This window comes from Spinacia oleracea, chromosome 3 (assembly GCF_020520425.1).
Source record: "Spinacia oleracea cultivar Varoflay chromosome 3, BTI_SOV_V1, whole genome shotgun sequence".
NCBI lineage: Eukaryota > Viridiplantae > Streptophyta > Magnoliopsida > Caryophyllales > Amaranthaceae > Spinacia > Spinacia oleracea.
In genome coordinates, this window is record NC_079489.1 from 84,213,413 (window position 1) to 84,357,591 (window position 144,179).

Sequence of the window (144,179 nt, forward strand, 5' to 3'; positions counted from 1 at the left end):
TCCAAATTAATTGCCACATAATTAATTAGCATAATTTAGGTGACGTACAATGTGATGCGTGTCTTCCCTAGTTGCTCCCGAACCGAACAAGAACAAGTCTTTAGAGCCCCAAACGTTGCCCCTCCTTATAAAGTGCACAGCACGTTCAGATCCAACTTAGGTTCAACCAACTAGGATTTTACTTAAGGTTTTATGTATTCGGGTTAGGCTATATTATGTTCTCCCTTGAACACAATGTAGGTAAAGAATAAGATTTTCTATGTTGTGATGTATATAATTATGAGGGCCTAGCCTCATATTTATAGGGTAGGAAATAAGGATTTTGAGTCTTACTAGGAAAAAAATTACCAACCCTACTAGGATTGAAATTCTTATCCAATTAGAATTGTAACATTAATTAAACTCTTAATTAAACCAATTCTAGTAAGACTAGGAAAACTAATACTTAATCCCAAAGTTACTTGGAAACTAAGTAATCGGACTTTTCGTGGAGCCCAAGACGAAGTAACCAACGCAGCCACGATGGGCCACGCTGAAGGAAATAATGCCCTTGGTCCAAGTATGCATTCTATGTTAAGTCTAATAAATGCGGTTCAGTATTAATTAACAAGTTAATAATTCAGTGAGATCAAGTGAGTTGAATGCCTAGCTAGAGGCCGCTTCAGTTCAAGTGGAATTAATGATATTAATCCACAGCTTACTCTTGACTGAACCCGTAGGGTCACACAAATAGTACGTAAACGGATCAAGTATTTAATGGCATTAAATACTCTATCTATGGATATTCGGAATCAACGGATCTTGGTTTCAGTGGGAGCTGAGATCGTCACAAGCAAGAAATGAATACTCCGGAAACGATGATATTGCCGAAAACGGAAATATGGATCGTATCGGAAATATAAATATTATCCAAGTCGTAGATGTTGCCGGAAACGGAAACATGGTACGTATCGGAAAATATTATCGGAAATGGAAATATTGTCGGAATCGGAAATATTGCCAGAAACGGAAATATTGTCAGAATTGGAAATATTATCGGAATCGGAAAATAAATCCGGAAACGGAAATATTAAATATTTGTTCGAAACGGAAATTGATTCCGGAATCGGAAATATTAAATATTGTTCGTATCGGAAATGAATTCCGGAACCGGGAATTTAATCGGAAGCGTATCGTAGAAATAAGCATCGGACGAGGCCTGCCGGACGAGGGCCCAGCACGAAGCCAGGCCATCGCCCAGCAAGCCAAGCGCGCCACACGAACAGCCAAGGCCAGGCCCAGCAGGCCATGGCAGCGCGCGCAGCGATGGGCTGCGAGTTGTGCTGCTGCTCGCGTGGGCTTGCGGCTCGCGTGGGCCGAGCGGCCGTGTGGGCTGTGCGCGGGCATGGCCTGCACGCTTGCGGGTCATGCTCGTGTAGAGTTTGTGTTCACATATGAAACCTAAAGAGTATAGGTTTTGTTTAATGATTAAAATTCCTAATCCTAAAAGATAAATTAATTAAATAAGAATTCTACTAGGATTCTAATTTAATTACTTCGTATCCTAGTAGGATTCGATTACTTATTCCATGGTCTATAAATATGAGTTAAGGGCTCATAATTTACATAGAGTATTCAAGTATTCAAAGCGATTTTTGAGAGCAAAAATTCAGTCATATAATTGCCTACAATAGCCGAAAATTCTAAGTACCTTAAGGGCGATCCTAGTTGGTCAAGCTTAAGGCGGATCCGGACGTGCTGTGGACTATCTACGGAGGGACGACACTTGGAGTCCTAAAGACTAGTTCTTATTCAGTTCGGGCGCAACTAGGGAGGGCACGCAACAAAGTGTATGCATCTAAACTATGCTAAATGATTATGTGTAAATAATATGCTTTCCTGGCTTTATGGTTTTTCCGCATTATTTATGTTTTGTCATATGAATCATAACCTAACAGTGGTATCACAAGCCTCTTATTATTTTCATAATCTAAATTGCATGAACATGGTTAAATATTACAAATTTGCAAGAATTAAAAGGGGTGATTAATTTTCGTAATTGTTAATTAATTGCAAATTGCGTTTATTTAATTATACGTACGCAGTTTTTCGGCAGTTTCTTCGTTACTCATCCAAATCGAGTGATTTTTGTGTCAATTCCGCATGTAAAAGGCATTCTAAAATTTTGACAAAATTAGTATTTTTCTGCCGAACCCAGAATTCTCAAATTCGAAGCCTAACTATGACTTTTCGAAGGTTTTAGTTTTTCGAATGCAAAATTTCGTAAATTTAAGATGTTAAATTAAATATTTTCGATTCTTGTTGATAAATCATGAATTTTTTTATTGACCTACTGTATATGTTTAACAAGTTTGAATGCCTAGCCTTGTTAATTATGCAATCTAATTTGTAATTATGATTAATTTGTTGAAAATTGGAATAATTTAGAATTAATTTGATTTTCATAATTAGTTATAATTTAATTAGATACCTATGATTAAAAACCACCATAAAAATTGTAAATTTATGTTAAATTTTAATTTTTATGACCTAGACTTGAATCCATGTTAATCGGAAATCAATTAAATAATAAATTTTTGATTTTTCGCCCTAAAATTATGAAATTAATATTATTTATTAATTTGTCATTAATTTTGAATATAAATTTTTAATTTTTATGCGACTCGCTCATATAACTTGCACGCACAAAGCAATGGACGCTACGTGTAACCCTTAAGGGGTGTTGTATAGTGCGGGCATGCGACGACGAGCAAGGGAGCTCGTCGCCCATGCGGTACGAATGCAGCGAGCAAGGGCATGGTGCACGAGCACAAGGCAGTAGCCCTGCCTTGTGTCGTGGGCTGTGAGCAATGGGCGTGTGGGCAGGGGCGAGAGCAAGGCACGAGCAGTCGCGTGTGGGTAGCAAGCGTGCTGCGCCACAGCGCGCACTGCCTCGCGCAAGCATGCGGAGCCTCGCGCGCAGCGAGCGCAAGCTCGCGTGCCACGAGCGCTACGCACAGCGAGCGATGGCTCGCATGGATCGAGCGCTGGCAAGCGAGCGCAGCGAGCGATGGCTCGCATGAATCGAGCGCTGGGGCGCGCAGCGAGCGATGGCTCGCGTGCATCGAGCGCTGGCGTGCGCAGCGAGCACTGGCTCGCGTGTTCGATTGATGCCTTGCGATGGGGAGCAGCAGCGATGCGACGCAGCGCATGGGCTGCGCGCACATGGCCAGCGATGGCTGTGTGCGTGTGGCCCATGGGCGTGCATTGCGTGGGGTTGTTGCGTTGCGATTAGATCGTTTTGAAATTTTAATTTGAAATTTTCAGTTTAATAATTTAAATTATTTTCTTGGATTTTAATTTTGAATATTGTAATTATAATAAATTTTATTTATTCTAATTATTTTACTAAAATTAAAATCATGAATTAATTTAAATACGACTGAAATTAAATTAAATTTTGGATTCAATTATAAATTTATATGAGCTTTAAATTTTAATTAAATTTGTATGTTTCCGGTTAGACTAGAAATACATTTTTATGTTTAAAATTAGTAAAGCATATGAATTTATTGGTTTAAGTGGGAGCTCTTTTTAGTCATAAACTCTTGATTAGGTCTACAAATCCTTAAGGTTAAAACAACTTGATTAGAATTAATAAAGACTGAATAATTTGTAGATTATTGGTGCCCTTGATTAATTGCTGCAAATGTTTATGTGATGCATAATGTGTTTTACTAACCAGCTATGTGGGCCATTCATGTTAATGAATGGGTGAATGGTATATATTGTATATGTACTGTTTTGCAGGTTATGAAGTGACTAGTATGGCCCAAATAGGATAGAAAATATGGTATGCGTACCATTAATTTGAATGTAATTGGTCTAAAGTACCAAAGTTGTTTTTCAATTCAAATATGGTCTGTGTACCATCAAATAGTTGTAATTAGTTTTAATTATAGCTTATCCTATTTGAAGAAAATGGTGCCTCCCACGGAGATTTTCAAGACGGACTTTGAAGTTAAAACTTCAAGATGAAGTCGGGCCATACTAGATCACATTTATCTTATGCATGCTTTAAATTATTTATTGCTTTAAATATGTCTTAAATATGCATGAGATCAAAGCTTGATTATGTTGCATGATTAAGGATTTTAGTTCACTTAAAATCTAACCAACATAGTAAGAGCCTTAAGTTCCAAACTTAAAAATTGAGTTAAAAGGTGCCATGCCAAAATATACACTTGCTTGGATATCCTTTACATCAATCTAGTAATAGTTTTCGCTCAGCGAGGTGTTACTTATTGGTCCTAAAGGGGCAAGGTACACAAATAATTGTGAGTACATGTTAGTTTTGGTGAAACTCAACGATATAAGTAAGGAGTCCTTTTATGTCGTGGCAAAATCGATAGGTTTACCTAATAAGTTCTTAGACGTACCTATCAACCAAAAATAGTTTCTAGACTATTAGCAAAAGGCTTTTGCTTACCTAAAATGTTTTAGAATTGAGTCGACAAACTGTGCTTAATTCTTCAATGGTTTTAGGGTCTTGGAATCCTTTTATTCACACCTGCCGGAACACATAATTCGAATAAAATGCTAATGACTTGTTTAAATTGCATGATTGCTTTCATTTTCAAGTTATTATTCATGATAAATGTTTAGACTTTGCATGCTTCAATGTATGTTTTAATTATTGTTTATAATTAAAAATCTTGCACTGCAATAAATCCTTTTAGAAAGGTAACAGTAAATTTCCTCGATTGGTAGTGAATCCAAGAACGATTCACGGAAATGAGAGAAAATGAGCAATTTAAAATGTACGTTTCTTTTAGCGACTTTTATGGTTGTTTTCGAATATCAAAATCGAATGGCAAACCAATTGGTGCTTGTGAATTCAAAATACAATGTAGTTTTGAGATCATAAAGCATTGAGTTTAAACGCTCAGCTTTACCAATGGTTAACAACCTAAAATATTTTTTCCATTTAATTCTCGAATGAGTCTAGTCCCTAGACATTCGAGTAGATCGATGCTTAGAGAACTTTAGAAGCTTCTAGTAAGATCATCTAGTTGAAACAGAATATTCAACATAAATGGTAAGAACTTTGATAAAATGACATTGGACATGTCTAACAAAGTATAAAAGTCAACACTAGAGAATTCAATTCTTAAGACTATAAGAAAGGGTACAAGAAATAGGAAAACAAAGGAACAAATGAAAGGAATTTACGATTCCGGTTCTACCTATAAGTTTATGTTTAAAGAGAAGTGACCTAGCAATCAAACTTCCTTGGTATCATATACCGCTTGAGGTTCTTACTTCGGTAATAACTCAAATTATGGAAGCTAGGCTACACTAATGGCCTACAAGTGAAAAATGAAGCATGGCAATGCTACATTAGTTGTAGGGTCATCTAGTTTGTTTTAAGTCCTTCAAGGCTGGAACTTAATGGCTATTTTGTTCCATAATCAGCATACCTAAATTTCTGTTTCAAACACAGAAAGACTCACATTCAAGAAAACAAAAACAATGTTTGTTTGTTTATTTGAATGAAATGGTCAATTACGGGTTGAGTCAATATGCTTGATTAAAACAAACAACTCTTTAACAATAAAAACTTTACTAGGTTCAAATCAAACCCTTGATTTGAGTTCCACTAATCTTTGGCATTGTTGCTTAGACCATGTCAACAAGTTAACATTCACAAGCTCTATTTTAATGGACTTTTGAAAGTTGGTTGATTTCTAGATCAACTTAAGACAAGCTAGTCTTACTTGTTGAAAGTAACAAAGAATATGAACTATTGTTAGAACGCCTAGACGATAGAGTTCAAAGCTAAAGAAAGGTTTTATGACTTTATTATTTCACATGGATTTGAGTGAATATAGGTTTATTTACTCAAATGTGATTTAAGTTGAATCTGTTTGGCTAGTTCAAAGATTCATAAGTATAAAATCCACTTGGCAAGAAATCATAAAGATCTAGGTTAGATCATGTTGATGATTACTTGAGACCAAATATGATCATCAATGATTGTGTGTTGTAATTTCACAATCTAGGTCCATAAGATATGGCATATCTTAGTTAAAATAATCGAAGTCAAATAGTACTTGATTCGATCAATGATGGATCATAAAGACTTTTCTTATAATTTCTAAAACAAAATGCTCAACTACCACCAAACTAAACCAAATTCGTCAAAGCTATTGAAAAGTAATTTCAAAATATCTTTTCATAATATATCTAAAGAGTTCCTAAACTCAGTGGGAGCTTAGTGTTTGTTATTCAACAAACTAAGGCCCCAAGTATAGATATATGTTTCATTGTGATTTATTCAAATGAGACACAAGGGTATTGTTTCTACCACGAATTTTTGAGAACATAATGTTTGTTTGCTCGAAATGATGTCCTTTTGGAGATTCGTTTCCAAAATGACAAGTGGGAGAAAATAGACCTCGAAAGTCTTCGAGGCGAACAACAAACATAGACGGACATTCCGGAGGATTTTCGAAGTTCTTTAGAAAATCCGAACACGTATTCTTTAAGGACTTTAGAAGTGGCTTTAAAGAATAGACATCTCTTAGAAGACTTTACAAGTGCTTCAAGGAGAACAGAATATTCAAAGGACTCTCAAAGTGCCTGTTGATATTCTATTGTTTGATACCCAAGTAGGCATAGAGTTCAGGTCAATGAAACTATGAGATTCTTCTATTAATAGTGAAGAAACCTACAACTTGCAGTCAAACTATTAATGAGTTTGTGACCTGTAAGAAAGTTATGACGAAACCCAGATTCCCTAAAATGGTTAGAGGCCATATATAGACTCAAATGTTTTAGATGGTTAAAGGCCATAAAACATAACCAATGTTTTGATGACAAAATTGAAATTTTGTTGATTTGCAAGAATAGTTTCACACCTATTGGTTGCAAGTTTGTTTTAAGGATAAAAACCATCAAACATGGAATTGTGTTCACACACAAAGCTAGATTAGTTGCTAAAGGTTACAAGCAAATTCATGGCATGGATTGTGTTGAAACCTCATGCATAATCGTAATGCTCAAGTCTATAACTCAAGCAATTATTGCATATTGGTACATATGACAATTGGATGACAAAACGTATTCCTCAATCAAATGTGGGAAGAAAACTATGTACATGGCATGTCATAGGATTTGTGGATCCAAATAAATGCTTGAAAAGGAATGCTAACTTATGAAATCTAAGTACAGATTTAAGCAAGCAATTGGGAATTGGAATTATATTTTAATGAAGCTAATAAGTATTTTAGTTTCATAAAATATACATGATTCTTATAGATATATAAGAAGTTTAGTGGGAGTACATAAAAACTTAATTGGTCCTATGTGTATCACAGACATATCTCTCTATTGTAAAATAACATTCAAATGCTAATGACTTAGATTTGAGATTATTCATCAATGATGGACCATGGCGAAACTTAGTACATACTGGGTATTAAGATCTATTTACAAAGATCTTATGATATTGTTTTGGATTAAGTAATGGCATTTACTAAATCAAACACGAAAGTCTCCATTGGAGATATTCGACCCATGTGAATAAATCTAAGTAAAGGATGTTTGAACTATGTATAAGCATTTACTAAGTTAAACATCAAAGAGTCTAAATGAGATTCTTAACCTATATTATATGTCAAAGAATTTAGCTGAATTTAGTATCTACTGAAACTAGATAAGCTAAAGTTACATGAATAGAATTCAATTAGGAATTATTCTGCAAAAGAATTTATCATGTATGATATAATATGAGGATCGCCAAAAACGTATCGTATGACTTTAGGCATGACGAACATATACCAATCTCTATTGATCTAAGTGAAGATCAACTAGATTGAGATCAAGAATACTTATGGTACTTGAAAAGGTACATAGGAATAGTTCTTGATTCAAGGAAATAAAGATATGCTAAATATTGATGCTACACGCATAAACACTGGCAAAGGATCAAGCAAGACCCTTTGGAGTTAACCATTGATAAGGACGAGCTATAGAGCATCGTGTTTTGAAATGGCAACATGGATCGGAGACCATGAGTTGTTGCGTGGGAAATTAAATATGTTCTAAGATACAGTTGGAAAGTCTTCCACATATCTGTGAACTGCTTGGATAAGTAAATCCAAACAAAGCATCACTAGCAACCTAAATAGTTGAAGTAAAAGTAATTATTGCCTAAGAAGCAATGAAACAGGGTTGTTTAAGTTAAAGAGTTCTTCACTGAACTTGGGTGGATCACATGTCTGCTAACTTGATGGTTCTTCATTGCATAATGCATAGAACCACTATCGAAGTAAGAAAGACTAGATCACATAATAAACAAACTCAAAAAATCTTATCATCATATCTCGAATATTATTCGATGAAAAGGATATTAAGATTGGCAAAGCATGATAACTAAACCTATGCAACAAGTGAGAAGCAACACTCACATTGTAGCACTGGAAATCAAGCATAGCTTTGAATTCCATGAACTGTTTTAAAGATGGGTTTTGAGGCCCATGGTTCTTAAACAATGGGGCTGAACATTTATCATATATGAAATATATTTTCATATTCCATTTAATCTTGGTTTAGTATTAAATGATGAGTCCCTTCAATTTGACAATATATTCAAGATAGACTGTCAGGACCAGTCCTGTGACTAAGAAATGTCTATCAAGTGAACTTGAATGTCAAAAGTTGAAAATGGTCCCTAGTCGGAGTTTTCTATAAAATTGGACGCATAGAAAACGTTAGACGATTAGAATGCAAGATGACTAGTAGTTCTGTTTCTTAAACTATGTGGACATGGCAATGTCATAATCATTTGCATAGATACTTACTTTGGGAAGACTAGTATCGGACAAGACCTATGAAACTTTACTGTAAGAGATGAAAATCTGTCATAAGTAAATTTCATTAAAATTATTAGACACTAAATCCTCAATACCTGAGTGATTTGAGATTACTTGTTTGAGAACTGGTTGCTTTGACGTTGACCAACCGTCGCACCATAAAAGGAGGCTATAAAGGCAACGCTCAGGTAATCACCTATCAAACGAAGTCTAATCTCAAGATCACAAGATTGGGATTGTCCTCCCATAAATCGGGATGAGATGCTTAAAAGTTGTACAAGGCCACTCGGAGAGCTAGAAACTGTGAAATGCATGGCCGTGCTCGGATGAATCATAGGCTATGATTATCTGTTTATTTGATCAGTTGAACTCTGAAACCGAGAAACACCTCTGGACATAATAAGGATGACAACTCTTACCTTATGTTCAAGAGCAAGCATCGAGCGACAAAGGAATTAGGAAATGCACACTTGTCCCTAAGGACAAGTGGGAGACTGAAGGAAATAATGCCCTTGGTCCAAGTATGCATTCTATGTTAAGTCTAATAAATGCGGTTCAGTATTAATTAACACGTTAATAATTCAGTGAGATCAAGTGAGTTGAATGCCTAGCTAGAGGCCGCTTCAGTTCAAGTGGAATTAATTATATTAATCCACAGCTTACTCTTGACTGAACCCGTAGGGTCACACAAATAGTACGTAAACGGATCAAGTATTTAATGGCATTAAATACTCTATCTATGGATATTCGGAATCGACGGATCTTGGTTTCAGTGGGAGCTGAGATCGTCACAAGCAAGAAATGAATACTCCGGAAACGATGATATTGCCGGAAACGGAAATATGGATCGTATCGGAAATATAAATATTATCCAAGTCGTAGATGTTGCCGGAAACGGTAACATGGTACGTATCGGAAAATATTATCGGAAATGGAAATATTGCCGGAATCGGAAATATTGCCGGAAACGGAAATATTGTCAGAATCGGAAATATTATCGGAATCAGAAAATAAATCCGGAAACGGAAATATTAAATATTTGTTCGAAACGGAAATTGATTCCGGAATCGGAAATATTAAATATTGTTCGTATCGGAAATGAATTCCGGAATCGGGAATTTAATCGGAAGCGTATCGTACGAATAATCATCGGACGAGGCCTGCCGGACGAGGGCCCAGCACGAAGCCAGGCCATCGCCCAGCAAGCCAAGCGCGCCACACGAACAGCCAAGGCCACGCCAGGCCCAGCGCAAGGCCAGGCCCAGCAGGCCATGGCAGCGCGCGCAGCGTGCGCAGCGATGGGCTGCGAGCTGTGATGCTGCTCGCGTGGGCTTGCGGCTCGCGTGGGCCGAGCGGCCGTGTGGGATGTGCGCGGGCATGGCCTGCACGCTTGCGGGTCATGCTCGTGTAGAGTTTGTGTTCACATACGAAACCTAAAGAGTATAGGTTTTGTTTAATGATTAAAATTCCTAATCCTAAAAGATAAATTAATTAAATAAGAATTCTACTAGGATTCTAATTTAATTAATTCGTATCCTAGTAGGATTCGATTACTTATTCCATGGTCTATAAATATGAGTTAAGGGCTCATAATTTACATAGAGTATTCAAGTATTCAAAGCGATTTTTGAGAGCAAAAATTCAGTCATATAATTGCCTACAATAGCCGAAAATTCTAAGTACCTTAAGGGCGATCCTAGTTGGTCAAGCTTAAGGCGGATCCGGACGTGCTGTGGACTATCTACGGAGGGACGACACTTGGAGTCCTAAAGACTTGTTCTTGTTCAGTTCGGGCGCAGCTAGGGAGGGCACGCAACAAAGTGTATGCATCTAAACTATGCTAAATGATTATGTGTAAATAATATGCTTTCCTGGCTTTATGGTTTTTCCGCATGATTTATGTTTTGTCATATGAATTATAACCTAACACACGCTGGTGCGCGTGCCTGCCTAGGCCCAGCCGCAGCCGCAGCTGGCCAAAGGCCCAGCTTGTTGCAGCCATGCCTTGGCGGGTTGTTGCTTTCTTGGCGGGCTGCTTCGCTGTTGCTGCCTTGCTTGCTACTCGCGGCCCACTGCGCTTCCAGGCCCTTCGGTTGGGCACTGGCGTTGGGCTTCGTGCTTAGCGCTATGCGCTCGGGCTTTTGCTTGTCGAGCGATGGGTCGGCTCGCTTGACGGCTTGTCGCTCGTCGAAGCTTACGATTCCGGAATCCATTTCCGTTTCGAACAAATATTTACATTTCCGTTAATATTTCCGATTCCGGAAATAATTTCCTTTTCCGACAATATTTCTGATTCTGGTAATATTTCCGTTTCCGGCAATATTTCCGATTCTGGCAATATTTCTATTTCCGATAATATTTTCCGATACGAACCATCTTTCCGTTTCCGGCAACATCTACGACTTCGATGGTATTTATATTTCCGTTTTGGCAATATCTTCATTTCCGGAGTATTTCTTTACTTTGCCTTTTGACGATTTCAGCTCCCACTGGAACCGATATCCGTCATTTCCGAATGACCATAAATGGAGTACTTAATGAATAATATATTCACTTAAATACTTGATCTGTTCACGTACTATTTGTGTGACCCTACGGGTTCAGTCAAGACTAAGTTGTGGATTAATATTATTAATTCCACTTGAACTGAAGCGGCCTCTAGCTAGGCATTCAGTTCACTTGATCTCACTGAATTATTAACTTGTTAATTAATACTTAACCGCATTTATTAGACTTAGCATTAAATGTATACTTGGACCAAGGGCATTATTTCCTTCAGTCTCCCACTTGTCCTTAGTGACAAGTGCGCATTTCCTAATTCCTTTGTCGCTTGATGCCTGCTCATGAACATAAGGTAAGAGTTGTCATCCATATTATGTCCAGAGGTATTTCTCGGTTTCAGAGTTCAACTGATCAAATAAACAAATAATCATAGCCTATGATTCATCTGAGCACGGCCATGCATTTTTCAGTTTCTAGCTCTCTGAGTGGCCTTGTACAACTTTCGGCGTCTCATCCCGATTTATGGGAGGACAATCCCAATCTTGTGATCTTGAGGTTAGACTTCGTTTGATAGGTGATTACTTGACCGTTGCCGTTATAGTCTCCTTTTACGGTGCGACGGTTGACAACGTCAAAGTAACCAGTTCTCAAACAAGTAATCTCAAATCACTCAGGTATTGAGGATTAGTGTCTAATAATGTAATGAAATTTACTTAGGGTAAGTTGTTATTTACCACCTAAAACAATTGATAAATTTTTTTTTACCACCTAAAAAAATAAAAATTGTATTTTACCACCGAAAAATAAAATGTAAATTGTTTTTTACCACCTCTTAACCGGAAATATGGATGGAAACGTTATGCGATCCCATTTCAACGACTATATTTTTTATTTCCTTCTTTTCTCCCACGATTTTCATGTATATAAGCTACAATTTCTCCTTACTTTTCATTAATTCACATAACATTTTCATCAATTTTGTATTTAAGAGGTGGTAAAAGACAATTTTTATTTTATTTTTAGGTGGTAAAAAACAATTTTTATTTTTTTAGGTGGTAAGAAACAATTTGTCAATTTTTTTAGGTGGTAAAAAACAATTTAACCTACATATGACAGATTTTCATCTCTTACAGTAAAGTTTCATAGGTCTTTCCGATACTAATCTTCTCAAGTAAGTATCTATGCAAATGATTGCGACATTGCCATGTCAACATAGTTCAAGAAACAGAACTACTAGTCATCTTGCACTCTAGTCGTCTAGCGTTTTCTATGCGTCCACCTTTATAGAAAACTTCCGACCAGGGACCATTTTCAACTTTTGACATTCAAGTTCACTTGATAGACATTTCTTAGTCACAGGACTGGTCCTTACAGTCTATCTTGAATATATTGTCAAATTGATAGGAATCATCATTTAATAAACCACAAAATTAAATGGAAAAATTAATTTCTATTCATTTATATGAATGGTTAACCAAAACGTTTTACAAAGTATACTCTAAAACTTTAAAACATTCATTAAGGACATCAAAGCCATTCTCCAACATGCTTGATTCCCATAGCTGCGTGTGAGTTTGTGCTTTGCTTGCGGTAGAGGTTTAGTCAATGGATCTGAGATGTTGTCGTCAGTTCCAATCTTGCTTATCTCGACTTATTTTCTTTCCACGAACTCTCGTAGAAGGTGAAATCTACGAAGTACATGCTTGACTCTCTGGTGGTGTCTAGGCTCCTTTGCCTGTGCAATAGCTCCGTTATTGTCACAATATAGAGCTATTGGTCCTTTAATGGAGGGGACTACACCAAGTTCACCTATGAACTTCCTTAGCCAAATAGCTTCATTTGCTGCTTCATGTGCAGCAATGTACTCCGCTTCAGTTGTAGAATCTGCAATGGTGCTCTGTTTAACACTTTTCCAGCTTACTGCACCTCTGTTGAGGCAGAAGACAAACCCAGACTATGATCTGAAATCATCTTTGTCGGTTTGGAAACTTGCGTCCGTATAGCCTTTAACAATTAATTCATCATCTCCACCATAGACCAGAAAATCATCTTTATGCCTTTTCAGGTACTTCAGAATATTCTTCGCAGCAGTTCAATGTGCCTCTCCAGGGTCTGGCTGGTATCTGCTCATAGCACTGAGTGCGTACGCAACATCCGGGCGTGTACATATCATAGCATACATTATTGAACCAATCAATTATGCATATGGAATCCCACTCATTTGTCTACGCTCATCCAGTGTTTTTGGGCACTAAGTCTTGCTTAGAGTCATTCTATGAGACATGGGTAGGTAGCCTCGCTTGGAGTCAGCCATATTGAACCTTTCAAGCACCTTATTGATATAAGTGCTTTGACTAAGTCCAATCATCCTTTTAGATCTATTTCTGTAGATCTTGATGCCCAGTATGTACTGTGCTTCTCCTAGATCCTTCGTCGAAAAACATTTCCCAAGCCAAATCTTGACAGAGTTCAACATAGGAATGTCATTTCAGATAAGTAATATGTCGTCGACATATAACACTAGAAAAGCAGTTTTGCTCCCACTGGCCTTCTTGTATACACAAGATTCGTCTGCGTTCTTGACGAAGCCAAAGTCACTGACTGCTTCATCAAAACGTATATTTCATTTCCTTGATGCTTGCTTCAATCCATAGATGGACTTCTTAAGCTTGCATACCTTTTTAGCATTCTTTGGATCCTCAAAACCCTCAGGTTGTGTCATAAACACAGTTTCTGTTAAAACGCCGTTTAAGAAAGCGGTTTTGACATCCATCTGCCATATTTCGTAATCGTAATATGCAGCGATTGCTAACATTATCCGAATAGACTTTAGCATTGCAACTGGTGGAAAGGTTTCATCATAATCCACACCGTGGACTTGCCTGTATCCTTTTGCAACCAATCAAGCTTTGAAAACTTCCAGTTTCCCATCCTTGTCCTTTTTCAGTTTGAAAACCCATTTGCTTCCAATGGCTTGGTAACCATCTGGCAAATCGACCACATCCCAAACTTGGTTTTCAGACATGGAGTCTAATTCAGATTGCATGGCTTCTTGCCATTGCTCGGAGCTAGGGCTCGTCATATCTTGTTTGTAAGTCGCAGGTTCATCGCTTTCCAGCAATAGAATTTCATGGCTCTCATTCGTCAAAATACCTATGTATCTTTCCGGTTGAGACCTATATCTCTACGATCTACGCGGGGTTACATTTCTAGTTGGTTCTTGATTCTCACTATATACTTCTAAAGATCTCTGATTTTCAACCTGAATGTCATCTTGAGCATTCTCTAGTGTTTGTTGTTCGAATCGTATTTCTTCGAGGTCTACTTTTCTCCCACTTGTCATTTTGGAAATGTGATCTCTTTCAAAAAGATATCATCTCGAGCAACAAACACCTTGTTCTCAGATGTATTGTAGAAGTAATACCCCTTTGTTTCCTTTGGGTAGCCCACAAGGATACATTTGTAAGATTTCGGTTGAAGTTTGTCTGAAATTAATCTTTTGACGTATACTTCACAACACCAAATCTTAAGTAAAGACACATTTGGAGGCTTTCCAAACCATAACTCATATGGAGTCTTTTCGACAGCTTTAGACGAAGCTCTATTCAGTGTGAGTGCAGCTGTGTTTAGTGCATGTCCCCAAAATTCTATTGGAAGTGCGGCCTAACCCATAATTGATCGAACCATGTCTAGAAAGGTCATGTTTCTCCGTTCTGGCACACCGTTCCATTGAGGTGTAGGTGTCAATTATGACAAGATTCCACATTTTTTCAGATGGTCATTAAATTCATAGCTCAGATATTCACCGCCTCCATAAGACCGCAGTGCTTTAATCTTCTTGCGTAATTGATTCTCTACTTCACTCTAAAATTCCTTGAATTTGTCAAAAGATTCAGACTTATGCTTCATTAGGTAGACATAACCATACCTACTGAAGTCATCAATGAAAGTGATAAAGTAGCTGAAACCACCTCTAGCATTTGAACTCATTGGTCCACATACATCTGTATGGATTAAACCCAATAGATCAGTTGCTCTTTCTCCAACTTTAGAAAAAAGTTGCTTTGTCATTTTGCCAAGTAAGCATATTCGCATTTACCATAATCCTCTAAGTCAAATGGTTCTAGAATTCTTTCCTTTTGAAGTCTTTCTATGCGCTTTATGTTGATATGGCCTAGTCGACAATGCCACAGATATGTGAGATCTGAATCATTCTTTTTGGCCTTTTTGGTATTTATGTTATAAACTTGTTTGTCGTGATCTAATATATAAAGTCCATTGACTAATTTAGCAGATCCATAAAACATCTCTTTAAAATAAAACGAGCAACTATTGTCTTTTATTAAAAAGCTAAATCCCTTAGCATCTAAGCAAGACACGGAAATGATGTTTTTAGTAGGACTTGGAACATGGAAACACTCTTCTTGTTCCAAAACCTAGCCCAGAGGGCAACGACAAATAATAAGTTCCTACAGCTAATGCAACAATCCTTGCTCCATTTCCCACTCGTAGGCCGACTTCACCCTTGCTTAACCTTCTACTTCTTCTTAGTCCCTGTGAATTGGAACATAAGTGTGAACCACAACCTGTATCTAATACCCAAGAAGTTGAATTTACAAGTATACAGTCTATAACGAAAATACCTGAACATGGAACGAGAGTTCGTTCTTCTGATCTTCCTTATATTTGGGACATTCTCTCTTGTAATGGCCAATTCCATCACAATAAAGACAGCTTGATGTGGACTTGTCCTGCTTTGTCTTCTTTCTGGGAACTGACTCAGCATTGCCCTTGGACTTTCCACCTTTCTTGAAAGGTCTCCCTTTAGCCTTGAGTAAATCCTTGGCTTCACAGTCGAGTACTATTTCAGCCTTTTTAACCAGACGAATAAACTCTTCAACTGTTTCTTCTCTTGGTTCACTCATGTAAAGTTGCTTGAAGCGACCAAACCCATTATGTGAATTGAGTAAGATTGAGATTGCCATTCTTTCGCTTATTGTTGATCCTAGTAGACTTAAGCGTTCAAATAATGAAAGCATGAAGTTCACATGAAATCTTAGTGGAACACCAACCCTTTGTTTAGAGCGAAGGACCTGAACATGTGTTTCTTGGACTTCCATCCTAAAACATCTGTTATGAGAATTAACCTTCAGGCCTTTCATTGACTGGATCAACTCATGTAGACTTAAGAGTTCAAATAATGAAAGCATGAAGTTCACATGAAATCTTAGTGGGACACCAACCCTTTGTTTAGAGGGAAGGACCTGAACATGTGTTTCTTGGACTTCCATCCTAAAACATCTGTTATGAGAATTAACCTTCAGGCCTTTCATTGACTGGATCAACTCATGGACATTTAGGTCTCTTTCCTCTGTGTTTCCACGACAGATATCCCTCAGATTCTTGATGAGCATATAAGGTTCGTAAGATACAAACCTCTTATGCCAATCATCAGGGATGTTGTTCAGCATGAGACTCATGACCTTCTTGAGATCCGCATCCCAGACGGCATGTCTTTCAGGGTCATGTCTCTGGCATAGTATCTTGGCATGGGATTGAACAGTACATACTCAATTCCATCGAGCCTCACTACTTCAACCAGCTTAGCTTCCCATTCAAGAAAATTTGTTAGGTTCAACATAATCATAAGTTCAGAACCCTTGATGATGTTTTGATTGTTGTTTTCCATAGTTAAAACTACAATTGCAAAGAATAAACAAATAAATAACCATTCATACTTTCTCTTAATAAATTTAAATTCTAGCATGCATGCATAATTCAATATTTATCAACCATTTTATTCGAGTTTTGTGTTCCGACAGGTGTGAATAAAATGAATCAAAGATCCTTAAATCATTGAAGAATTAAGCACATTATGTATTTAGACTCAATTCTAAAATATTTTAGGTAAGCAAATCCTTTGCTAAAAGTCTAGAAACTACTCTTGGTTGATAGGTACGTCTAAGAACTTATTAGGTAAACCTATCCCATTTGCCACGACATAAAAGGACTCCTTACTTATATCGTTGAGTTTTACCAAAACTAACATGTACTAACAATTATTTGTGTACCTTACCCCTTTAGAATCAATAATTAACACCTCGTTATGGCGAAAAACTATTACTAGATTGATGTAAAGGTTATCCAAGTAAGTGTTATTTTGGAATGACACCTTTTAACTCAATTTTTAAAGTTTGGAACTTAGGGCTCTTACTATGTTGGTTAGATTTTAACTGAACTAAAATCCTTAATTATGCAACATAATCAAGCCACAATCTCATGCATTATCAAGACATATTTAAAGCAATAAATAACTTAAAACATGCATAAGATTTAAGTGTGATCTAGTATGGCCCGACTTCATCTTGAAGCTTCAACTTCAAACTCCGTCTTGAAAATGGAATGGAAACTCCATCTTGAATTTCACCATGGGAGGCGTCATTTTCTTCAAATAGGATATGCTATAATTAAAACTAATTACAACTATTTGATGGTATGTCGACCATATTTAAATAAAAACGTTGGTGCATAAGACCAATTTTACATTCAAATTAATGGTACGCATACCATATTTACTATCCTATTTGGGCCATACTAGTCACTTTCCACAACCTGCAAAATAGTACATTTACAATATACCATTCATCCATTCATTTATCAATGAATGGCCCACATAGCAAGTTAGTAGAAAAATCATGCATCACATAAACATTTGCAGCAACTAATCAAAGGTTCCAACAATCTATAAGTTATTCAACCTTATTAGTTCTAATCGAGTTGTTTTAACCTTAAAGGAATAAATACCTAATCAAGAGTTTAATGTTGCCTTGCTTGCTGCTCGCGGCCCACTGCGCTTCCAGGCCCATCGGCTGGGCACTAGCGTTAGGCTTCGTGCTTAGCGCTATGCGCTCGGCCTTTTGCTTGTCGAGCGATGGGCCGGCTCGCTTGCCGGCTTGTCGCTCGTCAAAGCTTCCGATTCGTTTTCCGATTCCGGAATCCATTTCCGTTTCGAACAAATATTTACGTTTCCGTTAATATTTACGATTCCGGAAATAATTTCCTTTTCCGACAATATTTTTGATTCCGGTAATATTTCCGTTTCCGGCAATATTTTCGATTCCGACAATATTTCTTCCGATAATATTATCTGATACGAACCATCTTTCCGTTTCCGGCAACATCTACGACTTCGATAGTATTTATATTTCCGTTATGAACCATACTTTCGTTTCTGGCAATATCTTCATTTCCGGGGTATTTCTTTACTTTTGTCTTTTGACGATTTCAGCTCCCACTGGAACCGAGATCCGTCATTTCCGAATGATCATAAATGGAGTACTTAATGAATAATATATTCACTTAAATACTTGATCCGTTCACGTACTATTTGTGTGACCCTACGGGTTCAGTCAAGACTAAGTTGTGGATTAATATTATTAATTCCACTTGAACTGAAGCGGCCTCTAGCTAGGCATTCAGTTCACTTGATCTCACTGAATTATTAACTTGTTAATTAATACTGAACCGCATTTATTAGACTTAGCATTAAATGCATACTTGAACCAAGGGCATTATTTCCTTCAACTCAACCCTAGAGGGAGCCTTAGTATTTAAGCTTGTATTATAGCTCTTGGAGCACATAAGAAATGAAAAGAAAATCTAGTTGAAAAGAATTGTGATTAACTTATTGTTTTTGTTCTTAATCTTGAATGCAATCTGTTTAATCATCAACTTCACAAACGGGAGTTGGGTAGACTAAGACTGCGTTCTATTCACTTAATTTCCACTTATTTTTCCTGAACTTATCTTATCTGAACTTATCTGAACTTAACTGAACTTATCTGAACTTATTAGAACTTATCAAAACTTACTTTAGTTATAAATTGTAATTGGTCAACCCTTATTTTTCCTGAACTTATCTTATTTGAACTTAACTGAACTTATTTTTCCTGAAATAAGTGGAAATAAGGTGAACAGAACAGGGGCTAAAGTTTGGTTCATTACTAGAGTCCATTTGTTCATGCATCATGTTTGTGATGATTGTCATGATGAGCTATGGGAACCCGATGCCCCTAATCCTCTTTTAGTAGTATAGTAGTAGTTGTTGTTTAAATTATAGATTAATCTACCTTTCATCCATTATTGAATTGTCAAGCATATAGTAAATTAGCATTGTTCTCTCCCTTCTCTCTAAGAAAAACTCAAACCCTAGCGCCGCCTCCACCGACGGCTCGCTGGTGGCTGGAGCATCCTTGCTTGCTAAAAGTCGCCGGTGAGCCGCGGTTTCTTTTCGATTTCTGTTGTTTGTCAATTGTAGATCGACAACTAAAAATTAGTATGTGTGAATTTCCGGCAAATTCGAAGGAGCAAAGTTTTTCCATAATAAGAGGCTTCGATCTACTCTTATTTGCTCTTCTTACTGCTGGAAAGGTAGTTGGAGAAGCTAAGGCTAATTCCAGGTTTCGTGGGGAGGAGTTTGTGGGAGCAGATCCACTTCACCCTTGGCGGTTATTCCGAGATCATCCTAATTGCCGCCGCCGTTAAAACGTCGGTAAAGGTAAAATTAAGAATTAGGGTTTCTCATTTGGGGTAAGAATCGCTCGTTTCTTTGGGGTGTGATTGTCTTTAAGTCCGAATCTAGCCTAGTCGTCGCCGTCTCGTTGTGTCGGAAAACGCCGATCTTGACGGTAAAGGTAAAGATTAGGGTAGGGATTCCTAAATTAGCCGTGTCGCCGTCGTCTTGTAGTGTCGGAAAACGCCGACCTTGATGATAAAGGTAATCATTGGGCTAGGGTTTCTGTTTTTGGTCTTAAATTCGTTGTTGGTTTGGATTTGATCTCTTTAATTGTTGTCTCCTCGCTTTTGATTATGGAGGTTAGCTTAGTTGTTAGTGTTGTTTGGCTTTTATGTGTTTCTCTTTTAGTTATGTTATGTGATTGTAGTGTAGTATGGATAGTTGTTTGGTCTCTTTGTGGTTTTGGTGTGTACCTTTTGAAGTTTGTTGATGTTATTGGTAAGCAATTGTGGTTTTTGTTGTTGTGGTTTGAAATTGGAGATGGTATGATAGTGAAGAAATTGGGTTTAGTTTATAGCCTCTGGGGGTAGGGGGAGTGATGTTCTTTCCTTTTCTGAAGTAGGGATGCTGAAGTTTGAAAGGAGAGGAAGGTTGTATGTGTTGCAAGTCACTCTGGTCTTTGTTAGTTTCTTTGGAGACAAGTTGTTATGTAGTTTGGCAGGGGAAGGAGTTTGGGTAAGGAAGGGTCAATGTTCTCAGGTTCTAGTTGTCAGTTGGTTATTGGGATTAACTTTTGTTAATTTTCAATTTAGGTTAGTGTGGAGCTTTGTACTCTATGCTTTCAAAATCTTCAATTCAAACGCTGCTTTCCCATTTTTTGGGATTTATAGCATGCTTTTCGAGTCTCATTTTGTGGCTCAAGATGCTTGTGAATCGATCACAAGGTCTTTCCAACTAGCTTGTGGTATTGTCAAACTTCCACTTCTTTCTTTGTCCTCCAAGGTTAACAGGTTAGCAAGGATGCCTCACAGTGGTTACCATTCCAATATTCGCTATATCTCCTATAAAACAAAAACTACAGCCAACGGTGGATTTGGCACGCTAATTTCCAGTGGGTCGCTGGGTTGTGCAAGCAAGTTCATCTCGACAAACAAAGGGCCGACACCGAAAGAGCCTACTATCCTCTCGGCGATCAATGCTTTGTATTTTTGTTGTACTAATGTTGTATTAGTTTCTAAAGACCCTAGTGTTCTAGTTTAATTTGTTGTACTTTCTTTCATAATGCAAATTTATCCTATGTCAAAAAAAAAAAAAATTAGCATTGTTATGTGGTGTTATGTAGCTTAAACTCATTCGATCCTTATGAAAGAATGACCCTACTTATCATGTCACGTTTATGCTTTAGGTTGAGCCAGGTATTACTTACACTAGGTGCACGGCGAACAATTTATGTCGAATATGGTAAAATTCAGGTGGTGTACTGTACCATGAAGGCATGCTATAAGGAAAATGATGGATTCAAAGTTGGCACCTGATTTTCTATAGAAATTTAGGCTCCGCTCTGTTCGATTTATTATGGCTTATTTCAGATAAAATAAGATCAAATAAGTTCAGATAAATTCAATTATAATAAGTTCAGATAAAATAAGTTTTTTTTATTTCATTTTCACATAACAAGTTCACGCAAAATAAGATCAGATAAATTAAGTTAAGTTGAAATAAGTTCAGATAATATACTTCTTCCGTTCCGGAAATATTGCTCCATTTATTTTTTACACGATTCACAATACAATTTTGTCCATTTTTGTAATTTGTACGTAATGGAATCTTATTCATGTGGAGTCATGTTAGATTCGTGTCGATATATATTCTAAATATTAATTTTTCATAATTTTTACTTAGACACGATTTGAGATATTAAGAGTTAAAGTAATGGTTCAAGGTATAAAAGTCAACCATGGTACGATATTTCCGGAACGGAGGAAGTATATATGTTTAGTCAAGAAAAGCCTAATAGAAAGGGACCTTATCGGCAAATCTACAACTTCAACATCAATCCAGTGTCTGGCAGATGTAAATGACCACTGGATGCCTCCTAGAATTTAATTCCTCAATTTTATAAAAGCATTATATTTTGATATACATATCCAAAAGTAAAGCTTGAGAACCTAGTTCCTCCAAAATAATTTTAGCCTCATACGATTGGTATTTCACTATCACATAGAACAGATTTTTCAGTGGCTACCTAAATTCTAATTTTATCACAAACTTCATACTTAAACAATTGATTGCAAATGTCAAAATTTTAATATACATCCTTTAAAAGAAAGTGATTAAAAAATAAAAAGAAACAGGAAGCAGAGCACCGCCTAAGCAGTGGCTTAGGAGGTAAGACAACACTATCATCTATCTAAAATGTCACCCCCACGTAGATGGGATTATTGAACATCAGATTCACTCGTGCAGATCACAGTCCCACTGAGAATATATCCACCAAATGCACTCATCTGCATACGCGGATGAGTTCTCGATGGAAGTACCTGCGCCATTTTCATACCGATAAATTTTAGTATTGATGAATGGTGATGCATTCATCATGATATTAGAATAGTTGATTACTCCCTCTGAAACTAATAATCCCATATAATATACGGAGTATCCATAGTTCCATACATGAAGAAATTATTTGATGTCATGGATTTGTTTACGTGATCTTACCTTCAAACAATAAGACAAGGGTACTATGTGATACGAATAAAATGAGGCGGAAACCTAAGAAAAAATGGGTATGTAACCTGATATTCTCGGAGCCAGGGTTCTGAGATTTGCAATCCAATTGCTATTTTCTCTCTTTGTAAATTGTGCATGCATTCTGCAAGTGGCTGCATTCAGTATGGAAACAAATAGCGTTATCTTCCATGCGACAATGTCCCAAGCAAAGTGCGAACATCAAAAAACATGGTTTACAATTTTGAACAGAAAAGGGGGGCCAAAACTATAGCTCGAGATTTTCATCTATTGTAACCAAGACCAAGTACAACACTTCTTGCATGATCTGAAAAATGAGTCACATTCTTTGAACATGCTTTTAACAATGAAAGCGTGAGACCATATGACACGTGCACTGGATATCAAACATACAACTCAGGACAGATGAAAGGCAAAAAGACTTTAAATGCTAAGACCATTCTCGTGCTACAGGAAACTTTGCAATAAGAAGCAAAGAGAACATCGAGCTCTGAACATGACGACTATGATAAAGATAATAGACTGAGACAAATAAGAAAACAAACCAGTTAAGTCACGTGAAATTGCATGTGAATTGATCATTATGATGATACCCATTACTACAGAAACAAGTAAACAACTTTATGTTTCGAAAATAAGACATTGTTTTCTTCAAAATCAAGGCTTTGGTCTTCAATCTTTTGTATTTAAATTGCATGTCAATTCATCATTATGATGATACCCATTACTACAGAAACAAGTAAACAACTTTTATGTTTCAAAATTAAGACATTGTGTTCTTCAAAATCAAGGCGTTGGTCTTCAATCTTTTGTATTTAAAGTAGTATCTAAGTCTCCATATGTTAGGCTTTTAGAATGCAATGTTTTAATAGTTACGCCTATTTTCGACACTGGTCACATTAGGGATGTGTGAAAGATTCTGATTTCTGACCTAGTTAGAAGGTCACTGGAGACATCTGATAAAATTTGTAATTGCAGAGAAGATTATTGTGGTCCCTACACGAGGATGGCACGCACAAATTAAGAAACGGTCAAAAAAAAAATTACCGGCTTCCCTTACAGACTAATGAGTGTTAAAACTCTAAATTGTAAAACTAATATTTAGAATTGACAACAGTGCACCAACAACAACCCACACTCCCGCAAAGTTTAACCCAACCACAGCAACCAAAGATAGGCCACTATTGTAGTCTTATATGCAAAGAATATTCAAAAGTGTGAGCTACAAAATATAATTTTAAATCGCAGGCAACTGGATGCTTTGCCTATACAGAAACCAAACAACCCAACTGTTCATCCACATGTCAATGGGTGTATGATATCTACATGGGATTCAAAACATACCCTTCATGCTTGACCCTCTTTAGATCTCCCAGTTGAAACATAACTAAATCTTTCGGTTCCCTGTTCTGTTAATTAAGGCCAAAAACTTTCACCTTTATGAAGGAGGTGCTGTAACCCCTGAGAGAATTTATATGACACAACAACATTTTCATTCATGCGCAAGTTAATGTATTATGTATCTACAAGAGTATCAAAATTCACCCACATTCTTGAACCAATGGCTTGCATATACTGAGTAATTATTGTGGCAACATGAGTGTTGAAAACATATTCTCTACGCATAAGCATTCCATCGAACCATCCTAATTCGGAAATAGAAATATGTATTGCAACTACTCTAAAATAAAAGGAAAGCTGGCCCTAATTATACAAGCAATTAATAGTAGCTGAGTCATTACACGCAAACACAAAAGTTCTTAAGAAGGAGACCTGGAGATATTGGTGATAAATTGCAAAAGGGGCTGAGTATGCCAAATGAGGTAGTAGCTTTTGCATTATGCTCCATACATCCAGATCAGGTGCGGCAACTATTAAGCTGCAAAGGTCCAAATACAAATATGTGAATACCCCACATTTTATATGACACAACAATGACTAGAAGAAGGGTTAAATTACCTAGAGAAACCGCGTTCTTTCCACAAACCAATAAGCTCTTCTGAAGCCACTTCTCCTGCTTTAATTGCTTTGTTAGTCGTGGGGTCCCGTTTAGCTGTTTTGTTGGAAGCATCAACTGTTGTCCTATTTTCCTTTACAGAAATGCCCCCTTCCATGACATCTAGTTGGTTCACTGATTCACTTTCCTGCAAATAAAGATGCTAATTTAGGAAGGAATATGAACTGCTGGAATAATACTCTTGGCTTTTGAGCTGCAAAAACTACCATGTTCTGGATCTGTGCATGGCTTCCATTTTGACCAGGGCATAGGTCATTGAGACAACAACGAACTATTCTGAATGTGCATGGATTAAATAAGCTTCAAGGTACTTCAAATGTGAACAATAAATAAAAAAAATATAATGAGCAAACTTTGAATAATAAAACTTCTCAAGACACCCAGCAGATGTACCTCAACATAACAAAATATTAAGAAAACAAGAAAATGCATATACCAAACCATTTGCAGTTTATGATTAAAAAAGGTACAATTACCGTTTGCATATGTCATTACTGAAATTGAAGATCCTTACTATCTCCATAGAATGAGGTGTAACACCCAGATGCATGTTGCAAACATAGCCAGTACCTGGCCAAAAGGATAATAACTTCAAGTAACAAAGAACAAAAATGACAAGAAACACGGATTTGACTTTGCATATATAATCCTCCATAGCATACATGTCAAAATTTGTTACTTTCAAGTGAGATTTCTCATAATGTGTTCAATCCAAGTGGGACCAACTGGCCAAGTGAAGGATTTCAATAGTTTCTCCAAAAATTCTTCACAACAAAGATGATATTTTAAGGGATATTGGGGTGAGAGAGAGTACTTCTTATACTAGAAATATGAAACATTTTCTTCTCATCAACTCGGCGGAAGGGGGAGGGAGTAACTGACTGCACGTTAAAAAAGCTATGACCCTCTGGCATTTCTTGGGCTGAGACGCTGAGTCTTCTATGGCTACAACAAAAGATCCCACGCTGCTGTCCAAAGATTCTGTTCCAGTTTTCCAGGCTTCCCCTTGTTCAGTCCAATCATAGGAGTAACAGCTCCTGTGGAATTTGGGTTTTAGATTCTCGGGAAATCCCTCTTCTCCAAGGAGCTGAAGCGCCAGAAGTAGCATAACAAAGCCTAATAGAGTCCTCAAAAGTAGACTTAAGGAGAAAGATGGGATAGACCTAGACCGGGTCCTCACATTTTTCCGAAAGAATGATTTAGCGAGCTTGAGCTGATGTCAGCTCAAGGGGCATGTCATAGTCTCGTTTCCTGAAACCAACCCTCAAAGAAAAAAGACGAGTGAATAGAAATTACATTGTAGTCAGAAAGAAGAAAGCCAAAAGTCGCTTGAGGGCTACACCCATTACTATAAAAAAAAAAAAAAAAAAATCCAAGCCATGTTGGCTGCAAATCCTGCAATTCATTCCTTCCATCTGTTACAAGCTGCTTCCGCGACAATGCAATCATTACCATGACCGCGATCACATCTGTGATTTTTTTCCTCGATTCACATGTATGACCACTTGTTGGAAATTATTTAGACTTGCATTCACCTCTAAGGGGGTGTTTGGTTCGAATGGGGTAAAGGGAATGGACTCAACAAAGGGAAAGAGGGGGAAAGGAAAGAAAAACCCTTTGATTTGGTAGGTTGTTTGGGTGAGATTTATATTCCCTTCACTTCTCTCTCCTTCTCCCTCCTCCCGCCGCCCTCCTCCCTCCTTCCTCTCCTTCTCCGTCCTCCCTCCGCCCTTCTCCCTCCTCCCGCCACCACCGTTCCTCTCCGTCTCTCTCCTTCTCTCTCCTCTCCTTTGGTTTTGATGATGGTCAAGCGTGAAGGTGGTTGAAATGGGTGTTTTGCGGGTGGTGGTGGTTGGTTTCGAGGTGGTTGCGGGTGGTGCCGTGGTGGTGGTTGGTTTCGGAGTGGCTGCGGTGGTGGTGGTTGCGAGAATGGCAGTTGTGGTGTTGGAGTTGGGTGGTGGTGTGGCGTATAAGTTGGTCAATGTTGGTCAAGGAAGATGAAGGGTAAGATTGATACCCTTGGGGGAGGGGGGGGGGATCATGTTAGAGGGAAATTGGGTAATGAGAGGGGTAAAGAGAATGATTAAAATGGACAAACAAACAACAACAAAACGAATGAGAGGTGTTGATTTCCTTTCCCTTTCCTGAAGACCCCTAATCAAACGCCCCGTAAGTGAATTCACCTTCAAAAGATAATCACTGAGACATTTATACACTTACACATTCATGAAGCACTAATGATCAATCCTTTGACTCATTTCAACTCGAGGCTTCCCAAAGACCTTGTTTAGCCTCCATAAACATACCATAGCCTCCAAAAGAAATCATAATCATTCTTTATTGAAATAAGATTAAATAAGCTAATTTCCTATATTGAAATCATATATTCAGATAGGTAGTTTGCTGAAAACAAAAGAAAATGGGATCTTTTTGAGCAACCGATGGCCCAACGGGAGCCTCAAATGTTTTGCTTCCAACAATAAGAGCACAACCTCAATATTAGTTCTAAAAGGTGCGAGGTGCACCTGGAGCCTAGGCACAAGGCAAGCGTGCACGCCTTTTGGATACGGGGCGCACTCTAATTTTTTTAGGAGGTACACTTTGAGTTAACAAAAATTCTTATTTACAAATGGTGTACAATAAATATTGTACGCTTGAGTAAAAGTTAATTCAAAACTTAAAAGTTACACTAATATATGTAAAAGTTACTCCCTCCGTCCTATACACACCTAATTTGTGTCTCCCCTAGAGTCCAATGACGATACCTATAAACCTACTAATTGCAAGCTACTAATTACAAGTGCAAGCTACTAATTGCAAGCTACTAATTGCAAAGCTACTAATTGCAAGCTACTAATTGGGCGGTTAATTTCTAAGTGCAAAGGACATAATTCAATTCAATTCCGAATTTTCGTTCAAAACTCAAGTACAAATTCCGAAGTAAAAACAATTCTAATCCATTCTAATTCCAAATATCCAACTCCAATTCATAATTCAAAGCCATACAAATTCAATCACCAAGTTCAATTTCTATTCCGAACTTCCAATTCAAAGATACAAAACCTTAGCCCAAATCCTAACCTCGGGTTTCAATTCCGGCCCAAACACATTTCCAAAATACAATTTCAAAATCCAAGTTCAATCCCAAGAAACGGATGCCACAATCATTTTCCATGGCACGTTTCCACTCAAAATCATATAAGACAAGTCAAATTCGGGTGACGACCCCAAAACCGAGCATTTTGGGCGTCAACCCGTAAAATAGAGCGAAACCCGTACAAATCATCAATGCCAAGAATCTCCTCAAAAATATCTCTTTCAAATACATAAAAATTCATGCCTTAACCTCCAAGAAAAAGGACGGAGAAGGTACAAAGAGCATCTTTTGCAAAGAGCATCTTTTGCAAACAGCCAAAAACGCGCAAAAGGACAAAAACAACTGTCCTGTACCAGTGGACCTAGGCCTGGCGCTGATGAGCCTTACCCCCCGCAGGTAAACCTATAAACCTATAAATACAAAAGCATTCAATTCCGGGCAGCGAAGCTCTGCCTATTTTGAAACTCTCTAATATTCAATCTCCAAATCCTTCAATGTTCAAGCCTCAAATCTTTCAATATTCAACCTAAAATCTCTACAAAATACTCTCATACAAACACTCTTCAAATACAAGTTCAATGTTCTAATGTCCTAAGCAACTTGGGAGTCCAAGCTTGGAAATCAACCAACACTTAAATCTAGGTACATCTCCAAGGACTCTTCAAATCTATTTTTCTACCTTTCTTACTTCAAGTTTACTAATCCTATGACGTTCATGTGATGTTCATACTCACTTGACTAGGAAATGTTTAAAAATGAGTAATCTTTTAGGGGATTTCACACTTGAAACCCCCCTCAAATGATCTTCCATACTCCATTTTCTATTTACAAGCTTCAATCTTTAATGCTTATTTTCGAAAAACATGATTAGTAAATGGGATTTCACTCTTAAAAGTGCTCTTTACAAAAATCATCATACAAGTTACAGAAACCCTAGATTTACAAATGTTCAAGGATGTTTGAAGAAGTGCAATTCCTTCTTTAAACTAGAACTCATGAACTTCAAATTTCATGTTCAATATTCAATTTCAATGTTCAAAGTTCAATATATTTAAATGAGAGCAAACTCTCTTTAAATTAGAACACTTTCAAGTCATGGATATTAAAGATGAGGTCTTTTAACATGAAAGGTCTAATCTTTAAGAATCAAGCCTCCTACTTTCAATTTTCAAGTTCTACATTCAAGTTCAATATTCGTATATAAAACCAATGATACTTTTTAATGAGCAATTCATTTTAAAGTGAGATTATTTACACGATTGGATTCGTGGGGAGCCAAATCACTTTTAAGCAAATGTTCCTCAATCGGATTTTCAATATTCAAGTTATTCAATTTCTATCACACAAGTTCAAAGCTTTATTGCTTACTTATTGCTTATATCAATTCAGCACCTTTAATTATTGCACCTTTCAATTCCGCACTTACTATTTATGCAATTTTGCTGGCATAGTCGTTCTAGGCAATGTGGCTTACACCTAGTCCTTTTTCTAGATGATGATGTATAATCTTTACTAATTTCGCACTTTATTTTCTACTGTGATGATGCTTTACTTGTTTATTGCTTTCAACACCCAACACGCTAAATCAACAAAATACAAGTTCTAATCACGCTTAACAAAGATAATTTTTGGACAACCGGTTTAGGCTCCCAAAATTTGACTTAAAGCAAAGTGATCACTATACAAACTTAGCAATTTCAATGTCCTAAATATGCATGCTCACCCACCTAAAAGTAGTGTCATGATAGGATTTTACTCCGAAAATGATGCTTGTGTTGTATGAACCTATTGCAAAATTTACTCAAATAAGTGTTTCGTTCCCTTAACCGAGTTTCAATCGGTTTCAAGTCATATGCCTTATCTCGAGTCATATTTGGTTTTTCCAAACCGTACCCGAAAATTTGTTTAGTGGCGACTCCATCGAAGTTCAAAAATCTTAAGCCGTAGGGGTATTTTACGCACTTTCTATATTTTGATTTTTGATTTTTCTATGTTCAAATTCGATTCGGTCACTTGTGTGAACCTAGAATTTAGCTCTCCTTTTAGGGGTGGGATTGAGAAGATCAAGTCAAAACTAGTGGTCACATTCTTGTTAAATCGAACCAAGTTTGAGTCGTTGGTGGGCCTTAAAAAAGGTTCATCAAATGCTCAAAACTTACATACAAAGTCCAAATTATAAGTTATACGAAATACGAAATACGAAAAATACCACAAAAAAAAAACCCTACACGTCCCATATTACTACTCGTTACACTTACCTTTGCACAAAGTTTTAGGTGATAAGTGGTTGTTTGGTTATCAAATTGTTATTTTATTGAAAAAGTAGTTGTGATAGGAGTTAGTGGGATATTTTTTTAAAGGAAATTCTCATTGGTAGCCCTGTGTTTTTTCCTATTTAATTTGGTAACCAGAAAATATCTTAATTAATAACCTCGAGCTATTATATTTTATCAACCATGACATTAATGAAGGTTTACAATTTAAATTAATTAGTTTATACGGTTAAAAATTACGCAAATACCTCAATTTCATCATCCACCTTATCTTCCTCCACTATTACACCCGGTTAGACCCGTCCCCGTGTTGAATTACTTGCAGACCATGAAAGTTTAATGTCCTAAACCCAAACTAATTGGCACAATTACTTGCCTTTTCTACTTTAATATCTGGCATAAACCAAAATGACAACAGTAACATAAGTACCAATACGTTGTAATGACTTATAAGTCTTATAACCCATCCCGCATTAAGGAACAAAAATCTGAGTTGCGTACAAGAAGTCAACAACATAATTCGCATCCGCTACATGAAACTAATCATACGTAGTATTAAACAAAGAAATAAGAGAAAAAAATTGAGCGCACGATTGCAGACTAATTTAAAGAAAGAGAAAAGTGAACAATGGGGAAAGAGGATCACAATATAAAAGCACCAGATTAAAAGGGTCACCCAATTGTTAGTGGAGAAGCAGGGGATGTTTGGATGTATCATACCACCAGCGAGTGTAACAATGGAAGAACAAAAAGGAGAAGTGGGGAAAATACAAGTATTAGGTAGGGTTTTTGTGTAATTCTAACCATATAAAATAATTAATTTAACGTTTAAACTTGCCACAATTGGTAAAACATATAAATATAGGGCTAGCAATGACGATTAAGAATTTTTCTGATTACCAAATAAAATAAGCAAAAACACAGGGTTACCAATGAGAATTTCCCATTTTTTAATTGAATGAGAGAGGGTATGGGGACCAAATTGTTAGTGAGATGAGAGACAATATAATAATTGTGGAACATTCCTAATTTGGAAGTGTACCAAGTAATGTCCATGAAAAAGGAATGTGTAACGAGTAATGTGGGATGAAGGGAGTATCTATTTTTTAGTGATAAAATTTTTCATTTTAATAAAAACTATTTCTTCAAACGCTAATAATGTAGAAAATTAATCATTTAACCCTTTAAAATGTTTATCAACTTTTTTTATACGAGGTAATATAAAAGTTAATCAAAACATATTAAAAGTTACAAAAAAGTAGGTTAAAATTACAAAAAAATTGGATTTGTTACACCTTGTGCGTGCAAACCTTACCTTTTGTTCAGTTAATAAGTTCCTTGTTTAAAAGTAAAATGAAAGAGGGTTTTTAAGTTTATAAAAATATATATACATTGGCCCACATAACATTGTGTAGTACTCCCTGCGTTTTTATTTAATTGCATCACTTTCCATAATTGGTTGCTTTTACTTAATTGTATCACTTTCTCTTTTGGAAGGTTTCTTCAAGTTTCTCTCCCAACCTTTGGTCCCCACGTCTTATTTCTTTATATTTCCCAACCTATGGTCCTCCTTGAAATAATAAATATGACACCTCTGCCCTCACCCCCTCAAAAAGCTTGGTCCCCACTTCTTATTCTCTCATTTCTTTATTCACCCAACTAGCACTTTTACAATAAAGAATTTCCATTTGCACCATTTAATACCTAAAATTGTGTGCCCATGCAAGTGATGCAATTAAATAAAAACGGAGGGAGTACTCGCATAAATTGAAAGAAGTGAAGAGAAGAGAAATGGGGGGTCACGTGAACCTTTGCATCTCTATGATCAGGGGGGGAATGGGCTGCTGCATCTCTGGCACATCCCCACAGTGTGATCGCAAAGCAAGAGCAAGAAAAAGAGTACAATGAAGAGGGAGGGATGATGAAAAGACAACAGAAAGTGATGGAGACAGACACAGAGAAATGAAGATCAAAAAAAGATAGAGAAGGTGAGAGACATACATCAAAAAGAGAAAATGACTTGACCGATGATGGCTACCAGGGCAGATAGTGCCGGAAACCTCTGGCTATGCAGCCAGCAACCACCAATTTTCCAAATGCTTCACAACCCGCGCTTAGGGTGTTTTATAATTAGGGTTGTCAATTTGAGGATTAAGTTGAAGAAACTTTATGCAATTAATGGAGAGCTTTAGCTTGAATTTGCACCTTAAAGCGTAGGTAAGATTTATTTGAAAAAATTTGGTCGTTGTGTAATTTTAAATCAAATCTCCTCTTTCTCTCGCATCTGAACATAGTGCAGCCTCAGCGCTGCGCCTTGCATCTTGGTAGGGGCGCGCGCCTCATGCCGCCTAGTATCTGGGCTATTTAAAACAAACACCTCGATAAGCTCTAGGATAATATACACACGCTCTCTCCCAGTCTCCCATACAGCAAGAGTACTATCATTCTTTGTAAATGAATCATTAAATAATCGGTTCAGTGCAACCACGAAATAGAGTCTGAGTTGTATTTTTACAATTTAGTGGCAAGTTTAACCATAAAATTCTGTTCATACCTCATAGGCATGCATAAAGGCTAGGAACATAAGGAAGGAAAACACGTCTTCCCAGTGTATGAAAAGGCGCGCCTTAGGCGCTAAGCGATTGGGCACGGGTAGGCACTCTTTTATTCTAGCCGAAGCGCATTCACAGAGGTGCACTTCAGCCAGTTTTTTAAAAACTCTATACATTAATGAGGAGCAACAAAGTGCGCTCAAACTGCGTCAAAGCGCAGCAAGACCCCTATAGCCTTGGTGCCTAGAGCCTTTTTATACATTGCGGCTCACACTACTTAACCAGCATCTTCTATATTATTAAAAATGAGCATCGATGTTTACTGTTTAATCATCATTCCACAAGGAAACGCAAAGGTCATGGAGCCACTCAATGTTAAAAGGAGTCCAGGATAACACCTCATATCACTCTTTTCGAACTAATGTTATAGGTTCCTATTTTTCGATCCAAACTTTTTGTAGACTGAATTTTCTATGGGCTACATTAGTACATTATCCGGAAAATTAAAAGGTCTTTGAATTACAGTATTTTTCATAAACTTGAAAATCTGAAACATTTTTGGCACCAGTGGATGAACAATTGCGTTAAAGAGGCTATCTATATAAAGGGGCCTTTCTATCTGGAAAAGGAGAGCTGCAGATAAAACATTCCCTCAGTCTCAAACTCAGTAATCACCAAGATAACTAATGGAGAGCTATAGACAAAAAGAAAACTGTTCTCAAGCTGATTAAACCAAAAACTATACAAAAGCCTCTTAAAAGAGACCTTAAAAACCTGAGAGGAAGCAGATGAGTAAGATTCATTGGCTCGGGATAAAGGCATCTACTTCCATGCTCAAGGCATATGTGATGTAGACCAAAGCTGATAAGGTGCAGAACAAAACATCCATAAAATATGAAGAATGACAGAGCATAACTAACTTAATTTACAATTGAAACAAGTACCTCCTAAACGTTCTGCCACAGCTCCAGTAACAATCCCACCGACCATATCTACCACCAGGACATCTGAGTATGCAGCAACATTGGCCATTGAAAGAAGAAGAGCTAAAGAATCTGATCGCAAACAACTGTCATATGAGACAGAGTGAGTTCATCTGAAGACACTATATTAATTCAAAGTTGCATTGCCACACAATAGAAGGTTATCAAACTAGCAGAAAAGTAATACAGTGGAATGTGGATAATGGAAAATAGTTCTGAATGTGACTTAACAAATTGAAAAAATATTCAAGCAACAAAATATATATTTTCTTCTCTATTTCTACTTGTCTCCGCGGGCTGCCATACTGTTATGCTACACAAACCTTTTTCCTATTAGCTTCAGAACTCTTTTTTCTTATTGCCTTGCATGATTCACTACTCTGATTCCAAAGTAAATCTAGTTCCTATATATCCCAGAATCAATATAAGGGAAGGTCAACAACAAAAAGATGAACCATTTTACAGTAAGGATGGTGTCTACGCAAGTACCAAACTCACAAGAAATCTAGGATTTTTCATTTTCAGCACTAAAAAAAAAGGGTTTCTTATTCAGTCTGTATATGGTTTTATAATCCCAACAGAATCAGGCATCATACAACTAGAAGAACCAGCTTCAGAGGCCTTCAAGAAATCAAGAATTTTTCTCATCTAAATAACTTATTCAGATGCCAAAGACACGATGCATATGAAGAACTCAAAACCTAGCTTAGAATATTGCTACTCCCTTCTTTATTTCCTTTACTTTACCCAAAGAAACTGGCAAACTGCACCTCAAATGCTGCTGCATTACCTTAACATTGACTTGCAATCAATAGTACTCCCTCCGTCCCTTAACACTCGCCCTGCTTTCCTTATAAAGCCGTCCCTTAATACCCGCCCCGTTTCTATAAATGGCATACTTTTACTAATATTATATCATTTCTCTCACTTGATCAATGACCCACTTATATTCCTACTTTCTAAATAAACATTAAAAAATTCAACCCCCCACCCCACCATCAAAAAAGTTTCATACGAGAGAGACAAAGAGAAGAGTGACATTTGGTCATTCATATAAATAAAATATATTTAAAATAATATGTTAAAACTTAAGTTAAATAAATTATTGGACCTTTAATCATAATTGAACCCAACACATTTGTGGAATAGGAAATTAAGTAAACTAGTTTAGTAAAATAATGTAATACCACAAATTTACTTTGTATTTGTTTTGCTGGCATTGGATTATGAACGGATATGGAAAAGTGGGCAAGGTACAGGTGGAGGAAATATTCTAAAAATAAAGCTAAGGCCGAAATGGTCGAATATAAGTGATAAGTTGTGTTTGAAATTAAAGCTAAGACCTGAATGGTCAATTATAAGTATAAGATACACTCTGTGATAATTAAGATACGTTTGTATCCAAAACCTGTTCTTACCACTGATTTGTGAAGGGAATGATCAATGCCAGCTATACGTTTTTAAAGTTACCAAAGACTATTTCCGAACAATTGCTAAGTTATATTTTGAAAACTCTTTGAACAAATGGTTTGAAATAAAAACGTTTTAACTGGCTGAAGTAAAGGTTACGAGTTTTCCACTCATTTTGGAATTTTTGTTTGTTTGTATTCTTCTTTTGTTAAACAGGTTTGTGGAGGCTTAAGCTGAATTCAAATGGAGCTTGATAGTATTCAATGGATTTAAATTATGTCTTATATATTAAGGTTGTATTCATTTAGTATATGAATTGTTGTACGTTTAATTGTGAGGTGAAAGGTTTATTATTTATTCAAGGATTATTCATTTGAGTTATTTAAGGTTATTTTGTGGGCCCGTAACCCACAGGTCCAGAATCGATTTTAATATTAAGGTTAATTATCCGTTGCGTGTTAAGAGTTAATTGTGATCATTAAGGGTTAAGTGTTGTTTATTAGCAGCTCGAAAAAGCGGGCTGTTACACATGATCCCACTAACTATATTAAAAAAATACCCCACTATTAACTACCACCTAATAAATTAATAAGTCAAATAAATTGCCTAAAACTCTTTCCCAGTTTGACTGGGACGAGTATTAAGGGACGGAGGGAGTAATTCTCTATTATACCTCACATCAGTTCACACTTCACACTTTCACAGCAAAAACTATTCGACCAAAACAATGACTAGCTCATAAGGTTCAATTGCATCATATCAACAGGAACACTCAACCTATTTTCTTAAAATTACGAATTACGTTAACCCACAGTGCTCAGTGCTATGACAAAATTATGAGCTCACAGCCATAACTATGACATTTAAACTGTTACTTGGTGGGGACAGCACATATGCATTCAAAGATGACTTCTCAATCCTGACGTTTACATGGGTTGGGAAGTCCAAGTTAGAGTACACTTGCACAAACCAACACTATCACCACCACCCCACCACTATGTGATAAGAGACAGGCTTAGTAACATAGGTTATGGATACATTTAAGGTTTCAGAACACGAGGTTTGATATGTAATGAAATAGGAATGTTACTAATACAGGATCAACTTTCAGTGCTCCAGCAAGCACAGATTCCTTATTGTAAAATGAGTAATTAGCACAAATCCAACAGCAAGCAACAAATCTTACAGATTAACTAGAGGTTAATTTTAATAAAATAAATATAAATGAAGGTCAAGAAGTAATAACATTACCCAATTCTATCAGGATATTTTCTGAAGTATGCGTCACATATGCTGAAAGCAAAAAACAAGAACAAAGTCAGAACTTGTAAGTTGCAAGACTCAAATCAACATCTCTGAGAAATTGAAGTTGCTTAAAAGTAACACAACTTTGATACCCACCTGCGAACAAAAGGACGCCTAACAAGTACCCTGGGAGCATATTTCTTTTGCTTACGAAGCCTATACTTCTCCTGCAATTGACAGATAATCAACACATTGTTCTTGGGAACAGTCTTCTATTTAAAAATTGATGTTTGTAAAAGAACCTGTGAGAAAGATGTCTTCTTCTCAAAAGTTGTGCTATTGGCAATCAAAGCTTCCACTATTTGGTCGCCTGTTACACCTTGTCTGCACCAAATGAATGATTTTTCAGACACCATAATTATACTTAAGAAGAACCACTTCTAGGCAACTAGCAACTACAGTTTGGAAGCCTTTAATTAACATATAAAAGCAAATGAAAGCTAGCGTATAAATTTTTTGCTGGAATCTCCGTGCAGTGAATATCAAGTCTTTTAACAAAATCGGAAAAGACATGAATATTAAGTATATACCAAAATACAAATGGAACAGGGTGACAAAGAACTGTGGTAATACTTGTGGTAATACTCCGATAATGTGGTAATACTTGTGTATGACACATTTCTGACCCCTCGAACAAATTCGAGATACTCGGGTGTGATCCTTAAAATAAAATAGGAAACATAAAAAAACTTCTATGGATCTACGTCGAATAATAATAACAAGACCAATGCTTTCAAGAGTCCAAGTAATCAAGGTTCCATTCAACAGTAACACTACGACTCTTTGGAGCCATAACATAAGTTGTTACAGGAGACTACAAGCAACGCAATTAAGCAAATTTACATTTTCTCCCTTTACCCCGCTTCTTGCGGGAGCCTCTTTGAGACAATGGGGTAATGATAATGATAACGATGATGAATGACCAAACTCATAATATAGGTGTATTTATGACTTGTTGAATGGCTATGATAAAAATTAAAGCTTTATTTTAGTGTTGTTTAGCCTCTCTCTCTATCTACTTCACTAGACCAAACACAAGCCCACGTTGAAAGGGAGTTTGACCACACACAGTCCATTAGAGTTCCATCATAAACCCAATTGGTAATATGTTACGGAGTATATGTTAGTCATCCTTCAATGTGGGACAACTAGTCCAAACACACATGTGATTTTCCTTAACACTAGCTCTACTTGAACAGAAAGAGGAAGAAAAGAATTGTGGGGACCACAAGTGTAGAACTTCATTTGTTCTCAACATCTAGCTCTGTCTTATAACTATATAATGCAAAATACCAGAATCATTAGACCCATTTTATTAACATAAAGAAGTGTTATTTCTAGCATAGTACTCAGTTATATAAGTACACACGTAGACTACAATTACATATACCTTCAGATAATAGTCACTTTTATGCTCCGCATAAATAAGAACATCCACCTAAATATCACCTTAATTTATATGGAATACTCCAATTTTAATGGATACCCTGTGAGAATTGATGTGGATTAGTGTATTCTGTCGAAATATAGTCACATTGAACAATAAAGCCAACACAGTCAAACAAGAAAGAACAGCATAAAAATTCACAATATGGTTCTCTTCACCAAAATCAAACGACAAAAGTGAAAATGTCAAACCTTCGCATCTCATCTATGTCATCTCCAGTTAGACTTTGAGCAGTATTGTTATCAACTAATGCTCTATTATCTTTCAATTCTTCACATGTCACATTCTCTTCATCCTGAATATTACCTGGGATGAGGAAAAGTAAAAACAATAAGCCGTTGATAAGTAAGGTTAAAAAAATGAAGATACAAGCTCCAAATCCATAAAAGGAGCTTTGCAGTTAAATGCAAATAAGTCAAATAAGGCTATTGACATTCATGAGGCACAAAACCAGTCATTTGAGTATAATATAATTTTAAGATGTTAACATCGAGGAATCAGTGAAACACCCAGTGTTAGAGCAAAAGGCCAAAAATCTCAAGCGGGCTAAAAGAAAAGGCATCAAACATGGAGCTAATTTCTAATCCCTGCAAAAGCAAGTCATTCAACCTCAATCATTGAGAATTATATAAAATCACAAGGAGTGACAACTGACAAGAGTTGTCTATATGGTCAGAAATAAAGCAAATTTCTCACCACCAACCATTAAACCCCTAAATTGGTCACCATTATGGTCTCCGTATGTTTACCACAATAAGATTCCACAAAGTGCAATTTGCATGCAGCCATTGAGTCTATGTTACTCCGACACTTCATTTCAACTCAACTACATACTAGGACATGGAGTAGGACACTTGGTCACTTTATTTAGCAACAAAATCATGAATAGTTATCATAAAATGACCGTGCCAGACTGCCTGACACTTCTAGCCGAGCCTGAGTAACATAGCATGGAGTACCTTAAATTCTAAAAAGTACTCCTTATACCATAACCAGATTGACTAAATAGGTAAAAATAATGCTATACAACATGTGAATTTTGTTTTAAATAGTGGGTCAGGTTCAGACAATAGCTCAAGAAATTCAGCCTCGTCTAGTAGCCATAAGACTATCAGATCACAACTGATTAAAAAAAATGGAACCAATTAATTATCAAGTGATTAAATGTTCAAAAACCAGAGCTAGGGCATACACGGCATAGTACCTCCTTCAGTAGCTACAACAAGAGATAAATATGGGCCATCTTTCCCATCTTCGACACGAAATGATGAACCAAAAGGGCAACCAACAATTGGCTGCAAAGAACAGTTTTTCTTGCCAATCTTTAAAGTCCTGCAAAATTTACTCAACGATTGAAATTTGCATAAGACCTGTTAAATCAAAATCTGCTGATTAGAGGAGAGAGTGTAACTGAAGAATGTAATAATATTACTTACGCGGCGGGAGAAAGGCGAGCGAAAACAAGACGTTCGCCATCGTTAATGTCAAGCAACACACTGCAACCTTCCCATGTCAATCGTGAGCTTTGATTTGAGTCCCCCATTGTAATTAATTCAGCTTCTTCTTGCTGGATTTTTGACACTGATGCAAAAACTAGGGATTCGTGCTTCAAAGTTAAGGAGAGGGATTATCAATTAGTGAAATATAATTCTGGAATGTTGGGTTAAACCCTCTGGTATAACGGTATGTAAGGGAAATAGAGATGAAAACGACGATGAGGCGGCGACAGAGGTGGTGACGGGCGGCGAGGGTGGTGGTGATTGGCGGCGAGATAGAAAGGAGCGCAAAAGAGAGGTTGGCTGAGGAAGAGTATGAGCTTCGGCTCGGCCTCAGGTTTAACAGTTGGGGTTTTTTAGAATCCTAAAACTAATTTAAGGAGAGGAAGTCTTTGTCACAATTGACTTGTGTCCATATTGGACACAAGTGAGTACTAATATAGAATTTGGAGTACCAATACAGAATATGTTAGTACCAATACAAATTATGTGAATACCAATAATAACACATATGACTTATATTGGTGGTATTTCTAAGCAATTTTGCATTTTGATACTGACATATTATATATTGGTACTCAAGATGATTGTATTTGGATCACTTGTGTCCATGTGGACACAAGTCACTCGAGGTTTAGAAACCCTCATTTAAGGAGGAGTTTATAGTAAGAGCGTTTTAATTGACGCCGTACTAGTTAAAAATGTCCTCATGTAAAAAGTACGTCTGTATGTGTTTACCTTTTAAAATAAAACCATTATTTGGCGTTTTACTTTTAGTCGGGTTTACGTTTTCGAAAAATGTGCCTAAATTTAAAAGATTGTATTTTACATTTATATGTGAAAATATTACAAACATTGTAGCTAGTTGAGATGGTAGGAAGTGAAATCCTTGCTACATAAAAATTTGTTCGACCACGTAGAAGTACGTCTTTACTCTGTTTTGTGACCTCCCTCACTACTTGCATATTTTTTCATGGCCCTGTTTGGTTAAGAGTTGTTAGCTGGTAGCTAGTAGCTGTTTATATTAGCTGGTTGTTTATATTAGCTGGTTTGACTAGCTGGTTGAATTAGTTGTTTGTGTAAAAGTGTTCGGTAAATTAGTTGTTAGCTGTTAGCTGTTTGACCACTATGGATACTTTGTTTCTTATTAGTTAGACAATAGTTCATTATGTTAATTATCTTCTTTTTATTTTTTTAAACTAGTTAAAGAGACGTGTGTTGCACGTCATGTAAGATACTAAAATGTTTATATATGTAGAATATAATTAGAATATTTGCATACATTTCATTGTTTGTATGAAGTAATAGTATGTCTAATGCATAGAGTTTGTTTTTCTTACATCCCAAACTAGAAATGTACTCCTTTAGACTACCTTCGTAAATATGTACATTAGTTAAAAGAAGTTTATACTTCAAAGAAGCTTAATGCACTTGTACATAATCATAAAAAAACGTATATTCAAATCAAGTTTAGCCACTTGAGATATAATGTAATTTTGAAACAGGAAACACAATTATAAGATTATGAGTCATAGGAATAAGACCTACTCCCTCCGTTCTTGTTTATTAGTCCCTTATGAAATATTGAAAAATCCACTAAAATGACACCTTGCATGTGAATCTCTAAATAATCTCACTCATGTGGGTAGAAAATAGAAAAATTAAGAAAATATGGGTAGGTGGAGTGTTTAGTATTGTTAAATTAGAAAAATAAAGGGACCACTTGCATATTTATTTGGGAAGAAAAGAGAATTACAATTGTACTACAACGATAAAAGGGGAATAATTATTGAAAAAATAAGGAAAAACTCTAAGAGACTAACGAAAAAAACATCCTAATACCTAGGGCTGAGCAAAACTATCTGAAAATCCGAAAATCCGATCCGTATTTGATCCGATTTTTTGGATATCCGATCCGAAAAATGATTTCGGATCAGATATCCGATCCAAAAAATCGGATATCGGATACCCATTCGGATATGGAATTCAACATTTTTAGATATCCGATATCCGAAAAAATATCCGAAATATAAGATTTTGTAAATATGGAGTTTGAAATATGGGTCTTAATAGTACTCACCAGCCCACTAGCTAGCCCCTTTTATAATTTTATTACGGCCTTTCACGCACATATTCACACCCAAAATGTGCTTCATCTTCTCTCTCCTCAAATCCCAAAACCTAATCATCTTCTTCCTCCATACTTTCCTACTCCTATTGTGTTTTCTCACCTATCTGCTACAATCAAACAAATTCTCTACATAATACAAATGCTTATCTATTTTAGACAGGTTATGCTAACCAAGGTGAAGCCACAACACCGTTAAATTAAAATTAAAAGACGAAACGTTATGAACTAGCGAGTTCTAATGTTCAATAAATTTAGTTTTTCATTTTAACATATATTTTGTTGTAAATTTTACTCGGGTAGTTAAGTTTTTTAATCTATTAGATCTATGTATGTATACTCTCCTTGTATATCTGGTATTTTGTTCTTTATATACCATAAACTATCTCACTTTTTTTTTTTGCAAATAAACTATCTCAATTTTTAGTCATCAACAGATTTTGTTAATTCTCTGTTTTTTTTTTTTTTTTTTTGTTCCTTTCTTTGTTTAGCCCATAAAAGTCTTCATGAACTAGATCTATGAAACAGTGAGACAATGAAGTTTGGATATTGGATATCCGCCATACCCGATCCGAAAACTTTCGGATATCGGATATCAAATATCCGAAAATGTTCGGATCGGATACGGATATGAAATATCAAAATTTTCAGATACGGATATCCGATCCGAAGTCGGATTTTGGATCGGATATCCGACCCGTGCTCAGCCCTACTAATACCGAAAGGGGACTAATAAACAAGAACGGAGGGAGTATATTATTTGATAAAATTAGAAAAGCTGAAATGTAGGATAAAGAGCAATGAGATCATACAAAAAGGAAAGTTACAACTTACAAGAATTTAAAGTCTACGAGGATGATACATTATGTTTTAAGAGAGAATATTAGTACCTAGAAATAATAGTTCGAAGGAAAATTAAACACAAACAAATTACTAAGACGGTTGCTATACGTAATCCTTACTTACTTTAACGCATCCCAGTAAAAAACCAAAAATACCCTTTAGTCTTTTTTCCCTCTCCCCCGCAACCTTAATCTCTCTGAAACCGAAACACTCTCAAACTCCCCGTACTTCTGGTTTCCTGTTTCGTGGATTAAAGCACAAGAAAATTGAAGAACGACAAAGAGGCGTCTCCAACACCAATCAATCTCATCAAGAATCAATCTCATCAAGAATCAATCTCATCGTTTTCATGCTCAAAATTAGGAATTAGGTTTTCATATTCATTAATTAGCATAATTTATTTCATAATTTGAATTAGGAAATTAGAAATTCGAATTAGGAATTCGAATTGGGAATTAGGTTCCAAAGCATTGGTTGAATTAGGAATTTGAATTATATACTTGAATTAGGAATTCTAATCCTATGCATATGTTGAATTAGGAATTCGAATTACATATGTTGAATTAGGAATTCGAATTATATTCATATGGGTATTGTACCAAAAATCTTTGTGAATTCCTCAAAAAAAAAAAAGTTCGAATTTTGATGGTTATTGATAGATTACAAATTTATTTCGTTATTTCGGGTATTTGCTTGATAGTATGAGTTATATATTTTTCTTCTTCTTGAGTTATATTGTTTCATATATTCGGTTCAAAAAAGATGAAGTTGTTTCTTGTTGTTTAGGTGGAATTGACTACAAATTTTGTAAAGTTGGGGTGTAATAGGCTAGTATGCTTTGTGTAGTTAGGACAAAATAGTACATCTAATTTCATAGATTATGTCTAAAGTAGATAATACTATTTCATATGATGTATCCGAAATAGGTTAGGTAACTTCATATGCTTCATCTGAATTAGACAATCAAACATCTGATTTCATGTGTTATCTTTTTGTTTGCTTGTTAAGTATAATCTAATTAAAGGAGCTACTAGCCTTACTGTTGTATAACCTTCTAGCGAGTTTTGTTATCATCAGCTTTGATCGAGGAACCTCCAGGGTGGAGGGATATTAGTATCGTGTTGCTTAATAAAAACACACTTCCAAAAATGTATGTAAAGGAGCTACATAAGACTAATCTTTCTATCTTAATAGGTAGTAGTAGTAGTAGTAGTAGTAGTAGTAGTAGTATTAGTAGTAGTAGTAGTAGTAGTAGGCAGTAAAGCAAAAACTATGTCCAGCATAATTAAAACTAGTAGTACATGTTTTCTGCATGAAAACTACCACAACCCACTCCAGACTCACTAGCTTGGTATCACTATATCGACTTCACTCTTGACATCATCTTCCTCTTGTCCTTTGCAGATACCTGGAAAAGCATATAAATATTATCAAAAGACTAACCCATATATAGTACCTCAGTGCCATCTGGACTTTTCTCAATCAGTTGCATTCCCTCAAACTCCTTGCCAACAAACACTCTCCTAAGATTGGTCTTCTGGGAATTCAACGCCTGCTTCTTCTATGAGAGAAGTTTTTCATATTGTTCTAGAGTCATGAGTGCAGCTTCCTAAATGACAATAAGTGCAGTGTGACGAGAAAAAGTTAATTAGTCTTTAAACCAAATAAAAATGGCATCTTATCTAACTGAGGTAACAGAAGAAGAGCCTTCATTACTTCCTCTTTCTTTTCTTATTCCAATTCTTTCTTTTCTTTCATCTCTTTTGTATCCTCCTTTAGGTCTCTAATATCTTTAGAGACCTCATCATAAGTGTTGTGAACTTTAGTTTCAGCAGATATATAGATTTTGAAGCTTCTAAGACTATTTAAGTATCCCTGCTGAACCATTAACACAGTAAAAACAACCAGAAGATGTCAATTCAAAGCAGAGCATAACTCCTGATTTACAAAGAAAACAAGCACTGAATAATCATGAAAGAAATACCACTACCTGATTTGGAAGGAGAGGAACCAGAGGAGGTTTTAGAGTATTCAACAGGTCAATTTCGAGTTGCCAAAACAGATTCAGCTGATGTCTTACCTAAGGTGTTTGCAGAAACCTCATCTTGCTGGTCTTGTTCCTTAGGTGTTTCTCTTTTTTTGTTCTGCTGGTTGCAAACTATTTGTGCATTCTGTGTTACTGTTGCTTCCTTATCTTGCTTTTTAAGCTGAAGTTTTTGTGCTAGAATGATGGGGAGGAAGATTCTGCAGTAGTCTACAACTGGCTCTGTGTAGACTGGTTGCTCTGTTTGTGGTGTTTGCAGGTTGTTTTTGTGCTGCAACTCTGTTCTCTTGCTGCAGTCTGTTGTCGTGTGATGCTGCTAGTTGTTTATTGTAGCTACTGTTTTTGTTGGTTGTGCAGCGTGTGGTTTTTGCAACTGATGTGTTCTCTGCGGGTTGCTTCAAGTTCACTGACTGCTGCTATATTTCTTGTTGGTTACTGGTCATGCTGTGACATGTGCTGATTTTTTGTGCTACTGCCTGCTCCCCTTGTAGTTGCTAGTTGTGTTTTTTTTGGTTTGGGTTGCGGTTTGCGCACCCTTTTCTGTAGGTTTTTGTTTCTTTGTTTAGTTTCAACTGGTTCGTACCTTTGGTAATAAAGTTTTTAATTTACCAGAAAAAAAAGAAAAAGAAATACCACTACTTTACGGCCTTTTACATTCTTCTCAAGGCTTTCATCCTTCTTCACCTTTTCCTCTTGGAATCGAATTTCAAAAAACATTTTTTCTTTGTTTTTCTGCCGACTTGTTTCTTTCTCTTACTATTGATTGGTGGACGGAGTATCATGTTGCTAGATGCTTTTACTTGCGGTTGAGACAGTTATTAGATTTATTGCTAAAAGTATGTCAATTCAATTCCTTTAAGTTTCCAATGCCCAAGGGTATGCTATCTTTATTCTTCTTCTGAAATCCCCTGCAGTAGATGATACTTCAGCTTGAGGGCCACCCTCTCCTAGGCTATTGAATAACACTTGAAGTGTTACTAAGGTAAGAAGTTTTCTACCATGATGTTTTCTTATTCTGCAATAAAACAAATTACATCAAGTTGTCACACTTTTACAAAAATGTTGTCTGTAGGTCTTTAGAGTAAACGAGTGATCTCTTTACAGATTCACACTAGTTGGGGATCAGGCTGTGTACGTCTGAACCTTCTTAGACTCTATTCGTAGCAGTATTGGTACTTGTTTGTGGTAGTTCTTCTGGCACCATAATTTTTGAACTGGATTTTCTTTTAATTGTGTTCTATAAAAATTGTGCAAGAATTATGGGTATGTTGACAAGGTAGGTTTGTATTCTCTGTAGGGTGCACCAGGTTTGCTAACCCATGATTTATTATGCTTGTTTATTGTACTCAAAACTCAACTCATTTTTATTGTCTCATGGTAGGTTGTCATCAGTGATGCGCTGAAACGCCTACACTGTACCACGAGTTTGGAGGATTTTCATTCTGCGGATATTATAATTGAAGCAATTGCTGAATCAGAAGTGGCTAAGAATAAGCTATTTGTTGAGCTGGACAAGACAACCAAATCTTCTACCATCTTAGCATCTAACACTAGTTCAATCTCCATTGCGCGGCTTGTTTCTGTAACAAGTCGACCATACCAAGTCTGGATTAGTATTATATTTCATGTCTGACATTGGTCAAAAGCTTTTAACTCCACATAATAGAAAGAAAAAAAATTCCAAGGTGGGGCAAGTTTGTATAGTTTGAGAATTTCGTGTAGTTGACTTGCTCATTACTTGGCATTTTACATAGAAGTTACCTAGACTTTGCATTTTTAGAGAATGGAAGCTTGTGTAATAATAAAGTAAGTGAATCGATGGCTGGTTGTTGTATAATTTTCATTGTTAATTAGCACATTTTTTAATCTTTGCATGATTCCATCACCATGTTGACAATGCCTGTCTTGGTGATGTTTCTCTATCGAATTCTATGACTGTTTTACAGTGTACTCGACATATTACAACATTGCAAGGACGTCGCCGTTCCAAAACCATGACCTTCCCCACCTTCAGATCGAGCAATGATAATGACAATATTATGCATTATACCCACTTCAATCACTCAATCAAGCATTTCTCTTCGAAAAGAAAACACTGTAGTGGTTGTAAAAAATTCTATATAATCAATCACATTCTCGCTAACTATTTCAATGTATGAACAATCCTACAAAACAAGTTTTTTTAGGAAAAATATTTTTTAACACAACAACAACGGAAAAAATAATATCACAATAATTCAAGTAAAATACACGAATATAACATGTTTCATTCAAATTTCAAACACTAATAATAATAATTATTATTTCATACATTATACAAGAAACGAAATGCAATATTTTTCATAAATCATATATTTCCTCCGTTCCGGAAATATCGCACCATTGTTTATTACACTATTCACACTACGACTTTGGCCATTTTTTGTGATTCGTATGTAAGGAAATTTTAGTCATGTGGGGTCATGTTAGATTTGTATCGATACATATTTTCTAAATATAATAAATTTTACTTGCACACGATTTGTGATATTAAGAGTAAAAGTTAGAGAAGTAAAAGTCAACCATTGTGCGATATTTCCGGAACGGAGGAAGTATGTTACTTTGTCCAACATATATGAAACAATGAGTACCATTTTGTTCAATCTGTGCATAATAACATGTGTTAATTGTTCATTTTACATGAAATATTGTGTACTATTACATGTATTATGAGTGAAATATTATACACTATTTCGTCCAATGTATACGAAATTTTAATAATGTTTTTTCAATTTGTTTGGAATACATAGTTCTGTTATGTTCAATCTGTATGAAATAGTTAATTATATTTTGTTCAATCTGTACGAAATAGTTAGTCCCACTATGTTCAATCTGCACGAAATAGTTAATTCTATTATGTTCAATCTGTACAAAATAGTAGTGTGTATTTCATACAAGTTGCATGAAATGACTCGAAAAATTAGGGAAAAAAAAATGAATATTACCTCAATTCCCAGGTCTTCCAATTCAAAAAAATCGTCCATTTCAATCAAAATATGTATTCTAATTTTATTAGGTACACGTTACACTAAAAAAGGTAGAGAGAAAATAATAAAAGTGCGGGTTGGGTTTTTTTTCAGAATGAAACAAATGAAAGGAAAAAGGGTTGCGTCAAGTAAAATCAGGTTGCGTTTAACACCCCCTAATTACTAAATACAAAACGATGATTTATTAAACAAGCAGAAATTCATAATTCCTCCGTTCCTTAAATATTGCATCAAGGTTTAATTGCCCTTCCCAACACATATTTTGACTCTTAATATCTCGAATTATGTATAAGTAAAATTTACAAATATTTTATAATTAAAAAATATATATTATTGATACGAATCTAACCAGATCTCAGATGTTTACAATTTTACTTAGGTAGGAATCACAAAAAATAAACAAATGTCTAGTGTGAATAGTGTAAAAAACAAGATGGTGCGATGTTTATGGAACAGAGGAATTATTAAAATTTCAGAAATGTGAAAGTACTTGGTCATGTTATTTATGAGATTTTTAACACCAACGACAAGACTTTCAATGTAGAATGGGGACGCCACCTAACCAGTATATTGACTACAAAGAAGCTCCAAACCTCAATCTTAAAAGGTCGTTGTTCTCGCCTCTTGCGTGTGTCCTACATACATACATTCGTAATGGAAAATCTTTCAGATAACGTCGTTTATATGAACTCATAGAAATGGAAGGAGTAGTTTAGTTTATTACTTTAGTTAACTATATCAAAACGATAATTTTAATTTGGATGTAACACAAATTTCAGTAGAGGGGATATTGAGTCCATCTTTTATAATAAGAATCTAAATACGAATCAAAGAGAATAATGATATTGATAAAGTTAATAGTTTTAGGTGCATATCTACAAAGTTGATGGTGATCAAGTTCATAAAGCTCTCGGTTTTGCTCAGGAGGCTGTCACCAACACTATCATCTTTGCTTCTATATCCTTCATGTTTTCGTTCTTGTAGTTTTTGACTGGGTGCCCGGTCCCGCTCACCCCTACATATTTTTGGATTTTTGTATAAATTTCTACCCTTTAAAAAGTGGGAGGACACATGCTGTAGCTTATGAACAGTAACTTTCAATATATATATATATATATATATATATATATATATAGTATACACGTGCCTTTCTTTCTCATTTTTACTCCTCTTGCCCACATGTTTTCTTTCATTACCCATTAAACTGCCAATATCCATCTTCTTCTTTCTTGTTCCACGCCATTTTCATCAGTAAACTCAAACAAGCATTTACTTATATCAACTTTTACAAACGGATCAAAACCAACAGCGATATCGAATATCATTCGAATTAACACAATATAATACTCCTCTTCTTTTTTCTTTCTGTCTTTGCAAGTTAAAGATTAGATTAAGATTGCAGGACCTGATTTCGAATTTCGAATGTAATCAAGATTTTGAGTACAAGATTTGAATTGCAGTTGTAATTATTAAATTTTGGGTTTTGGGGAATAATTTTTGGGTAGTATTTGAAATTATCGGCGTATAATTGATGTTTCTTGAGGCTAGTTTATTTGACCTATAATTTAAACATAATCTCATGCTTTGTCGCATTTTCGAGGCTAATTTTTGTAAGTGAAGAGGACTTCTTATGTTCTTGGAGATTCTGGGTTTTTTTTTAGAGAAAATTGATATTTTAATTTATGTGAATTTCATCAATTTGTGCTCTAATATATATTCTTTCTGAGCTATTTGTTTTAAATTTTCACCTGAAAATTGTATTATTGTGTGAACTTATACCCTTTCTTTGTATAGCAAAGTGAACCACTAAACACATGAGTAAATATATTTTCCTATGATATATTACTGAGTTTATAAGTAATTGTTTATAATCATCAAATTCACATGTTTGTTTATAAACCTCAACTTAAGTGTTGGTTGTGGTTATGTGTGGCGCTTTAATGCTTTAAGTATCAGACGTTGGACCAGGTGAATATAGTTCAGTTTGATATCAGATTTATTGGAATTATATATTAAACTCTCATTAATTAGTATCCCAAGTTGTCAGTACTCATACTTTATTCGTGGTCTATTATATATAAAACACAAGTGATAGATTAGCATTAGTGCAAAAGCTAAATATATTTCTTTAGTATAATGCTAACATTGTCTCGTTTTTGGTATACAATGCCTTAAGTTTTCCAATCATTTTAGCCTTTTATTTGGATATTTGTAGTAGGTGGTCATGACTTCTTTGTTGTGGTATTTCTGTGAACTACGGAGTACTACGTAAGAGCATTGTGTGAATTTCTCGAGTTATGACTCAACCTTGCACAAGTTGTTATAATGAGAACACTTTTATCACACAAGGGTAACTTGAAAAAAAATAACTAACTAGGCATACACTTTGGTTAATGTTTTGGGTACACTGATAGACATGTAATAATTGTGCTCCTTGGGCATGTGTCCTTATCTTAACTGCATATGATCAGTGTTCAAATATTATTTCCTTCTGCAAGTTCTCATCTTTTGAGTGAGGAGATATGGTAACTTGGCTTGGGGAGTATAATACAATATCTTCGTATGCAGTAAGGTGAAGAACGGGTTAGTATATCTCTGTTTTTGCCATAAACCAATTTTTGGAGTAACTACGTCCATTTTTATGTTTTTTGGCCCTTTTAGAGCAACTATGTCCATGTCCATTTTTCTGTTTTTTTGCCTTTGTGTTTTCTCCCGTCTTTCTATTTCTTGTGTTATTTTTATTTTTATACGATTTGCAGTTTGTTGTTAGGAAACTTTTGTTGACTATGTTACTCAGGCTCTTCATTTCACGTTCATGATCCATGTCAGATCCTCATGGATAGTTTTCACAAATTAGTCGACTCCAAACACTTGGACACACACTTGCTTTCGAATAACATAGCTTGTAAAATACGAAGTAAGTTTGAGGCGCTAATTTGTTGTTGTTAGAAATATCGCCTACACCCATCAGATAAAAAAAACAACCTTAGTAACTATACCAACGTCATTGCGTTATGTCTTCCCTTTTTTTCCAGAGCAGGAATGACTACCTTAATAACTCGGTATCATGTAACAAATCAACTTAACAAATGGGTATCATGTAACAAATCACCTTGGAGGTTTGATTGAGTGAATGTTGGACCCTTAATTTTGTAAGCTATACATTATAATTAAGTAATGAAATACTCTTATGCTTACGTTGAAAAACTACAAGTTCCATAGACTCATAATTTCGCTATTGTAGAATAAAAGCACAACAAAACTATACATACTATTATTCCATAGGCTCATAAGCACAAGAACACAATGATGCTAAATTTGAAATTCCCAGCTACACCGCGCGCAACGATCGCGGCCAACGACTAGTGTGTATAAAGGAGACATGTGTTTATTGTTTAAAAACATAAAAAAGGAAATTTATTAATGATATTTTAAGTGGGAATTGCAATACGGTAAATAATGAATAAAATTGGGGGCATAATGGGCAAGAAAAATGATGCAAAACATGGAGGCATGTTCGGCTTTTTTAGGAAGTAGAGGATAAGAATAGAAATAATAGAACAAATTTATTTTCCCTTTCAAAAAACAAAAAAAAAATTAAAAAAAAAATTATTCTTAATTAAAATTTTAAATGCATAAATTATTGATATGCAAATAGAGAAATGTTAGTAATGATATTACAAGCATCATTGCAATAGTTTTAATTAAGTACTTCAACGTACTAATATAAATTTTATTACAACGAGTAAAGAGTAGTAAATGGGGTAAAGGAAATAATGTAAAATCCTAAGCTTGTTAAGTGTTGTAATTTTAGGCAATAGTAGGACAAAATACTAATTTTACATTCACTTTCTCAAACCTCTAATTGCAAAAATGTCCTATATTGAGATTTTTGAGAATAGCTTTTTCACCCCAAAACTCACTTTCAAACCTCTCATAACCAAACACTCCCAACTAGCTTTTTTAAAAAAAGTCAAACCTCTAGTTCACATCAAAAAGCTCTTTTTCCATCAAACCTCTCCAAACCAACCACCCCCTATGTATCTCTCTCTCCAATAATTTCGACCACCCACGCATATTCTGCCTGAAAATAAAACCAATCTCACCGAAATCGTTAAAGGTAGAATGAAGGCTGCGAAAAGGAGGAAGAGGAGAAGGGGAGTGAGGTAGGCGAGTAGGAGGAAGAAGGGTAGAAGGAGGTCGCGCCGGAATTGATTTTGTTTTTGAATTGTCGCCCCGCGCACGACGTTCGCGGGGGAGTTAAGGCTACCGCATGAATTAAAAAGTGATACCGCAAGTGTACGATGTCTGTTGTTAGCAGATACTTAGCAAATACGGGTCGATCCCACAGGGAGACAAGTTCTATTAATTTTTTCCCAATTATACGAACTATTTCAATAACGAAAGTTGATTTTGAGTGTTAACTAGTAAAACTAAAGCAATAATAAAAATGCGTAATTTATCAATGAATTAAAGGTCTAGGGCGTCTGTTCGGTTCACCATGCTTATACCAATCCAAGAACACAAATCAATTCGACAATGAATAGGCTAGGCCGAGTAATTAAAGTATATGTTAATCCTACGGTCGGGTCTTAACACTTTCAATCCAACATATGCAGTACGGTCGCTAACATAATAAGAATTGCCAATTGCACAAAGCCTCTAAGAATATGATCTTTCAATTCTAATTCCTATTAGCTAGATAATCAATCCACGATATTGGCCAATTACATGAATCAACAATTAATAACAAATCAATTGGAATTAGTCAAGCATAATCTATAAATTAACAAACTTTAATGCATAACAATCATGGTATAAACATGGCTTCCCTTACTTAGCCCTAGAATAAAACTACTCGCTCATGACTAGACTAACGAACATGAAATATGAAATAATAATGAAATTTATAATGCACAATAATAGAAAACAATAATTCAAAGCAAGAAGAATTATGAAAAATACCTCTATATTGATCGATCGAATGGAGTGTACTAGGGCTAAATAATATGAAGAGAGAAAAATAAAACTAAGCATCTAAAAGAATTCTAAGGAAAATATAACATGAGGGAAATAAATTAGTTTCCTTGAGTATTTATATGCTCCTATTTTCTAAAATAAAATAAATAAATAAATAAGAAAATAAAAAATAAAAGTCGTCGATGATTGGTCGATGGAGCGATGACGTGGCAGCCAAACCCGAGCACGAGCCACGCACACGGCAAGAAAGATGGCGAGGCATGGGCAGCGAGGGATCTCGCGCACCATCCCTCGCTGGCATGATGATGAGCGACTAGCAAGAAAGTAGAGCAGCGAGGGAGCTAGCGAGCCATCCCTCGCTGGCATGATGATGAGCGACTAACAAGAAAGTAGAGCAGCGAGGGAGCTAGCGAGCCATCCCTCGCTGGCCTAGTGAGATGCATAGCAGGCTGCCATGAAACGACGAGGCACGACGATAGATGTAGCGAGCCAACGAGGGATCTTGCGAGCCAACGAGGGATCTTGCGAGGCAACGAGAGATCTTGTGAGCCAACGAGAGATCTTGCGAGCCTATGCACAAGCGATACATCGAGCTAATCATCCCCGGAAAGCTCAATTCTCCGATTAAACACTTCGTCTCCGACTCAAACCATCCGGTGATCATATGATCCACCTCCAAACACTCCGAAAGCACCCAAATGATTGTAAAATCACCTGAAATATCAAAGAAAACACAAACGGAGCGCAATAGAGTACAATAACGACGACTTATGCAATTATGACTCTAAATGCAACTAAAATGAGACAAATGCCTAGAAATACAGCCTAAATGAACCTAGAATACCCTATATAAATATGATTCATCAAATTCCCCCAAGCTAGACTGTTGCTTGTCCCCAAGCAACATTAGACCGAAGACAGAGAAATGAGACGCACATGACTTTCATTGAACCTGAACAAACCAACTCAACTCTCGGGCAAACAATCAAACAAATTATTAAGACAGAAATCTAGCTCGGATACAAATAGAACCACAAAGTATCATGATCCACAATTGAAACAACCAAGCTTAGCCACAAACTGTTCTCAATCAAGCTAGTCGTCGCCGCATACCTTGTAGAATATAAATATATGATGCAACGTGGGGTAAGATGACAATAGCAAGAAACAATTTTCGCTCAATCACAAAACAAACATGACGATCAAGAGGTCTTTATAATATGCTTGTAATGGGGCTAAGTGAAAAGGAAGGGTAGGATATAATTTGGGAAAAAGTGAGAGTAAGGTCCAACTTGGGGAGCAAAGGTGAACTATATGCGTTGGCGATAATGCCGAAAATCCAACTCCATCGAACCGTGAAATCCGAACAATCAACTAAATTATAACCAAGGGGAAGAACATAATATAATGTCAAATGATCAATCTTCAATCCCCTTTCCTTGCCTTCAAACTATATACAAAAACGAAAAACATACATTTTTTTTATTGATTTTTCTTTGATTTTCTCTCTTTTTTTCTTTTTCTTTTTCTTTTTTTTTCTTTTTTTTAATTTATGAAATCGAAACAAAATAATGAAAACGAAATGACATAAATAAATCTAATGCTAACTGTTACAAGCTTGGGTGCCAACAATAATATGCATCATTTTCGAACCACAAATCCAAACATAGCCTCGAACCACGAACTATTGGCTTAGTGTGCCAATCAATCAACACTAATGAAACCCTTAAGAACACCGAAGCTCCCCCAAGCTAGACTCAGGACAAGTAACCAACGGGGCTAATAGGGCTCAATTTTGTGGAGTTAAAAGAATAAACGGACAAGGCTACAACATGGGTATGAAAGGCAGGAACTGATGTTTCTAAATTCGTCTGAAGGCTTCCTAAGAGAATGGCCTCTGTCATACGCGGCATGCGTGAGTTACAACTAAACTACTAATGAATCTCAAGCCAGAATCATACGATAGCAAGTCACATCAATCACACAAACACATAGTAAGGTGACCTACAAGGTAATTGGCTGGCTATTCTTGACACGAGACCAACATCTTACCGCATACCATTCAATTGGTTCACACAATGCCAAGAAGTTATCAATGTATAGCACAACCGACTGAATTTCAGAATCATAGCTAAGTTCAAGAGAAGCTTCAAAGAGTCAAATAAAGTCCGAACATAGTTTGAAAGTCAAATACACTATGCAGGGTATAAATAAGTATGAATGCAAGTAAAGAAAAACAACTAAACTAATCAATAATACTAGGAAAGCAGTACATTTTTTTCGTTGCACGTAAACTCCTACCCCTAATGGATGGTACAAAGCGTACAACACCTATGAAAGCGATAAAAATTACACTAAGAAAGCAATAAAGGATAGGATATCCCTCCCCCCAAGCTAGAATGATGCAGTGACCCCACTGCGACAATACATAGTAATGCAAGGGAAAGAGAAAAGGAACGACTTACTCAGCAAGAGTCGGGGCAGGAGCTGGAAGCCGTGCAAGAATGGTGGAAACATCCTGTCGCAAAGAGGCAACCTGGTCGTCAAGAGCTGAGAGACGCTCAAAGACAGCAGTATGAAAAGTTTCGCAAAGCGAAACAAGGGCTCCCAGCTGGTGCTCAAGTGGTACAGAGCCGGTAACAGGAGCAAGTGATGCTGGACCCTCGGGGGTAGCAGCAATATGAGACGCAGGAGTACTCAATGAGGGTCCGGGGGGTGGACGCGCGGAGTCTGCCGTCCGGCTCCTCGATCGTCGAAAGTCAAGTGAGAATGTCAAACATCCCGAGGTACTGAGATCTTCCCGAGAACACGTTAGATAGGCATAAGGGGAGTCGGCCAGGCGGTGTCCCCCTCGTTTCACGTTCCAAACATAACGATCTCCAGTCTCTTTGATCCAACCAAAACGACCCAATGCCTTAGTGTCAAGCAAATAGTTTTTCGATGAAACCGGCTTCTTGCCCTCAGTTGACAACCCAAAATGCTTGGCAATACAAGTGGTAGAACCGCCACAATGGATATCCCCAACATCTCTGTTTCGAGCAGTATGAAAGGCTGAGACCAAGAAAGAACCATAATCAATCGTAGGAAGGTCCGGATGCCTTTCAATAGTGAAAGCCAATAAGGTCTGAGGTTAGATGTGGTGACTTGATTCATCTCCTTTTTAAGGGTAGAAGACACTTTTAATCACCCGATGGAGTAATCTGAGGGATGGATTGATGATCGAGCCACACTTTCTATGGCCGGGATTCCAATCCTTTTTTCCAGTTATTCGAAACCAAAAGTGGGAGAGATCGCAAGGCGTATCATCCTCAGTTATCTTGTCATCCAAGAAGGTGGTGAACCCGTATGAATCAATTATGCATTCTTTCTCCCATCCATATATATCATTTACCTCATCGACAGTCAATTCACGAGCTACACCACCAAGTTTAAAATATAGCTTTGAGGGATCTCCTTTAAACTCAAAGGAAGCTAGGAATTCATAAGTCCAATATGCAAAAGTAAGCTCAGTAATACCAAGAAATTTCTCCCAAGACGAACCAGAAAGAAGTTCGACAATACTAGAATGAAGTCCCAACTTGGTAGCCGCATCTATGGAGTAGAAAAGTGTAGAACGAACTGGTCTTTTGTGCAAGGCGGCTAGCAAGGTTTGTTGGCAAAGCTCAGGATTTAGATGTGGTGGTGGTGGTGGTATAATGGGTGTGAGGGTTTGTAAGGGTGGTGGTAATATGGGTGGGGTGACTTTTGGTGGTGGGGATTTTGGGGTGGGTGGCTTTTGGAATGTGGCAGGTTTGGGTGCAGTTGGTTTAGTGGTATTACGCTTAGGATTTGAGCGTCTTGGTGGTGTCATGGTGTATGAAATCTATGATAAGTGTCACCGCAATCAACAATGCCAATAATCTAAGTAAATCAAAACTCCAATGATCCAAGCAATAGTCAAAATCAATGAAATTCAGAATCCACAACGAAGTAATTTGTCCCCCAATCAGTTTCAATGGACAATCAAGTAATTCATATAATTCAATTCAACCATAAGCATAGAAATCTTGAATAATGTCAAAGAGTAAAAGAGAGGGAGTTATTCGAATCTTACTACCAACTTGGTGATGAATAGAGCATGAAATTGATGTAAACCTTCTCCTTTGACCCTTATGAAGTTCACAATTCAACCAATTCGAACTCCAACCATGAGAAACAAAAAGCCCCAAATTGATTAAGTCTAGGGTTTATGATTTTAAAGTATGGAAAAGATGGAGAAATTGGGGTTACTGGCTGGGCGAGGGGCGGCGCCGGAAACGGAGGTGGTCGCCGGCGGTTAATTGCGGTGGTGGTAGTTGGTAGGCGGGGTGATGGTGGGTGATGGAGAGTGTTGGTGCGCGAGGGTGAGAGAGAGGTGGGGGTGGGCTGTTGCGTGAGGCAAGAGATTGTGAAGGGAGATTATGTTGGTTGGGCTTGTGGGTGAAACAGCAGGTGGAGTGGGCAAGGCTAGGCGAGGCATCCCTCGCTGGGGCGAGTGCTCTCTCGCTGCAACAAGGGCTCGAGCGCTGGGTCGAGTGCTCTGTCGCTGGGAGCTTACGTGAGACACACAATAGAAGAGCTGACAGGCGCGAGTATCGATTGCTCTCTCGCTGGCGTCGAGTGCTCGATCGCTGGCTGCGTGAGATCCCTTGCTGGGGTACTGCTGCTGGTGCGATAAAATTGGTGAGCGAAGAGTGCTGCTAGCGCGAGTGCAGGCTGGCTCGCAAGGGCGTAGCGCAGAGCAACGCTCGCTGGCTTGCGAGTGCTCTCTCGCTGAGATGCTCATGGTGCGCGACGAATCCAGCGCCCACGCTGGATTGCCAGCGGGCAAGGCAGTGGCTATTTCTTAGAGTGTATACAGGCCAGCGCGCACGCTGGGTAGGCGCTGGGTTTCGCGAGCTTGTTGATCCATTTGCGGCTTGTCGATGCATTAAAATTTCTCGGAATCTAAAAATAATAATTCAAACACCACTAAGCTCAAAAATTAGAATCGTTAGTAAAATTAAAACACGCAAAAATAAATGAATAAATACGATGAACGAAAAACTAATCTAAAAAAAAATAAAAATAAAAATAAAAATGTGAATTCAAGTGAACTCGAAAATAAAATATTTTTGTTCTTTTGTTGTTTATATACCTTTTTTTTTATAATAAAATAACCAAATAAATAAAATAAATTAGATTAAAAATAGAAATAAATGAAAAAAATTGAAAAGAAAAAGAGTTAGAAATCGGGTTGCCTCCCGATAAGCGCTCGTTTTAAGTCATTAGCTTGACTCCACCTCAATAGTCAAGCGTCGGTGGGTGGATCAGAGAGATAGATCGTCTCCAATTTTCCAATAAACGCTCCTTCAGTGTATAGCTTCAAACGTTGATCGTTCACTTTGAACTTGGTGCCATTTTCACTAGCAACCTCAATAGCTCCATGTTCCTTGACTTCGGTGATAGTAAAAGGTCCGGACCATCTAGACTTAAGCTTTCCTAGAAAAATCCGTAATCGTGAATTGTAAAGCAAGACCTTATCACCGATGTTGAACTCTCGTTTTTGGATCATCTTATCATGAAACTTCTTCGTTTGCTCCTTGTAGAGTCTATGATTCTCGTAAGCTTCAAACCGAAGTTCATCTAACTCATTCAATTGAAGAAGTCTCGCTTCACCGGCCGCTTCTAAATCCATATTGATCTCCTTGACGACCCAATTAGAGAGATATTCCATTTCAACTGGTAAATGACAAGCTTTGCCATACACCAACCGATACGGAGTTGTTCCTAACGGAGTCTTGTAGGCCGTGCGCAGCGCCCACAATGTGTCATCCAACTTCAACTACCAATCTTTTCGAGACTTGTTGACCACTTTTTCGAGAATTCTCTTTATCTGTCGATTAGAAACTTCAACTTGGCCACTCGTTTGAGGATGATAAGCCATGCCAACCTTTTGAGTAACTCCGTGCTTCTTCAGGAGAGCCTTAAATGTCCGTTGATGAAAATGGGAACCCCCATCACTAATCACGACCCGTGGGACTCCGAAGCGCGGAAAGATGATTTTCTTGAAAAGCTTCTTAACGACGTTAGAGTCGTTGGTTGGCGATGCAATATCTTCCACCCACTTTGTAACATAATCAACGGAAACCATGATGTACCGATTCCCACATGAAGAAGGGAACGGTCCCATAAAATCGATGCCCCATGCATCAAATGGCTCAACCTTAAGAATTCCAGTTTGTGGTAGCTCTTGCCTTTTCGAAACGTTACCCGTTCGTTGACATTCGTCACATGCATTGCAAAAGAAACGAGCATCCTTGAATATAGAAGGCCAATAGAAACCACTTTGAAGAGTTCGATGGGCGGTCGGAATAGCACCAAGATGACCACTAGAAGGTAAACTGTGGCAATGCTTAAGAACCCCGTGGGTATCCCAGTCCGCTATACACCTACGAAACATACCATCGGCACACTTCCGATACAAATGTGGATCATCCCAAAAATACCGCTTAGCATCATGGTAGAATCTCTTACGTTGTTGATATGTCAACTCCGGAGGATGGGAGCCACCAACACAATAGTTTTCAAAGTCCGCATACCATGGGGATTGAGTAGACACAGAGAATAGATGATCGTCAGGAAACGAATCATTGATTGGCCCGTCTGTGCTAGATTGAAATTTCAACCGAGAGAGATGATCTGCAACAACATTCTCAGCACCCTTCTTATCCCGAATCTCCAAATCAAACTCCTGGAGAAGAAGAATCCATCGAATGAGTCTCGGTTTGGCCTCTTTCTTGGCCAACAAATACTTCAAAGTGGCATGGTTAGTGTGTATAATGACTTTCGAACCAACAAGATACGTCCGAAATTTGTTAAGAGCATAAACAACCGCAAGGAGCTCTTTCTGAGTAGTAGCATAATTCATTTGAGCTCCATCCAAGGTTTTTCTTGCATAATAGATGGCATGCAACACCTTGTTCTTTCTTTGGCCAAGCACTGCTCCAACAGCATAATCACTCGCATCGCACATAATTTCGAACGGCAAATCCCAATCCGGAGGCTGAATGATTGGAGCAGTTATCAATGCTTTCTTAATCCTGTCAAAAGACTCCAAACAAGCATCAGTGAACTCAAATGTGGCATCCTTGAGCAATAATTGAGTAAGGGGTTTCGCAATTTTAGAAAAATCTTTTATGAAACGGCGATAGAAACCCGCATGACCGAGAAAACTCCTCACTCCCTTGACATTCACGGGAGGGGGAAGTTTCTCAATCACCTCAATTTTTTCTCGGTTAACTTGGATGCCACGCTAAAAAATAAGATGACCAAGTACCACTCCTTCATTGACCATAAAGTGGCACTTTTCCCAATTCAATACCAAATTCACTTCAGAACAACGTTTAAGCACTTTAGCAAGATTATGCAAACATACATCAAAGTCAGAACCATAAACACTAAAATCATCCATAAATACCTCCATGACATCCTCGATGAAGTCAGAAAAAATGGCCATCATACACCTTTGAAATGTAGTAGGGGCGTTGCACAAACCAAACGGCATTCTGCGGTATGCAAAAGTTCCATAAGGACAAGTGAACGTCGTCTTCTCCTGGTCGTCTGGGTGAATGGGAATCTGAAAGAAACCTGAGTATCCATCCAAATAACAGAAAAAGTTGTGTTTTGCTAATATTTCTAGCATCTGATCAATAAAGGGGAGGGGAAAGTGATCCTTCGAGGTGGCCGTATTCTACATTCTATAATCTATACACATACGCAAACCTGTAACAACACGAGTGGGGATAAGCTCATCCTTATCATTCTTAACGACCGTTGTCCCCCCCTTCTTGGGAACGACTTGCACCGGGCTCACCCATTTAGATTCTGAAATGGGATAGATGATGCCCGCATCAAGTAGTTTTACTACCTCTTTTCTCACCACATCTTGCATATTAAGATTCAAACGATGTTGTGGCTGTATGCGAGGGCGGTGATCTACTTCCAAGTTAATTCTATGCATACAAAAGTCAGGACTAATTCCCTTGAGATCGTCAATGCTATACCCGATTGCCTTTTTGTGCATATGGAGCACGGTCAGAAGCTTAGAAAGCTGGCTATCGTCGAGTGCAGCATTAACGATCACAGGAAAATCATCATTATCATCAAGAAATGCATATTTAAGGTGAGATGGTAATGGTTTTAGTTCTACCTTCGTTACCTGTGGCTCGGAATACCTCAAAATCGTCGACCTTCTCAGTTTCACTTCTATCTAGGTCCGAGATCAAGGAATCAATCTCACAATCTCCTTCTCCTTTCTTGGCCTTCAAGGTGAGAGTCGCCAGCAATAGATCATCATACAACATTCTGTTAGCTTTTTATACATATGAATAAACATAAATCAAGCGGAAAAACCATAAAGCCAGGAAACATATTATTTACACATAATCATTTAGCATAATTTAGATGCATACACTTTGTAGCGTGCCCTCCCTAGCTGCGCCCGAACCGAACAAGAACAAGTCTTTAGGACTCCAAGTGTCGTCCCTCCATAGATAGTCCAAAGCACGTCCGGATCCGCCTTAAGCTTGACCAATTAGAATCGCCCTTAAGGTTACTAGGATTTTCGGCTAATAGGTTGCAAGTGTTTGGCTGATTTTTGCTTCAAAATCTTACCTTTAGAATACTTCAATTGTCTGTTAAATATGTGACCCTAGGCCTATATTTATAGAGTTTATGGAAAGGAATTATAATCCTACTAGGATATGGATTTATTAATTAGAATCCTATTAGAACTCTAAATAATAAATTTAATCTTTTAGGATTAGGATTTAATCAATGCACGAATTTCGATAGGATTAGGATTCGTTACGAACACGAGTGTCGCACGACCACGAGGGAAGCACGCACCGCGCAGGCCTTGCGGCCCACACGCGTGAGCGCTGCCTCGCAGCCCACGAGCATACAACCCGCGCGCGCTTGCAGCCTTGCTGGGCCTGGCGAGGCTGTGGCCTTTTGCGTTGGGCGCTTGGCTTGCTGGGCGCGGGCCTGGCTTCGTGCTGGGCCTCCGTCTAGCAAGCCTCGTCCGATGCTAATTCGTACGATGCGCTTCCGATTAAATTCCCGGTTCTGGAATTCATTTCCGATACGAACAATATTTAATATTTCCGATTCCGGAATTAATTTCCGTTTCGAACAAATATTTAATATTTCCGTTTCCGGAATTATTTTCCGATTCCGATAATATTTCCGATTCTGACAATATTTCCGTTTCCGGCAATATTTCCGATTCCGGTAATATTTCCATTTCCAATAATATTTTCCGATACGTACCATGTTTCCGTTTCCGGCAACATCTACGACTTGGATAATATTTATATTTCCGATACGATCCATATTTCCGTTTCCGGCAATATCATCCTTTCCGGAGTATTCATTTCTTGCTTGTGACGATCTCAGCTTCCACTGAAACCAAGATCCGTCGATTCCGAATATCCATAGATGCCATTAAATACTTGATCCGTTTACGTACTATTTGTGTGACCCTACGGGTTCAGTCAAGAGTAAGTTGTGGATTAATATCATTAATTCCACTTGAACTGAAGAGGCCTCTAGCTAGGCATTCAGCTCACTTGATCTCACTGAATTATTAACTTGTTAATTAATACTGAACCGTATTTATTAGACTTAACATTAAATGCATACTTGGACCAAGAGCATTATTTCCTTCACATTCTAGGGATGTTGTCTAGAGAAATCTCTTCTACAATATCAATCCTGCAACAAGTATTCTCAAGCATAGGAGACTTCACAGCATTAGTTAGATTAAAAATAACAGTATCATCACCAACACTCAAAGTAAGAGGACTTGACATCAATTACAGCACCTGCAGTACATAAAAATGGCCTACCCAAAATTATGGGGATTTGACTATCCTCCTCCATATCTAGCACTACAAAATCAACAGGAATGTAGAATTTCCCCACCCGGACTGGAACATCCTCCAAAATACCCAAGGGATACTTTATAGAACGATCTTCCATTTGCAACGTGATTTGTGTGCATTTTAGTTTTCCCATATTCAACCTATTACAGACAGAAAGGGGCATGACAGACACACTTGCACCTAAATCACACAATGCTTTATCAATGAACAATGCACCTACATGACAGGGGATGGAAAAACTACCCGGATCCTTAAGTTTGGGTGGAGACATATTTTGCAATATGGCACTGCATTCTTCAGTTAGAGTGACTCTCTCCACACCACCATAATACCTTTTCTTAGTGATCATCTCTTTCAAAAATTTTACATAAACAGGAACTTGAGATATTAAATCAGTAAAAGGGACCGTTACCTCAAGATTCTTGACCATTGCCAAGAACTTACCAAGATGTTGATCGACCTTAGTTTTCTGCATCCGGTGAGGGAAAGGCAGCTTAGGCACAATAGGGAGAGAATCAGAAATCTTCTCCTTCCCCTTATTTACGCCAACATCATCAACATTATCAACTTCTGGGACTTGAGGCTCTACATCAATTGCTTTCTCTGGTCCATCTGTGTTCCCCTTAGCAAGAGTTGCATCATCAGTGGGCATCGGGAGTCCATTATATTTAGTGCCACTTCTAAGAGTGATAGCATTGACACTTTCTCTGTTCTGGGGCGGAGTATGTTGCTCTGGTAGTGTACCCGGTTGCCTTTGAGATAGAGTGTCAGCAAGTTGAGCAACTTGATTCTCCAACATTCTATTCCGATTCTTCAACTCTTTGATGCTCTCATCATGGTTCTTTTGGGCTATCTCTGCGGTCTTCTGCATATTTGCAATGAGCTTATACAGATCACCCATGTTAGGCTCTGGAGTAGCACTGGTCTGAGGGGCTTGTTGTTGATAGCCTTGGTGCGAGGGCCTATTAAACCCCGGGGGATCATTATGTGAGGCTCCTTGTTGAAATGGAGGTCTAGCAACATGTGGTTGAGGTGGATGGAACTGTGGTTGCGACCATTGTTGACAGGGCTGAGGATTCTGAACATTGTTGCCCCGATATGAGAAATTTGGATGGTTCCTCCAACCCGGATTAAATGAATTGGAATATGGGTCATTGGGTTGTCTCTGTTGAAAAGCATTCACTTGCTCCAATTGCGTAGTATCCTGCAAACTATAAGAGCACTCATGACCAAAGTGACCTTGGATGCCACATACTTCGCAGTAGGAAGTTGTCACTGGAGCTGCACTAGACATAGCATTGATACTCATTGGGGGAGTACCAGACTGAGGAGCCTTCAAAGAATCGATCTTCAGGTTCAAGGCTGCCACTTATGAGGACAATAGAGCATAAGCGACATCCAATTTTCCCTTATTAGATGTGGTTCTGGTGGTGATGTAATGGTTGGCAGCTAAATTGGCAAGAAAATCATAACCTGCATCCACTTCTTTTTCAAGAAAAACACCCCCAGGAGCAGAATCAACCGTGTTCTTTGTTTCATCTTGCAAACCATGGTAGAAAATCTGAGCCAAGAACCATTTTTCAATGTTGTGATGCGGACACGACCGCTGCAAAGCCTTGAATCTATCCCAGGCTTCTCGAAGTGATTCACCAGGTTCTTGAGTGAATGTAGTCAGCTTATGCCTTATTTCAGCAGTCTTGGTGGGTGGAAAGAATTCTTCTAGAAAGGCCTATGAAATAGCACTCCACTCTGTCTCCTTGACATCATTCAACCATGTCTGAGCCTTATCACGAAGGCTAAAACCAAACAACATGACTTTCAATAGGTCTTGAGTGACCCCTTGATGCTTGATAGTGCCACACAGTTGGTTGAACCTCTGCAAATGGTTGGTGGGTTCCTCAGGTGGATGGCCACCATATTGACTTTGTGAGACCATGGAGATTAGAGCGGGCTTGATCTCAAAGTTGACTGCATCAATAGTTGGCATTGTGAGCCCAGTCGGAACACTATTCGAGGAAGGAACCCCATATGATTTCAGGGATTTAGACATCGTGTGACTCGGTGGAGTCTGTGAGTCTTGGGACCCTGACTGCTTCTTCTTTTTCTGTTGCTTTTTTAGTTGAAGAAGGGTCTTTCCAAGATCGGGATCGGGAGGAACCAAGGTACCCGTTCTGGCAGACCTGGGAATAAACAACAACGAAATAAAACGCAGTGAGATTTGCCTCAATTGGAACTGAGAGTTCCAATGAGACAATGGAAACAGTTCAAATAATCAAACTAAAACTAATAGAATCTAGCCGTCTCCCCGGCAATGGCGCCAAAAACTTGATGAATTAAAAAGTGATACCGCAAGTGCACGGTGTCTGTTGTTAGCAGATACTTAGCAAATACGGGTCGATCCCACAGGGAGACAAGTTCTATTAGGTTTTGCCCAATTATACGAACTATTTCAATAACGAAAGTTGATTTTAAGTGTTAACCAAAGGAATAATAAAAATGCGTAATTTAAGAATGAATTAAAGGTCTAGGGCGTCTGTTCGGTTCACCATGTTTATACCAATCCAAGAACACAAATCAATTCGACAATGAATAGGCTAGGCCGAGTAATTAAAGTATATGTTAATCCTACGGTCGGGTCTTAACACTTTCAATCCAACATATGCAGTACGGTCGCTAACATAATCAGAATTTCCAATTGCACAAAGCCTCTAAGAATATGATCTTTCAATTGTAATTCCTATTAGCTAGATAACCAATCCACGATATTGGCCAATTACATGAATCAACAATTAATAACAAATCAATTGGAATTACTCAAGCATAATCTATAAGTTAACAAACTTTAATGCATAACAATCATGGTATAAACATGGCTTCCCTTACTTAGCCCTAGAATAAAACTACTCGCTCATGACTAGACTAACGAACATGAAATATGAAATAATAATGAAATTCATAATGCACAATAATAGGAAACAATAATTCAAAGCAAGAAGAATTATGAAAAATACATCTATATTGATCGATCGAATGGAGTGTACTAGGGCTAAATAATATGAAGAGAGAAAAATAAAACTAAGCATTTAAAAGAATTCTAAAGAAAATATAACATGAGGGAAATAAATTAGTTTCCTTGAGTATTTATATGCTCCTATTTTCTAAAATAAAATAAATAAATAAATAAGAAAATAAAAAATAAAAGTCGTCGATGATTGGTCGATGGAGCGATGACGTGGCAGCCAAACCCGAGCACGAGCCACGCACACGGCAAGAAAGATGGCGAGGCATGGGCAGCGAGGGATCTCGCGCACCATCCCTCGCTGGCATGATGATGAGCGACTAGCAAGAAAGTAGAGCAGCGAGGGAGCTAGTGAGCCATCCCTCGCTGGCATGATGATGAGCGACTAGCAAGAAAGTAGAGCAGCGAGGGAGCTAGTGAGCCATCCCTCGCTGGCCTAGTGAGATGCATAGCAGGCTGCCATGAAGCGATGAGGCACGACGATAGATGTAGCGAGCCAACGAGGGATCTTGCGAGCCAACGAGGGATCTTGCGAGCCAACGAGGGATCTTGCGAGCCAACGAGAGATCTTGCGAGCCTATGCACAAGCGATACATCGAGCTAATCATCCCCGGAAAGCTCAATTCTCCGATTAAACACTTCGTCTCCGACTCAAACCATCCGGTGGTCATTCGATCCACCTCCAAACACTCCGAAAGCACCCAAATGATTGTAAAATCACCTGAAATATCAAAGAAAACACAAACGGAGCGTAATAGAGTACAATAACGACGACTTATGCAATTATGACTCTAAATGCAACTAAAATGAGACAAATGCCTAGAAATGCAGCCTAAATGAACCTAGAATACCCTATATAAATATGATTCATCAGATGTGCGCCAACGACATGGTAGTTATGCAGATCTTGTGTGCACCCTTCGTGTCGCCGCCGCACAACCTGTGCATGGTTGCCTTGTTAGTCCCGCAGAGGTTGTGTGCCAGTAGAGCAGAGCAGCAGTTTGATCTTTTTTTTTTTCTCTTTTTTCTTTTAATTCATGTTATTTGTTTTTTTTGATACCAAACAATTATTATCCAGACACTCGTTTCACACGATTTAATTGTCATATGCTTGCTGAACAACCACCGATAACTTTGAATATCTGCTCACTACTAAGTCATGAGAATTATTGTTTAAATATTTTTTATTCATTTTTTGTTATAATTATTGTTGTTTAATTATTGTTTTATTTTATTATTGAAGGAAATATGTCCTTGCTCCAAGTTTGCTTTTAACGCATTTAATGCGAAATCTAATAAATGCGGTTTAAATTAATTAAACAAGTTAATTATTCAGTGGGATCAACTGATCGGAACGCCTAGATGGAGGACACTTCAGATCAAGTGGAATTAATATTATTAATGCCACAACTTACTCTTGACTGAACTCGTAGGGTCACACAAATAGTATGTGAAGTATTTAGGTGAATATAATATTCAGCAAATGCTCTAATATATGGATACTCGAAAATGATGGATGTTGGTTCCAATGGGAGCTAAACAAACCATCAAAAGCAAAGTCGCAAATATTGTGTGAAACAAAGATATTGCCGATAACGGAAATATAGTTCGTATCGAAAATAGAAATATTTCTGGAATCGGAAATATTGCCGTAAACGGAAATATTGTTCGAATCAAAAATATTACTGGAAATGCAAATATTGCCCGAATCAGAAATATTACCGGAAGCGGAAATATTACCGGAATCGGAAAATAAATCGGAAACGCGAAGCTAGATTCATGAGTCGGAAGCACAGGCTAAAAGGTCGTGTGCGTCGCATCCTATGGACAAGGCAAGCCCACGAGCTCACCGCAAGGAAAGCCCATGGTGTGCAGGTAGGCCAGCACAACGCGTAGTGCGCATTGGGGCCAGCCCAGTGGCACGAGGGCCCGTGGCTAATTTGGGCTCCAAAGTTTATTGTCGAGTAAGTTACTTAGGCCACAAGTCAGCCCACACAGCCGTTTGAATCTGGTTAGGGCTCTAACGTTGGTTTTCTAAATCTACCTAAATGATAGTTTCCTAATTCTAATCGTATTAGGGTTATGGAATTCTAGAATATTACGATCTAGTATATATAAAGGCCCTTGGCCATATTATTTAATTAGTACATGAATTATTTTATGATTCAAGGGAGAATTACATTTTTGCCTATCACCTAAAGTGAGATCCCGATTATCATATGCACCTTAAATGCGATTCTAAGCTAATCAAACTAAGACCGATCTGAATGTACTGTGTGTAGGGGAATACAGTTAAACATAATAACATGTGCGGAACAATCCCCAAAGCCAGGAAACATGTATAAAGCACAGATTAGGCAAACTTACATTCGAAGCGTGTTTTCCACAATAATCTGTCAACGAACACGAACAAAGAACTCCACTTGTCGTTCCTCTACTTGGTTCACCGACACGATTAGATCCATCTTGATAATCGTAGCTTAGAAAATTGATCAAGATACTTTGCTTTTGGGAAGAACTCACTTTGGAGGCACAAAGAGAATTAGGGTTCTCTGTGTCTCTAGGGTTTGAGTAATGTGAATTGTGTATATGTTGGAAACTAGGTTGTAAGGTTATATCATTAACCTTACTAACCGACCAAGCAAGAAGCAAGGCCGGCTAGCAAGCCGTGCGAGCCAAGCAACGGACACATGCCCGCGTGCCCAGCGACACACTGCAGGCCGAAGCCCACAGCGCGCGCGCCGAGCAGCTGGGCCGTGGGCCTTGCTCGCTCGTCGCTGCTGTTGCGCTATTGCTTGCTGTGAAGGAAATAATGCCCTTGGTCCAAGTATGCATTCTATGTTAAGTCTAATAAGTGCGGTTCAGTATTAATTAAACAAATTAATAATTAAGTGAGATCAAGTGAGCTGAATGCCTAGCTAGAGGCCGCTTCAGTTCAAGTGGAATTAATGATATTAATCCACAGCTTACTCTTGACGGAACCCGTAGGGTCACACAAATAGTACGTAAACGGATCAAGTATTTAATGGCATTAAATACTCTATCTATGGATATTCGGAATCGACGGATCTTGGTTTCAGTGGGAGCTGAGATCGTCACAAGCAAGAAATGAATACTCCGGAAACAATGATATTGCCGGAAACGGAAATATGGATCGTATCGGAAATATAAATATTATCCAAGTCGTAGATGTTGCCGGAAACGGAAACATGGTACGTATCGGAAAATATTATCGGAAATGGAAATATTGCCGGAATCGGAAATATTGCCGGAAATGGAAATATTGTCAGAATCGGAAATATTATCGGAATCGGAAAATAATTCCGGAAACGGAAATATTAAATATTTGTTCGAAACGGAAATTAATTTCGGAATCGGAAATATTAAATATTGTTCGTATCGGAAATGAATTCCGGAACCGGGAATTTAATCGGAAGCGTATCGTACGAATAAGCATCGGACGAGGCCTGCCGGACGAGGGCCCAGCACGAAGCCAGGCCATCGCCTAGCAAGCCAAGCGCGCCACACGAACAGCCAAGGCCACGCCAGGCCCAGCGCAAGGCCAGGCCCAGCAGGCCATGGCAGCGCGCGCAGCGCGCGCAGCGATGGGCTGCGAGCTGTGCTGCTGCTCGCGTGGGCTTGCGGCTCGCGTGGGCCGAGCGGCCGTGTGGGCTATGCGCGGGCATGGCCTGCACGCTCGTGGGTCATGCTCGTGTAGAGTTTGTGTTCACATACGAAACCTAAATTGTGTAGGATTTGTTTGATGATTAAATTCCTAATCCTAAAAGGATAAAATTAATTAATTAGAGTCCTACTAGGATTCTAGTTTAACTAATTAGTATCCTAATAAGATTCCAGTTCCTTTTCCATACCTCTATAAATAAGGGCCTAGGGTCATTATTTGCAGAGACGATTTGTGAAGTATTCAAAGGGTAAGTTTTTGAAATAAAATTAACCATACACTTGCAAACACTAGCCGAAATTCCTAGTAACCTTAAGGGCGATTCTAGTTGGTCTAACTTGAGGCGGATCCGGACGTACTGTGGACTATCTACGGAGGGACGACATTTGGAGTCCTAAAGAATTGTTCTTGTTCGGTTCGGGCGCAGCTAGGGAAGGCACGCTACAACATGTATGCATCAATTCTATGCTAAATGATTATGTGAATATAATATGCTTTCCTTGCTTTATGGTTTTTCCGCATGATTTATGAATTGTCATATGTATCATAACCTAACAGTGGTATCAGAGCCTCTTATTATTTTCATAATCTAAATTGCATAAACATGGTTAAATATTACAAATTTGCAAGAATTAAAAAGGGGTGATTAATTTTCGTAATTGTTAATTAATTGCAAATTGCGTTTATTTAATTATACGTATGCAGTTTTTCGGCAGTTTCTTCGTTACTCATCCAAATCGAGTGATTTTTGTGTCAATTCCGCATGTAAAAGGCATTCTAAAATTTTCGGCCGAACCCAGAATTCTCAAATTCGAAGCCTAACTATGACTTTTCGGAGGTTTTAGTTTTTCGAATGCAAAATTTCGTAAATTTAAGATGTTAAATTAAATATTTGCGATTCTTGTTGATAAATCTTGAATTTTTGATTGACCTACTGTATATGTTTAACAAGTTTGAATGCCTAGCCTTGTTAATTATGCAATCTAATTTGTAATTATGATTAATTTGTTGAAAATTGGAATAATTTAGAATTAATTTGATTTTCATAATAAGTTATAATTTAATTAGATACCTATGATTAAAAACCACCATAAAAATTGTAAATTTATGTTAAATTTTAAATTTTTATGACCTAGACTTGAATCCATGTTAATAGGAAATCAATTAAATAATAAATTTTTGATTTTTCGCCCTAAAATTATGAAATTAATATTATTTATTAATTTGTCATTAATTTTGAATATAAATTTTTAATTTTTATGCGATTCGCTCATATAACTTGCACGCACAAAGCAATGGACGCTACGTGTTACCCTTAAGGGGTGTTGTATAGTGCGGGCATGCGACGACGAGCAAGGGAGCTCGTCGCCCATGCGGTACGAATGCAGCGAGCAAGGGCATGGTGCACGAGCACAAGGCAGCAGCCCTGCCTTGTGTCGTGGGCTGTGAGCAATGGGCGCATGGGCAAGGGCGAGAGCAAGGAGCGAGCAGTCGCGTGTGGGCAGCAAGCGTGCTGCGCCACAGCGCGCACTGCCTCGCGCAAGCGCACGGAGCCTAGCGCGCATCAAGCGCATGTGTGCGTGCGACGAGCGCTGCGCCCAGCGATGGCGTGCAGCGTGCTTGTTGCGACGTGCGACGAGCGCTGCGCCCAGCGATGGTCAGCAGCATGCTTGTTGCGACGTGCGACGAGCGCTGCGCCCAGAGATGGTGTGCAGCGTGCTTGTTGCGACGTGCGACGAGCGCTGCGCCCAGCGATGGGCTGCGGCAGCATGCTTGTTGCGTCGAGCGCTGGCGCGCGCAGCGAGCACTGGCTCGCGTGTTCGATTGATGCCTTGCGATGGGGAGCAGCAGCGATGCGACGCAGCGCATGGGCTGCGTGCACATGGCCAGCGATGGCTGTGTGCGTGTGGCCCATGGGCGTGCGTTGCGTGGGGTTGTTGCGTTGCGATTAGATCGTTTTGAAATTTTAATTTGAGATTTTCAGTTTACGTAATTTTAATTAATTTTAAAATTAATAATTTAAATTATTTTCTTGGATTTTAAGTTTAAATATTGTAATTATAATAAATTTTATTTATTCTAATTATTTTACTAAAATTAAAATCATGAATTAATTTAAATACGACTGAAATTAAATTAAATTTATGGATTCAATTATAAATTTATATGAGCTTTAAATTTTAATTAAATTTGTATGTTTCCGGTTAGACTAGAAATACATTTTTATGTTTAAAATTAGTAAAGCATATGAATTTATTGGTTTAAGTGGGAGCCCTTTTTAGTCATAAACTCTTGATTAGGTCTACAAATCCTTAAGGTTAAAACAACTTGATTAGAATTAATAAGGACTGAATAATTTGTAGATTATTGGTGCCCTTGATTAATTGCTGCAAATGTTTATGTGATGCATAATGTGTTTTACTAACCAGCTATGTGGGCCATTCATGATAATGAATGGGTGAATGGTATATATTGTATATGTACTGTTTTGCAGGTTATGAAGTGACTAGTATGGCCCAAATAGGATAGAAAATATGGTATGCGTACCATTAATTTGAATGTAATTGGTCTAAAGTACCAAAATTGTTTTTCAATTCAAATATGGTCTGCGTACCATCAAATAGTTGTAATTAGTTTAAATTATAGCTTATCCTATTTGAAGAAAATGGTGTCTCCCACGGAGATTTTCGAGAAGGACTTTGAAGTTGAAGCTTCAAGATGAAGTCGGGCCATACTAGATCACATTTATCTTATGCATGATTTAAGTTATTTATTGCTTTAAATATGTCTTAATTATGCATGAGATTGTGGCTTGATTATGTTGCATGATTAAGGATTTTAGTTCACTTAAAATCTAACCAACATAGTAAGAGCCTTAAGTTCCAAACTTAAAAATTGAGTTAAAAGGTGCCATGCCAAAATATACACTTGCTTGGATATCCTTTACATCAATCTAGTAATAGTTTTCGCTCAGCGAGGTGTTACTTATTGGTCCTAAAGGGGCAAGGTACACAAATAATTGTGAGTACATGTTAGTTTTGGTGAAACTCAACGATATAAGTAAGGAGTCCTTTTATGTCGTGGCAAAATCGATAGGTTTACCTAATAAGTTCTTAGACGTGCCTATCAACCAAGAATAGTTTCTAGACTATTAGCAAAAGGCCTTTGCTTACCTAAAATGTTTTAGGATTAAGTCGACAAACTGTGCTTAATTCTTCAATGGTTTTAGGATCTTGGAATCATTTTATTCACACCTGCCGGAACAATAAATTCGAATAAAATGCTAATAACTTGTTTGAATTGCATGATTGCTTTAATTTTCAAGATATTATTCATGATAAATGTTTAGACTTTGCATGCTTCAATGAATGTTTTAATTATTATTTATAATTAAATATCTTGCACTGCAATAAATCCTTTTAGAAAGGTAACAGTAAATTTCCTCGATTGGTAATGAATCCAAGAACGATTCACGGAAATGAGAGAAAATGAGCAATTTAAATGTATGTTTCTTTTAATGACTTTTATGGTTGTTTTCGAATATCAAAATCGAATGGCAAACAAATTGGTGCTTGTGAATTCAAAATACAATGTAGTTTTGAGATCATAAAGCATTGAGTTTAAACGCTCAGCTTTACCAATGGTTAACAACCTAAAATCTTTTTTCCATTTAATTCTCGAATGAGTCTAGTCCCTAGACATTCGAATAGATCGATGCTTAGAGAACTTTAGAAGCTTCTGGTAAGATCATCTAGTTGAAACAAAATATTCAACATAAATTAAAATGGTAAAGAACCTTGTTGGTGACATTGGACATGTCTAACAAAGTATAAAAGTCAACACTAAAGAATTCAATTCTTAAGACTATAAGAAAGGGTACAAGAAATAGGAAAACAAGGAACAAATGAAAGGAGTTTACGATTCCGTTTCTACCTATAAGTTTATGTTTAAAGAAAAGTGACCTAGCAATCAAACTTCCTTGGTATCATATACCGCTTGAGGTTCTTACTTCGGTAACAACTCAAACAATGGAAGCTAGGCTACACTAATGACCTACAAGTGGGAAATGAAGCATGGCAATGCTACATTAGTTGTAGGGTCATCTAGTTTGTTTTAAGTCCTTTCAAGGCTGGAACTAAATGGCTATTTTGTTCCATAATCAGCATACCTAAATTTCTGCTTCAAACACAGAAAGACTCACATTCAGAAGAACAAAAACAATGTTTGTTTGTTTGTTTATTTGAATGAAATGGTCATTTACGGGATGAGTCAATTTGCTTGATTAAAACAAACAACTCTTTAACAATAAAAACTTTACTAGGTTCAAATCAACCCCTTGATTTGAGTTCCACTAATCTTTGGCACTGTTGCTTAGACCATATCAACAAGTTAACATTCAAAAGCTCTATTTTGATAGACTTTTGAAAGTTGATTGATTTCTAGATCAATTTAAGACAACTAGTCTTACTTGTTGAAAGTAACAAAAGATATGAACTATTGTTAGAACGCCTAGACAGTAGAGTTCAAAGCTAAAGAAAGATTTTATGACTTTATTATTTCACATGGATTTGAGTGAATATAGGTTTATTTACTCAAATGTGATATAAGTTGAATCTGTTTGGCTAGTTCAAAGATTCAGAAGTATAAAATCCACTTGGCAAGAAATCATAAAGATCTAGGTTAGATCATGTTGATGATTACTTGAGACCAAATATGATCATCAATGATTGTGTGTTGTAATTTCACAATCTAGCTCCATAAGATATGGCATATCTACGTTGGAATGATCGAAGTCAATTAGTACTTGATTCGATCAATGATGAATCATAAAGACTTTTCCTATAATTTCTAAACAAAATGCTCAACTACCACCAAACTAAACCAAATTCGTCAAAGCTATTGAAAAGTAATTTCAGAATATCTTTTTATAATATATCTAAAGAGTTCCTAAACTCAGTGGGAGCTTAGTGTTTGTTATTCAACAAACTAAGGCCCAAGTATAGATATATTTTTCATTGTGATTTATTCAAATGAGACACAAGGGTATTGTTTCTACCACGAATTTTTTGAGAACATAATGTGTGCTTGCTCGAAATGATGTCCTTTTGGAGATTCGTTTCCAAAATGACAAGTGGGAGAAAATAGACCTCGAAAGTCTTCGAGGCGAACAACAAACATAAACGGACATTCCGGAGGCTTTTCGAAGTGCTTCAGAAAATCCGAACTTATTCTTTAAAGACTTTAGAAGTGGCTTTAAAGAATAGACATCTCTTAGAAGACTTTACAAGTGCTTTAAGGAGAACAGAATATTCAAAGGACTTTCAAGTGGCTATTGATATTCTATTGTTTGATGTTCTATACCAAAGTAGGCATAGAGTTCAAATCACTGAAACTATGAGATTCTTCTATTAGATAGTGAAGAAACATGGAGTTCAGGTCACTGAAACTATGCAATTCTTCTATTAGATAGTAAAGAAACCTACAACTTGCAGTCAAACTATTATCATGTAGATTAATGAGTTTGTGACCTGTAAGAAAGCTATGACGAAACCCAGATTCCCTAAAATGGTTAGAGGCCATATATAGACTCAAATGTTTTAAATGGTTAGAGGCCATAAAACATACTCAAGGTTTTGATGACAAAATTGAAATTTTCTTGATTTGCAAGAATAGTTTCACACCTATTGGTTGCAAGTTTGTTTTAAGGATAAGAACCATCAAACATGAAAGTGTGTTCACACACAAAGCTAGATTAGTTGCTAAAGGTTACAAGCAAATTCACGGTGTGGATTGTGTTGAAACCTCATGCAAAATCGTAATGCTTAAGTCTATAATTCAAGCAATGATTGCATATGGCAATTGGATGACAAAACATCTTCCTCAGTCAAATGTTGGAAGAAACTATGTACATGGTATGTCATAGGATTTGTGGATCCAAATAAATGCTTGAAAAGAAAAGCTAGTTTATAAAATCTAAGTACAGATTTAAGCAAGCAATTGGGAATTAGAACTATATTTTAGTGAAGCTAATAAGTATTTTAGTTTCATAAAATGTACATGATTCTTATAGATATATAAGAAGTTTAGTGGGAGTACATAAAACTTAATTGGTCCTATGTGTATCACACACATATCTCTCTATTGTGAAATAACATTCAAATGCTAATGACTTAGATTTGAAATTATTCATCAATGATGGACCAAGGAGAAACTTAGAACATACTGGGTATTAAGATCTATTTACAAAGATCTTATATTAATGTTTTAGATTAAGTAATGGAATTTACTAAATCAAACACGAAAGACTCCATTGGAGATATTCGACCCATGTGAATAAATCTAAGTAAAAAATGTTTGAACTATGTATAAGCATTTACTAAGTTAAACATCAAAGGATCTAAGTAAGATTCTTAACCTATATTATATGTCAAAGAATTTAGCTGGATTTAGTATCTACTGAAACTAGATGAGCTAAACTTACATGAATAGAATTCAATTGGGAATTATTCTGCAAAAGAATTTATCATGTATGATATAATATTAGGATCGCCAAAAACGTATCGTATGACTTTAGGCATGAGAACATATACCAATCTCTATTAATCTAAGTGAAGATCAACTAGATTGAGATCAAGAATACTTATGGTACTTGAAAAGAGTACATAGGAATAGTTCTTGATTCAAGGAAATAAAGATATGCTAAATATTGATGCTACACACATAAACACTGGCAAAGGATCAAGCAAGACCCTTTGGAGTTAACCATTGATAAGGACGAGCTATAGAGCATCGTGTTTTGAAATGGCAACATGGATTGGAGACCATGAGTTGTTGCGTGGGAAATTAAATATTAATTTCTATGTTCTAAGATACAGCTGGAAAGTCTTCCACATATCCGTGAACTGCTTGGATAAGTAAATCCAAACCAAAGCATCACTAGCAACCTATACAGTTGAAGTAGAATTACTTATTGCCTAAGAAGCAATAAAACTGAGTTGTTTACATTAAAAAGTTCTTCACTGAACTTGGCTGGATCACATGTCTGCTGACTTGATGGTTCTTCATTGCAAAATGCGTAGAACCACTATCGAAGTAAGAAAGACTAGATCACATACTAAACAAACTCAAAAGATCTTATCATCATATCTCGAAGAACATTCGATGAAAAGGATATTAAGATTGGCAAAGCATGATAACTAAACCTATGCAACAAGTGAGAAGCAACACTCACATTGTAGCACTGGAAATCAAGCATAGCTTTGAATTCCATGAACTGTTTTAAAGATGGGTTTTGAGGCCCATGGTTCTTAAACAATGGGGTTGAACATTTATCATATATGAAATCTATTTTCATATTCCATTTAATCTTGGTTTAGTATTAAATGATGAGTCCCTTCAATTTGACGATATATTCAAGATAGACTGTCAGGACCAGTCCTGTGACTAAGAAATGTCTATCACGTGAACTTGAATGTCAAAGGTTGAAAATGGTCCCTAGTCGGAGTTTTCTATAAAATTGGACGCATAGAAAACGTTAGACGACTAGAATGCAAGATGACTAGTAGTTCTGTTTCTTGAACTATGTGGACATGGCAATGTCATAATCATTTGCATAGATACTTACTTTGGGAAGACTAGTATCGGACAAGACCTATGAAACTTTACTGTAAGAGATGAAAATATGTCATAAGTAAATTTCATCAAAATTATTAGACACTAAATCCTCAATACCTGAGTGATTTGAGATTACTTGTTTGAGAACTGGTTGCTTTGACGTTGACCAACCGTGGCACCGTAAAAGGAGGCTATAAAGGCAACGCTCAGGTAATCACCTATCAAACGAAGTCTAATATCAAGATCACAAGATTGGGATTGTCCTCCCATAAATCGGGATGAGATGCTTAAAAGTTGTACAAGGCCACTGGGAGAGCTAGAAACTGTGAAATGCATGGCCGTGCTCGGATGAATCATAGGCTATGATTATCTGTTTATTTGATCAGTTGAACTCTGAAATCGAGGTACACCTCTGGACATAATAAGGATGACAACTCTTACCTTATGTTCAAGAGCAAGCATCGAGCGACAAAGGAATTAGGAAATGCACACTTGCCCCTAAGGACAAGTGGGAGACTGAAGGAAATAATGCCCTTGGTCCAAGTATGCATTCTATGTTAAGTCTAATAAGTGCGGTTCAGTATTAATTAAACAAGTTAATAATTCAGTGAGATCAAGTGAGCTGAATGCCTAGCTAGAGGCCGCTTCAGTTCAAGTGGAATTAATGATATTAATCCATAGCTTACTCTTGACTGAACCCGTAGGTTCACACAAATAGTACGTAAACGTATCAAGTATTTAATGGCATTAAATACTCTATCTATGGATATTCGGAATCGACGGATCTTGGTTTCAGTGGGAGCTGAGATCGTCACAAGCAAGAAATGAATACTCCGGAAACGATGATATTACCGGAAACGGAAATATGGATCGTATCGGAAATATAAATATTATCCAAGTCGTAGATGTTGCCGGAAACGGAAACATGGTACGTATCGGAAAATATTATCGGAAATGGAAATATTGCCGGAATCGGAAATATTGCCGGAAACGGAAATATTGTCAGAATCGGAAATATTATCGGAATCGGAAAATAATTCCGGAAACGGAAATATTAAATATTTGTTCGAAACGGAAATTAATTCCGGAATCGGAAATATTAAATATTGTTCGTATCGGAAATGAATTCCGGAACCGGGAATTTAATCGGAAGCGTATCGTACGTATAAGCATCGGACGAGGCCTGCCGGACGAGGGCCCAGCACGAAGCCAGGCCATCGCCCAGCAAGCCAAGCGCGCCACACGAACAGCCAAGGCCACGCCAGGCCCAGCGCAAGGCCAGGCCCAGCAGGCCATGGCAGCGCGCGCAGCGCGCGCAGCGATGGGCTGCGAGCTGTGCTGCTGCTCGCGTGGGCTTGCGGCTCACGTGGGCCAAGCGGCCGTGTGGGCTGTGCGCGGGCATGGCCTGCACGCTCGTGGGTCATGCTCGTGTAGAGTTTGTGTTCACATACGAAACCTAAATTGTGTAGGATTTGTTTGATGATTAAATACCTAATCCTAAAAGGATAAAATTAATTAATTAGAGTTCTACTAGGATTCTAGTTTAACTAATTAGTATCCTAATAAGATTCCAGTTCCTTTTCCATACCTCTATAAATAAGGGCCTAGGGTCATTATTTGCAGAGATGATTTTTGAAGTATTCAAAGGGTAAGTTTTTGAAATAAAATTAACCATACACTTGCAAACACTAGCCGAAATTCCTAGTAACCTTAAGGGAGATTCTAGTTGGTCTAACTTGAGGCGGATCCGGACGTACTGTGGACTATCTACGGAGGGACGACATTTGGAGTCCTAAAGACTTGTTCTTGTTCGGTTCGGGCGCAGCTAGGGAAGGCACGCTACAACATGTATGCATCAATTCTATGCTAAATGATTATGTGAATATAATATGCTTTCCTGGCTTTATGGTTTTTCCGCATGATTTATGAATTGTCATATGTATCATAACCTAACATGCTGCTGCGTGCTAGCGCCCAATGGGCTTGCCTTGGCTCGCGAGCTTTCTGGCTCATTGGGCCTTGCACGCTTACGTGCTTGGCTCGACGGGCCGGCAACTCCGATGCCCTTCGTATTTGCGATTTAATATATTTCCGATATATTATTTATCGTTTCGTATACGACGAATCACCGTCGTACGATACGATTTATTCGTGTCGCCCAGCTTACAAATATTCGCGATACGATATACGATTCCGACAAAGATCGTATCGTATAATACGTTTCCAACTAATTCCCGAAAAGATATTAAATGAATTTCCGATTCATTTAATCCGGTGATCTGTTACGTGTCATTGGTGGGACCTTGTAGGTTCAGTCAAGTGTAAGTTGTGAGTTCAATATCCATTAGAACTCACTGATCGGAAGCATTGCTCCATCTAGCTGTTCCGATCACTTGATCTCACTGAATTAATTGTTCGCAATTAATCTGAACCTTGGTATTAGACTTAATGCACCTTGGGTGAAGGACATATTTCCTTCAATCTCCCACTTGTCATTCAGACAAGTGTGCATCCACATTCCTTTGTCACTTAGTGTTACTTACTGAACATAAGGTAAGATCCAAGCCATCCTTATTAGGTCCAGAAGTGTTTCTCGGATTATAAAGTTCAACTGTCAAACTTTTGCCTAACCATTCTGAGCACGGCCATGCATTTTACAGTATCTAACTCTCCGAGAGGCCTTGTTACACAACAACACCATATCCTATCAAAGATAGGAGGACAATCCATTCTTGCAATCTATGAACACTCACTTTGATTCATAGTACGCCCAATAACTGCTTTTATAGCCTCCTTTTACGGTGCTACGTTTAGCTAGTATCAAAGCGAACTAATTCTCAAACGAGCAGACATAATCGCTCATGTTCTGAGAAACGGTTTCTAATCACCATTAATGAGAACTACCTATGACATGACTTTAATCTCTTTAAGCGTTCTCATGGTCAGACCGATACAAGATCCAATAAGTATCTATGCAAAAGATTCTGACATCCAGTCACTCTAGTTCAAGAAACAGAACTAAGTAATCTACTTGCAATCTAATCTTCATTAGTCATTGGTCGTCCACCTTCAAATGACCTGGATTAGGGATCCTTTGTGACTTCAATATTCAAGTTCACTTATGGGTGTTTCTTTGTCAAAGAATCCATCTTGACATCCCATTTGAATGATTTGAATCACATGGACTTATCATTTAATACTAAACCAAGATTAAATGAACTATGAAATATAATTTCATAAATGATAAATGTTTAAACCAAATGCTTACCAATTTGTGGGCCTCTAACCCGAAATCAAGCATTAAATGTTTTACAGATATAGGCCTTTCACCTAATACTTAAAACATTCATGGAACTCAAACTTGATTCCATATCTGCATATGAATGTTGTGTCTCATTCAATGCAGAGGTTTAGTTTATCATACTTTGCTATCCTTAGCATCTTTTCTATCGAAAGCCTTTCGATGTAAGATGAAAAGATCTTTGAATATGTTTCTAGTATGATCTAGTCTTTCGTTGCTGTTTAGAATGATAATCATATCTAAAATAGAAAATCATCATGTGAGGGGGTCGAAAAAGCGCGAGGCTAAATGCGTGACCTTGTCCCTCGTGGGTGTGACGATTATTTTTATTCAATCAAGTGTAATTGGATTTCCTGTGAGTATACACCCAATTGACTAGTAATATAGGAGTCGCCATTCAGTTTTTAACAACAATGAGAAAAACTGACAAAACCCGGTTATCGTGACATAAAGGGAGTGCAATTATGTTTGACCACGACGGCCGTAGGTTCCCTTGTGATCCCTGGTGTGGGGATCTCTCAATATACGCCCGCAAGGTAGAGTGAGGGTTCGGGGGACTGTAACTACCGAGAGGAGTAATTCGCTCGTCGATAACTCCAGTGGCAGGATATCCTTACTAGCTCAGCATAAATAATTGAAGGGACATGCGTTAACTATTAAACTAATCTGAATTGATTTTAGCAATATGCAACATATAATATTAATTCGATCGTGATTATCTGATTTAAATAGCATTAAGGGACCTAGCATGATAATCCGATTTCCCAAAAATATTATATTTATTAGGCGTGATAGAACAATCATATTAGGTTAGTTTAACAGTTCATAAAAAGGGCGAGGAAAGCGGTTAAATCATCGAAAAGGGACACATTACGACGCATCCTTGAGAGGTGCGTCACGGTTCTCAGAAAACTAACCACTTTGACTTTGCTATTTCTCCTTTTTATTTAACGAATCTCGATTATGGGACAGGATACGTTCTGTTCGATTTATGGATCGATTGCGACAGAACGCGTGAACAGTTTCCCAGCGAGAGGCTTAGGCTAAGGGGTTTAGAGTCAATACTCAGAGTATATTATGTGTTGTTGTGTGTTTCACGTCGAAACTAGGGGCCTAGTTATAGGGAAGAGTTCGTGGAAAGATAGAATTGCAGAGTTCTAATCCGCAAAGAATTAGGAAAAGAAACGTTCCCAGGTATTTTCAGCGCCCAGGCCTGGGCGCCGAAGATTTCGGCGCCCAAAGCCAGGCGTTGAAAATAGGGTCTGGGCAGTTTTTGTTTAGTCAGATTCGGATTCTAAAATCCGTAGAGTTTGAGATTAATTTGAGTCTTTTAGCGCGTATCAATTTGTGACGGAATGCGTCTGGGCCCGTTACGAACTCTAGGCTCGTTAGGATTTTAATTAATACGTAACTCTTATTTCCGAATTCTATTGGGAATAGGATTCTCGCAGTTTTCTATCTCATTTAGGATTTATGTTGGAATGCAACACCTAATTCTGACAGGTTTCTATCTTTTATGATTTGCCACTTTTAGAAGCTACCTTTTACGGCAATTACTATTTTTAGCAAGTTTCCATAAATAGCAGGTTTCGGGTGAAATGAAATAGGGAATCGAGATTCGTTTATTTTATAGGAGATGCGTTGTCAAGTGGAGTTTTTATGCTTTCATCATCGAACCTTTCCCTTGCGGGTATGGGGACAAAAGTAGGTGTCTACAGTTAGCCCCCACTTTGACTGAGTCTTGGAGTAAGACGATGATCAAAGTATTAGACGGAGTGCGTCACACAAGCCATGGTGTATGTGACCTGTTTTGCGAAGGGTCTCACGAGCCCCCGAGTGATAACATTTGACTTAAGGGTCATCACTTGAAGTGTCGGCATATCCCTCACGTGTCATTGGGATTTGTCAACTGATAGTATAGAAACTTCCTCACTTTGTCATTGGAAGGATCTAAAGATGCGTAGAAACTCCCTCACTTTGTCATTGGGAGTAACTACAGATGTTTTCGAAATTAAAGCTGTAAAGTGTAATTGGGCCTGGCCAAGCCCAATCACGAGGTAAAACGTTTTTAAAGATTCTCATTTTCAGGGCTAGCTAAACGACAAAAACCCCCTTGTTTTTATAGGACGTAAAACGAAGGAAAATCCAACAAACCAATCCTTTAATTTTTGGAAAAAGGGAAAACCAATAAAAGTTATCGCTGCAGCGACTAAGGACCTGCGCTGTTAGTGACGCAGACCCCGCCCGCTGAAGGTGGGCGAGCCTGTCCGCTGAGGGTGGACCCCCCGTCCGATAGAAGTGGACGAATCTGTTTTGAAAATAAGGACCTACGCGGTTTGTGACGTAGACCCCGCCGGCTGAAGATGGCGAGCCTGTCCGCTGAGGGTGGACCCCCCGTCCGATAGAAGTGGACGAATCTGTTTTGAAAATAAGGACCTACGCGGTTTGTGACGTAGACCCCGCCGGCTGAAGATGGCGAGCCTGTCCGCTGAGGGTGGACCCCCCGTCCGATAGAAGTGGACGAATCTGTTTGAAATTTTTGTTTTTTTTTTTGAAAAAAAGGACCTACGTGGTTTGCGCCGTAGACCCCGCCGGCTGAAGATGGCGAGCCTATTTTAAATTTGAAGACTTTATTCTTTGAAAAATTGAGGACCTGCGCGGCTAGTAACGCAGACCCCGCCCGCTGAGGGTGGGCGAGCCCATTTTGAATTTCTTATTTTGCCTATGTAGAAGAGCTTTTGGTGATTACAACCTATTGGTGGGTCGTAATATTTCCTGATTAGATGTGTCCTATAAGTGGGTCCACACTGTGTATATTTAACAATATATTTTTTTGAGATATCCAAACATGATATGGTGCGTGGCACAGTCTGGGAATGTGATTTTGATTGCGCGCTCTTTGTTGGAGTCCACTTTTCGCGAGCCCCCAAGTGTTGGGGCTCGTCGGTTGTTTTTCACGTCTTGTAATCATGTTCGGGGTCACGCTCGTATGTGCGAGCGACCTCCTATAGTAGTGTGCTATTTCATTGAAGCCGTGGAGTGCGACTTTAGCTTTCAGGCGACATCCGGTTTTGGCTTGGCCCGGATTATCCCTTTGACAGACAGACATTTTCTATTTTGAAAACCAATGACTTGACGACACATATTTTTGGTGTTTCGAAGAATGACCATGATATTTAACTTGCTTTTTTTGAAAAGTGTACATGAGCGTTTTCTGGGATGAGTCTAAGTTTCGACCAAGTTTCAATGTTATTATTATTTTTTGCTTATTTGGGGAGCTAAAGGTGCTTTGGGCTTGATCTTACTTGTAATAGGGCCTCGTGTTTTAGCAACACGGTCTTAGGTTCTTTCCTATTCCGTGTTTTTGTGAAATCTGGGCCTTGGGCTGCATTTTCAGCGCCCAAGCTCAGGCGTTAAAAATATCGCCGCCCAGAGGTGGGCGCTGAAAGTTCTTTCCTGGTAATATTTGATTTTCGGATTTCTAAACACGTTTCCGAATGGGATCAGGATGTTTATTGGGTGCGTTCAGCTATATATAGGGGCTAGGTATGTCCTTATTTTCCACCACTCTCAAATTCTTTCTCTCTTTTTTTGCTGTGCTCTAATTATTTACTGCTTTTGCCATGTCGATCCCTACTTTCTCACTCCAACGGACTGTTAGGCGTTGGTTACGAGCCCTTACTCCCACAGAAAAAGCTTTGTTAAAAGAATACCACTTAGAGGCACTTTTAGGCTTACAACAAATTAATATTGATTATAATTTTCTGCATGCTGGCCTAAACTTTTGGGACTCCGATCATCATGTTTTTTCCTTTCGGGGCAATGAAATATGTCCTTTGCCTGATGAATTTGCTGCGATCCTTGGTTATCCTACTAATGCTACTCCTGTTACCCCTGGCACTATTGAAGAGGGTAAAACAACCATAAGGGCTTTCCTAGGGCTAGATGATAACATGTTTGCTGAACTTGTTGTAGACGATAAGGTTAACTTGGCAAAACTCGTAAAACATCATTTTAGGCCTAGTAAGAATATGACCGAACAAAAATTGAACATTCGAGCCATTGTATTTTGCTTGTTGAATCATTATTTGCTGTCGAATAATAATGGTGAGTTCGGTGACATAAGGCTGATCCCCTTGATTAGCCAGATGGAAAGTTGCTATTCTATTATGCCGTTGGTTGTTGCTGAGACTTTGCTGAGTGCGGATGAGCTGAAGAAGGATGCCAAATCCGAAATGTTTAAGGGAAGCCCCCTATTACTGCAGGTAATCTATTTTTTCTTTGCGCACACATACGCCACTTTTATATATTTCTTTTCGCCTGGGGCTGAGTTTCAGCGCCCAGGGCTGGGCGCTGGAATATTCGGCGCCTGGTCCTGGGCGTGGAAACTGCGCCCCAGGAACCTTTTTTTCTTTCTTTTCATTCTTTTGATTCGATCGTACCTGTTTTTGCAGATTTGGCTTGCGGAACGGCTTAGACTTTTGGAAGCTCTTGCCGATCCTAAACATTATCGCCCTATAGCTTTGGGTAACCGAAAATACTTGCACCAAGGCCAGGACGAGGCCGAATGGACCTCCTTTTTTACTTATGGCATTTGTTCTATTAAGTGGGTGGTACCATGGTGGGGTTTGACTACTATGACAGGGGGGTCTGATGTATCGGTTTATATTTCTTTGTTGGGGCTATCTTGTCCCATTTATATTTTCCCTTACCGAGTCATGCGTCAATATGGTTTAAGGCAGACTATCCCCTTTTCTGATACGGTACCACCTAAGGTAGCGACCTTTGCACAAACACGGGTCTTAGCGTGGGCTAGGTATTATGATGGTCTCCTGCGTTGGACTGTAGCTACAAATGGGTTTGTGGGTCTTTCTGAAAACTATAAGTTGTGGATGAGTTCCGATGACAAGGATGTGAGGACCGAAGCTCGTAATGGGGAGCCGGCTGAGCTTTTGATACCTCGTATTCGTGTTAAGTATGAGGGTCCTGATTCTGTCCGACCTCGTACCTATAGTTTTAAGACTGTGAAATCTCGTCCTGATCGAAAGCGAAAGGAAGTTCTTCCCCGTTCCAGTTTCGGGCCTAAAAAGATGCCTAACATGAAGGGGCCTGCTGTTGTTAAAAGAAATGCAAGCTCTCGCGGAGATCGTCGCCGGAACAATGTATGGGTTAGGAAGGCTCAGCCGCCTGTAGAAACAGTGGCTAGTCCAGTTGATGATAGTAATCCTTCTCCCACCACTGTTTGTGCCCTTGAGGCTGAGCGGGCTATAACTGAGAATGTTTCTAAAGCTTTGGCATCTTTTGAGGTTAGTGTCCAGGAGCCAGTTCTTATGGAGATTGATATTGGGGCAGCGCAGAAGACTATGGGGGTGGATCCTGCGAACATTGCTCTCTTCAAGACTTTATTTGATGATCCGGAAGAACTAGAGTAGTGTAGTTCTTTGCTAGGGTGTAGGTGCCCTCTATTTATTTCAGTTGTGTTTGTTTTTATTCCTAGCACTTTGTTTTCCTTCTTATTATATTTTAATAAAGGCGTATTTTTAGTTCCCATTCAATTTTGTTTATATGTCTAACACTTTTTTACACAAAGAATATAATTTTTTATTATTATTTGGACCGAATCCTTGGTAAGGATTGCCTACGTATCTTGTCAGAATCAGGTCGCGCGTAGTTCTTAGCTTTAGAATAAGTTCTAGTATGCCGGATTTCGGTAGATATGTCCTGAAGTGGAAACATATTACTTAATCGGTCAAATGAGTGAAGTATTTGCCATTATTTTCATCTGCCGTTTTCCATAGGTTGCGTAAAATTTGACCAATTTGTTGGTAAACCTATTTGGATACGTACTGTACCCCCCAAGTGTTCGTTATTTTTCCGTTGTGTGCGGATAAAATGACGGGCACTTTTTGAAAAAAGGAAAACTTTTGGCAGGCAGAGAGTTTCAACGCCCAGGCTAGGGCGTCAGAAATTTCGGCGCCCAGCCCTGGGCGCTGAAAATAACTTGGGCGGTCAATTTTGACGTTTTTGCTTCACATGTTCTTGCGTTTATTTCTATTTCGTTTTTTGTGCCTTGATATTTTGCTTCGTAGTTAAAGTAATTTTGAGGCCAATTTGGAGGCTTTTTTGACTGTTAGCGTGAAACGCATTTTTGTCCAGATTAATTTTTTCTATTGGTGACTCAAAACAGTTTTGAAAATAGAGTTAGGGTGCGGAACTTATGAAGATCTTTGTGGAGGGTATGATGGAATCTATGTGAAACCGCTGTTGGTGGATTCTATGTTTTATGAATTTATTTTTTTGGTAACATTTGCATTTGTTTTAAATTTTTGATTTCTTTTTGATTTTGGGTTGCATGGATTGGCTCTTATGATGGTTGGCTTTTTGAGGATGGGATAGTGTGGTTTATTTTGTGGGTTTCGGGAACTAATTCACATGGCATTATTTCAAAACCGAGTGGGCTTTGTATGTTGGGCCTATAGTGGGCCGCTTCTTTATTTTTATTTTTTTATTTTGCAAGTACGTCTGGTGTTTATTTAGTGTTAGAATAAAATTTTTAGGAGAAATATTACGCCTTTATTGATTTGGAAAGTAAGGAAAACACACTGAAATAAAACTGACCCATATTCTAAAGGGCCTTAGGACCATCTAAAGTCTCTATTATTTTTTCTTATCAATCTAAAGAACTACTAATGGTGCTCTATATGGCTTAAGCCTGGGGTTTAGTCTCATAAAACTTCGGTCCTTCACCGGTACTCATCTTGAATCCTATTCCTTTTGCGTTGACCCACTGATATGTCTTCACCCATCCGTTCCCGACCTCTTCTAGTGTTGATGCAGGAGAAATTAACCGGGTTGGATCGAAACCTTCATCTTGTAAAGCTAGGGTAGTCATCACAGTCTCGTTCTCCATAGGCCTCGATTCGTTAAACAATGTCCATAGAGCCTGGTTGTCCAATATTTCAGCTGTTTTAGTCTTGGTGAGGTGGGGTGCCTCATCCAAGGTGTGGCATTCATGGAAAATTTCAAATCCGGGTTTTAGCAAGCCATCCTGAACGAAGGGTTCAGGGAAATCACAGCATGGGTGTTCTTCTCCTTCCCGAACAAACATCCCGTTAAGGGTCCTTTGATATGGGGGAAGGAGGGTGGTTTGTTTAGCTTTGTTAAGGCGTAGCCTAGATAGGCGGTCAGCAATATCTTCCTCCGTTGGTTCATAACCTAAGCCAAAGGGAGTAGATTTGTCGGGAAAAGGATGGAATGTGCATTCCTTCTTCCTTATGCCCAATGGGGTTCATGGGAAATAACCTTGAGCCAACAACATTCTAGGGATGACTCGGGATGCATGGGGGTCTAGGAATGCTGGATCATAATCTTCGATGAACTGGATTGCTTCTTCCATTTGAAACCCATAAAGGTCATCTGTAGTTTCGGCCGTTCCAACCATAGTACAACTGACGTCGAGAGGAGGGGCGCGGATTTCTAGTATTACCCCGTTATGGTTAAGTTTAACCATTTGGTGCAAGGTTGAAGCCACACCTTCTAAGTCATGGAGCCAAGGTCGCCCCAAGAGGAGGTTGAAAGTGGGCTTGATGTCGATCATTTGAAACTCCGTGGTGCGTGCCACAGGCCCAGTTTGTATGGTAAGGTTGATTTTTCCCAACACAGGCCTTCGGGAGTTATCATAAGCTCGTACCCCTTGTGAGGAGGTTTGGAAGTCATCGCTTCCTAGCCCCAAGCAATGGGCGGTTCGCAATGGGCAGACATTAACCGCCGAACCATTATCTACGAGCGCTAGGGGGATGTTTTGTCCTTTGCATCCAACCACTAAGTAAAGGGCTTTATTGTGAGCACCCCCCTCTTTTGGTAAGTCTTTATCAGTGAAAACTATGGCCTTTTCCCCGGCATCTCTCGTGACATGGCTAACCAATGAGTCAGGTGTGATATCTGTGGGTACTGAGATGAGGTCAAGTGAGCGAATAAGCTTTTCGCGATGTTCCTTTGAAGTACACATAAGATACCAGATGGTAATCTCAGCCTTGGTTCTTTTCAGTTGTTTCAGGAGAGGATTTTCAATGACTTCCGCGACGGTGGCGTGCCGCCCGTTCTCAGGAGTTTGCCTAACCGGGATGTCGTCCGTAGGAGGTGGGTGAATATCCGGTTGGTATATCCTTCCGGATCGGGTGAGGTTGTCGACCTCGGGCTCCTGAGGGGTGGTGTCAATGAGAGCATACCCGGGCCAAGTTTCAGTGAAGAGGTCCTGGCCCGAGACTTGAGATAGGTAAATATCTTCAGCATCATCGTTCCACACACCGCACACTTCCCCCTTGATTCGATCCATAGGTACCAAAGCGAGTGGTGCACCTTGAGGTGTAATATACACCGTGGGGTCGAAATTCTCTGGTTGGTCGAGAGAGATGTGACAAGAGCCGAGTGGGCTCTTGTTGTTGTTGGGTTTTCCAACGTTAGGGAGAGGTATTACTTCATCCTCTATCATGTCCTGGATCGTATGTTTTAGATGCCAGCAGTTTTCAGTGTCATGCCCATTTCCTTGATGGAATTTGCAGTAAGTACCTTCGACCCAATATTTGTTTTTGACAGGAGGGTCACGGGTGGGGCCTATAGGTCTCAACTTTCCTTGATTGGTTAGTCTTTCAAAGGCTTGTACCAAAGTTGACCCGAGTGGGGCAAACTTTCGGTCTCGGACCCATCTTACAGGGTATCTTCTGGCGGGAGCCTCTTCTACAGCATGGACTTCTTGGGCTTGGGGTGTGTTACCCCGATTATAGGTGTTGGTCTTATATGCAGGTTTGCTCTGTATGGTTTTGGCGAGGTCGTCCTCGATTTTTATTCCCACATCATAAACCCTTTTGAAAGTGTCGAGTCCCAGGTACCTAAGGTGTTGTCTGTAAGCCGGGTCCAAGTTGTCAATGAATTTTTGGACCAATTCTGTTTCGGGAGGCCTATTGATTAGCTGGGCCGCCTGGTCCCTCCATCTAGCAAAGTAGGTTGTGAAACCCTCATTTTTCTTTTGGAAGAGAACTTCCAGCTCGCGCATGGTGACTTGGAAATCCATGTTTGACGAGTATTGCTTGATGAAGACATTGACAAAGTCTTCCCAGGTGGGGAAGAGCTTAGGGTCCTGGTCATAGTACCATTTGAGCGGCACAGGTTCCAAGGACAAAGGAAAGGCAGGTAGGTACATGGACTTGTCCACGCCTTTCAAGTTCATGGTATTCACAAAGCTCAGTAGATGATCACGGGGGTTGTCCGTGGCCTTGAACTTTGGTAAGTCAGATGAACTGAACTTTTCTGGTAATTTGCCAGAAAAAGGTTCAGGCTCGAGGGAGAAGTATTTGCTCCCCATGGTTTGCTGTAGGACCATTTTTTCGATCCTCTTCTCGTTTTCGAGGTCATTTTTGGCTTGCGCAACCGCTAATGCTTCGTGTTCCATTTTCAGTTGGCCCATGAGTTGGGTCATTTGGACCATCTGGTCTCGCAAATCTTCGATGGACATGTTTGGAGGTGCGAATCGAGGTTGGGGAAGCGGAGATCCTTGAAATGAGGGACGATGGACGGAGCTTGGAGTTACTAGACCTGGTGTTGATGATGTATCTTCGAGACGCACTAGCCGTTGATTCCCCGATCGGCACCAAGTGGCAGGACCAGTCCTAGGCATAAGATAAGCTAAAGTTTAGGTTCCCAAAGTTTCAGGCATTACTTAGTCTAGACTTCGACTCTCTAAATTGGTTTTTCACTTTTTCGCTCTTTCTTCTGTCGGTACACTTTTTTTGGGTTTTTTTATTTTTTTTATTTTGGTCATTCTTTGAATTTTCGAAACACTTGCCGGTGTGACATTCATAGTTGTTAGCATGTTCGGTTTTGGTGCCGAGCATTGCCGTCGTAGGAGGCCTAACGACGACACAAAGAGTTATTAATTTTCGCGAGTCGCCTTTTGAAATCGAGTGCTTTTCTTACGCCCTCGTAGCAATTCTTTTGATGAACATTTTTTGTGCTACGTACTTTCTTTTTGCTTGGGCACCGAGGCCGCTGCGCCTGACCAGAAAGTCAAGCAGCAACTTCAGCGCCCAGCAGTGGGCGTGAGAAATTTTGGCGCCCAGCCAGGGGCGTTGAAAATGCGTCCCTGGCTGGTTCTCGTTTTCTGTTTTCTGTTTATGCGACTTCGATTTGCGTGCTTGCCTAATAACGTCCTTTACGCGTGACAGCGTTTGTGGGATTCGTTACAGGCCATCCTGAGCGTCGCTTATTTTGTGGCGATCATTCGGGTTTGCGGAACACGTGTTTCGGTATAACTCTTTGGCAAATTAGTCTATGAATGTTTGGGAAATTTTTAAGGTCATTGGTTTTCTAGGATAGTTTGTCACACACAATCACATATTTCGCTACACATAACTACATTACAAACATAGATTTGAAAATTAAATATGCCACGTAGTTTATGATAGGCTTCTATGGGTAGTATTTGCGCCTGGCCTGGTACCGCTTCTATCGTAGATCCAACACATGCCCCGGTCGAGGTAGTGTCTTCAACAGACGAATTTCGCTCAAGAGGCCAACCCGCAAGTGCAAGCCAAGGGGGCATGCAGGCGAGAGGGACCTAATGGGCGAGCGATTGGGTTCGGGATATGTGTACTACCTGCACAAGTACCGAGTGGGAAACATGCGCGGCGTATGAACCCCCCTATTGGCGAAAAAGGTATCCTTAGTCCCAACTCCCGAGGGAGTCGAGATTCGTTATGATGTTCTGCCCGTTCACATTAATATGCTGATTTTCAGGTCGTCCCAACTTGATGGGGAAATAAACGCGGGGTAGGATCGTTTCACCCTTCGGCTATTTTGATTACCTACAAGCACGAGTATTTCCTTCACTATCCCCAGTGGAGTCGCCACTGTGAGGGGGTCGAAAAAGCGCGAGGCTAAATGCGTGACCTTGTCCCTCGTGGTTGTGACGATTATTTTTATTCAATCAAGTGTAATTGGATTTCCTGTGAGTATACACCCAATTGACTAGTAATATAGGAGTCGCCATTTAGTTTTTAACAACAATGAGAAAAACTGACAAAACCCGGTTATCGTGACATAAAGGGAGTGCAATTATGTTTGACCACGACGGCCGTAGGTTCCCTTGTGATCCCTGGTGGTGGGGATCGCTCAACGTACACCCGCAGGGTAGAGATTGAGGGTTCGGGGGACTGTAACTACCGAGAGGAGTAATTCGCTCGTCGATAACTCCAGAGGCAGGATATCCTTACTAGCTCAGCATAAATAATTGAAGGGACATGCGTTAACTATTAAACTAATCTAAATTGATTTTAGCAATATGCAACATATAATACTGATTCGATCGTGATTATCTAATTTAAATAGCATTAAGGGACCTAGCATGATAATCCGATTTCCCAAAAATATTATATTTATTAGGCGTGATAGAACAATCATATTAGGTTAGTTTAACAGTTCATAAAAAGGGCGAGGAAAGCGGTTAAATCATCGAAAAGGGACACATTACGACGCACCCTTGAGAGGTGCGTCACGGTTCTTAGAAAACTAACCACTTTGACTTTGCTATTTCTCCTTTTTATTTAACGAATCTCGATTATGGGACAGGATACGTTCTGTTCGATTTATGGATCGATTGCGACAGAACGCGTGAACAGTTTCCCAGCGAGAGGCTTAGGCTAAGGGGTTTAGAGTCAATACTCAGAGTATATTATGTGTTGTTGTGTGTTTCACGTCGAAACTAGGGGCCTATTTATAGGGAAGAGTTCGTGGTAAGATAGAATTGCAGAGTTCTAATCCGCAAAGAATTAGGAAAAGAAATGTACCCAGGTATTTTCAGCGCCCAGGCCTGGGCGCCGAAGATTTCGGCGCCCAGAGCCAGGCGTTGAAAATAGGGTCTGGGCAGTTTTTGTTTAGTCAGATTCGGATTCTAAAATCTGTAGAGTTTGAGATTAATTTGAGTCTTTTAGCGCGTATCAATTTGTGACGGAATGCGTCTGGGCCCGTTACGAACTCTAGGCTCGTTAGGATTTTAATTAATACGTAACTCTTATTTCCGAATTCTATTAGGAATAGGATTCTCGCAGTTTTCTATCTCATTTAGGATTTATGTTGGAATGCAACACCTAATTCTGACAGGTTTCTATCTTTTATGATTTGCCACTTTTAGAAGGTACCTTTTACGGCAGTTACTATTTTTAGCAGGTTTCCATAAATAGCAGGTTTCGGGTGAAATGAAATAGGGAATCGAGATTCGTTTATTTTATAGGAGATGCGTTGTCAAGTGGAGTTTTTATGCTTTCATCATCGAACCTTTCCCTTGCGGGTATGGGGACAAAAGTAGGTGTCTACACATCCAGGTAGCAGACTTGTGATCAACCTGAGTTCATTGAAGAACTCCCACTAAAACAATTCCCTTTCATTTCTTCTTAGGCAACAATGAATTCATTTCAATTATGTAGAATTTTAAATGATGCTTCCTTTTGGAATTCTCCAACCAGTTCACATAGATGTGGGAGATGCATCTTTCAACTGAGAACTTGGAAACTAATCATTGATTCAGTTTCCCATGCATCACATATGGTTTAGAACCTATTTAACCACCTTTTAATCACGACGCCTAATTGCCCGTGTTTGTTTGTGGTTTACCTAACAACAAGATTCAACTTTTGCTTAAGCAAATGCATGTAGCATCAAGACTTTAGTTATCTTCACTTCCTCTTATCAAGTGCTCATCCTACATCTCCAAATGTATTGGATGTTGTTGATGCTGTTCCAATGATCTTTGATCTAGATCAATAGAGATTGGTATAAACTCGTCACTATCCAATGTTCACGAGTTTTCTTGGCGATCTATATATCACATTATACATGATTGATTGTAATGCAAAAACCATTCGCATTTTAAAATCTATCCATGTAACTTTCAGCTTTATTTTGTTTCAAGAGATACTGAATCTTTGCTAAAATCTTGGCATTGCCATGTGACATAAGGTGAAGGCACCTCTTCAAGGTCCTTCATGCTTAACTCTAGTGATAACAGCCTAGCTTTATACTTAGTTAAAGCATTCATAACTTAGACTTACTCATATGGGTTGAGAGTCTCTTTTGAGTCTCTCCATTGTGTTTGATTAAGTAATTACTTTTACAGAATCCAAACAACGCTTTAGATCCTATCCAATAGATCTTTAACCCAGTATGTTCTAAGTTTCGCCATGGTTATAATATTGACAAATACTTTCAAATCTAACCATTTAGAATTTGAATGTCATTTTCAATACAGAGATATGTATCTCATATATAGAACCAATAAATTGGACTTAGCTCCCACTAAACTCCTCATCTATAAGATGATCCATATTTTCATAAAGCTATGATTGCTCAATAGCCTTTTAGAAAAATATGGTCCAATTCCCACTTGCATGCTTTATTCTACGAATAGATTTCTTAAGCTTGCTCTTTTATCTAGCATCCAAAACTTTTACATTGTGTGATGTACACAATTCCTTTCTACAAGTCCAATTGAGTAAGGTGTTTCGTTTTCCAATTGCCATATTGCCATATGCAATGATTGCTAGATTTATCCAAAATAGTTCAAGCATTCAGACTTGGTGAAAAAGATTTCAACATTATCAACGCCGTGAAGTTGTTTACAATCTTTTAGCCACCAATCTAGCTTCTCTTTTGTATGTGAATACAATATCATCTTTGTATGTTTTGAAAACATGTTTGCAACCAATGGGAGTAAACCCTTTATGCAAATCAACGTTGTATGTTTAGAAAACATGTTTGCAACTAATGGGACTGTACCCTTTATGCAAATCAACCAAATCATAGATTTGATTCTTCAAGATGAAGGTACTTTGGATGAAATGGCCTCAAACCATTTTGTATTGCCTCGAACCATACTTATGTTTCTGATGGCCTCTAACCATACTTGGGAATTTTATTTCGTCGTAGCTAACCTGTAAGTCGTATGTTTTTGAAGCACTTTCCAAAGTCTTCATAGTTTTCATTCCTCAAGATATCTATGTATCTATCTTGGTTGAATTTTATTCCTTATACGATTTACCTAGGTATTAAACATCAAACGTTAGTGTCTATAAAGACATTACTCAAGTCCTTTGAGTATTAGGATTCTCTTGAAGCACTTCTAAAGTCTTCATGAAGCACTTCTAAAGTCTTCATGAAGCTCTTCCAAAGGCTTCTAAGTATGGAGCTTTTCCAAAGACTCCTAAGTATCCTACATTTGTTTGTTTCTTGACTCGAAGTCCATTCGAGGTCATTTTTCTCCCACTTGCCTTTTTGGAAATATGATGGTTTCCTAAAAGACATTATCTTAAGCAACAACCATATGTTCTCAGATTTGTGGTAGAATCAATACCTTTTGTTTCTATGAGTCGCTCATAAAGAAACATATATCTATCCTTGAGTTTGTTTGATGTAAACACTAACTCCCACTGGGTTTGACAACCCTAGATCCATATGTACTGAAAAGATGTACTGAACCGAAGTTCAATCCTTATGACATCTTATCCTTAGCTTTGACAACTTTGTTTATTGTGAAAGTCACTTGAGAGTATCATTTAGAAACTATATAGGAAAATAGTCGTGATTATCGTTAATCGAAATAGATTCCGATTTCTCCATTTGGACATACCATATTCTTATGGAGCTTCGATTGTTATAATGTCATATGAACAATCTAGATAATCTTTCTTGGCTCATGCAAACATCACCTTGACCCAGCCTAGATGTTCCAAAATTCTTGCCAAGTTGATTTTATACCCTTTTGTGAATTGCATCGAAGCATTTCACACATTTCACTTCGAGTAAACATAGCCATATTTTCTCAAATTCTTGTGAAATAGGTAGGTCATAAAATCCATCTTTGGCCTATGAACTTCATTGTCTAGAAACTTCTAACAATAGTCCATTTCTATGTCATGTTCAACAAGCAAGACCCACGTGTCTTAAATTAACCAACTTTTAGAAATCCATGCCATGGAATCTTAGAATGTTGACTTGTTGATATGGTCGTATGACATTGCCAAAGATATGTGGAACACAAATCAAAGTGTTTGATTTGAACCTTCTGAAGTTTGAGTGTGAAGAGATTCGTTTGTTTATTAATCAATCATATGACTCAACCCTTAAATGACCATTTCATTCAAATAAACACTCAACGAATGTTTTTGTTTACTTTGAATGTGAGTCTTTCCGTTGTCCAAACAGAAATTGATTATGATGATTAATGAAACATAATACCATTAAGTTCCAGCCTTTAGAAGGACTTTAAAACAAACATGATGACCCTACAATTAATGTAGCACAACTTTGCTTCATTTCCTACTTGTAGGTCAATAACCAGACTTAGCTCCCGGAATTTGAGTTCTTAACAAGAGTTTAGAACCTCAAGCGGTAATCTAATACCATAGGAGATTATTTGCTAAGTCGTTTCTCTTTAACACAAACTTTTAGGTAGAAATTGAATATTGAATTCATTTCTTTTGTTCCCCTTTCCTATCCTTTCTAGCACGTTTTCTTATAGTCCTAAAGATTTAACTCTTTGCTTGATCTTCTTACTTTGTTATGCGTACAAAGTCCCTTTCTTTTGTTCACTTTGAATGACAACATCCAATGAGTCTAATTCATCATCGAATCAAAAGAAAATTGGTTGTTAACCATTGGTTATACATGAGTCTTTAACTCAATACTTCATTATTTCAAAACTACCCAGTATTCTAAATATATGAGGTCCAATTGGTCTACCATTCAAATTCTAGTTTGAAAACAACCATGAAGATCACTATAAGAAAATAGCATTCAAGATACACTCTCACTCTCCTTTTCTTTGAGAATCGCTCTCAAAATAGTTACCAATCGATCGAGGAAATATCGCAGTTCTGTTGTCCGAACACAATAAGGTTGAAGATTTACTATTCTACAAAATGAACTAGCAAAGAAAAACATTTATCATACTTTAATAACTTGAAATAAAAGCATTCACGCAATCATCAAAGCTATTAAACATTTCATTCATTCAAAAAGCAAAAACATGGTCCAAAATGAATGAAACGATTCCAAGACCCCAAAAGTCCTAAATCCTTAAGCAGCTTTAGCATGTCTTAAGTAGTTTAAGATTTTAGGTAAGCAAAACCTATTGCTAGTAATCTCCAAATTACTCTTGGGTAATAAATTAATGCCATAATTTATCCCATTGCCACAACTTAATGCCATTGTTGTTTGAGTTGTAACCACAATCAACGTGCTCCTTTAGGACGCCTTACCACCTAAGTCAACTAAAATAGCACCTCGCTTTAGCGTAAACCTACTATCTTAGATCCCTAGATTTTTGTAAGTATTGATTTGGAAGGCAATTTTTAAAACTCAATATTACTTCGACCTAGTTGTTTCTATGTTGGTTCGATTATTTAGTGAAATTAAAACTAATCGATTCATAGGAAACAACCTGTTCATGTAAAGCATACATACATTCATACATTCAAGCATAATATATATATATATATATATATATATATATATATATATATATATATATATATATATATATATATATATATATATATATATATATATTAAATTGCATAAATAAATGGTGATCTAGTATGGCCCAAAACTTCTAGTCTTGAAGCATCCAATCTTCATCACCTCCTTGTTAGCTTGGCATCGTCTTGAATCTTCGTTCAAATGCTAACTTAAAGTTCTAAGCTTAGAAATACTTGAAAATAATAAATTACATCAAAATTTCCATGGTACGCAAACCATATTTAAAACTTTACATTCAAAGATAGAACGGTGCGCAAACCGTATTTAACTATCCTAAATTGGCCATACTAGTCACTTGGAGTACCTGCATTGCATAAAATATATATTCTACGCATTCACCCATTCGTATGCTAAAACGAATAGCCCATGTAAATATGCAAGTATTTACGTGAATTAATTAAAATTCACGTTCACATAAACGCGTCCTAAAAGATTAATCAATTTCCAAATTATTAATCCTTAGACTTTATTCTAATTAAAATTGAATTTAATTAAAATAATGCGACCTACGAAAATAATTAAAAATAATTATTTCATTTTAATTTCATATAGTGGCTCCCACTCAAACCAATAATTATTCCGGATAATTAATTATGAAATATTAAATTAAAACTCGCGGCCCGGCCCAAGCAAATAAAATATTAAATTAAATATCCCGTTAGCCCAAATTAATGCAAATATACGAAGCCCAACGAATTAAACGATTAAAAAAAAAGTCCAATTGCTTGATTGGGCTAGGCTTGCGCCCAGCCCCGCCTCGCGTGAGGCCCAAGAGCACACGAGCAAGAGCTCGCGCACCCCGCCCCATAGCTCGCGCGCGCGCGTCCCCGCAGCGATGCTGCCCTGCGCTGCGTGTTGTGCATCGTGAGTGCTCGACGTCGCAAGGCTTGCGCCTCGCTTCGTCGCAGCCCCGCAAGCTACCTCGCCTGCCCTTCCTCGCCCAGCGCGCACGAGGCACCCATCATCGCTGCTGCTGCCCGTGTCGCATGGCTCGGTCGCGCACAATGGCCTTGTATGGCTCGACGAGCCATACTTCCACCATGCTCATGTTCGTGTTTTTGGTTCGTAAAACGGACCAACTTAATTAAAATTAAATTTAATTCACGAACTTGCATTAATTTTATTTTTCAAAAAAAAAGTTACGATTTAATTTTCGAAAAACAACAATTTTTAACGATTTAATAAACTTTAACGACAATCCAATTTCGTAAAATTAATAAATCAAGGGCTAACAATATTAAAACTTTCAAGAATGATCGAATCAACTTTAAAGTTTGAACTTTTAATTAATAAAATCCGAAACTTTATATCGTTCATAAACAATTAAATTTCGGATTATTAATAATTTGGTTTAAGTGCGATTAAAATTAACGAAACCATTCAAAATTTTAATCCAATAATTTTGAAAATTAGCCACTGACCCATGAAATTATACCCCCTTCCCCAATTAACCGAATTATTAAACCAAAATTAATTAAAATTCAATTAGGGTTGCAAATTCTACGAATTGGGGAAAGGAAAAATTAGGGTTTATACTTATCGGAAAAATCTGAAATTTTACCATAGATCAAGCATGTACCCAGTAACATTGTGTCAAAATTTCAAGCAATTCCGAGTAGTTTAGGTTGACCTTTTAATTGAATTACTGTCCGACACTTTTAATTTTTAATGAAAAATTAACAAAAACGCCCAAAAAACTATACTTCGAGGCCTGTTTTTGCAATTCTATTTTCATGAGTTGATCTTAGAAAATCGTTATCCATCAGATTAGGGTTTTAAAAATCGAAAAATCGATGATTTTTGATTTTGGACCTGATTATACGCAATTCATCCAATAATTCGTAAAAAATTCCGAAAAATCAACAAAAAATCCAAAATTTCGACAGATGCAAAAACAATAATAATCATGCTAATTCATGCTTTGAATACATAAGGCTCATGATACCATTGTTGGGGAATACAGTTAAACATAATAACATGTGCGGAACAATCCCCAAAGCCAGGAAACATGTATAAAGCACAGCTTAAGCAAACTTACATTCGAAGCGTGTTTTCCACAATAATCTGTCAACGAACACGAACAAAGAACTCCACTTGTCGTTCCTCTACTTGGTTCACCGACACGATCAGACCCGTCTTGATAATCGTAGCTTAGACAATTGATCAAGATACTTTGCTTTTGGGAAGAACTCACTTTGGAGGCACAGAGAGAATTAGGGTTCTCTGTGTCTCTAGGGTTTGAGTAATGTGAATTGTGTATATGTTGGAACTAGGTTGTAAGGTTATATCATTAACCTTACTAACCGACCAAGCAAGAAGCAAGGCCGGCTAGCAAGCCGTGCGAGCCAAGCAACGGACACACGCCCGCATGCCCAGCGACACACTGTAGGCCGAAGCCCACAGCGCGCGCGCCGAGCAGCTGGGCCGTGGGCCTTGCTCGCTCGTCGCTGCTGTTGCGCTATTTCTTGCAGCTGCGTGCTCGCGCCCAATGGGCTTGCCTTGCTTGCCTTGGCTCGCGAGCTTGCTGGCTCGTTGGGCCTTGCACGCTTACGTGCTTGGCTCGACGGGCCGGCAACTCCGATGCCCTTCGTATTCGCGATTTAATATATTTCCGATATATTATTTATCGTTTCGTATACGACGAATCACCGTCGTACGATACGATTTATTCGTGTCGCCCAGCTTACGAATATTCTCGATACGATATACGATTCCGACAAAGATCGTATCGTATAATACGTTTCCAACTAATTCCCGAAAAGCTATTAAATGAATTTCCGATTCACTTAATCCGGTGATCTGTTACGTGTCATTGGTGTGACCTTGTAGGTTCAGTCAAGAGTAAGTTGTGAGTTAAATATCCATTAGAACTCACTGATCGGAAGCATTGCTCCAGCTAGCTGTTCCGATCACTTGATCTCACTGAATTAATTGTTCGCAATTAATCTGAACCTTGGTATTAGACTTAATGCACCTTGGGTGAAGGACATATTTCCTTCGCTGTGGACTACTACAGATGAGTGACGCTTGGAGTCCTTAAACTTGTTCTTGTTCGGTTCGGGAGCAGCTAAGGAAGGCACGAATCAATAATTGTATGTTTACTCAATTATACTAATTGGTTATGTGATTTACATGAATTCTGGCAATTATAGTTTTTTTGAATGTCAATTAGAATCTTTATAACCTAACAGTGGTTTCCGAGCCCCTTGTATAATTGCATAAATCAATTAAACATGAATTACATTTTATAAATTTGCAAGGAATTAAAAGGGGTGAATTGATTCGTGGTAATTAATTGCAAATTCTAAGGGATTATTTAATTATATGTTCGTTGGAATTTCAGTGGTTTTGTAAAAAATGGTGGAAATTTTATAATTTTATAGTGAATCCCGAACCCGTAGTTCCCATATTCGAAGCCTAACTATGACTTCGGAAGTTTAAGTTTTTCGAATGCAAATTTGTAATTTTTAATGATGTTAAAATTAGTATTTGAAAATCTTGTGTGTAAATCTTGATTTTATAATTGATCTACTGCATATGATTAATAATTTTTTGCATTAAATTTGTTAATTATGCTACCTAATTCATAATTACAATTAATATGTTGAATTATCGAATAAATTGGATTTTGATTCGATTTTTCATAATTAATTAAGTAATTTAATTGGGATCTATGTTTAAAAGACAACCTAAAAATTGTTAAAGGCTGAAATTTTCAATTTTTACCCTATTTTTTATCCCAAATAATTATAATCGAAAATCAATGGATTAACTTTCGTTTTCGCCTAAAATTCATGAAATTTATAGATTTATTTATTTGTCATGAATTTTGAAAAATTATAAAATATTGATTTTATAAGCGATAGACGTTCACGAACTTGTACGCACGGCAAGACCACAAAGGTCGAGCAAGTGAAGCGCCCCATGGGCGCTGTTGTGTTGGTGCGCATGCGGCTACGAGCAAGGGAGCTCTTGTCATTCGCGGCGCTGCTGCAGTGTGCAAGGGCGCTGGGCGCGCGCGGTGTACGAGCAAAGGCTTGCACGTTGTGCGCGTGCGTATAAAAATGAAGCGGTTGAGGGCGAGCGAGTGTTAAGCGAGCGGGAACGACGAGCAAGGGAGCTCGTTTGCGACTGTGTGGCACGCATCTGCCCAGCGAACAAAAGTGGGCGAGCGATGGGAGAGCGGCACGCATCCCAGTTTTGTCAAAAGTGGCCGGAATCTTGTAATTTTATAGTGAATCATAAAATAAGCCTTTAATATTTTCCGAAAATACGCATAATCCTTACAAAATGTACTTTTACCTTCGAATTATTACAAAATCAAAGTACAATGGTAGAATGTGTATCTTTGTCTTGTGTTGTCTCACCATAAAATCTTACATTTTCACTTTTTTTTTTGGCAAATAAAGATTATATTACCAAAGGGAAGAAGGCAACAATCAAGAATTACAAGCTCAGGGCCACAACCACACAAGCGAAAACCAACCAAGCTACAAGCCAAACAAACTCTAGCAAGCTAGAAAGCAACAAACTTAAATCTAACAAACAGGAGTTAAACTCCTCAGTAGTTCTACTAGCATGCAACATTGAATTGAATCCTTCTAAATAGATCCTGTGGAGTGCTACTATGCTGGTTATAGACCATGTCATTCCTATTCAACCAGATAGAATACACACTTTCAGCAAAAAACATAGCCACCAGTTTATGTCTATCACCACTTCTCTTACAGCTCTTCTTTACCCAAGTCAGTTCCTCCATGAAACCACCTGGACACCTTCTAAACTGGAGCAAATTAAACACTTTCTACCAGAAAACACCAGAAGTACATCATTTGAAAAACAGATGATCAACTGATTCTAAAAAATTATGGCATACATGGCAAATATCAGTAGAAACCACTCCCCATTTCAGAAGCCTATCTAGAGTAGGCTATCTCTGCCAAATAGCAATCCACAAGATGAACAAGCTTTTAGGTGTTGCCAAGTTGTTGCAAAGAATTCTTCTCCAAGGAACCTTGATCTGCACCCCACAGAGGAGTTGATACATCATTTTAATAGAGAACTTTCCATATTTCATGACTGTAGACCAGCCACCAACACTATCAACAAGAGCCATACAACCTATGAATTTTTCAGTGACCATGACATAGATGAGGTGCACTGAAACCCCACCAACGATCTGCCCCTTCACATAGTAGCTATCAACCCATCTTACCCACAATTTGTGTTTTTTGTGAGTGATAGCCCACAAGAGCTTACACACAACAGCTTTGTTCCAAATATCCATGTTCTTGATATTCCATCCCCCCTGCAGACTTTGGTAAACACATATCATCCCAAGAAACCAAAGCTTTTTTTGAAGAGGTAGTGCCACCTGTCCATAAAAAAACTCTGTAATAACTCTGAATTTCCTTAATAACTTTTTTAGGAAGAACAAAAATCTGGCACCAGAAGGACTGTAAACTGAGTAAAATAGTTATAACCAACTTTAATCTTCCTGCATAAGAGAGATGCCTAATAGTCCAACTCTTAGCCCTAGCAAGAACTTTATCAATCAAGGGCTTGCACTGGATATAATAGAGAAACTCCCAAGTATCTGAAGGGGAAGTCTCCTGCAGGAATGTTCAAGTATCTGAAGGGGAACTTTTTGTGGAGAGAGGAACTCCCAAGTATCTGAAGGGGAAGTCTCCTGCAGGAATGTTCAAAGTGTTCATAATCTGCTCCCTAACACCAGTTGAAACACCACCAATGTAAACATTACTTTTGTCTAGATTTGCTTCCAACCCTGAAGCTCTAGAAAACAAAGTGAATTGCTGGAATATCATGGCAGTAGAAATGGGATCAGCTCTAGCAAACATTAGGAGATCATCTGCAAAACGCATATGTGTGATGCTTAATCTCTCACATCTTGGGTGAAAATTGAAATCAAGATCTTTCTGCAGATGCATCAAACTCCTAGATAAATACTCCATACCAATAGCAAAGAGGAAAGGAGAGAGAGGATCTCCTTGTCTAAATCCTTTTTTTGCAGCAAAAGGCGAGGTCTGCCATTAACAAGAATGTTGTAGGAAACAGAAGAGATACAAGCCAAAACCCAATCAGTAAACACAGTAGGGAATCCCAATTCTCTTATAACATCAATCAGGAAGCTCCACTCAATTGAATCATAGGCCTTCTTTATATCTACCTTGATCATACACCTAGGGGAGAGATGCTTTCTATTGTAGCCCTTAACCAATATAGTGGCAAGTAAGATATTATCAGCAATATGCCTGCCTGGAATACAGCCAGCTTGACAATCATTGACAACAAAACCTACCACCTTTTGCAGCCTAGAAGTCAACACTTTGGAGATGATTTTGTAAACAGTAGTGCAACATGCTATTGGCCTAAAATCCTTAACCTTAGTAGGGTTAGGGATCTTAGGCACTAAAGTAACAGTGGTGCAATTAACCTGATCCATCATTTTATTATGGGCAAAGAAATCTCTCACAACAGCATAAATATCAGTTCTGATCACCTTCTATGTGTTTTTGAAGAAAAGAGCATTAACAGGGCTATTAACCCCATAATATAAGCCATGTATAATTTTAACATGCGTAAATCCTTCAAATTCCCGATTCTAACCTCAAGACCTCAAGTTCAAATGTCCAAACTCATTATGGAATAATGCCAAAATTGCGATTCAATCTTTCAAACCTCAAGTTCGAATTCCCGATTTCAAATCCTATATTCAAAATTCCCAAATTCTAAATCCATGATGGCGTAATGCCGGATCTTCAAGTCCAAGGTTCTAAATTCAAGGCCTCATGGGCTCTACAAAACGCTGTTAGGTTATGATACATATAATTGAATATAAATCATGCGGAAAAAACCATAAAGCCAGGAATCCAAATTAATTGCCACATAACAATTAGCATAATTTAGGACACATACACTTTGTAGCGTGCCCTCCCTAGCTGCGCCCGAACCGAACAAGAACAAGTCTAGGACTCCAAATGTCGTCCCTCCGTAGATAGTCCACAGCACGTTCGGATCCGCCTTAGATTTAATTAACTAGAATTGCACCTAAGGTTCTATGAATATGTTCGAATATTTTGGCAAATATTATACTTAGTTTTAATCCTTAAAAATAGATGTATGATTGAAAAAAATTATGTTGTTCATAAATTTGTGAATGCCATCACATATTTATAGAGTAGGAATATGGAATTGAAAGTCTACTAGGATTCAAGAATTCTAACTCTATTAGAATTAGAGTTTCCTTAAAACTAGTAATTCAGAAAATTAATCTAATCCTAATCGCTTTAGGATTTGATGCATGCACAAATATCAACACGCACACGAGCACGACCCACAAGCGAGCAGGCCATGCCCGCACGCGCGCGAGAAGCCCACAACAGCCTCGCTGCCCACACACTGCTTCGCAACCCAAGTGCTGCTCGCAGCCCGTGTTGCTCGCAACCATGGGAGCGCTGGGCCTGGCCTTCCGCTGGGCCTAGCGTGCCATTGGCTTGCTGTTGTGCGCGCTGGGCTTGCTAGGCGTGGGCCTGGCTTCGTGCTGGTGTTAGGTTATGATACATATGAATAAACATAAGTCATGCGGAAAAACCATAAAGCCAGGAAACATATTATTTACACATAATCATTTAGCATAATTCAGATGCATACACTGTGTAGCGTGCCCTCCCTAGCTGCGCCCGAACCGAAAAAGAACAAGTCTTTAGGACTCCAAGTGTCTTCCCTCCGTAGATAGTCCACAGCACGTCCGGATCCGCCTTAAGATTGACCAACTAGAATCGCCCTTAAGGTACTAGGATTTTCGGCTAGTAGGCTAGTGTTTATGGCTGATTTTTGCTTGAAAATCTTACCTTTGAATACTTCAATTCTCGATGTAAATATGTGACCCTAGACACCTATTTATAGAGTTATGGAAAAGGACTTGGAATCCTATTAGGATACTAATTTATTTAATTAGAATTTTTCAAAACTCTATTAAACAAATTCTATCTTTATTAGGATTAGGATTTAATCATATGACGAATTCCGATAGCATTAGGATTCGTCATAAACACGAGCACACACACACACGCATGCACGCCCGCACGCAGGCCTTGCAGCCCACGCCGAGCGCACAACGCATAAGCCTTGCTTCGCAGCCCATCATTCTTTGTCGTGCGCACGCGCCAAGGCTTTGCTGGGCCTGGCCTTGCGCTGGGCCTGGTCGAGCACTTGGCGTGGATGCGTGTGGCTTGCTGGGCGTCGTCCTGGCCTTGTGTTGGGCCTTCGTCTAGCCTCGTCCGATGCTAATTCGTACGATACGCTTTCCGATTGAATTCCCGATTCCGGAATTCATTTCCGATACGAACAATATTTAATATTTCCGATTCCGAAATTAATTTCCATTTCGAAAAAATATTTAAAATTTCCGTTTCCGGAATTGTTTTCCGATTCCGATAATATTTCCGATTCAGACAATATTTCCGTTTCCGGCAATATTTCCGATTCCGGCAATATTTCCATTTCCAATAATATTTTCCAATACGTACCATGTTTCCGTTTCCGGCAACATCTACGACTTGGATAATATTTATATTTCCGATACGATCCATATTTCCGTTTCCGGGAATATCATCGTTTCCGGAGTATTCATTTCTTGCCTTTAACGATGTCAGCTCCCACTGAAACCAAGATCCGTCGATTCCGAATATCCATAGATGGAGTATTTAATTCCATTAAATACTTGATCCGTTTACGTACTATTTGGGTGACCCTACGGGTTCAGTCAAGAGTAAGCTGTGGATTAATATCATTAATTCCACTTGAACTGAAGCGGCCTCTAGCTAGGCATTCAGCTCACTTGATCTCACTGAATTATTAACTTGTTAATTAATACTGAACCGCATTTATTAGACTTAATATTAAATGCATACTTGGACCAAGGGTATTATTTCCTTCAGTCTCCCACTTGTCCTTAGGGACAAGTGTGCATTTCCTAATTCCTTTGTCGCTTGATGCTTGCTCTTGAACATAAGGTAAGAGTTGTCATCCTTATTATGTTCAGAGGTGTTTCTCGGTTTCAGAGTTCAACTGATCAAATAAACAGATAATCATAGCCTATGATTCATCCGAGCACGGCCACACATTTTACAGTTTCTAGCTCTCCGAGTGGCCTTGTACAACTTTTAAGCATCTCTTCCCGATTTATGGGAGGACAATCCCAATCTTGCGATCTTGAGATTAGACTTCGTTTGATAGGTGATTACCTGAGTGTTGCCTTTATAGCCTCCTTTTACGGTGCGACGGTTGGTCAACGTCAAAGTAAGCAGTTCTCAAACAAGTAATCTCAAATCACTCAGGTATTGAGGATTTAGTGTCTAATAATTTTAATGAAATTTACTTATGACAGATTTTCATCTCTTACAGTAAAGTTTCATAGGTCTGTCCGATACTAGTCTTCCCAAAGTAAGTATCTATGCAAATGATTACGACATTGCCATGTCCACATAGTTCAAGAAACAAAACTACTAGTCATCTTGCATTCTAGTCGTCTAACGTTTTCTATGCGGCCATCTTTATAGAAAACTCCGACCTGGGACCATTTTCAACTTTTGTCATTCAAGTTCACTTGATAGACATTTCTTAGTCACAGGATTGGTCCTGACAGTCTATCTTGAATATATCGTCAAATTGAAGGGACTCATCATTTAATAAACCACAAATTAAATGGAAAAATGAATTCTATTCATTTATTGTGAATGATTAACCAATAATGTTTTACAAAGTATTAAACTCTAAAACTTTAAAACATTAAACAAGGACATCAAAGCCATTCTCCAATATGCTTGATTCCCATAGCTGCAGTGTGCGGGTTGTGCTTCGCCTGCCGCAGAGGTTTAGTCAATGGATCTGATATGTTGTCATCAGTTCCAATCTTGCTTATCTCGACTTCTTTTCTTTCAACGAACTCTCGTAGAAGGTGAAATCTACGAAGTACATGCTTGACTCTTTAGTGGTATCTAGGCTCCTTTGCCTGTGCAATAGCTCCGTTATTATCACAATATAGGGCTATTGGTCCTTTAATGGAGGGGACTACACCAAGTTCACCTATGAACTTCCTTTGCCATATAGCTTCCTTTGCTGCTTCATGTGCAGGAATGTACTCCGCTTCAGCTGTAGAATCCGCAATGGTGCTTTGCTTAGCACTTTTCCAGCTTACTGCACCTCCGTTGAGGCAGAAGACAAACCCAGACTGTGATCTGAAATCATCTTTGTCGGTTTGGAAACTTGCATCCGTATAGCCTTTAACAATTAATTCATCATCTCCACCATAGACCAGGAAGTCATCTTTGTGCCTTTTCAGGTACTTCAGAATATTCTTGGCAGCAGTCCAATGTGCCTCTCCTAGGTCTCACTGGTATCTGCTCGTAGCACTGAGTGCGTACGCAACATCCGGGCGTGTACATATCATAGTATACATTATTGAATCAATCAATGATGCATACGGAATTCCATTCATTCGTCTACGCTCATCAAGTGTTTTTGGGCACTGAGTCTTTCTTAGAGTCATTCCGTGAGACATGGGTAGGTAGCCTCGCTTGGAGTCTGCCATATTGAACCTATCAAGCACCTTATTGATATAAGTGCTTTGACTAAGTCCAATCATCCTTTTAGATCTATCTCTGTAAATCTTGATGCCCAATATGTACTGTGCTTCTCCTAGATCCTTCATCGAAATACATTTCCCAAGCCAAATCTTGACAGAGTTCAACATAGGTATGTCATTTCCGATAAGTAATATGTCGTCGACATATAATACTAGAAAAGCAATTTTGCTCCCACTGACCTTCTTGTATACACAAGATTCTTCTGCGTTCTTGATGAAACCAAAGTCACTGACTGGTTCATCAAAACGTATATTCCAGCTCCTTGATGCCTGCTTCAATCCGTAGATTGATTTCTTTAGCTTGCATACCTTTTTAGCATTCTTTGGATCCTCAAAACCCTCAGGCTGTGTCATAAACACAGTTTCTGTTAAAACGCCGTTTAAGAAAGAGGTTTTGACATCCATCTGCCATATTTCGTAATCGTAATATACAGCGATTGCTAACATTATCCGAATAGACTTTAGCATTGCAACTGGTGAAAAGGTTTCATCATAATCCACACCGTGGACTTGCCTGTAACCTTTTGCAACCAATCTAGCTTTAAAAACTTCAAGTTTCCCATCCTTGTCCTTTTTAGTTTGAAAACCCATTTGCTTCCTATGGCTTGGTAGCCATCTGGCAAATCGACCAAATCCCATACTTGGTTTTCTGACATGGAGTCTAATTCAGAATTGCATGGCTTCTTGCCATTGCTTGGAGCTAGGGCTCGTCATAGCTTGTTTGTAAGTCGCAGGTTCATTACTTTCAAGTAATAGAACATCATAGCTCTCGTTCTTCAAAATACCTAAGTACCTTTCTGGTTGAGATCTATATCTCTGCGATCTACGCGGGGTTACATCTCTAGATTGTCCATGATTCTCACCAAAAACGTTTAAAGATCTCTGAGTTTCATCTTGAATGTCATCTTGAGCATTCTCTAGAGTTTGTTGTTCGACTCGAATTTCTTCGAGGTCTACTTTTCTCCCACTTGTCATTTTGGAAATGTGATCCTTTTCCAAAAGGTTACCATCTCGAGCAACAAACACCTTGTTCTCAGATGTATTGTAGAAGTAATACCCCTTTGTTTCCTTTGGATAGCCCACAAGGATACATTTGTCAGATTTCGGATGAAGTTTGTCTGAAATTAATCGTTTGACGTATACTTCACATCCCCAAATCTTAAGAAAAGACACTTTTAGAGGCTTTTCAAACCGTAACTCATATGGAGTCTTTTCAACAGCTTTAGACGGAGCTCTATTTATAGTGAGTGCGGCTGTATTTAGTGCATGTCCCCAAAATTCTATTGGAAGTTTGGCCTGACCCATCATTGATCTAACCATGTCTAGCAAGGTTCTGTTCCTCCGTTCCGACACACCGTTCCATTGTGGTGTTCCAGGAGGAGTCAATTCTGATAGAATTCCACATTCTTTCAGATGGTCATCAAATTCATAGCTCAGATATTCACCGCCTCTATCAGACCGCAGTACCTTAATCTTCTTGCCTAATGGATTCTCTACTTCACTCTGAAATTCCTTGAATTTGTCAAAGGATTCAGACTTATGATTCATTAGGTAGACATAACCATATCTACTGAAGTCATCAGTGAAAGTGATAAAGTAGCTGAAACCACCCCTATCATTTGTACTCATTGGTCCACATACATCTGTATGGATTAAACCCAATAGTTCTGTTTCTCTTTCTCCAACTTTAGAGAAAGGTTGCTTTGTCATTTTGCCAAGTAAACATGATTCACACTTACCATAATCCTCTAAGTCAAATGGTTCTAGAATTCCTTCCTTTTGAAGTCTTTCCATGCGTTTCAAGTTAATATGGCCTAATCGACAATGCCACAGATAGGTGAGATCTGAATCATCCTTTTTGGCCCTTTTGGTATTTATGTTATAAACTTGTTTGTCGTGATCTAATAAATAAAGTCCATTGACTAATCTAGCAGATCCATAAACGAACTACTATTGTATTTTATTAAAAAGGAAAATCCCTTAGCATCTAAGCAAGAAACAGAAATAATGTTTTTAGTAAGACTTGGAACATGGAAACACTCTTCCAGTTCCAAAACTAGCCCAGAGGGCAACGACAAATAATAAGTTCCTACAGCTAATGCAGCAATCCTTGCTCCATTTCCCACTCGTATGTCGACTTCACCCTTGCTTAACTTCCTACTTCTTCTTAGTCCCTGTCAATTGGAATATAAGTGTGAGCCACCACCTGTATCTAATACCCAAGAAGTTGAATTAGCAAGTATACAGTCTATAACGAAAATACCTGAAGATGGAACGACTGTTTCGTTCTTCTGATCTTCCTTTAGCTTCAAGCAATCTCTCTTCCAATGCCCTTTCTTCTTGCAATAGAAGCATTCGGATTCAGAAGTGGGTTGACTGACCTTCCTCTTTTCAGACTTGGCGCCAGTTTTCTTAGTTGGGCTGGCCTTGTTGCCACCTTTCTTAGCATTCCTCTTCTTTCCAGATTTCTTGAACTTGCCCCCACGCACCTTAAGCACATCTTGCTTATCACTTTTGAGCGTCTTTTCAGCGGTCATCAGCATACCGTGAAACTCAGTGAGCGTTTTGTCCAGACTATTCATACTGTAGTTCAGCTTGAACTGATCATACCCGTTATGAAGAGAATGGAGGATGGTGTCTACAGCCATTTCCTGAGAGAACTGCTGATCCAGCCGACTCATATTCTCAATGAGTCCAATCATCTTGAGAACATGTGGACTTACAGGCTCGCCTTTCTTAAGCTTGGTCTCAAGAATTTGCCTATGAGTCTCGAATCTTTCGACCCGAGCCAGATCTTGGAACATGTTCTTTAACTCACTGATGATCGTGAAAGCATCTGAGTTGATGAACGTTTTCTGTAGATCTGCACTCATGGTTGCAAGAATTAGACATTTCACATCCTTGTTGGCATCAATCCAACGATTGAGGGCTGCCTGAGTGACCCCTTCGCCTGCGGCTTCGGGCATCGCCTCTTCCAGGACATACTCCTTTTCTTCCTGCATAAGAACTATTTGCAAGTTCCTTTACCAGTCAAGGAAGTTTTTCCCGTTCAACTTCTCCTTTTCGAGAATTGATGGAATGTTGAATGAATTGTTGTTTGCCATAATTAAAATTATAATTGAAAAATAATAAACAAATAAATAATCATTCACAGTTTCTCTTAATAAACTTAAATTCTAGCATATAAGCATAAGTTAATGTTCATTAAGAATTTTATTCAAGTTATGTGTTCCGGCAGGTGTGAATAAAATGATTCCAAGATCCTAAAATCCATTGAAGAATTAAGCACATTATGTATTTAGACTCAATTCTAAAATCTTTTAGGTAAGCAAAAGCCTTTTGCTAATAGTCTAGAAACTACTCTTGGTTGATAGGTACGTCTAAGAACTTATTAGGTAAACCTATCTATTTTGCCACGACATAAAAGGACTCCTTACTTATATCATTGAGTTTCACCAAAACTAACATGTACTCACAATTATTTGTGTACCTTACCCCTTTAGTATCGATAAGTAACACCTCGCTATGGCGGAAACCTATTACTAAGATAGATGTAAAGGATATCCAAGTAAGTGTTATTTTGGCATGGCACCTTTTAACTCAATTTTTAAGTTTGGAACTTAAGGCTCTTACTATGTTGGTTAGATTTTAAGTGAACTAAAATCCTTGATCATGCAACATAATCAAGCCACAATCTCATGCATATTTAAGACATATTTAAAAGCAATAAATAACTTATTAAAGCATGCATAAGATAAATGTGATCTAGTATGACCCGACTTCATCTTGAAGCTTCAACTTCAAAGTCCATCTTGAAAATGGATTGGAAACTCCGTCTTGAATTTCACCGTGGGAGGCGCCATTTTCTTCAAATAGGATAAGCTATAATTAAACTAATTACAACTATTTGATGGTACGCAGACCATATTTGAATTAAAAAAACAAATTTGGTGCTTTAGACCAATTACATTCAAATTAATGGTACGCAGACCATATTTTCTATCCTATTTGGGCCATACTAGTCACTTCATAACCTGCAAAACAGTACATATACAATATATACCATTCATCCATTCATTATCATGAATGGCCGACATAATTGGTTAGTTAAAACACATTGTATGCATCACATAAATATTTGAAGCAATTAATTGAGGGCACCAATATTCTACCAATTATTCAGTCCTTATTAATTCTAATCAAGTTGTTTAACCTTAAAGGATTTGTAGACCTAATCAAGAGTTTATGACTAAATTTGCTCCCACTTAAACCAATAAATTTATATGCTTTACTAATTTTAAACATAAAAATGTATTTCTAGTCTAACCGGAAACATACAAATTTAATTAAAATTTAAAGCTCATATAAATTTATAATTGAATCCATTTATTTAATTTATTTTTCAGTGGAATTAAACGAATTTAAATTAATTCAAGGTTTAATTTTAGTAAAATAATTTGCATAAATAAAATTTATAATAATTATAATATTCAAAATTAAAATCCGAGAAAACAATTTAAATTATTAATTTTAAAATTAATTAAAATTATTTTCGAACTGAAAATTTCAAATTAAAATTCAAAACGACTCAATCGTAACACGACGAGCACTTGGGCTTGCGCCCAAGCCCCGTCGACCGATCGTACAGCACCACGCAAGCAGGCCACACGCAACGCAGCAAGCACAGGCCATGCTGCGCACAGCCCGCTCGCTCGTCGCGCCTGCTTTCTTCGCGTCTGCTTGCTTCGCTAGGCGCGGCAGCGCGCGCTGTGGCGCACCACGCTTGCTGCCCACACGCGTCTGCTCGCTGGCTTGCGCCTTGGCCCATCGCCCTTGCCTACTCTCCCACTGTGCGCACAACACTCGACACAAGGGCAGCGTGCTGCCTTGTGCTCGTGTGCCATGGCTCTTGCTCGCTGCATTGTACCGCATGGGCGACGAGCTCCCTTGCTCGTCGTCGCATGCCCGCACTATACAACACCCCTTAAGGGTAACACGTAGCGTCCATTGCTTTGTGCGTGCAAGATTTATGGGCGTGTTCTATAAATTTTTTTAATTTTTAATTCAAAATTAATGACAAATTATTAAATCATATTAATTTCATAATTTTAGGGCGAAAAATCAAAAATTTATTAACCAATTAATTTCCGATTAACATGGATTCAAATCTAGGTCATAAATATTAAAAATTTAACATAAATTAACAATTTTTATGGTGGAATTTAATTATCGATACCTAATTAAATTATTAATTAATTATGAAAAACAAATCAATTCTAAATTATTCGAATTTCAACAAATTAATCATAATTACAAATTAGGTTGTATAATTAACAAGTCTAGGCATTCATAATTGTTAAACATATACTGTAGGTCAATCAAAAACTCATGATTTATCAACAAGAATCGCAAATACTTAATTTAACATCTTAAATTTATAAACTTTTGCGTTCGAAAAACTAAAACCTCCGAAAAGTCATAGGTAGGCTTCGAATTTGGGAATTCTGGGTTCGGCCAAAAATTATTATTTTTGTCAAAATTTTAGAATGCCTTTTACATGCGGAATTGACACAAAAATCACTTGATTTGGATGAGTAACGAAGAAACAGCCGAAAAACTGCGTACATATAATTAAATAAACGCAATTTGCAATTAATTACGAAAATTAATCACCCCTTTAATTCTTTGCAAATTTGTAAAATTTAACCATGTTCATGCATTTTAGATTATGAAAATAATAAGAGGCTCGTGATACCACTGTTAGGTTATGATACATATGAATAAACATAAATCATGCGGAAAAACCATAAAGCCAGGAAACATATTATTAACACATAATCATTTAGCATAATTCAGATGCATACACTTTGTAGCGTGCTCTCCCTAGCTGCGCCCGAACCGAACAAGAACAAGTCTTTAGGACTCCAAGTGTCGTCCTTCCGTAGATAGTCCAAATCACGTCCGGATCCGCCTTAAGATTGACCAACTAGAATCGCCCTTAAGGTACTAGGATTTTCGGCTAATAGGCTAGTGTTTGTGGATGATTTTTGCTTGAAAATCTTACCTTTGAATACTTCAATTCTCGATGTAAATATGTGACTCTAGACACCTATTTATAGAGTTATGGAAAAGGACTTGGAATCCTATTAGGATACTAATTTATTTAATTAGAATTTTATCAAAACTCTATTAAACAAATTCTATCTTTATTAGGATTAAGATTTAATCATATGACGAATTCCGATAGCATTAGGATTTGTCACGAACACGAGCACACACACATGCATGCACGCCCGCACGCAGGCCTTGCGGCCCACGCCGAGCGCACAGCGCATGGGCCTTGCTTCGCAGCCCATCTTGCTTTGTCGTGCGCGCACGCCAAGGCTTGGCTGGGCCTGGCATTGCGCTGGGCCTGGCCGAGCACTTGGCGTGGATGCGTGTGGCTTGCTGGGCGTCGGCCTGGCCTCGTGCTGGGCCTTCGTCTAGCAATCCTCGTCCGATGCTAATTCGTACGATACGCTTTCCGATTAAATTCCCGATTCCGGAATTCATTTCCAATACGAACAATATTTAATATCTCCGATTCCGAAATTAATTTCCGTTTCGAACAAATATTTAACATTTCCGTTTTCGGAATTATTTTCCGATTCCGATAATATTTCCGATTCTGACAATATTCCCGTTTCCGGCAATATTTCCGATTCCGGTAATATTTCCATTTTCAATAATATTTTCCGATACGTACCATATTTCCGTTTCCGGCAACATCTACGACTTAGATAATATTTATATTTCCGATACGATCCATATTTCCGTTTCCGGCAATATCATCGTTTCCGGAGTATTCATTTCTTGCCTTTGACGATGTCAGCTCCCACTGAAACCAAGATCCGTCGATTCCGAATATCCATAGATGGAGTATTTAATTCCATTAAATACTTGATCCGTTTACGTACTATTTGTGTGACCCTACGGGTTCAGTCAAGAGTAAGCTGTGGATTAATATCATTAATTCCACTTGAACTGAAGCGGCCTCTAGCTAGGCATTCATCTCACTTGATCTCACTGAATTATTAACTTGTTAATTAATACTGAACCGCATTTATTAGACTTAACATTAAATGCATACTTAGACCAAGGGCATTATTTCCTTCAGCTGGGCCTTCGTCTAGCAAGCTCGTCCGATGCTTATTTCGTACGACGCGCTTCCGATTAACTTTCCGATTCCGGAATTCATTTCCGATTCGAACAATATTTCCGTTTCCGGCAATATTTTCGAATCCGGCAATATTTCCATTTTCGATAATATTTTTCGATACGTACCGTGTTTCCGTTTCCGGCAACATCTACGACTTGGATAATATTTATATTTCCGATACGATCCATATTTCCGTTTCCGGCAATATCATCGTTTCCGAAGCATCCATAATTTGCCTTTGATGATTTCAGCTCCCACTGGAACCGAGATCCGTCGATTCCGAATATTCATAAATGGAGTATTTAAATCCTTTAAATACTTGATCCGTTCACGTTCTATTTGTGTGACCCTACGGGTTGAGTCAAGAGTAAGCGGTGGATTAATATTATTAATTCCACTTGAACTGAAGCGGCCTCTAGCTAGGCATACAGTTCACTTGATCTCACTGAATTATTAACTTGTATAATTAGTACTGAACCGCATTTATTAGACTTAGCATTAAATGCATACTTGGACCAAGGGCATTATTTCCTTCAAATGCCTCTTTTTCAATTCCAATTCCAATTCCAATTCCAAATCCCAAATCAAATTCGAATTTCAAATTCACCTTCAAACTACAAAAATTCTTGCTTTCCATTGTTCCCATATACAAAATTCGAAAACATTTTCAACGGCTTGAAAGTCCCTAGAAATAGTACAAAATCCAATGGGTTGAAATTCCCCTAAAATATTTCCAAATCCGATCATGGGTTGAAATTCCCCTAAAATAGTCCGAATCCGATAATGGGTTGAAATTCCCTTGAAATATTCCAAGTTCTAATGGGTTGAAATTCCCTTGAAATATTCCAAATACCAATGGGTTGAAACTCCCCTAAAATAATACAAGTTCAATTCCCCAACACAATTCCCATGGGTTGAAAATCCCTTGAAATAAATACAAGTCCGTTTTCTACATTCCTATTGGGTTGAAAATCCCTTGAAATAATACAAGTCCAATTTCCATTGACGGGTTGAAAGTCCCTTGAAATAATCCAAACCCCATACAAATTCCACCGGGTTGAAATTCCCTAGAACTAATGCAAATTCGATTCCTCAAAACAATTCCAACGGGTTGAAAATCCCTAGAAATAATACAAAATCCAAAGGGTTGAAACTCCCCTAAAATAATACAAATTCGATTTCCAAAACATTTCTCATAGGTTGAAATTCCCTGGAAAGTACAAATCCAATTTCCGAATTCTATTCCCGGGTTCAAAGTCCCTTGAAATAATACAAATTCAATTTCTACATTCTTATCAGGTTGAAATTCCCCTAAAATATTCCATGCTCTATGTTGGGTCGAAACTCCCTTAGAATATACAAAATCCAATGGGTCGAAATCCCCTTTCCAAATCCCAAGTTCTAGTGCAAGGAGGTAGCCTCCACAAAAGAATGAAGCTCATTTCAAAAAAAATTCCAACGGGTTGCAAATCCCAAATACAAATACAAAATCCAAAATCCCGAATCTTCGGAGTGGCACTTAGAGTCAAGTCTAGGTCTCATTCATTGCATGCATATCATATCATGTGTCGGGAAGTCCAAGTTCTAAATTCAAGTCATGTGATAACTAGGTGCTCAGACTCATTATCTCAAAATCCAATTCAAGATGACTCCATTAGCAACGGCTGTAGCAGAGCTCTATGAACGTGTTGAAGAAGCTGAGGCTCACATAAGGGCTCTCGAAGACAATCAGGAAACCCTTTTTCATGATGTGGATCCTTCGAGGTAGAAGAAATCTTTCATAACCAGAGGCCTACCCCCTACCTTATGCAACCAGATGAAAATTCAGAGTCCGGGTTTGTTACTGGATTACCTTAGGAGGACATTTGTGGGATATTTGCCAGCGACGATGAAGACACATACCAGGACCCTCCTATTGAGAACATCTCTGACGATGAATGTCAGGAAATTGTGAATGCCGATTGGTACTTACACACTAAGGCAGAAAACATTGTTCAGGTCATGACTCGATCCAGCCGAATTCAAGAGCCAACTAACAGAACAGCACCAGCAACTAATGTCCCTCTACCTACCGAGGAGAATCCCTTGATCAAACAGTTGAAGCGTACAAAGGAAGAGGTCAATATCTCGCACCTCATGGCTTCCTTTGTAGAACATCGCACTGCTCTAATCAATGCCCTTGTCAAGTTGAATGTCACCCCGGAAGTCACCCCTGACGAGCTGGCCGGGTTACTAACAAATCTGGAAGAAGGAATTATCTTTACAAATGAAGACCTCCCGCCTGAGGGGGAAAGCCATCACAAGGCACTCTATCTGACTGTTGAATACAAAGACAAAATCATCCTCATGACTCTAGTTGATAATGGGTCATCCATCAATGTGTGTCCTCTTCGTACTGCTGAGAATTTGGGCTTCACTCCTAGTGAATTTTCTAGCTCCACCTAAGGTGTTCGCGCCTACGACAACACTCGTCGGGAAGCAATGGGGACTCTCACCCTTCTACTCTGAACAGGCCCAATTGAGCGCAAGGTGAGCTTTCAAGTGCTCAACATCAAAGCAAGTTTCAACCTCCTTTTGGGGAGACCTTGGATCCATAACCTCAAAGCTGTACCATCTTCACTCCATCAGAAAGTTCGAGTGGAGGTCCAAGGAAATATCATTACTCTGAATGCATCCCATCCAAGAACCAAGATATCCGACAAGGCTCTGATATTGATAGAACATAATGACAATGATGAAGACCTTTGGGGGGTTCAATGCTGAAAAAGGAGCCATCGAATCCAAAATGAATCCCATGGCAAGGCATATAATGATCAACCGCGGGCGCTCCTTGGGCACTACTCTGCCACCGCCTACCGAATCTCCTTTCAATACCCATGGTCAGACTAACTGTAGTGGCCTAGGATTCAAACCAACTAAGCATGACAACAAGCAACAAGAGGCTAAGCTAAGAGCCCGTCGAGCTGGTAATGACCAATTCAAAATACCTCCTCATCAACATACACTCAACGGGCAATTCATAAAAGAAGGGGAGGATGACTTGTACTTTGACTTTCCAGAGCCTTTCTATGACACTTCGAAAGAGGTCCTTTACCCTGGTTTTGAGATTTTTGAAGACTATCACTTCCTCGAGGATGCCCACCCATACAAAGCAAGGCTACCCCAGAATGCCTTGATTCATCGGCTTTTGGTGTCTTGTTCTGCCAAGAAGTGACACTGATCATTTCTGAAGATGCTATGGTTCAAATGATCACTCAAATTGAAGACTTTGACCCATCTAAGCTTATTGCTGCTAGTGAGAAGATGATCAATGGCTGGAGGAAGTCCCTAAAGATTACTGCTCCAAATGGCAAAATGTTCAAGATTACTGTGGGCGAATGATCTATGATGAGCGAGTCTGAGTCAGAGGATGAGTCTGGATCTGAGTCCAGTGATGAGTCTAAGAGTCTAGGGCTAGAGTCTTGCATCAATCAAGAGCCTATAAAGGCCGAACTTCAAGTTAAAGTTGTCGATGTAATGATTGCCAATTTCAATAATACTTCAACTTCCTCCTACTCTTCAAGTCCAAATTCAAAACAAACTCCTAATCCAAACAACTTTGCTTCACAAGAAACTCACCTTGAAATCTTAAAAGCTATTGAATATCATGAAAACGGGACCCCCCATAATTGAGGAAACAGAAAAAGTTAACCTTTCTAACAGCAGTGATCCAAAACTAGTTCAGATTGGTTTGACTCTATCTCAAGCAGAGCGGGATGCTCTTATCAAGCTACTTTCAAAGTACATAGACGTCTTCACATGGTCTATCATGATATGCCAAGGGTTGATCCAAGCATCGGTCTGAAGGAAATAATGCCCTTGGTCCAAGTATGCATTCAATGTTAAGTCTAATAAATGCGGTTCAGTATTAATTAACAAGTTAATAATTCAGTGAGATCAAGTGAGCTGAATGCCTATCTAGAGGCCGCTTCAGTTCAAGTGGAATTAATGATATTAATCCACAGCTTACTCTTGACTTAACCCGTAGGGTCACACAAATAGTACGTAAACAGATCAAGTATTTAATGGCATTAAATGCTCTATCTATGGATATTCGAAATCGACGGATCTTGGTTTCAGTGGGAGCTAAGACCGTCACAAGCAAGAAATGAATACTCCGGAAACGATGATATTGCCGGAAACGAAAATATGGATCGTACCGGAAATATAAATATTATCCAAGTCGTAGATGTTGCCGGAAACGGAAACATGGTACGTATCGGAAAATATTATCGGAAATGGAAATATTGCCGGAATCGGAAATATTGCCGGAAACGGAAATATTATCGGAATCGGAAAATAGTTTCGGAAACGGAAATATTAAATATTTGTTCGAAACGGAAATTAATTCCGGAATCGGAAATATTAAATATTGTTCGTATCGGAAATGAATTCCGGAACCGGGAATTTAATCGGAAGCGTATCGTACGAATAAGCATCGGACGAGGCCTGCCGGACGAAGGCCCAGCACGAAGCCAGGCCATCGCCCAGCAAGCAAGGACGCGCGCACGCCCAGCCCAAGGCAGCGCCAGGCCCACCGCAAGGCAGGCCCAGCGCGCCAAGGCAAGGCTGCCCAGCGTGGGCTGCGTGGGCCGAGCGCACGCGTGCGGGCGCCCTCGTGGCTCCGTGCGTGTGCGTGTTTGTGTCCATGCACAATTCCTAAATCTATTAGGTTTTGGTGTATGATTAAATTCCTATTCCTATTAGGATTATTTAATTAATTAGAGTCCTTGTAGGATTCTAAGTTTAATTAAACGGATTTTTCATGAAATACCCCTGAATTTTGGCGAAATTCACCAAATGCCCCTCGACTTTCAGAAATTCATAAAATACCCCTGTTCCAAAACATAATACACCAAGTACCCTTATGACGTCATCAATCCTAATTAACCCATTTAACTCACCCCTTAACCAATTTTTTCCCAATTAATCAACTAAACTCCTAATTAACCCATATTTTTCTTTTCTCTCTCCCCCACCTTTTCTTCCTGTTTCTTCCATGGATCTCCCACCTCTACCAGGATGGTCGACTTTCCAGCCGCCACCATCGCCGCCAAGCAACAATAACAACATCGGTAGCGACGGTGGAAGCAGGCCGGCGACTGATTTTCTTTGGTATTCGGCTGCACCACCAACTCATTTTCTCTCCTTCTGTTGCGACAAGTCCAACTCCATTAACCCCATGGTGAAATCTCGTTACAGAGAATGATGGAGTTGCCGAAGAAGATTGAAGGCGGCCATTGTTGACTACTTGCCGCACAAGCCACGACATTGTAAGTGGTTCAAATTCTACAACAAACACCAAAACAAAGTTCGTTTGATCGGGAAAACAACAAACACCAAAACACCAAAACACAGTTAGGGAAATCAAAGCAAAATTTTGTAAATCTGGAAAAAAATCGATCAAACAACCTTGTTCGTTTGATGTTCTTTGTTCTTCAATTTTCCTGTCAATTTTCTTGTCAATTTTCGTTCTTCAATACAAGAGAGGCTCAATTTGGGGGAGAATTTCAAGGGAGAAATAACCTTGTTCTGTTTGATATTCTTCGTTCTTCAATTTTCTCTGAATCTCTTCGAATTTCTCTTCAAATTTCTGTTTCAATTCTTCGAATTTTCTTCAAAATTCTTCAAATTTATCTTCGAATTTATCTTCGAATCTCTGGGCTTTGTTAAATTGATGAAATTTGTTAAATTCATTCAATTGATTTGACTTTTTTGTGTGATTAAATATGATGGAATTTGGTTTGGGTTCAATGAAAAAAAAGTAGTCATGATTTGCTGGTGAGATGATGGAAGGAGGAAGGAGGAAGGAAGAAGGAGAGAGAGAAAAGAAAAGAAAAATGGGTGGGTTAGTGGGTTAATGGGTGGGTTAATTAGGTTTGTTAATGGGTGGGTTAATTAGGTTTGTTAATGGGTGGGTTGATTATGGGTGTTAATTAGGGATTAGTTGAGTTAATTAGGCGTTAATTGGTGGATTATAGGTATGAGGACGTCATTAAAGGTATTTGTTGTATTAAGTTTTGAAATAAGGGTATTTGGTACATTAAGTATTGAAATAGGGGTATTTTATGAATTTCTGAAAGTCGAGGGGCATTTGGTGAATTTCGCCAAAACCCGGGGGTATTTCATGAAAAATCCGTTAATTAAATCGTATCCTACTAGGATTCCAATTCACTTTCCAAGCCTCTATAAATAAGGGCCTAGGGTCTTAAATTATACCGACGATTGAAGTATTCAAAGGGTAAGTTTTTGAAAGAAAATTCAGCCACACTCTTGCACTAATAGCCGAAAATTCCTAAGCACCTTAAGGGCGATTCTAGTTGGTCAATCTTGAGGCGGATCCGGACGTACTGTGGACTATCTACGGAGGGACGACACTTGGAGTCCTAAAGACTTGTTCTTGTTCGGTTCGGGCGCAGCTAGGGAAGGCACGCTACAAAGTGTATGCATCTATACTATGCTAAATGATTATGTGTAAATAATATGCTTTCCTGGCTTTATGGTTTTTCCGCATGATTTATGTATTGTCATATGTATCATAACCTAACAGTGGTATCACGAGCCTCTTATTATTTTCATAATCTAAATTGCATGAACATGGTTAAATTATACAAATTTGCAAGGAATTATAAGGGTGATTAATTTTCGTAATTGTTAATTTAAGATGTTAAATTATATATTTGCGATTCTTGTTGATAAATCTTGAATTTTTGATTGACCTACTGTATATGTTTAACAAGTTTGAATGCCTAGCCTTGTTAATTATGCAATCTAATTTGTAATTATGATTAATTTGTTGAAAATTGGAATAATTTAGAATTAATTTGATTTTCATAATTAATTAATAATTTAATTAGATACCTATGATTAAAAACCACCATAAAAATTGTAAATTTGTGTTAAACTTTAAATTTTTATGACCTAGATTTGAATCCATGATCGATCGGAAATTAATTGAATAATAAATTTTCGATTTTTCGCCCTAAAATTATGAAATTAATATGTTTTATTAATTTGTCATTAATTTTGAATTAAAAATTTTAAATTTTTTTATGCGACTCGCTCATAAAACTTGCACGTACAAAGCAATGGACGCTACGTGCGACCCTTAAGGGGTGTTGTATAGTGCGGGCATGCGACGACGAGCAAGGGAGCTCGTCGCCCATGCGGTACGAATGCAGCGAGCAAGGGCATGGTGCACGAGCACAAGGCAGCAGCCCTGCCTTGTGTCGTGGGCTGTGTGCGATGGGCGAGTGGACAAGGGCGAAAGCAAGGCACGAGCAGTCGCGTGTGGGCAGCAAGCAAGCTGCGCCACAACGCGCACTGCCTCGCGCAAACGTGCGAAGCCTCACGCGCAGCGAGCGCAAGCTCGCGTGCCACGAGCGCTACGCCCAGCATTGATCACTCGCGCGTAGCTATCGCCTGCTCGCATGCTACTGCCTCGTGCGATGAGCGCAAGCTCGCGTGCGACGAGGGCAGGCGCGCAACGAGCAAGAGGCCAAGCGTGCCTCGGATGCCTTGCGATGGAATACAGGAGCAGATGCGACGCAGCGCATGGGCTGCGCGCACATGGCCAGCGATGGCTGCGTGCGTGTGGCCTATGGCTGTGTGTTGGGTGGTGATGTTGCGTCACGATTAGATCGTTCTTAAAATTTTAATTTCAAATTTTCAGTTTACGTAATTTTAATTAATTTTAAAATTAATAATTTAAATTATTTTCTTGGATTTTAATTTTGAATATTGTAATTATAATAAATTTTATTTATTCTAATTATTTTACTAAAATTAAAATCATGAATTAATTTAAATACGACTGAAAATAAATTAAATTTGTGGATTCAATTATAAATTTATATGAGCTTTAAATTTTAATTAAATTTGTATGTTTCCGGTTAGACTAGAAATACATTTTATGTTTAAAATTAGTAAAGCATATGAATTTATTGGTTTAAGTGGGAGCCCTTTTAGTCATAAACTCTTGATTAGGTCTACAAATCCTTAAGGTTAAAACAACTTGATTAGAATTAATAAGGACTGAATAATTGGTAGATTATTGGTGCCCTTGATTAGTTGCTGCAAATATTTATGTGATGCATAACGTGTTTTACTAACCAGCTATGTGGGCCATTCATGATAATGAATGGGTGAATGGTATATATTGTATATGTACTGTTTTGCAGGTTATGAAGTGACTAGTATGGCCCAAATAGGATAGAAAATATGGTCTGCGCACCATTAATTTGAATGTAATTGGTCTAATGCACCAAATTTGTTTTTCAATTTAAATATGGTCTACGTACCATCAAATAGTTGTAATTAGTTTAATTATAGCTTATCCTATTTGAAGAAAATGGCGCCTCCCACGGTGAAATTCAAGACGAAGTTTCCATTTTCGAGACGGACTTTGAAGTTGAAGCTTCAAGATGAAGTCGGGCCATACTAGATCACATTTATCTTATGCATGTTTTAAGTTATTTATCGCTTTAAAATATGTCTTAAATATGCATGAGATCAAAGCTTGATTATGTTGCATGATTAAGGATTTTAGTTCACTTAAAATCTAACCAACATAGTAAGAGCCTTAAGTTCCAAACTTAAAAATTGAGTTAAAAGGTGCCATGCCAAAATATACACTTGCTTGGATATCCTTTACATCAATCTAGTAATAGTTTTCGCTCAGAGAGGTGTTACTTATTGGTCCTAAAGGGGCAAGGTACACAAATAATTGTGAGTACATGTTAGTTTTGGTGAAACTCAACGATATAAGTAAGGAGTCCTTTTATGTCGTGGAAAAATCGATAGGTTTACCTAATAAGTTCATAGACGTACCTATCAACCAAGAATAGTTTCTAGACTATTAGCAAAAGGTTTTTGCTTACCTAAAATGTTTTAGGATTGAGTCGACAAACTGTGCTTAATTCTTCAATGGTCTTAGGATCTTGGAATCATTTTATTCACACCTGCCGGAACAATAAAATCGAATAAAATGCTAATAACTTGTTTGAATTGCATGATTGCTTTAATTTTCAAGTAATTACTAATGATAAATGTTTAGACTTTGCATGCTTCAATGTATGTTTTAATTATTGTTTATAATTAAATATCTTGCACTGCAGTAAACCCTTTTAGAAAGGTAACAGTAAATTTCCTCGATTGGTAGTGAATCCAAGAACGATTCACGGAAATGAGAGAAAATGAGCAATTTAAAATGTACGTTTCTTTTAACGACTTTTATGGTTGTTTTCGAGTATCAAAGTCGAATGGCGAACCGATTGGTGCTTTTGAATTCAAAATACAATGTAGTTTTGAGATCATAAAGCATTGAGTTTAAACGCTTAGCTTTACCAATGGTTAACAACCTAAAATGTTTTTCCCATTTAATTCTCGAATGAGTCTAGTTCCTAGACATTCGAATAGATCGATGCTTAGAGGACTTTAGAAGCTTCTAGTAAGGTCATCTAGTTGAAACAAAATATTCAACATAAATTAAAATGGTAAAGAACCTTGTTGGTGACATTGGACATGTCCAACAAAGTATAAAAGTCAATACTAAAGAATTCAATTCTTAAGACTATAAGAATGGGTACAAGAAATAGTAAAATAAGGAACAAATGAAAGAAATTTTACGATTTCGTTTCTACCTATAAGTTTATGTTTAAAGAGAGGTAACCTAGCAATCAAACTTCCTTGGTATCATATACCGCTTGAGATTCTACTTCGGTAATAACTCAAATAATGGAAGCTAGGCTACACTAATGGCCTACAAATGGGAAATGAAGCATGGCAATGCTACATTAGTTGTAGGGTCATCTAGTTTGTTTTAAGTCCTTTCAAAGGCTGGAACTTAATGGCTATTTTGTTCCATAATCAGCATACCAAAATTTCTGCTTCAGACACAGAAAGACTCACATTCAGAAGAACGAAAACAATGCTTGTTTGTTTGTTTATTTGAATGAAATGGTCATTTACGGTTTGAGTCAATATGCTTGATTAAAACAAACAACTCTTTAACAATAAGAACTTTACTAGGTTCAAATCAACCCCTTGATTTGAGTTCCACTAATCTTTGGCATTGTTGCTTAGACCATATCAACAAGTTAACATTCATAAGCTCTATTTCGATGGACTTTAGAAAGTTGATTGATTTCTAGATCAATTTAAGACAAGCTAGTCTTACTTGCTGAAAGTAACAAACGATATGAACTATTGTTAGAACGCCTACACAATAGAGTCAAAGCTAAAGATAGATTTTATGACTTTATAGATTTGAGTGAACATAGGTTTATCTACTCAAATGTGATATAAGTTGAATCTGTTTGGCTAGTTCAAAGATTCAGAAGTATAAAATCCACTTGGCAAGAAATCATAAAGATATAGGTTAGATCATGTTGTTGATTACTTATACCAAGAATGATCATCAATGATTGTGTGTAGTAATTTCACGATCTAGCTCCATAAGATATGGTATATCTAAGTTGGAATGATCGAAGTCGATTAGTACTTGATTCGATCAATGATGGATCATACAGAACTTTCCTATAATTTCTAAAAATAAAATGCTCAACTACCACCAAACTAAACCAAATTCGTCAAAGCTATTGAAAAGTAATTTCAGAATATCTTTTCATAATATATGTCTAGAGAGTTGCTAAACTCAGTGGGAGCTTAGTGTTTGTCATTCGACAAACTAAGGCCCAAGTATAGATATATGTTTCATTGTGATTTATTCAAATGAGACACAAGGGTATAGTTTCTACCACGAATTTTTGAGAACATAATGTTTGTTTGCTCGAAATAATGTCCTTTTGGAGATTCGTTTCCAAAATGACAAGTGGGAGAAAATAGACCTCGAAAGTTTTCGAGGCGAACAACAAACATAAACGGACATTCCGGAGGCTTTTCGAAGTTCTTTAGAAAATCCGAACACGTATTCTTTAAGGACTTTAGAAGTGGCTTTTAAAGAATAGACATCTCTTAGAAGACTTTACAAGTGCTTCAAGGAGAACAAAATATTCAAAGGACTTTCAAGTGGCTATTGATATTCTATTGTTTGATGTTCTATACCCAAGTATGCATAGAGTTCAGGTCACTGAATCTATACGATTCTTCTATTAGATAGTGAAGAAACCTACAACTTGCAGTCAAACTATTATCATGTAGATTAATGAGTTTGTGACCTGTAAGAAAGCTATGACGAAACCCAGATTCCCTAAAATGGTTAGAGGCCATATATAGACTCAAATGTTTTAAATGGTTAGAGGCCATAAAACATACTCAATGTTTTGATGATAAAATTGAAATTTTGTTGATTTGCAAGAATAGTTTCAAACCTACTGGTTGCAAGTTTGGTTTAAGGATAAAAAACCATCAAACATGAAATTCTGTTCACACACAAAGCTAGATTAGTTGCTAAAGGTTACAAGCAAATTCATGGTATGGATTGTGTTGAAACCTCATGCAAAATCGTAATGCTTAAGTCTATAATTCAAGCAATGATTACATATTGGTACATATGGCAATTGGATGACAAAACGTATTCCTCAATCAAATGTTGGAAGAAAACTATGTACATGACATGTCATAGGATTTGTGGATCCAAATAATGCTTGAAATGAATGCTAGCTTATGAAATCTAAGTACAGATTTAAGCAAGCAATTGGGAATTAGAAATGTATTTTAGTGAAGCTAATAAGTATTTTAGTTTCATAAAATGTACATGATTCTTATAGATATATAAGAAGTTTAGTGGGAGTACATAAAAACTTAATTGGTCCTATGTGTATCACACACATATCTCTCTATTGTGAAATAACATTCAAATGCTAATGACTTAGTTTTGAAATTATTCTTCAATGATGGACCAAGGCGAAACTTAGTACATACTGGGTATTAAGATCTATTTACAAAGATCTTATATTAATGTTTTGGATTAAGTGATGGCATTTACTAAATCAAACACGAAAGACTCCATTGGAGATATTCGACCCATGTGAGTAAATCTAAGTAAAAAATGTTTGAACTATGTATAAGCATTTACTAAGTTAAACATCAAAGGATCTAGATTAGATTCTTCACCTACATTATATGTCAAAGAATTTAGCTGGATTCAGTATCTACTGAAATTGAATGAGCTAAAGTTACATGAATAGAATTCAATTCGGAATTATTCTGCAAAAGAATTTATCATGTATGATATAATATGAGGATCGCCAAAAACGTATCGTATGACTTTAGGCATGACGAACATATACCAATCTCTATTGATCTAAGTGAAGATCAACTAGATTGAGATCAAGAATACTTATGGTACTTGAAGAAGTACATAAGATTAGTTCTTGATTCAAGGAAATAAAGATATGCTAAATATTGATGCTACACGCATAACACTGGCAAAGGATCAAGAAAGATCCCTTTGGAGTTAACCATTGACAAGGACGAGCTAAAGAGCATCGTGTTTTAAAATGGCAACATGGATTGGAGACCATGAGTAGTTGCGTGAGAAATTAAAATAATGATTTCTATGTTCTAGGATATAGTTGGAAAGTCTTCCACATATCTATGAACTGCTTGGATAGGTAAATCCAAACAAAGCATCACTGGCAACCTATACAATATAATTGAAGTAAAAGTACTTATTGCCTAAGAAGCAATAAAACAGGGTTATTTAAATTAAAGAGTACATGTTCTTCACTGAACTTGGGTGATCACATGTCTGCTAACTTGATGGTTCTTCATTGTAAAATGCGTAGAACCACTATTGAAGTAAGAAAGACTAGATCACATAATAAACAAACTCAAAAGATCTTATCATCATATCTCGAAGAACATTCGATAAAAAGGATATTAAGATTGGCAAAGCATGATAACTAAACCTATGCAACAAGTGAGAAGCAACACTCACATTGTAGCACTGGAAATCAAGCATAGCTTTGAATTCCATGAACTGTTTTAAAAGATGGGTTTGAGGCCCATGGTTGTAAAACATTAGGGCTGAACATTTATCATATATGAAATGTATTTTCATATTCCATGTAATCTTGGTTTAGTATTAAATGATGAGTCCCTTCAATTTGACGATATATTCAAGATAGACTGTCAGGACCAGTCCTGTGACTAAGAAATGTCTATCAAGTGAACTTGAATGTCAAAAGTTGAAAATGGTCCATGGTCGGAGTTTTCTATAAAATTGGACACATAGAAAATGTTAGACGACTAGAATGCAAGATGACTAGTAGTTCTGTTTCTTGAACTATGTGGACATGGCAATGTCATAATCATTTGCATAGATACTTACTTCGGGAAGACTAGTATCGGACAGACCTATGAAACTTTACTGTAAGAGATGAAAATCTGTCATAAGTAAATTTCATTAAAATTATTATACACTAAATCCTCAATACCTGAGTGATTTGAGATTACTTGTTTGAGAACTGGTTACTTTGACGTTGACCAACCGTCGCACCGTAAAAGGAGGCTATAAAGGCAACGCTCAGGGAATCACCTATCAAACGAAGTCTAATCTCAAGATTGGGATTGTCCTCCCATAAATCGGGATGAGATGCTTAAAAGTTGTACAAGGCCACTCGGAGAGCTAGAAACTGTGAAATGCATGGCCGTGCTCGGATGAATCATAGGCTATGATTATCTGTTTATTTGATCAGTTGAACTCTGAAACCGAGATACACCTCTGGACATAATAAGGATGACAACTCTTACCTTATGTTCAAGAGCAAGCATCGAGCGACAAAGGAATTAGGAAATGCACACTTGTCCCTAAGGACAAGTGGGAGACTTAAGGAAATAATGCCCTTGGTCCAAGTATGCATTCAATGTTAAGTCTAATAAATGCGGTTCAGTATTAATTAACAAGTTAATAATTCAGTGAGATCAAGTGAGCTGAATGCCTAGCTAGAGGCCGCTTCAGTTCAAGTGGAATTAATGATATTAATCCACAACTTACTCTTGACTGAACCCGTAGGGTCACACAAATAGTACGTAAACGGATCAAGTATTTATTGGCATTAAATGCTCTATCTATGGGTATTCGGAATCGACGGATCTTGGTTTCAGTGGGAGCTAAGACCGTCACAAGCAAGAAATGAATACTCCGGAAACGATGATATTGCCGGAAACGGAAATATGGATCGTATCGGAAATATAAATATTATCCAAGTCGTAGATGTTGCCGGAAACGGAAACATGGTACGTATCGGAAAATATTATCGGAAATGGAAATATTGCCGGAAACGGAAATATTATCGGAATCGGAAAATAGTTCCGGAAACGGAAATATTAAATATTTGTTCGAAACGGAAATTAATTCCGGAATCGGAAATATTAAATATTGTTCGTATCGGAAATAAATTCCGGAACCGGGAATTTAATCGGAAGCGTATCGTACGAATAAGCATCGGACGAGGCCTGCCGGACGAAGGCCCAGCACGAAGCCAGGCCATCGCCCAGCAAGCAAGGACGCGCGCACGCCCAGCCCAAGCCAGCGCCAGGCCCACCGCAAGGCAGGCCCAGCGCGCCAAGGCAAGACTGCCCAGCGTGGGCTGCGTGGGCCGAGCGCACGCGTGCGGGCGCCCTCGTGGCTCCGTGCGTGTGTGTGTTTGTGTCCATGAAAAATTCCTAAATCTATTAGGTTTTGGTGTATGATTAAATTCCTATTCCTGTTAGGATTATTTAATTAATTAGAGTCCTTGTAGGATTCTAAGTTTAATTAAATCGTATCCTACTAGGATTCCAATTCCCTTTCCAAGCCTCTATAAATAAGGGCCTAGGGTCTTAATTTATACTGACGATTGAAGTATTCAAAGGGTAAGTTTTTGAAAGAAAATTCAGCCACACTCTTGCACTAATAGCCGAAAATTCCTAAACACCTTAAGGGCGATTCTAGTTGGTCAATCTTGAGGCGGATCCGGACGTACTGTGGACTATCTACGAAGGGACGACACTTGGAGTCCTAAAGACTTGTTCTTGTTCGGTTCGGGCGCAGCTAGGGAAGGCACGCTACAAAGTGTATGCATCTATACTATGCTAAATGATTATGTGTAAATAATATGCTTTCCTGGCTTTATGGTTTTTCCGCATGATTTTTGTATTGTCATATGTATCATAACCTAACACGGTCAACATACAATTCCCCTCATTCTAGGTTCAAAGCCCATCAAGCAGAAACTCCGTCGCATGAAACCGGATGTTTCCCTCAAAATCCAAGAAGAAGTCTCTAAGCACCTAGAGGTCGGGTTTATTCGAAATGCCAAGTATCCAGAATGGATTGCCAATGTCGTCCCAGTTCCAAAGAAAGACGACAAAGTACGAATGTGCCTTGATTGCAGAGATCTTAATAGGGCTAGCCCTAAAGACGGTTTTCCATTGCCTCACATCGACATTCTGGTCGACACCACATCAAATCACGCCTTACTCTCTTTTATGGACGGGTACGCAGGCTACAATCATAGAGAAATCGACATGATTCATAGAGAAATCGAGGTATATGTCGACGACATGATCGTCAAATCAAAAGAGCGACATGAGCATACAAGAGTACTTCGAAAATTCTTCAATAGGCTCAGGCAATATAATATGAGGCTCAATCCTCAAAAATGTGCATTTGGGGTAACGTCAAGCAAGTTACTCGGGTATGTCATCAGTTCTGGGGGCATCGAGGCTGATCCTTCAAAAATCATGGCCATTCTAGATATGAAACCGCTAGCGAATGAAAAAGAAATTCGGGGGTTCCTTGGCAAGTTACAATACATCAGTCGATTCATCTCAAAGCTCACTATGATTTGTGAGCCAGTATTTCGAAAACTCCGCAAGAGTGAGCCCTAGATATGGGACGAAGACTGTCAACATGCATTCGACACCATCAAAGACTGCCTTTCCAATCCGCCAGTGTTAAAGCCAGCCATACCGGGGGCTCCCCTTAGGCTTTACCTTACAATAACTAATTCAGCAGTGGGAGCCATGCTTTACTAAGAGATCGAAGGCATAGAAAGTGCCGTATACTATATAAGTAATAAGCTGCTCGAGTACGAAACCAGATATACTCAACTCGAAAGGCTCAGTATTGCCTTGGTTTGGGCCACAAAGAAACTCTGGCATTACATGCTCTCAACGGACGGTTGCCCAGATGGTTGGTTATGTTAGCAAAATTAGATCTCAAGTACATTCCTCAGAAATCTATCAAGGGTTCAGCAGTTTCACCTAGCCGACTGTCCTATCGAGGAAGAAGAGGAGGATTACGATCTACCCAATGAGAAAATTCTAATGACAAGCGATGACAGTTGGTCGCTGCACTTTGACGGTGCTTCAAATCAGAACGGATGTGGTTTCGGGGTAATCCTAGTAGCTCCGGACGACACTCACATCCCCATGTCAGCAAAGTTGCAATTCAATGTTACAAACAATGCAGCCGAATATGAAGCATGCATTATGGGCCTAGAAGCCGCCTTAGCATTGGGCGTCCAGAAACTTCGAGTGTACAGGGATTCCTCCCTAATCATCAATCAAATTTTCGGCAAGTGGAAAGTTAGAAGCGAAAGCTTGGCCCCTTACCAGTCTTATTTTGAGAAGCTGTCTGAGCAAGTAGAAGAGCTTCTCTACACATACCTCCCAAGAGAGGATAACCAATTCGCCGACGCACTGGCAAAACTGGCATCAATGATCAACATTCAAAATGGCATGGCTGAAATGCCACTTACAATTGAAACGCGTCAAGAAGCAGCATATATCTATGCTATTGACGACGTCGAGCCTGACAATGATGAGCCTTGGTTTACAGACATTCAAAGGTATCTACAAAACTCTGAGTATCCCCCGCGCTTTTCAAGAAAGAGTCACAGAGCTCTACGCCTACAATCAGCCAATTTCGTCATAGAAGGCGGCGTTCTATACAAGAGGTCCCCTAACGACCCAATCTCCGATGTGTTGACAAGCACGAATCACAAAGAGTCATGGACACCGTGTATGCCGGGGTATGTGGTACTCACATGAATGGGAAAATGTTGGCCCTCAAAGTCGTCAGGGCTCGGTATTACTGGACGACCCTCGAACGGGATTGCTTCTTCTTCGTCAAGAAATGTCCTATCTGTCAAAAATGTGCGAACCTAAAGAACATTCCCCCATCTCTGCTATATTCTCAATCATCACCATGGCCATTCTCAGCTTGGGGTATCGACGTCATTGGCAAAGTCACTCCAACAGGCACCGGGGGTCATGAGTTCATACTGGTCGCAATCGATTATTTCACTAAGTGGGTCGAAGCCAGGTCATTGAAAGTGTTGGGTTCCAAGCAAGTAGCCCAGTTCATACAAGAAAATATCATATGCAGATACAGCGTTGCTCACGAGTTCATTAATGACCAGGGAACCCATTTCCAAGGAGAGTGTGAAGATCTGTTAACCTAGTACAAAATTCAACATCACCGTTCTTCTCCTTATCGCCCGCAAACTAATGGGGCATTTGAAGCAGCCAACAACAATTTCAAAACCATCATCATGAAAATGACAACGAATTACAAAGACTGGCCCCAAAAGTTACACTTTGCATTGTAGGGGTATCGAACTTCAATCCGCACTTCAACGGGCGCAACCCCATTTTCATTGGTCTATGGAATGTAAGCAGTACAACCTATTGAGCTAGAGATACCTTCTATAAGGATAGTCCTCAAAAGTAAAATCCCAGAAGCTGCATGTGTACAAGCAAGATATGACGAGCTAGTCATGCTCGATGAGCGTCAGCTTCAACCCGCTCACCACGTACAAGTCTATCAGCGCCGAGTGGCCAGACATTTCAACAAGAGGGTCAGAACCTGAAACATCAAGGAAGACGAGCTTGTCCTAAAAGCCCTTCGCAAGAGTGTCATGGATCCAAGGGGAAAATTCAAACCCAACTGGGTCGGGCCATACATTGTCAAGAAAATCCTCTCCAGGGGAGCAGTCGAGCTAACAGATGTCGATGGGTCAGAGTTCCATTCTTTGACGAACCTCGATCAACTCAAGAAGTACTATGTCTAAGTTCTAGATTCAAGATTCAAAATCAAACTCAAAAAGTTCTGTAAGTTAGAACTACGTTCGACCTGATTCCTTAATCGGGACTCGTAGGCAACCTCATTCCGAAGACCGGCCACTTTAATACAAAAAAATTTCAAAATTTCCTCAATTAAGGGAATCCTAAAAATCAAATCAAAATTCAAAATTCAAATGTTGTTGTTGTTCTTATTCCAAATGTGCGAATTGAAAATGTAAAGCATGTTCAAGCGGAATTTAACACAATAATTTTTATTTGGCTCTAAAGGCCTTCAAAGCTAATTCAAAGTATAAGGTTGGAATCAAGTGAAGCAAAGTTCGAAGCCTTTTCCCTTCCACTAAATACATCTTCTAAACACAGTCTTAAACACACTTCCTACTAATACAACTTCAACCACATTTAGCCTACAAAGATAGTGGAGTTGGGCGACTATGCTCTTGAGTCTTGGCACCTTAAGTACTATCCCCTGGTTCTTCTCGCAATGATTCATCAATCTTCCCCTTTCCTAAGCGGCGGGAGAAGAAACTTGCTAATCTTCCAAGACGGGAGGATGACGAAGCTCCTTTGGACCCAGAACAATCAAGCACCGGACGAGCCACACTCCCCTCACCTTCTTCATAATCAGTTGATGCAGGGTGCCTAGCTCTAGAACCTCGGGCTCCCGCTGGCCTGGAGAGAGAAATGTCCCTTTGGCTTGGACCTTTCATCCATACAATATACCCCACAAACATAGTAACAGGCTCAGGTGGGAATTGAATATTCAAGAATGGTTTGGCAACCCAATACTGCCTCCATACTTCCAGTCGGTCAACATTCAGTACAACAGGTTTCGGGTTCCCCTCAGCAAAATCCGGGATTTCTTGCTCCGAGCCATATTGTCTCATCACTCGAGCAGGAGAGTAGAAGACTAACATTGTGAGGCTAGGCACCCTCAAAGCAGTAGAGCTAGGTGCATGTCTCATGGCAGAAATTCCCCACCAAGGAACTGAAGGAAATAATTCCCTTGGTCCAAGTATGCATTCAATGCTAAGTCTAATAAATGCAGTTCTGTATTAATTATACAAGTTAATAATTTAGTGAGATCAAGTGAACTGTATGCCTAGGTAGAGGCAGCTTCAGTTCAAGTGGAATTAATAATATTAATCCACAACTTACTCTTGACTGAACCCGTAGGATCACACAAATAGTACGTGAAAGGATCAAGTATTTAAATGAATTAAATACTCCATTTATGGATATTCGGAATCGACAGATCTCGGTTCCAGTGGGAGCTGAAATCGTCAAAGGCAAATTATGAATACTCCGGAAACGATGATATTGCCGGAAACGGAAATATGGATCGTATCGGAAATATAAATATTATCCAAAGTCGTAGATGTTGCCGGAAACGGAAACATGGTACGTATCGGAAAATATTATCGGAAATGGAAATATTGTCGGAATCGGAAATATTGCCGGAAACGGAAATATTGTCAGAATCGGAAATATTAAATATTTGTTCGAAACGGAAATTAATTCCGGAATCGGAAATATTAAATATTGTTTGAATCGGAAATGAATTCCGGAAACGGAAAATTAATCGGAAGCGCGTCGTACGAAATAAACATCGGACAAGCTTGCTAGACGAAGGCCAAGCACGAAGCCAGGCCCACGCCTAGCAAGCCCAGCGCGCAAGGCATGAGCAGCAACTGTTAGGTTATGATACATATGACAAAACATAAATCATGCGGAAAAACCATAAAGCCAGGAAACATATTATTAACACATAATCATTTAGCATAATTCAGATGCATACACTTTGTAGCGTGCCCTCCCTAGCTGCGCCCGAACCGAACAAGAACAAGTCTTTAGGACTCCAAGTGTCGGCCCTCCGTAGATAGTCCACAGCACGTCCGGATCCGCCTTAAGCTTGACCAACTAGAATCGCCCTTAAGGTTACTAGGAATTTCGGCTAATAGGTTGCAAGTGTTTGGCTGATTTTTGCTTCAAAATCTTACCTTTTGAATACTTCAATTGTGTATATAAATTGTGACCCTAGGCACTTATTTATAGATATATGGAAAAGGATTTGTAATCCTACTAGGATATGGATTTATTAATTAGAATCCTATTAGAACTCTAAATAATAAATTTAATCTTTTAGGATTAGGATTTAATCAATGCACGAATTCCAATAGGATTAGGATTCGTTACGAACACGAGTGTTGCACGACTACGAGCATTGCACCACCCGCGCAGGCCTTGCGGACCACACGAGCAGTCGCTGCTCGCAGCCCACGAGCCCCTGCTCCGCGCGCGCCTGCGGCCTTGCTAGGCTTGGCGAGGCTGTGGCCTTCGTGTTGGGCGGTTGTCTTGCTGGGCGCGGGCCTGGCTTCGTGCTGGGCCTTCGTCTAGCAAGCCTCGTCCGATGCTAATTCGTACGATACGCTTCCGATTAAATTCGCGGTTCCGGAAATCATTTCCGATACGAACAATATTTAATATTTCCGATTCCGGAATTAATTTCCGTTTCGAAAAAATATTTAATATTTCCGTTTCCGGAATTATTTTCCGATTCCGATAATATTTCCGATTCTGACAATATTTCCGTTTCCGGCAATATTTCCGATTCCGGTAATATTTCCATTTCCAATAATAGTTTCCGATACGTACCATGTTTCCGTTTCCGGCAACATCTACGACTTGGATAATATTTATATTTCCGATACGATCCATATTTTCGTTTCCGGCAATATCATCGCTTCTGGAGTATTCATTTCTTGCTTGTGACGATCTCAGCTCCCACTGAAACCAAGATCCGTCGATTCCGAATATCTATAGATGGAGTATTTAATTTCTTGCTTGTGACTATTTGTGTGACCCTATGGGTTCAGTCAAGAGTAAGCTGTGGATTAATATCATTAATTCCACTTGAACTGAAGCGGCCTCTAGCTAGGCATTCAGCTCACTTGATCTCACTGAATTATTAACTTGTTAATTGATACTGAACCGCATATATTAGACTTAATATTATATGCATACTTGGAACCAAGGGAATTATTTTTTTCAGTCTCCCACTTGTCCTTAGGGACAAGTGTGCATTTCCTAATTCTTTCGTCGCTCGATGCTTGCTCTTGAACATAAGGTAAGGGTTGTCATCCTTATTATGTCCAGAGGTGTTTCTCGGTTTCAGAGTTCAACTGATCAAATAAACAGATAATCATAGCCTATGATTCATCCGAGCACGGCCATGCATTTTACAGTTTCTAGCTCTCCGAGTGGCCTTGTACAACTTTTAAGCATCTCATCCCGATTTATGGGAGGACAATCACAATCTTGTGATCTTGAGATTAGACTTCGTTTGATAGGTGATTACCTGAGCGTTGCCTTTATAGCCTCCTTTTACGGTGCGACGGTTGGTCAACGTCAAAGCAACCAGTTCTCAAACAAGTAATCTCAAATCACTCAGGTATTGAGGATTTAGTGTCTAATAATTTTAATGAAATTTACTTATGACAGATTTTCATCTCTTATAGTAAAGTTTCATAGGTCTGTTCGATACTAGTCTTCCCAAAGTAAGTATCTATGCAAACGATTACGACATTTCCATGTCCACATAGTTCAAGAAACAGAACTACTAGTCATCTTGCATTCCAGTCGTCTAACGGTTTCTATGCGTCCAATTTTATAGAAAACTCCGACCAGGGACCATTTTCAACCTTTGACATTCAAGTTCACTTGATAGACATTTCTTAGTCACAGGACTGGTCCTGACAGTCTATCTTGAATATATCGTCAAATTGAAGGGACTCATCATTTAATAAACCACAAATTAAATGGAAAAATGAATTCTATTCATTTATTGTGAATGATTAATCAATAATGTTTTTCAAAGAATTAAACTCTAAAACTTTAAAACATTAAACAAGGACATCAAAGCCATTCTCCAATATGCTTGATTCCCATAGCTGCAGTGTGCGAGTTGTGTTTCGCCTGCGGCAGAGGTTTAGTCAATGGATCTGATATGTTGTCATCAGTTCCAATCTTGCTTATCTCGACTTCTTTTCTTTCAAAAAACTCTCGTAGAAGGTGAAATCTACGAAGTACATGCTTGACTCTTTGGTGGTGTCTAGGCTCCTTTGCCTGTGCAATAGCTCCGTTATTATCACAATACAGGGCTCTTGGTCCTTTAATGGAGGGGACTACACCAAGTTCACCTATGAACCTCCTTAGCCATATAGCTTCATTTGCTGCTTCATGTGCAGCAATGTACTCCGCTTCAGTTGTAGAATCCGCAATGGTGCTTTGCTTAGCACTTTTCCAGCTTACTGCACCTCCGTTAAGGCAGAAGACAAACCCAGACTGTGATCTGAAATCATCCTTGTCGGTTTGGAAACTTGCGTCCGTATAGCCTTTAACAATTAATTCATCATCTCCACCATAGACCAGGAAGTCATCTTTGTGCCTTTTTAGGTACTTCAGAATATTCTTGGCAGCAGTCCAATGCGCCTCTCCTGGGTATGACTGGTATCTGCTCGTAGCACTGAGTGCGTACGCAACATCCGGGCGTGTACATATCATAGCATACATTATTGAACCAATCAATGATGCATATGGAATCCCATTCATCCGTCTACGCTCATCAAGTGTTTTTGGGCACTGAGTCCTGCTTAGAGTCATTCCATGAGACATGGGTAGGTAGCCTCGCTTGGAGTCCGCCATCTTGAACCTATCAAGCACCTTATTGATATAAGTGCTTTGACTAAGTCGAATCATCCTTTTAGATCTATCTCTGTAAATCTTGATGCCCAATATGTACTGTGCTTCTCCTAGATCCTTCATCGAAAAACATTTCCCAAGCCAAATCTTGACAGAGTTCAACATAGGAATGTCATTTCCGATAAGTAATATGTCGTCGACATATAATACTAGGAAAGCAATTTTGCTCCCACTGACCTTCTTGTATACACAAGATTCGTCCGCGTTCTTGATGAAACCAAAGTCACTGACTGCTTCATCAAAACGTATATTCCAGCTCCTGGATGCCTGCTTCAATCCGTAGATTGACTTCTTTAGCTTGCATACCTTTTTAGCATTCTTTGGATCCTCAAAACCTTCAGGCTGTGTCATAAACACAGTTTCTGTTAAAACGCCGTTTAAGAAAGCAGTTTTGACATCCATCTGCTATATTTCGTAATCGTAATATGCAGCGATTGCTAACATTATCCGAATAGACTTTAGCATTGCAACTGGTGAAAAGGTTTCATCGTAATCCACACCGTGGACTTGCCTGTAACCTTTTGCAACCAATCTAGCTTTGAAAACTTCAAGTTTCCCATCCTTGTCCTTTTTCAGTTTGAAAACCCATTTGCTTCCAATGGCTTGGTAGCCATCTGGAAAATCGACCAAATCCCATACTTGGTTTTCAGACATGGAGTCTAATTCAGATTGCATGGCTTCTTGCCATTGCTTGGAGCTAGGGCTCGTCATAGCTTGTTTGTAAGTCGCAGGTTCATCACTTTCAAGTAATAGAACGTCATAGCTCTCGTTCGTTAAAATACCTAAGTACCTTTCCGGTTGAGATCTATATCTTTGCGATCTACGCGGGGCAACATTTCTAGATTGACCATGATTCTCACTAGATTCTTCTAAAGATCTCTGAGTTTCATCCTGAATGTCATCTTGAGTATTCTCTAGAGTTTGTTGTTCGACTCGAATTTCTTCGAGGTCTACTTTTCTCCCACTTGTCATTTTGGAAATGTGATCCTTCTCCAAAAAGACACCATCTCGAGCAACAAACACCTTGTTCTCAGATGTATTGTAGAAGTAATACCCCTTTGTTTCCTTTGGATAGCCCACAAGGATACATTTGTCAGATTTTGGATGAAGTTTGTCTGAAATTAATCGTTTGACGTATACTTCACATCCCCAAATATTAAGAAAAGACACATTTGGAGGCTTTCCAAACCATAATTCGTATGGAGTCTTTTCGACAGCTTTAGACGGAGCTCTATTTATTGTGAGTGCAGCTGTATTTAGTGCATGTCCCCAAAATTCTAATGGAAGTTCGGCCTGACCCATCATTGACCTGACCATGTCTAGCAAGGTTCTGTTCCTCAGTTCCGACACACCGTTCCATTGTGGTGTTCCAGGAGGAGTCAATTCTGATAGAATTCCACATTCTTTCAGATGGTCATCAAATTCATAGCTCAGATATTCACCGCCTCTATCAGACCGCAGTGCCTTAATCTTCTTGCCTAATTGATTCTCTACTTCACTCTGAAATTCCTTGAATTTGTCAAAGGATTCAGACTTATGCTTCATTAGGTAGACATAACCATACCTACTGAAGTCATCAGTGAAAGTGATAAAGTAGCTGAAACCACCTCTAGCATTTGTACTCATTGGTCCACATACATCTGTATGGATTAAACCCAATAGTTCATTTGCTCTTTCTCCAACTTTAGAGAAAGGTTGCTTTGTCATTTTGCCAAGTAAACATGATTCGCATTTACCATAATCCTCTAAGTCAAATGGTTATAGAATTCCTTCCTTTTGAAGTCTTTCTAAGCGTTTCAAGTTTATATGGCCTAATCGACAATGCCACAGATAGGTGAGATCTGAATCATTCTTTTTGGCCTTTTTGGTATTTATGTTATATACTTGTTTGTCGTGATCTATTAAATAAAGTCCATTGACTAATCTAGCAGATCCATAAAACATCTCTTTAAAATAAAACGAACAACTATTGTCTTTTATTAAAAAGGAAAATCCCTTAGCATCTAAGCAAGAAACTGAAATGATGTTTTTAGTAAGACTTGGAACATGGAAACATTCTTCCAGTTCCAAAACTAGCCCGGAGGGCAACGACAAATAGTAAGTTCCTACAGCTAATGCAGCAATCCGTGCTCCATTTCCCACTCGTAGGTCAACTTCACCCTTGCTTAACTTTCTACTTCTTCTTAGTCCCTGTGGATCGGAACATAAGTGTGAGCCAAAACCTGTATCTAATACCCAAGAAGTTGAATTAGCAAGTATACAGTCTATAACGAAAATACCTGAAGATGGAACGACTGTTCCGTTCTTCTGATCTTCCTTTAGCTTCAAGCAATCTCTCTTCCAATGCCCCTTCTTCTTGCAGTAGAAGCATTCGGATTCAGAAGTGGGTTGACTGACCTTCCTCTTTACAGATTTGGCGCCAGTTTGCTTAGTTGGGCTGGCCTTGTTGCCACCTTTCTTAGCATTCCTCTTCTTTCCAGATTTCTTGAACTTGCCCCCACGCACCATAAGCACATCATGCTTATCACTTTTGAGCGTCTTTTCAGCGGTCTTCAGCATACCGTGAAGCTCAGTGAGCGTTTTGTCCAGACTATTCATACTGTAGTTCAGTTTGAACTGATCATACCCGCTATGAAGAGAATGGAGGATGGTGTCTATAGCCATTTCCTGAGAAAATTGCTGATCCAGCCGACTCATATTCTCAATGAGTCCAATCATTTTGAGAACATGTGGACTTACGGGCTCGCCTTTCTTAAGCTTGGTCTCAAGAATTTGCCTATGAGTCTCGAATCTTTCGACTCGAGCCAGATCTTGGAACATGTTCTTCAACTCACTGATGATTGTGAAAGCATCTGAGTTGATGAACGTTTTCTGCAGATCCGCACTCATGGTGGCGAGCATTAGACATTTCACATCCTTGTTGGCATCAATCCAACGATTGAGGGCTGCCTGAGTGACCCCGTCGCCTGCAGCTTCGGGCATCGCCTCATCTAGGACATACTCCTTTTCTTCCTGCATAAGAACTATTTGCAAGTTCCTTTGCCAGTCAAGGAAGTTTTTCCCGTTCAACTTCTCCTTTTCGAGAATTGATCGAATGTTGAATGAATTGTTGTTTGCCATATTAAAAACTACAATTGAAAAGAATAAACAAATAAATAACCATTCACAGTTTCTCTTAATAAACTTAAATTCTAGCATACATGCATAATTCAATGTTTATTAAGCATTTTATTCAAGTTATGTGTTCCGGCAGGTGTGAATAAAATGATTCCAAGATCCTAAAATCATTGAAGAACTAAGCACAGTTTGTCGACTTAATCCTAGAACATCTTAGGTAAGCAAAAGCCTTTTGCTAATAGTCTAGAAACTATTCTTGGTTGATAGGTACGTCTAAGAACTTATTAGGTAAACCTATCGATTTTGCCACGACATAAAAGGACTCCTTACTTATATCGTTGAGTTTCACCAAAACTAACAAGTACTCACAATTATTTGTGTACCTTGCCCCTTTAGGACCAATAAGTAACACCTCGCTGAGCGAAAACTATTACTAGATTGATGTAAAGGATATCCAAGCAAGTGTATATTTTGGCATGGCACCTTTTAACTCAATTTTTAAGTTTGGAACTTAAGGCTCTTACTATGTGGGTTAGATTTTAAGTGAACTAAAATCCTTAATCATGCAACATAATCAAGCTTTTGATCTCATGCATTTTAAGACATATTTAAAAGCAATAAATAACTTAAACATGCATAAGATAAATGTGATCTAGTATGGCCCGGCTTCATCTTGAAGCTTTGACTTCAAAGTCCGTCTTGAAAATCTCCGTGGGAGACACCATTTTCTTCAAATAGGATAAGCTATAACTAATTACAACTATTTGATGGTTCGCAGACCATATTTGAATTGAAAAATAACTTTGGTACTTTAGACCAATTACATTCAAATTAATGGTACGCAGACCATATTTTCTATCCTATTTGGGGCATACTAGTCACTTCATAACCTGCAAAACAGTACATATACAATATATACCATTCACCCATTCATTATCATGAATGGCCCACTTAGCTGGTTAGTAAAACACATTATGCATCACGTAAACATTTGCAGCAATTAATCAAGGGCACCAATAATCTACTAATTATTCAGTCCTTATTAATTCTAATCAAGTTGTTTTAACCTTAAGGATTTGTAGACCTAATCAAGAGTTTATGACTAAAAAGCGCTCCCACTTAAACGAATAAATTCATATGCTTTACTAATTTTAAACATAAAAATGTATTTCTAGTCTAACCGGAAACATACAATTTTAATTAAAATTTAAAGCTCATATAAATTTATAATTGAATCCAAAAAGTTTAATTTAATTTCAGTTGTTATTTAAATTAATTCATGATTTTAATTTTAGTAAAATAATTAGAATAAATAACATTTATTATAATTACAATATTCAAAATTAAAATCCAAGAAAATAATTTAAATTATTAATTTTAAAATTAATTAAAATTACGTGAACTGAAATTTTCAAATTAAACATTCAAAACGATCTAATCGTAACGCAAACACCCTACGCATTGCACGCCCATGGGCCGCACGCATACAGCCATTGCTGGCCATATGCGCGCAGCCCATGCGCTCGTCGCATAGCTGCTGCTCTACCAATCGCAAGCCATCGCACGCTGTGGTGCTTGCTGTGCGCGCGCCAGCGCTCGTCGCACGCGAGCCATCGCTCGCAGTGCGCGCTCGCCAGCGCTCGCTGTGCGCGCGAGCCATCGCTCGCTGGGCGCGCGACATCGCTCGCTGTGCGCGCGAGCAACGCTGGGCGCAGCGCTCGTGGCACGCGAGCTTGCGCTCGCTGCGCGCGAGGCTGCGCGCTCTTGCGCGAGGCAGTGCGCGTTGTGGCGCAGCTCGCTTGCTGCCCACACGCGACTGCCTTGGCTTGCCTTTCGCCCATGCCCATTTGTTCATAGCTCGTGGCCCACGACACAAGGCAGGGCTGCTGCCTTGTGCTCATGCACTACGCCCTTGCTCATTGCATTCGTGCCGCACGGGCGACGAGCTCCCTTGCTCGTCGTCGCATGCCCGCACTATACAACACCCCTTAAGGGTTACACGAAGCGTCCATTGCTTTGTGCGTGCAAGTTTATGAACGAATCGCATAAAAATTTAAAATTAATGACAAATTAATAAATAATATTAATTTCATAATTTTAGGGCGAAAAATCGAAAAGTTATTATCCAATTGATTTCCGATTGTCATGGATTCAAGTCTAGGTCATAAAAATTTAAAATTTATCATAAATTTACAATTTTTATGGTGGTTTTTAATCATAGGTTTCTAATTAAATTATAATTAATTATGAAAATCAAATTAATTCTAAATTATTCTAATTTTCAACAAATTAATTATAATTACAAATTAGATTGCATAATTAACAAGGCTAGGCATTCAAACTTGTTAAACATATACAGTAGGTCAATCAAAAATTCAAGATTTATAAACAAGAATCGCAAATATTTAATTTAACATCTTAAATTTACGAATTTTTTCATTCGAAAAACTAAAACCTTCGAAAAGTCATAGTTAGGCTTCGAATTTGAGAATTCTGGGTTTGGCAGAAAAATACTAATTTTGTCAAAATTTTAGAATGCCTTTTACATGCGGAATTGACACAAAAAGCACTCGATTTGGATGAGTAACGTAGAAACTGCCGAAAAACTGCGTACGTATAATTAAATAAACGCAATTTGCAATTAATTAACAATTACGAAAATTAATCACCCCTTTTAATTCTTGCAAATTTGTAATATTTAACCATGTTTATGCAAATTAGATTATGAAAATAATAAGGGGCTCGTGATACCACTGTTAGGTTATGATACATATGATATTACATAAATCATGCGGAAACAACCATTAACCCAGGAATACATATTATTTACACATAATCATATAGCATAATTTAGATGCATACTCTTTGTTGCGTGCCTTCCCTAGCTGCGCCCGAACCGAACAAGAACAAGTCTTTAGGACTCCAAGTGTCGTCCCTCCGTAGATAGTCCACAGCACGTCCGGATCCGCCTTAAGATTGACCAACTAGAATCGCCCTTAAGGTACTAGAATTTTCGGCACTTTTGAGCAAGATGTGTGATTGAATTTTTCTCTCAAAAACTCACTTTGAATACTTTGAAACTCGTTATAAATTGTGAACCCAGGCCACATATTTATAGGGGTATGGAAAGGGAATTGGAATCCTATTCAGATACAAATTAATTAAACCTAGAATCCTACAAGAACTCTAATTAATTAATTTATCTAATAGAATTAGGAATTTAATCATTAACCGAACTCTGCATGTTTTAGGAATCGTGCATGAACACAAACACTCACGCACACACACACGGAAGCCACGATGGGCCGCCCATACGCGTGCGTGCGAGCAGCAGCCCACGCAGCGAGGCCTACGCGAGCTACAAGCCCACGCAGCTCCTGCGAGCGCTGCGCGCGCTGTGCGCGCTGCCTCGGCCTGCTGGGCCTGGCCTTGCGCTGGGCCTGGCGTGGCCTTGGCTGTTCGTGTGGCGCGCTTGGCTTGCTGGGCGATGGCCTGGCTTCGTGCTGGGCCCTCGTCCGGCAGGCCTCGTCCGATGCTTATTCGTACGATACGCTTCCGATTAATTTTCCGATTCCGGAATTCATTTCCGAACAATATTTAATATTTCCGATTCCGGAATTAATTTCCGTTTCGAACAAATATTTAATATTTCCGTTTCCGGAATTATTTTCCGATTCCGATAATATTTCCGATTCTGACAATATTTCCGTTTCCGGCAATATTTCCGATTCTGGCAATATTTCCATTTACGATAATATTTTCCGATACGTACCATGTTTCCGTTTCCGGCAACATCTACGACTTGGATAATATTCATATTTCCGATACGATCCATATTTCCGTTTCCAGCAATATCATCGTTTCCGGAGTATTCATTTCTTGCCTGTGACGATCTCAGCTCCCACTGAAACCAAGATCCGTCGATTCCGAATATTCATAGATGGAGTATTTAATGCCATTAAATACTTGATCCGTTTACGTACTATTTGTGTGACCCTAC

The 144,179-nt window shown here is 38.4% G+C and overlaps 2 protein-coding genes, 1 long non-coding RNA gene and 1 other non-coding gene across 4 annotated transcripts; 2 read left to right on the top strand and 2 right to left on the bottom strand.

Annotated features, from left to right (window-relative positions):
- Positions 1 to 21,968: 21,968 nt before the first annotated feature.
- Positions 21,969 to 39,556, bottom strand: LOC110786331 (uncharacterized). Its single transcript, XM_021990874.2, has 13 exons — positions 39,141 to 39,556; positions 38,909 to 39,036; positions 37,896 to 38,010; positions 36,500 to 36,581; positions 36,354 to 36,424; positions 36,204 to 36,245; positions 33,504 to 33,628; positions 25,114 to 25,207; positions 24,844 to 24,913; positions 24,580 to 24,764; positions 24,394 to 24,499; positions 22,668 to 22,754; positions 21,969 to 22,412 (listed from the first exon to the last, which is right to left on the bottom strand). Exons 1-13 carry the CDS (start codon positions 39,245 to 39,247, stop codon positions 22,311 to 22,313), a joined length of 1,314 nt encoding a protein of 437 aa, XP_021846566.1. The 5' UTR covers positions 39,248 to 39,556; the 3' UTR covers positions 21,969 to 22,310.
- Positions 39,557 to 41,312: 1,756 nt separating this feature from the next.
- Positions 41,313 to 46,137, top strand: LOC110786332 (uncharacterized). Its single transcript, XR_002532859.2, has 2 exons — positions 41,313 to 45,197; positions 45,597 to 46,137. It is a non-coding gene; the product is annotated as an uncharacterized lncRNA (long non-coding RNA).
- An 11,392-nt stretch (positions 46,138 to 57,529) lies between these two features.
- On the bottom strand, positions 57,530 to 57,955 carry LOC130469825 (uncharacterized). The gene has a single exon (XM_056839330.1). The coding sequence runs from the start codon at positions 57,953 to 57,955 to the stop codon at positions 57,530 to 57,532; it is 426 nt and encodes a 141-aa protein (XP_056695308.1).
- A 5,793-nt stretch (positions 57,956 to 63,748) lies between these two features.
- Positions 63,749 to 63,854, top strand: LOC130471138 (small nucleolar RNA R71). Its single transcript, XR_008931804.1, has one exon. It is a non-coding gene; the product is annotated as a small nucleolar RNA R71 (small nucleolar RNA).
- Positions 63,855 to 144,179: the final 80,325 nt, after the last annotated feature.

Bases quoted from the DNA above. Each gene is read 5' to 3' on its own strand.
- LOC110786331 (XM_021990874.2), bottom strand. From the start codon at position 39,247: ATGGGGGACTCAAATCAAAGCTCACGATTGACATGGGAAGGTTGCAGT. The intron at 36,582-37,895 runs GTTTGACATTTT...CATTTGGTGCAG, and splicing joins GACATAGATGAGATGCGAAG to ACAAGGTGTAACAGGCGACC. The intron at 25,208-33,503 runs GTACTTGTTTCA...CCTTTTGGCCAG, and splicing joins TGTGGCAGAACGTTTAGGAG to GTACTGGCTATGTTTGCAAC.
- LOC130469825 (XM_056839330.1), bottom strand. From the start codon at position 57,955: ATGGAATATCTCTCTAATTGGGTCGTCAAGGAGATCAATATGGATTTA.